The following is a 132,603-nucleotide window of genomic DNA, read 5'->3' as shown; positions in this document are numbered from 1 at the left end:
GTCAGCCCAGGGCCAGAGGACCCCTGTCTTATCCTGCAGAGCCATGTCCTTCCAGCTGCTTAGGAGAAACTCTGGGGAAATGCAGAGCCTCCTGCCTGCCGGCTGAGTGGGGACAGGGGGGAAGCAAGTCCAGAGCTTCCCCCACCAGCCCAGATGGCAGGCAGCCTTCCTTGTTGTGAGACTGGGACAACCTCCCAATCCCCACCAGCAGCTAGGAAATATATCCCATCTACTAGACCCCAAGACTAGAGGTCTCTTCCCCAGCCTAAGACAGGACTGTGCTTCCTTTCCTGGACCCTCAAGACCGGGCCTGCCTCTGCCCTCAGACCCTCAGGACAAGGCCTGTCACCACCCTCAGACAGACACCTCCATCTCTCCTCCTCAAACCCTCCAGGCCAGGGCAGGGCCCCTCCCCCAACCCTTGGCCCCTCTCTGCCTTGGCAGCCTGGGAGGTGTCAACAGCCTCCATAACCACAGACAGACTGCCCCTGGCTCTAGCCATCCCCTCCCCCAACTCCTCTGGACACCTGACACAGCCACAGCCAGCCTGGAGTCAGGGCCCAGTGCCCAGGTCCTGTGAGCCAGGCAGCTGTCGGGATTTCCGGCGGGGGGCCTCTGGGGCTGACGCCTCTCAGCCACTTTCTCATCTGGACTTTCCCGGCCAAGTCAGTACTCTGCTGGGGTCTGCGTCTGGAGCATCTGCCATGGGAAAAGGAGGGGGACACAGCAGGGAACAGGTGGCCTTTGGTGGCCTTGAGCCCAGAAAACCAGCACGGGACCCAGGATGTGCCCTTGAGCCCCAGGAATGAAGGAGCGGCTGTCAGTCCCTGGAAGGGGTTTCATCAGTGCAGGAGAAAGGCGCCCGTGCAGGTTCCTGTGCTTGGTTCCAGCCACGCCAGGGGGCCTGGAACTCTGTAGCAACTGGGGCATTTTTGAAGGAAACAACTGTTTCATGGATCCCCAGAACAAACCAGAAACTTCCTTTTATAATGATGTAATAGGAGGCAACACAGGGTAGGGTTTGGAGTCGGACAAACCAGGTCTCTCCAGCTCTGACTCCAGAGAAATGACTGAGTCTCAGTTTCCTCATCTATAAAATGGGGCTACCAGTGATTCCCTCCTCAGAGAATGCTGTGAAAAGCTGAGACTTCGCACACGAAGTTGAAACATGAATGGCTCTGCTTTAGGGGACCCGGCTCCCACCAGAGGCTCTAACCTTCTCCCCAGAGTTCCCTTTCCCCTCCAGGCCCCTCCTGGCAGGAGCAGATAGGTAGCTCTCGGCCCCACTGCAGCCTGGGGCAGACCAAGCTGAGGTCTGATGGGAAGGAGGAGATCTGGGTGGGGGTGAGGAGAGTTAGGTGGTGGTCCCCTCCCAGGTGAGACCCCTGGCAAGCCCCCACCCTATATGTCCAGGCAAGGTCTCCAGGGGCCTGGCCTGGCCAAGCACTTTCCTGCTCCCAGCTGGAATCCTCAGGCCAGCCCCAGGGCTCTGTCACCCTCAGCACCCCCCACCCTGTCTCCACCCCCCTTCCAGGCCAGCCTGGCCTTTGGCCCCATCTCCTCAGACAAGAAGAAAGGGAGAAGGCCTGGCTCACCCCCATCTCAGACCGTTTTTAGCCCCCGAGGAACTCGGCGTCCTCCCAACAAGGGTGCGTGGGTCGCAGTTGGGTATTAATAGCTCAGCTGGAGGAGGTGACCGGGACTTTCACAGCCAAACCCTAAAGGCCTCGCATCCTGGGTGGGCAGGGCAGCCCTTTAGCTGTCCGCATGGCCTTCATGGGCTCTCTGCTACTCCTGTCTCCCAGGGTTTCTCCCACCAACCTCCAGCTGCCGCCCCCTCCCATATGCTCATCCCTGCCCCACTTTGGTTGAATCTCCCTGTGGTGCCCTGGGGAGGGGGGACCTCCAGGGTCAGGGCCTCAGTGCCGGGTGAACGGCCTAAGACGGGTCTGTGCCCAGGCCCCGTGGGAGATGAGAACAGAGAGGCCTGTGATAAGGCTTCCTCCTTGGCACTCTTCTCTTCTGCCCGCTGGCCTCTCATTCCTGATTGCCCGCTCCACCCCCAGATTCCCCACTGGCTGCTGTGTGGGCTTGTCCCCAAATATCTGTCCGTGCTGGGCCCAGAACAGGAAGAGGCGGGAAAATCCAGCTGTCGGAATGGAGGCCTGGAAAACCTGCCTGGACGAGGCTAGGGTGGGTGGGGCAGGTGGGGAAGCCACAGGGCCCCTGGGCCATGAGCAGGGACCCAGAGCCTTGGCGCACTTCTGACGAGGGCTGCCCCCACAGAGACCGGGAAGGGACATACATCCACAGCAGGCATGTAACATACCTCGACGACACATCCTCGCCAGCAGCTCCCCTAGGCCCCACCCTGGCCATACATAGCCGTGAGGGTAGAAACGCAGCACTGAATGCCAACCACCAACCCCCCGGGGCGTGAGCACCAAGGAAGTGGCCAGATCACGTGAGTGTCAGAGACGTGCTGCTGAGATGCCCATCCCGGGAGCAGGGATGAATGGCCTTGTTCATAGTCTCGTTCAATCCCTGGGGGCACCCCCCCAATCCCAAGTCTTGATCGTCACAGGCATCCCTCTGTCACCGGTCCTGCCCCACTCACTTCCAGGAAATAGGAAGGCTTCTGGGTCTTCGGGAAACTTCTCCTTGGTCAGCTGCGGCCCTCAGCCCCAGGCTGATCCTGACCTCTGACCTCTGAACTTACATCAACCTGAGTCCTCACCCTGAGCTCAGACAGCGCTTGGCTCTCCAACCTCATCAACTTCTGAGCAATGGCTCCTGCCCTCTGACCCCTGGGCTCCAAACAAAGTCTGGATCTTGACTGCTGGACAAGATGGAGGCCTAACCCTCTGATCTCTGACCTGGGCTCCAGTCTGTCTGAACCCTGAGGCCCAGGTCGAATCTGGGCCGTCAGCCCTTGACTCCCACCCCAGGCTGAGACCCAGGCCAGCCCCAGACCTGGCAAGAACGGGCCCCCCACTTCCCTTCCTGAGCCTCCGTCCTGGGCTCACCCCGGCTTCCAGCTTTGTCTCTCCATGTGGAGGAGGCCCCGCATATGCCCCTTGTACTCGCTCAGCCTCCCCCACCCCGAGTGTTGAAGCAAGCTGACACAGGAGCACATCACACCAGGCGATTTATGACTTGGATGAGCAGAGGCTGGAAACATATGCTATTTCAGGGTTGGATCCTGTTGGTTCGGAGTGCGGGGAAAGCAGAGCCCATGGCAGAGGGAAGGGAAGCATCCAGGCAGATGGACCCTCATGCACACCGACACCATGTAGTGGGGTGCAGGGGCCCTGGAAAACCTGGGGCTGGGACCACATTGCCCCGGGGCAGAGAGGCAGGCATGCCTGCCCACCCTGATCTGGGGGGAAAAAATTATGGTAAATGTGACCCCCGCAACACTTATACCCTGTTTTCTTTCCAGCTGTGGAACCCACATCGCAGGGGGGCTCACACTAGAAAGTGGGTTCAAGTCCTGGCTGGTTCAAGTCCTTCCCACGCGCTGTGAGACCTAGGATATGCTGCTCAGCCTCCAGTGGTCTCAGCATCCTCTTCTGTAAAATGGGAATGTAATGCTACCTTCTTCACAGGCCTTTACGAAGACGAAATACCATCCTTGTGTATGCCCTGCACACGGCAGGAGCAGCTGCCAATATTCCATCAGAGATCAAAGCCCGGCTGCTTCCGCTGGAGGGTGGAAAGCATCTCCCTCCGCTCCTACCTAAGGGCCCCTGGGGGACACAGTTTGGAAACCCTTGACCTAGATTCTAGGCTGGCAGTAGGACCAAAAGTAGCATTAGTCGATGATTACAGGAGGCGGAACAGCATGGAATTTGTCAGCATGGAATTAGGTCACAGAATTCTTAAAAACAGAGGAGCCACAGAAGCCAAAAACTCCACATCTGAAGGCACTGTGCTCTCCTAGTTCAAGAATGGATGGCTCAACCAGGAAAGGATGGCTTCCCGCCTCGGTGGCAGGCTGGGGCACAGGCACGCACCCGTCTGCTTTTCCCTGGGCGTTCTGCAGCATCCAGGGACTCCCCCAGGATCTTCCAAGCCTCCCATTTGCTGCGGATTTGGGGGATTTCCTTCTTCTCCACCTCTACTGGGCTCAGGTGCCTGGGAAGGTCCAGCCCCTCCTAGGCCTCCCTCCTAGGCCTCCGACCTGCACTTGACTGCCTCTGTTGACCCGTTCCAGGACTGCCTGCCTAGATGCTGAGTACCTTGGGGTGAATCCCAGTGGGCCATCCCTGCTGTCTCTGGGAACCCTGCAGAGTGGGCTCTGGACATATCAGTGACCTCAGGTCCAACCCTCTCTGGGCTCCCTTTCCTCGAGAGTGAAGGAAGGCAGTTAGCACCTTCGGAAGAAGGTGGGCACCCGCACATGGGACATCTGCTGTGCGCTCATCGCTAATCTGGGAAACAGAGTCAGACAGGGGTGACACACCCACGGACACCTTGCTGGAAAGCAGTAGGGGATGATATGACCTAAAGTTGCTGTCCTGAGAGGAGGGGCACAAGTGAGGTCTCAGGTGTGGGACAGGCTAGGGCTACCCTGCCCCAGGGAACGGCAGAGAACTACAGCCAGTGCGTCCTCACCCCTATCTCCAGGGGTGGCCCGGCCTCCACCACGGCTGGCTGAGCCCTGCCCCCAGTGCCATTCCACATGACCTTTCCAGGTGGCTAATGAGGGCCCGGGCACCACTCCGTAATTGGCCTCATTAGGCGGCTGGGTCTGCCCAGGGGATGGGGTGGCGGATGCTGGGCCCTGTGGGGACAGGCCAGACAGCCTCCCGTTAATTACCTGAAAAATCAGACAATTAGGCCTCCTGCCACCCGCCTGCCCACGTCCTGCTGGCCCGTAATTACCGACGGCTGCTGAGCAGGCTGGGAGTGACCTGGATTTGTACCAAGGAGCAGCCATTGCCATGCCGCCCCTCCCCCACCAGGCATGCATCACAGGCCTCAGCGGGTGGGGGTGGGGAGTCAGGGGAGATGTCTGTCAGGGATCCTCTGTAGCCCCCCTTTCCAGCCCTGAGCCCTTCCCACCCACAATCTCTCCCAACAAGGGCAGTCCTGGAAGAAAAGGGACCAATGCCTCTGCAGCCCCGGGAGGCATCAGGGAAGACGGGTGGGCTGCTAGGGCAAGGCAAAGACTCTGAAAGTGGGGTCCAAGTGGTTGTTGGGGGGAATGACATGACTGACCCCCCCCCTTCTGCCTGGCTCCTCTGGGGAAAATATACTGGATGGGTTGCCTGGGTGGCTCAGTCGTTAAGCACCTGCCTTCGGCTCAGGTCATGATCTCAGGGTCCCAGGATCAAGTCCCAGTGTCGGACTCACTGCTCAGCAGGAAGCCTGCTTCTCCCTCTCCCACTCCTCCTGCTTGTGTTCCCTCTCTCCCTCTCTCTCTCTGTCAAATAAATAAATAAAATCTAAAAAAAAAAAAAAAAAAAAGTAAAAGAAAATATACCGGACGGCATTCGGGAATAGGAACGGCCCAGAAGACAAGGCTGAGAGCTCTCCTGGGAGCCAGGTCCGGGCATGCTGGGGGCCCAAAACTGCCCCTGGGGAAGCCCCCTCTTCAGAGCAGGAGAGGGACCTGGACAAAGCAGGAACAGAGTAAAGCCTGTGGTGTTGGGGGAGGTGTGGAGAAAGGGGCCTGGTAGTCCTAGAGAGCCTCCCAGAGGCCGTGACCTTTAGGCTGAGCCAGGTGAGGGCTGCGCTATTCTCAGCAGAGGAAGCAACGAGTGTGGGGTCCTGAGGTGGATTTTTCCCCACTGAAAGCTCTGGCATGCGCCTGGCAGCGACACCCGCCTGGCCCCGGGGGCCTGAGCAGGGGAGCCGGGTGGACACAGAGGGGTTGGCCGAGGCAAAGGCACTGTCCCTCCACCTGAGCATGCTGGGAGATGCCACCTTCACAGACAGGGCCTGGAAGAGGAAGCCTGGTCTGGAAGTGTGGGACCGCCTCTCTTAGTGCTCCACAGTAGCTCAGAGGCAGCTTTCAGAGAGGAACTGGCTTACCTCCCTGACATATTTCCTTTCCTGGTTTCTGTGGTAGGATTGAAAGTCCCTTGTTTCCCTGGGACCCTTGGAGGCCCGAAGGTGCCTGCTGCACAGAGAACCGGTTTCAGCCCAGAGAGGTCAAGACGCTAGGCCGAGATCTGGGCCCAGCCGGGGACGGAACCACTGCAGCAGGGTAAGAGAGACGCAGGAAGGAGGCAGGACCACATGGTGGGGCGGTGGGGGGAGGAGGCTGAACCCTGCATTTGGAAGCTCATCTCCCTGGCTGCCAAAAGTTATGCCAAACCCATCTCCCAGCCTAGCTCCACCTCCAGACTTTTCTTTCTCCAAACGAAATGGGGGGAGGGTAGTGAGACCAGAATCCTAAAGAGACCCTGACCTTGTGTGTTTCCAGGCAGTGGGACAGCCCAGGGACCTGCCTTCTGGGGCAGATATGAGATGGGAAGGGGTCCGTAGGGACGTGCTCGGAAAGGCCTGAAGGCAGACAGTTGGGAGAGGCTCAGAACATCCCAGCATTCTTCTGTAGGCAGAAATCATCCAGAAGCTCTTGTTGTTGCTACATTTGTGAAGTACAGACTCACTGAGTGAGTATTTTTAAGTGACTCCCTCACTTCGTAGCTATGTGAGCTTCTGAGACTGAGACCTCTGAGACCCCGAGTTTCCTCATCTATGAAAGGGTGATGTGGAGACAGCCTCCCTTGAAAGTTGCCGTGGGAATAAAATGAGACAAAACATGTCATTGGAGGTAAGCCGTGCATACCTGCTCTCGAATCTTTCTGTCTCCCCATCTGTGAAACGGGCCCCACAGCCCAGAAAGTCAGAGGCAATCCTGATTCCCCACATTCTGACTTTCTGTCCTTGGGTATCACTGAGATGTGCCAGAACTTCCAGATTCTGGGCTTGTGAATGGCACCTCGCAGGGGCACTGACATCCAGAATGAAGCGGGGAGGCTCCGGGAGACCAGGGGCCTCAAGGATCTGTGGTTCAGGCAGAGCCTGCTTGTGGTGGTAACGAGGGGATCAGAGTGGACTGGAGTAGGGAGGAATGTGGCATGGTCCTGTGTGTGTGTGTGTGTGTGAGAGAGAGAGAGACTGACTTAGAGTGGCGGGGAGGTCAGTGACAGCCGGGAAAGAAGGAGGCAGGGAGGGAGCCCTTGCAGAAAGCAAAAGGCAAAACAGACTTTGGATGAGCAGAGGGACAGAAGAAGGACATTCCTGGAAGGAAGCTTTGTGCGCTGAGTCATGAAGGCGGGAGCACAGGTGGTCGTGGTGGAAAAGGGGCTGGGAGAGTTGGGAAGAGGAGAGTGAACAGGTGTCAGAGTGGAGGAACAGAAGATTGCTTTTTCTTCTTCCTTTTTTTTTTTTTTTTAAAGATTGTTATTTTTAAAGTACTCTCTACACCCAACGTGGGGCTCCAACTCACAAAACCGAGATCAAGAGTCACATATTGCGCCAACCGAGCACACCCGGTGTCCCAGGAGCAGAACAGTTCATAGAATCACGACAGCAGCGCGGATGGTGTGGTAGGTCCTGGGGCCTTCCCATACATGCCAAGTCCTCCCGAGAGCTGCTGTGACCATCCCCCTTTACAGATGTGGCTCACCTTCCTGAGGCCCCTGGACATTCCAGGAACACAGTGTTCATCCAGCAGGCGCTGTGCTGAGTGCCAGGGCCCTGGGGGACAGAAAGCATCAGGATGATCCTCAGGGAGCCACCCAGGACCAGGTGAGAAGGTGAAGGTCATAGGTGAAGCCCTGGCCCAGGGACTCCAGGTGTGGGCTGAACCTGGACTTGCCACCCTCACCCCTAGCTTTGAAGCCCGGTCTCCTGACTCCCTGAGCCGTGCTCCTTCCCTGGTCCCATTCTTAGGCTTGTGGGAAACCATCTTTCTCAAGCCAGGAAAATAAGAATGCACTCACTCTGCAGAGGACACCCGGAGCCAAACGTTGGTGGGGGCCCAGCGGTGCCCCTTCTAGGCATGTGCCCTAGACTGCCCTGCCCCGAGCCTAAGTTTCCCCATCTGTCCCACAAGGCTGAGCTGGGAGCCCTGGTGAAGTGGCCTGGAAGGCCTTGTGGGCTTCCTCTATCGCAAGACTCAGCATGGCTGGAGGTCAGAAGCAGCAGCACAGTCTAGAAGCAAGGTGGCCGAAAGCCCCTTCCTCTCCACCCCTTTCCAAGGGCCTGGGCTTCCTGACAATCACCAGTGTGACTGCCCTATGCTCCACAACACTGATCGCCATGGCTACCCAGGCATTTCCTACTAACCACATTAATCTGCTGCGTGGCCACGGCTGTAGGGATGTGGGGTCTCCAGGCTCCTGCCAAGAGCCAGAGCGCCGTGACACCCACACTCACGTGCATGCCCACAGATATGCACCCACCCCTGTCGACTCACAGTGGTCTCGCTGTGCTTCCTGTCCTGTTCCTGCTACCATGAGTCCTCCCGTAATCCTTCCCAAGTGCCTCATGTGCCATCACGGTATGCTTAGGGCCCTGGATCGTCACCCTGTGCCTGTCTCCCTCGGTGGACAGGGAGCTCCCGGGAGGTGATCACTGTTCTCTTTCACGGTCTGGCAGCTGCCACAAAGGAGACACTCCTTTAATGTGAATATTTCTTAAAGGAGTGGATGGTTGGTTGGACGGATGGACAGATGGATAAATGGATGGACAGATGGTTGCCTGATGGATTGGATCACTGGATGATGTATCCATTTACTCTGGTGCCTTTAACAAATTACCACAAACTTAGCGGCAGAAATCAACAGTAATCTATTATCTTACAGTTCTGGAGGTTAGAAATCTGAAATGACTCTCACGAGGCTAAAATCAAGCCGCTGACAGGGCTGTGTTCCTTCTGAAGGTTCACTCCCCTCTTTTGCTTTTCCGGCTTTTAGAGGCTGTCCACGTTCCTTGTCTTATGATTTCACTCCTTATCTTTAGAGCCAGCGATGTTGGGATAAGTCTTTCTCCTGCTGCCATCATGTTCTCTCTTCTGATTCCCTTTCCACTCTTAAGGACCCTTGTAATTTCATTGGGTCCACCCAGATAATCTAGGATAATCTCCCTATTTTAAGGTCAGCTGATTAACCACCTTAATTCCACCCATACTCTTAATTCCCCTTTGCCATGTTAAGTAACATATTCACAGGGTCTGAAGATTAGAAGGTAGGCATCTTTTGAGGGCCACTGTTCTGTCATAGATAGATAGATAGTTGGTTTCATGGATTCACGAATTCATGGTTTCACATGTACGGGTGAATGGATGGATGGACGTATGGATGAACAGACAGCCGACTGAGCCCTCCAAGTGGAGATAAAGAGCTTGAGGCAGAGCAGACATGTTAACCTCCTATCTTCTGCATCCTCTGCTTCTATTAATGTAGCGCAAGAGCCTGGGCCAAGGGAGGGATCTTTCCCAGGCTCTGAACTCCTCTCTACCGAATTTTTTCTTCCCCACTGGCTCTGGCTCTCCCAGAGGTCAAGTATCCTGCCCCACCTACCAGTCTGTTACTCCAAGCCAATTTTGACCCTTGTCTGCCAAAGAGTCAGAGAATGACCTTGTGGGATGTTCTACTAGGACTGGAGGTTTGGAGGGGTGATAGGGGTGCAGGGGTTGGGACTCCTATTGGATGAATGTGATGAAGTATCAGTGAGAGAAGGCAGAGAGAGGAGGCCAGCCCCCCGAGCCCATCCACTTTGGGTTTTTTGGTTTTTTTTTTAAGGGAGAGAGCAATTAAATGTGTATTTATTCCTTACCTGTTTAAATATAATATTTAATATAAAAGAATATTTGGAAGACACAATGTATAATAATATAATGGCCACCTGCAATCTATCACACGACGCACGCCTGGAATGAGGGTTGCCTCGAGAGACCTAAACTCCCTGAGCCCCCGGATTCCCGTCTGTCTCGCTCCGGCCGCACCCCGTCCAGCATCAACAGTGCCCAGTACCCTGTGGGCTCTTGAGAGATGTTCATAGGTGGAATTTCCCCATTCTTGATACCTTACCCCAGGGTATCAAGAAACTTGCCTGCTGGACCCTGACGCAGCCCCCACCTCTCTGAGGACGGTCCCTCAAGGAGCCCAACGCTGCCTCTCGAGAATGATGGAGGAGATGGGACGGGGAGAGGCCTCAGCAGGCCCAGGAATCAAGGGCTTCATATTCGAACCCAGTCTTCAAGTGAGGCTCAGTGTCACATGGCAGGGAAGGGAGAAATAGGGGACAGGAGTCTAGATCCAAGCTCCGGTCTAGGCAGGAATGAGTGGAAGGGACCCCTGTCCTGAAAGTGTGTGTTGGTGGGGGGAATCCTCCAACACAGACTGTGTGCTGGAAGGAGCCCGCTGCCACCACCTCAGCCAGGCTGATCGCCTCCCTGATGCGAGTCCAGGGGTCAGGCCCGTCTCGGCCCCCAGCTCTGCTCCCCGAGCACAGTGCCCTGGGAGCAGGCCTCGGGGAAGGAGGTGAGAGAGGGCCACATCCCCTGCAGTATCCTGCAGCCCTGCCCACCTACCAGCAAGGCTTTTCTCCATCTCCTCTCAGGGAACCCCCTCTCTGGGCTGCTGCCACATTCCCACCCCCGCAGCCCCCAGGCCCCTCCCTCCCGCTAGGGTGGGAGCACAGCAATTCAAGTTATTTTTAGCCAAGCCTCTTCCTCCAGGAGAGGCAAATGGAGGGGAAGCCGCCCCCGCACCTCCAGGAGCTGCTGGTGGAAAACGATTAAAACCAGAGCTGCCAGGCCCGTGCCAGGCGGGCAGCCGCACAGAGACAGGCCCATTCAGGTCCACTGGGCTCTCACCCTCGGGCTCCTGGGGCTGTGGCCTGGTTGCTAAGAGTGGCAGGGGTCTCCATATGCCCCTCCCAGCCACCACGGCCACCACCTCTCAGCCTGCCGGCTCCTGGCCCTGCCATCCCTGCCTACAGTGAGGGGGGCAACCCAGGGCAGCCCTGCTCTCCTCTCTCTCTCCCTCTGAGCAGGGCCCCTGGAGGTGGGGAGCTGCTCTGTTTCCAGGGAGGATTTTGAGGGGGGCAGGGAAGGACCCCAGTGCTGCCTGCCTGGCCTCCTGGCTACTTCAGGTCTGGTCCCAGGAGGGCTACTGAGTCAGACAGAGACCACGGGCCAGGCCCTGGAAGGTGCTTGGCTGGAACGGGTCCCTGGGGCCTCACCACAATCCGGCAAGTAGGTAGTGTCCTCATTCCCGTCTTACAGGAGGGGACACTGAGCCACAGGGGTTCAGGATTTGCTCCAGCTCCCCCAGCTGCTAAGTGTCCCACGGGATCTGGGTCGTACTCTCCAACCTTCGCCAGTGGAAGGGCTGGGGCAGAATGTGACGATCAGCCAATGAACAAGCATGGGGCGGACACAGAAGCAGGACTCCCCCATGTTGCCCTGTGGGCATAAGGTAGGCGCCCCCCCCCCCCAACTCTCGGCCGCTTGCCACGGGTTCCAGAGCCCACTCCACCGCAGGGTCACTCCTCAGGTGAGGCGTCGCCCTCCTTTCCCCAAGCTGCCACCAGAGTCTCAGGCGGGGTCCAAGCCCAGAAGAGCTTCCAGAAGTGGCTTTGACTGAGGAGAAGAAGCTGGTGACCCTGAGCAAGTCACTTCACCTGTCTCAGCCTCGGTTTTCCCATCCACGGCATGGGAGAAGCTAGAGAAGCCGATCAGAGGACCAGTGGGGACTGAGGATGAACGAGGTGAAGATCCTGGCTCCGGGCCCTGGTGGGGGCCCCTTTCCCTGCTGGAGCCCTGGACTTAGGGCTGTGTGCCAGGAAAGTAGGGATACCCAGTGTGGGCCACGCCTTAGGGCTTTGGGGGTACAGCTCAGGGAGGCCCTGATCAGCTGGGATCTGGTGCCAGAGCAGATCCCTACCTCTGCCTGGTCTTCCTGCCTTTGAGCCCAACAGCGTGCCTCCTCTGCCAGGAAGACTTCCAGGTTCCTCCTCCAACCTCCAGAGGCTCCTGGCCTGGATGGACCCCTCTCTGTTCTGCATCTTTTTTTTTTTTTTTTTTTTTTTTAAGGTTTTATTTATTGGAGTGCCTGGGTGGCTCAGTGGATTAAGCCTCTGCCTTCCACTTAGGTCATGATCCCAGGTCCTGGGATTGAGCCCCACTTTGGGCTCTCTGTTCAGCGGGGAGCCTGCTTCCCTCTCTCTCTCTCTCTCTCTCTCTCTGCCTGCCTCTCTGCCTGCTTGTGATCTCTATCGACTAAATAAATAAAAATCTTTAAAAGAAAAAGATTTTAATTTATTTATTTGACACAGAGAGAGAGATCACAAGTAGATAGAGAGGCAGGCAGGGGAAGGGGTAAGCAGGCTCCCTGCTGAGCAGAGAGTCCGATGTGGGGCTCAATCCCAGGACCTGGGATCATGACCTGAGCGGAAGGCAGAGGCTTAACCCACTGAGCCACCCATACGCCCCTCTGTTCTGCATCTTGGTGTGCTGTGCCTACAGCTTCCTCTCCTCCCAACCCTCCAGGCTCTGTGCACAGTAGATGCTCATGGTGATCGTGGGCGCAGCCCTGGCCCAGCAGACATAAGGGGTTTCAAGCTTGGAGTCCATCCACAGATCTCCTGGGTAGAGCCCGAGGTCATCTTTTCTCTTTGCTGCACGGCAAGCATCCCCCCCCAGCCTGAGTGGCTGAACCTATTTTACATGGAGGAAGGGTAGAAGGAGAATGAGGGGCAGCCCCTGGGAAATTGAAGGGTTTACCCAGTGACACAGCTTGGAAAGGGCAGTGCTGAGACCAAAGCTCATTGCCTATGGCCACAAGTCCTTCTTGCCCTTTAGGGTCCCCAGGCTTCCTGAGTGTGCCCCTCCTCAGATCCCCAGCTCTGCTCTTTCTGGTGTCCCTTGTGCCTCCCTAAACAGGGCTGGGTTTCCTTCTCCCTTATTCCATCCATGATGTGCTGGGGCCTCGGAGGGGGTTTTCCTGAAGCCCTAAAGGGGGAGCAGACAAGGGTAAGCCCAGAGCCCTCCAGTGACCTCCCCCACCCCACCCCCATGGGGTACAACCCTCCTGAGACCCTCATGGCCTCTCTGTCCTTCAGCCTGACGGGAAGATGCTCCCCACCCCTGGCCTCTCTTGAGCCTGGGCCTGGACGGTGGGCATCTGGGCGGGACAGGGTAACGGGAGGTGGAGGGGCTGCGGTTGCCATGGCAACGATGCTTCTGGCTCCCTGGAGGCTGCTGGGGAGGGAAAGGAAAGGGTCCCTCCCAGCTCCCCAGCTTCATTCTTCCTTTTCAGACCCTCTTTGTTCAAAAGGAGTCCCCTTGGCTGTTTTGTGTTTTCCACCTCAGAGGCAGGAGCGGGGTGGGGTGGATGTGGGGTGGGGAGGCACTCGGGGGTGCAGTCCTGGCCTGTCCAGCCCCCTCACATGCACCTACTCCACTCCCCCACCCCCCACCCTGCCAGTCAGTTCTCTGAGCCACCAATCCTCCCCTCTGTTCACATCCTCCCAGTCCCCGCCTGCCTGTGGTCGACTGACCCCTGCCTCCTCCCGGGGTCACCGCCACATGCCCTGCTTTCTAGGCCTGTCCTGGGTGAGTGGGTCTGAGAGGAGGGGCTAGCCCAGAGGGTCCCCCGACTTGGGGCATCTGTTGACCATAGAGGCCATGGGCTTCTCCCAGGTCACCTGCGGGGTCAGTGTTATGGGGTTCCCTCTATGGCCCCACTGAGCACACACCATCCCATCCTCCTCTGGGTCCTGGTGGGCATCTGGACCACAGCAGCTCTCCATTGGGCTGTGGGACCTCTAGCAAGTCATGCCCAAGGACTCTTGTCTCTCCCATCTGTAAATTACCGTAATGAGAACCCCGTCTCCCCACAAGACTGCTGTGAGGGCTCATGAATGCACAGGCAGGCTCTGGGAGGCTTCCCGCCTGCTCAGCCCTGGCCGAGGCTCTCCCTCACTGTTACAGATGGGGAGACTGAGGCTCAGTGATGTGAAGGCATTCTGCTGGTGAGTGGCAGCAGATTTGAACCCAAGCCCACCTGATGCCCAAACCACGTCCTCCAGTCACTCTGAGGTGGACCGGCAGGGGCGGGACCCACAGGCTTCCCTTTCTCTGCCCTGAGCTCTCTTTGGGAAAGACACTCCACCCTCACCCCCATCACCGCCAGGCGCTTGGAGTCACGGGGACCCAACCCACCTTGAAGCACCTGCCAAGAATGGACAGACAGAGCCTTGATCCATAGGTTGGGGGGATGGGGTGGGGTGGAGAAGCAGGTGTATTTGAGAGAGAGAGAGATCGATTGGGGAGGCTCAGAGGAAGTTCCCAGGAGAGGGGAGCTCCAGCCTGTCAGCAGTTGCATATTCCATCCGCAGGGCCGTGCTGCCCCCGTGTGGACAACGGGCTCACATTCCCAACTGCAGATGCCAGAACACTCCTGGGCGGGGGGAGCGGGGCGGGGGGGGTTGCTGAAAATCAGTGGCCTGGGGCTGTTGAAGGCATACCCAGTGACCTGAGGGATGGGCTGCACCTCCAAGCCTCCATCTGAACTGTCCTCTCTTCCTGCCAGGTCCTGAGCTGCCGCCTGGAGTCAAACCCTGTCCATCGCCTTTCCTTCTCCAGGAGCTTTGAATCCCAGACTCCCAGAGGTAAGTGAACTTATAAGTTATATTCCCCATCCTTCTATCCCATACTTCCTCCTCCATCCCCAGTAAGTAAAGCACTGCTGGCACACCTCTTGTACCAGGGAACTCACTGCTCTGTGGTTTGGGGGAAATTCTGATTGCAGAATTGATCCTCTTCCGTGGATCTCGTATTTGCCTCCATCAGTCACATCTTGGCCTTCTGGGGCCACCCAGGGCCAGAGGGGCCTTGCACTTGGGCATTTCTAAGCAGATCCAAAGCCCAACCCAGTGGTTAGGGGGCTCCTCTTCTCTGTCCCCTAGTCTTCCACAGAGAAAATATCCTGATTCTGATAATCCACTCACAGTCCCTCTTATTGGGGGCATACTGGAGGTCCCTATCTCTCTGGAACTGCAGGACTGGGGGGGCCCAGGATGCCTGAGGACTGTCACTTCCTCCATCCTGTCCCTCCCTTGGAGCCTGTCCTCAATTTTAGCACTCAGTTGCCACTGACACTCTTTCCCTAAGCCTTGTCCCCTCTCCAGAGGCCTTGTGGAGAAAAAGCATGGGTGGGACGGACAACGATTAAGCACCTAATGAGTACTCAGCGCAGTGTCCAGTGCTTTGCTCAAAGTACCCAGTGTCACCCCGTGAGGCAATTATTGTTATAATTATACTCAGACTGAGGCTGAGAGAGCTGAGACCCAACCTGGTAGAAGAGTGGACTGTTATCCCTGTGAAATCCCTCCAGGCTGCCTGGCTTCCTGCCTCCTGATTCTGCCATCCGTGTGGATTTGTGAAATGTGTACATTTAATTCCTCAGATATTTACCAAGGCCCTCCATGTACCTGGGACCATGCTAGGCACAGCGAAAATAACCCCGGATGTCTCCAACCCTCTTACTTTGCTGAGTGGGCCCCACTGGATCCTCCTTACTGCAGTTGGGCTGTAGCTCTGGACAAGGCCTGGGCGAGACACTGCCACTGCCAGTCACACGGCACAGGTGGGTCACATCCTGCCCAGTGGAAGGCTTGTCTGGTCTCTGGGCCTCACCTCTCCATCTTGCGCCCAAGGCACTGGCAAGGGGCCTGGTGGACAGATAGTTGGCCACGTCCAGTGAGTGGCTCTGCCCAAGGCTACAGAGGATGGCAGGTGAACTCAGGCCTCCACGTGGATGAAGGCAAGAGCTGCTTGCTCGCAGAGGGTAGAAGTGTGTGGACCCTGGAGAAAGGTTAAGTTTTTCAGCTTTTTTGTGTCAGAAACTCCTTTGATATCTTTAGTGATGTTTACTGATCTCTTTCAGAAAATGTGTGTGGGGTGAGTTTGTTTGTTTGTTTGTTTAAAGTAATCTCTCCACCCAACATGGGGCTTGAACTCTCGGCCCCAAGATCAAGAGTCTCATGCTCTTCTGACTGAGCTAGCCAGATGCCCCCCAGAATAATGCTTTTATTTTCATTTTTTAAAAGATTTTATTTATTTATTTCACACACACACACACACACACACACACACACACACAGTGAGAGAGGGAACACAAGCAGGGGGAGTGGGAAAGGGAGAAGTAGGCTTCCCGCTGAGCAGAGAGCCTAATTCGGTGCTCGATCCCAGGACCCCGGGATCATGACCTGAGCCAAAGGCATACGCTTAATGACTGAGCCACCTAGGTGCTCCCAGAATAATGTGTTTAAATGTGTAAAATAAAACAGGATTACAAGGGATTTTCATGAACAGGGAAGGATGTCCATGAATTATGATTGAATGAATAAAATCAGGTTACAAAAGAGCTTTTTTTTTTTTTTTTTAAAGATTTTATTTATTTATTTGAGAAAGCTTGAGGGTGAAAGAGCATAAACGGTTTTGGGGGAGGCAGAAGGAGAAGCAGACTGCCCTGCTGAGCAGGGAGCCCAACGCTGGGCTTGATCCCAGGATTCCAACATCATGACCTGAGCTGAAGGCAGATGCTTAACCGACTGAGCTACCCAGGTGTCCCAAAAGAGCTTTTATGGAAGGAAGGAAGGAAGGAAGGAAGGGAAGAGAGAGAGAGGAAACTATCCTTATATATAGGGCAGGCCCAGCCGTCTTTCCTTACCTTGAAAAGCATAGCAGCCAATGGCTCCAAGGTCATGTTCCCCTTTGGCCCCTGAACGAGTCCACTCAGATCACTGTCAAAACTCCTGGCTCTCATCACTTCTCCCCCTTTGTCTAGCAGCTGGGATCCCACCCTGGGCCAATCCCTCTAGCAGCTCCAATGTTCATGTATGACCATCACCTGTCCCTGAATCTGCCTCCCCGTCAGACTATGGCTCTCTGCTCACTGCCTGCTCTGCCACCGTCATAACAGCCTGGCAAAACAGTTCCAAGCAGGTGTCACTGTTCACTTTTTAGGAGCTCACTGTGGGAGCTACGGCTCAGCCGGAAGGCCACACGATGGAGCAACCTAGTTCCTCTAAAGTCATTCCAGCGCCTTCTGCTGGCCCCTACCCTGCCCGGTCCTCTCTCTCAAGGGTGCAGCAGTCAAACCTTCTTCTCTCTGTCTCACCCTTTGCGTCTACCTCTCCCACTCCCTGGGCTGAGGTCCTGACTCGCCGGCATGGGGCCACCCCTACTTCCCACAGTCCCCACCTCTGCCCACTGGCTCTCCCACCCGTTCTCAGTAGCCCTTAGGACTGCTCCTCCAGACACCTTCCCTCTGGCCTCAACTGTTTCTTGGCACTAGGTCCCCTGCTAGCATCTGAGCCTGCTTTTCATTATCCTGACTCACACTTGCCAGATTTCTCTCCCCCTTCTCAGGAATGCTTTGTTAAGGAGTGACTGCCATGTCCTGCCTCCACATCCCCGGCTCTCTGCAGTATGTTCCTGTCACTCCACGAATCCACCTTGCTGAAGAATGTCCATCCAGCCGGTGGTTAATAAGTTCCTATTCTGCATCAATGCTGTGCCAAGCAGGGGGAAAGGAAAAGTGACCCAACCAGTCCTGAACTCATGGCACTTGTGCCAATGGACACATACACAAGTAAATAAAGAACAGGATTAGAGTCTGGAAAATTCTGTGAAGGAAGCAAAGAGACTGAGAGCACAAAGGAAAGCACTGGGGAGATGGAGTGGAGTGTATCTATTTTATTTTATCATTATTTATTATTTTTTTATAAGAGACTCTTTTTTTTAAGGTTTTATTTATTTATTTGATAGAGAGAGAGATCACAAGTAGGCAGAGAGGCAGGAGTGGGGGGGAAGCAGGCTCCCCGCTGAGCAGAGAGCCAGATGCGGGGCTCAATCCAGGACCCTGAGACCAGGACCTGAGCTAAAGGCAGAGGCTTAACCCTCTGAACCACCCAGGCGGCCCTGGGTGTATTTATTTTAGATACCTTATCTAAAGGCCTCTCCAAGAAAGCAGGCCATCCAAAGAGCAGTGAGAAGGTAGTCCAGGGGGAGGGAATAGCAAGTGTAAAGGCCCTGAAGTCAGAACAAGGATTCATGGGCGCCTGGGTGGCTCAGTCAGTTAAATGTCTGCCTCCGGCTCAGGTCATGATCTCAGGGTCGTGGGATGGAGCCCCAGCATCACTTTGCATTAGGCTCCCTGCACTACTCCTTCCCCGCTGCTCATGATCTCTCTCTCCCAAATAAATAAATAAAATCTTAAAAAGAAAAGAAAAGAAAAGAAAAAGAACAAGCATTCGTGTTTGGTAGGAAAGAAAAAAAGCCCATGGGTTTGGACGGAGAGAAGGGAATGATAAGGGGAGGGTTGCCAGGCTTTGGGGAGGTAAAGAGTTTATTTCCAAAGCAAGGAGAGGCCTTTGAAGACTTTCAATGACAAGCTCTGCTTTGTGTCTTTAACAACGCCCTCAGCCCCCACTGCTGTGTGGAGACTGAACTGTGGGGGGAAGAGAGAAGAGTTGTCAGGAGGCAAAGCCTAACTCATTTTCGATGTCCAATAGGCGTCTCAGATTTAATGCATCTAAACGGAAACATCTGGATCACTGGCCTCCTTGAAACAAAGCAACAAAAGCCCTGTCCCTCCCAACCTTTCCCATTTCTGTGAACAGCACCAGCATTCACCCAGATGTCCAAGCCCCAAAACTTAAGGGCCACTCTGGCCTCCATCCTCTCCCTGATCGTCTGCATCCCAAGTCCCATATACATATCCACTCTCCTCTACACCGGCTGCCCCGGCTGGGCTCCAGGTTCCCTCACTCTCTGTGGAGCCGGACACCAGCCTCTTCACAGCTCCCCCGCCTCACCTCTGCCCCCTACAGTCCATCCTCCGCTCAGTAGCTTGGGCGGAGAGAACACAAGTCTGTCACTCCTTGCCTAGCACGCATCCCTCAAGGACTCCCTTCGCCTCCGGGACCTTTCACGAGAACTGGGTCCCAGGAGCTTGGTCCAGGAGGAATGAATGTAAGTAAAACCTGAGGAGCGCACAGCCAGGCTCGTAGCACCGCCTTTGCGTCGGCTTGTGCCGTCCCGGGCTTCGGAACTTTTCTTCCAAGCGCCGGGGGAAGCTTTTCCAGAAGTACCTTCCGGCCTCGACGACCCTATTCCCCTGCTGCACCGCGGCCTTCCTCTCTCCCTTTCTCTTCCGGTCCGAGGCGCTTCGGCAGCCGCGGGCTTCGGTGAGTCTTGGCCGCGCGGTATCTGGAGCCATCCGCGGCTCCCAGCCGGCGTCCGGACGCAAAACCGGGAAGGACAGGGAGGCCGGCTGCATGACTGTGGGTAGCGGAGGGCGTGGGGCGCGGGTGGACCTTGTGGATTCTCGAGGAGTGGATGGGAGAGGGAGAACTCGGATTTGGGGTAGAACGCAGTGTAGTGAGGGAGGGTTGGTTTCAGGGCCGTCTTAGCCGAGCTCTGGAAGCCGGGACCGTGTCGGGTCGTGCTGAGTAAGTGGAGGCCGATGGGAAGTGGCAGATTCAAGGCCTCTGTGCTGCACCTGCGTTCTGGCTTCTGGCCTCACGTCCTTCCAGGTCAGCGCCCAGCCAGCCCTGCGAACCCCCCAGCCCTGATCTCCACTCTCCTCCCCCAGGTGCAGACATGGCCAAGTCCAAGAACCATACCACGCACAACCAGTGTAAGTTCCCCCGCCCCGCCTCGGTGTCCCTTCAGACCCTGGCAAGGATGAGTGGTGCTGGGGCAGGGCAAGGGGACGCTGTGGGCCTGGGGCTGGTTTTGTTTTCGCCAGGATGACGTTCGGGTTACAGTGGAAGAAGCCAGGGGTCCTCTTGAGAGGCCCCCAGGGCTTTGCAACGGGGATGAGAGCTGGTGCAGACCTCGAGGAGACCTGCTCTGGGAAGTGCTGGTTTTCCCAGGCCAGCCAGCTGTGAGGTCGTGTGGTCTCACTGGAGCAAATCTTGTTTGGTCTAATTCCTTTGCTTCCCCACAGCACGAAAATGGCACAGAAATGGCATCAAGAAACCCCGGTCCCAAAGATACGAATCTCTTAAGGGGGTGAGTGAGCAGGGGGGGTGTCCGCTTGGCCCCAGTTGCACAGCCACAGCCTCTCCTGTATCTGCTTCCAGCTCAGCGTCTGCCCGAGCAGCAACATTACAGCTGCCCCTCGTCTTCCCAGGACTACCAACGCCCACAGGTTCTCTCTCCAGCCAGCTTTTGCCTGCACTTCGTGTTCCGCCAAAACTGTAACAAACCTTTACTTGACTTTTCCCAGCCCAGGTTGTAACTGCCCAGTCGGGTGTAACCTGCCCCCCTGAGGGTAGTTGGACTGTCCTCCTTGCTTATCCAGAGCACTTCAAGGGAAGACGTGACCTTTTCTCTGTGTAACTCTGAGAGCCTTGCATTCTACCAGCCTGCGGCCTTGATCGGACCCAGTGCTGGGCTTGGGGGCTGTGCCGAGGAGTTCTAAGGATTGGCTGGGAAGGCTGAGGCTGGAGGGTCTAAACAGAACCGGGTCCTATCTCTCCCCTGTGCCCCTTGGTCTCTGGTCTGTGGAATGAGCCATTAAATCTCTGGACCTCGGTTTCCCCGTCTTGGTCTCTTTTTCAGTCTCATTTGCTGTGTATCTGTTAGACGAGGCTTGGTGCTTAACTGACTCCTTCCTTTTAAAGAGGTGGGGGTGACCCTGAGGGTGTCAGGAAAACCTCAGCCCTGCAGGCCTGGCAGAGGGAGCAGCCTTCGTGTGTTTGTTCTTTCCCTCTGCGCTTGCATTTGAGCTTCATTTCTGGGCTTGTAGCCCTGAAAATACGGTCTGTGTGTGGCATTAGCAGAGTGGAGTGTTGGCCTTGGGTGTTTAGTGCATGTTTCTCTAAAGGACATACATCTCAGCATTTAAGTTTGACTTAATGCTGTCTATGCCCCCAGTAGGCCTTGGCTGGAGCCCGGTAGTCTCCTGGGTACAGGTGTGGAGAGGGCCACCAGCAGTGGCTTGGGGCCCCACATGCACTTAGAGCCTTTACCTTGCCTTGCCTTCCAGGTAGACCCCAAGTTCCTGAGGAACATGCGCTTTGCCAAGAAGCACAACAAGAAGGGCCTGAAGAAGATGCAGGCCAACAACGCCAAGGCCATGAGTGCACGTGCCGAGGCTATTAAGGCCCTCGTCAAGCCCAAGGAGGTCAAGCCCAAGATCCCAAAGGGCGGCAGCCGCAAGCTCAATCGACTTGCCTACATTGCTCACCCCAAGCTCGGGAAACGTGCTCGTGCCCGCATTGCCAAGGGTCTCAGGCTCTGCCGGCCAAAGTCCAAGGCCAAGGCTCAAACCAAGGCCCAGGCTTCGGCTGCGACTCCGGCTCCAGCTCCAGCTCCTGCTCCTGCTGCAGCTCAGACTCCCAAAGGTGCCCAGGCCCCCACAAAGGCTCCAGTGTAGAGACTTCTGTCTGCCAGTGTGAAGACAGAAGGACTGGTATGACCCCTGGGCTTCTATCCGAATGGGGCTGGTGTCCTCCTGTGCTATTTGTACAAATAAACCTGCGGCAGGATCTGTCATTTGGCCTGTGTCTGTGGTCCAGGGACTGGAGAATGGGTGAGAGTTGGGGGAAATGGGGCCCTGGAGTACAAGAAAAGGACCTAGTGAAAGACATGGTGGAGGGCTTTAAGGAGGCTGGGGCACATAGTCTGCTGGCTTGAGCAGTTTGGTGGAGAAAGAGAAATCCCAAATACCCTGGTAAGCCTTAAAGTTTACCCTGGGGATAAAGAGAAGGACCCTGCTGAGTTTTGGACTCTGGCCTGAGGCAGTCCAGACTTAGGCTGTTCTAGTGTACTGAGCCAGCATCCACCACTCTGGGTTATGCTGGGGGCTCTGGGACACAGGGCTGTGGGGGCACTGCCCTAACTAGCACAACTGGGCCAGACCCAACTGTACCCCTGGATCAGCTGCTTGATGTGCAGAGTAGAGCAGCTAGTGAAGCAAGTGGTATAGAGTTCCTAGGCATTCGTGGAGGCTTCCTTAGAAGGTGCCAAGCATATCACTTCCTGGTCATGCAGTCCTCAGAAGCAGTCTTTGAGTATGGTTGTCCTGTAATGTGTGGACTAGCCTTGGGCACATGGGGGGGTTCCGAAAGGGTTGCACTTCCTGGGGCACCTGGGTGGCTCAGGTGGTTAAGCATCCAGACTCTCGATTTCAGGCTCAGGTCATGATCTCAGGGTTCTGGGATCAAGCCCCAAGTTGGGTCTCCTGCTCAGGAAGGGGTCTGCTCTCTCCCTGTGCCCCTCCCCACCCGCTACACATGCACGCACTCCCAAATCTTAAAAATGGAGGCAACAGGTAACCTCCCATGATAAATGGTCCCTCTTGCTCTAAAGTAGGTATCCTCTTTGTTTCACATGGAAGGGAACACTCAAGATGGCGGAGCTCTGGGACGGAAGTAGTGTGCTGGGACCCAGGCAGCCCATGTAGGACCCCAGAAAGTTTGCTCAGTCATGGCTGGGCTGCTAGCTCATGGCTGTCATCCTGGCATGCTCTGGGTGGCCAGCTGCCCAACACCAAGGGGTGTCATTTAGGTGGGGTCCTGAACCAGGAGCAGGTTTTCTGTCCTGAAGGTAGTTTGGCCCAGCCTGAGGTCATCAGGTCAGGTGGCTTCCAGTGAGGACTGTGTTCTGGTCCCCATGATGGCATGAAGACTCCTTTCCCCTGTCATCCTGCTGCAGTCTGAAGAGGGAGGCCAGACCCCAGGTCAGGGGCTTCAACTAGGCTTAAGGTCACAATCAGCTTGCTATCAACCTCTAGCTCCCACATGGCACCTCCCTTGTATAGAAAGCACAAGTCCCTAGTTTTTGCGTCTCAAATCTTGATTCCCATTACCTACAAACTATGTGGCATTGGGCAAGCTATTCTAGCAGAGCTTCTACAGTGGCTCAGTGAAACCTGCCCCCAGGGGCTGCTGGGAGGTCTCAAAGCAGATGGAGCTGGCCAGAGTCCTGTCCTGGCACAAGCAGCGGCTGGAGGCCACAGAACCCGGCTGTGGACTTCCCTCTGGCCACAACTAGAACTTCAAACCCTTGCCCTCTGTCTCACCCCATGCCTGTGCAGATCCAAACAGGACTGGATCAGATCAGTTAGAGGAGCCATAGTGACTCTTGGTCCTGCCCGGAGCCCCACTGAGCAGGGCTGACATACCAAAGCCTCACTCGGCCACTCAGCACACACTGATCCCTGCCCGAGGTGTAGGGACCCTCAGATGAACTGACCTGGTCCACCAGAGCTCCTGCTCCTCTGTGACTCATGCTCCCAACACCAAAGCAGGGGCTACACCCCCCTGCTGTCATCCTGAGGGTCTGATGAATGTTAGCAGTTGTGGCATGCCAGCTCTCCCTCTACCCGCCCCACATCTGGCAGGGCTCAGCTGGCCTTCAGCTCTAGTCCTGTCTCAGAATCCTGAGTTGTTCCCAGAAAGCCAGAAGTGTTTCCCTGAGATCTATGCTTTGGTTTCCTCCTTGGAATGGTGTCCCCGACCTTGTAAGTCAGAAAAAGGTGTAGTGGCCACTGAGAACAGGAACTATGGTCCCTTGATGCTAGGCACAGACATGTCTGGGTGGTAGTGGATGAGTGTGCTGTAGGGCACAGAGCAGCATGGGGTCGTAGGGAAGTACCCAGAGCCAGGCTCAGTTTTACCATCTGTGAAATGAAGATGGGAATCGCATGGCCCCAGAGAAATAACAGAATCCCTGCTCCATGAATGTCCTTTTTCTCAGTACTGCAGAACTGGCCCTGTCCACACGCAGACTTTATTGTTGAGTGTGGGGCAGAGGGGTCCTTGGCACTGGTCTGGTGGACACTCCCGGGGTAGAGGTTGGGGAGCCTGGGACTCAGCCGTCACTGGGCAGGGCAGGCACACTAGCCAGAGCAGGCAGCAGCTGCGTGTATATGTCAACCCCACGGAGGAACACGGCCTCGTGCAACCGTTCATCGTGGTCATGCAGCAGCACAGGTGTGCGGTTCATGGGTGAGAAACCCAGCGCCGGGACCCCCACCTGCAGGGCGGCAAGGAGAAGCCATGAAGAGAAGGGCCGGCATCCAGGACCACCCCCTGCCTACCCACTGCAAACAGCTCACCGCACGGAGGTAGCGGCTATCGGTGGCAGCGGGGAAGATCTCTGGCTCCAGAGTGATCTTCCTGCGGAGAGAGGAGCCTGGTGAATGAGGAGGCAGAGAGGGGAGAGGGCAAGGAAGAGACTGAAGGGGCAAAGGAAGATGGAAGGGAGGTAGAAGAAGGAGAGAGGAAAGGGGTAGAGAAAGGCTGCCCATGTGCTCACATGTCCTTGCAGGCCCCGCTAAATGCTGCCCACCAGGGGTCTGAGTCATCAGTAGATGTCACTCGGGGTTCTGTCCACTTCTGGAAGGGGGGCAGGATAGCAGGATCAAGACAGGGCCCGGACATCTTCCCCTTTTCTTCACAGGCTACTCTGAGCCTGGCCTAGGCACACACCCACCCAGCCCCACCTCCCACCGTGGCTTCCACCCACCTACCCAGATAGCCAGCCGGTCAGTCCAGCCACAGGCCCTCTTTCAGTCCCTTAAAGGCCACAGGTCTGGGACCTGCTCTCCATCTACTGACTTCCTGTCCAGCTTTCCTATCCTAGGTCTCTTCCTCAAAATGGCTCTCCCAGACCTCTCAGACTGGCCAACTGTTTGTTACAGGTTCTGAGTGCGGGGTCCCACCCCTTCCTAAACCGAGTGTGTTCAGACTCATATAAAAGTAGTAGTATATAAATGTTTAATTGAGGTCTTTCTCGTCTCTTCATGCTGTAAGAACGATGAGGCCGTGAACTGTGTCTAATTTCACTTCTACGGTATCTCCAGCACTCAACGGTGACCTGCACCATGAATGCTTGTTGAATAAAATGTGTCCCTCACAGCTACAGACACCCAGATGTAGCCAAGCACCCACTGCCACCAGGACACACACCCAGCAAGCCCAGGCTCCCCAGCTCCCACAGCATCTGACCGTGGGTCCCAGCTGATACCTGAGCAAACTCGAAGGTGACCCCCTCACCAGCTGCCCGGCACCAGCCCTGCAGCTGCTCCTCGAAAGCCTGTGAGAAGGGAGATGAGCTGACCTCTCTGGCTTTCCCTGAGCCTCCAGCCCAGGACTGAGGACCTGGCTCCCCACTCCAAACCCAGGCGGAGGAGGCACCTTCAGGTCCACGTCTGGTGCCACACGGAAGTCAAAGCTGGCGCTCATAGTTGCAGGTACCACGTTATAGGCCACGCCGCCCTCTAGCTTGGTCAGGTTCACGGAGGTCACAGCCCCGGCCTTCAGGTGGGGGTCTGACTGCAGCCTGCGGTGGGAGGCGGGGAGGGGCGGCAGGGGGAACAGCAGATGAAGAGCCTCCCTTCTTTGGCAGGGCCACCGCCCAGACCCCCATCCTCTTTCCCAGCCTGCCTCACCTCTGCCTCTCCTTCTCCCGGAAAGCCAGGACTGAGCTCACCACCTTGTGCTAGGAGAGTGTGAGGTCAGATGTGAGTGTGGCCCCAGGAGAGAGCCTCAGGGATTCCCAAACTCCCTCCCTGTGTGCCACGCACCAGCTTCTCTGCTGCCGTGTCCTCGATGAAGCGTGAGCTGTGGCCTGGCTTCCCGATGCTTGAGATCCGCACCCCTGGGAGATGAGGGAGAAGGGGGTGTCTTCAGCATGGGAGGGGCTGGAAAAGTGACCAGCCTGGGGGTGGGCCCCAGCCTTCCCCTCATCCCCAGCTCATCTGGCAGGGTTGTTCTCCTTAGAACGCAAGGTGTAGAGCTGGTTTCTGTCCATGGGGGGCTTCCCTCAGAAGCTCAGGAAGAAGTCCAGGTAGAGAGGGGCTCTGGGTTCAAGGCCTACTCAGGCCCTGACATGCTGCATGACTCTTGGGAAGCCCCGGCCCTTGTGGCCTGGCATCCCAGTGCACAATGACACCCTCCCTCCAAGCCCATACTCACACCAGGGGCTCCGCTCACTGTAAAAGACAGTGAAGGCATCAGTGGGGTTGGCCAGGCCTGGGGAGGGAGAGGGGATTCAGAGTGTGGAGTGGCCCAGCCCCTAACAGCCTCTCTGTCCCCTGCCAGCCACTCAGGAGCCTGCCAGCCTGTTCACCTTCATCCAGGGCAAAGCCAGCCCTCAGGGCCTGGAACTCGGGCCGCCGCACAAACAGCTCCATGCCTTGGTGACCCCCAACTTCCTCATCTGTCAAAGCAGCAGGGACACGAGATGAAAGATCTGTCCCTATCACCAAAGCCTCCTGCTTCTGAAAAGTGGCTCTCCCCAAGCCACTCCTACCTGGCACAAAGGTCATGTGGATGGTCCTGGGGAAATGGTGGCCCTCAGCCTTCAGCCTCCTCACAGCCTCCAGGTACCTGAGGGGCAGTGACAGGGTAAGCCAGGTGCTAGGGGAGCCACCAGATATTTGGGCGGGCAGGCTGGAGCCCCGGGCCCCTGCAGCCTGCTCTGCCACAGCCTGGCAGGGGACTCTGTCCTTCAGTCTCCCCATCCATGTCAAGGTGATAATTCCTGTTCAAGATAAGGGGTTAAGGTGTTCCTTGGCCTTGAGGTTCTCCAATCACACCCACACCAGGCCCTGGGTCAATTCAGCAAGCCATAAGGGGCATTGTGGGGGACAGGAAATGGAGGACACTCACTGGATGCTGACACACTTCATGTCCTGGGCACCCCTGGCATAGATGTAGCCCTCAGCATCCTTGAAGGCCTCAAAGGGGTCATGACTCCAGTGTTCCTGGGGCAGAGATGAGAAGAGGCCCCAAATTTAGTCATTAATCTACTCTGCTCAACTGTGCCCCTGATCTAGAAGCCTACCCTAGGGTTGGGGTGACAAGTGGGGTGGTGAAGGGGACAGAAGCGGGCTGAAGAGTGCAGCAGACTGCAGTCCCTCATCTCTGCTCCCACTGCTACCCCAGGCACAGAACGGATCCCTGGGCAAAGGCTGCCTGAATATAGTCGTGTCCTATGAGATCGGGAGTCAGTTTCAAGACAAGCCCCTGAGGCTCTCTGGGGTCCAATGGGGGTTCTGAGTCATCTGTGAACCCCAAGGCCTGCACTGCTTCCCACGCCCCACACACCTTGAAAACAGGCACCACGTCCGTGTGAGAGTTGAGTAAGACAGAGGAGAGTCTGGGGTTGGTGCCCGGCCACGTCAGAATGGTCACCACACGGCCTGGTGCCACCTGGAGAGGACCAGGAGGTGAGCGGGTGCCCCGGGGCCACCTCCCCTCCCCATGACGGGCCCTAGGCTCACCTCCACTTTCTGACAGCCTAGGCCCAGCTGGCAGGCTCTCTCCTCAAGGAAGGCCACGGCAGCCCCTGGGGACACAGAGAGTCTTGGGGCTGCTTCTGCCTACCCACACCTCCCACCAGCCCAGGCAAAGCTGGGGGTACATCCAGAGAGGGGAGCCGATCCTGAAACAGGCTGCTGCCTCCGCACTGCAGTTCCACACCCCTCGGGGACACCTGCATTTCTGTCTCCAAGGGAGAAGATATCTTTGGCCAGTCAGTGACCCTTTGTGGAATGTCAGGTGGGAAGTCCATAGTTAGAAACAGGAGTGACTGCTCTCTTCCTTAGGGATGGGAAAACTGGTGCACAGGCATGAGATTAACCCCATGTGCCCCAGCTGGTAAATACGGGGCAGGGGTTTGGACCCATGTCCACAATTCCCAGCCACCAAGCTTGATTTCCTAAGGGCTGTGGTCTTTGTCCTGCCCCAGTAGGCTTCTGGAGCTTCTTCCCTTGGAGCTGTCTGGTCTCCCCTCCCCGTCCTCAAACCCGGAGCAGTGAGGCGAAGTTGTTCCCGAACCAGCCACCAGTCTGCTGACCTGGGGAACGGCGAGGGGCGTGGAGGTGTCAGTTGAGGCAACAGAGTGGGACTCAGCTAGGTGACAGTGTTTGGAGTCTGGTGTAAGGCAGTCCCCGCCCCGGAACCCCACCGCAGGCCCTGGAACCGCCGCGTTCTCACCGTAGTCCGGCTGGGGCTGGACCGTGCGGATGCGCAGGTACTGGCGGAAGAGCGTCACGGACGGGTGCTCGCCCTCGCGACCCTCGCTGGCCATGGCGCTGCGCGCGGTGAGCTAGGGGCAAAGCGAGTGGCTACCTACCCCTCCCAGCCAATGCGGCCCCGTGGACTCCACCTACTCACGTCCCTTCCCCAGGGCGTTTCCCCACACGTCCCACAGGGAGAAGACCCCCTGTTTTCGGAGCCCCCATTCTGTTCCAGGAGCTGTGCTGGTCGCTTTCAATACATTTCCGTATTGAATCCGCCAAAGAGCCCCGGGAAGTTCGTGCCTCTGTATGCCTACTTTACAGACAGAGGAGAAGGCTGAGGCTGAGAGGTTCAGAGACAGCTAGACAGTAGCTGAGCCCGGTCTGAACCCAGACATGGGCTCTCCCTACCCTCCTCAAAAAAATTCTCCCAACTGCCCGGATTTTATGCCACGTAACCCCAGACCCTTTATCCCTCTCCGGGGTCCCACCTCGCTCTCTGCTGGTCTTGGGCCGGCGCCTGCTTCTCAGCGCCAGCCCCGAACTGTGGCCCAGGGCTCAGGGTCCTGCGAGGTCTAGGGCTCAGAACCGCCCCCTCCGCCCACCACGTGGCCGGACCGGATCCCGGGGCGGGGCCGAAGACTGCGAGCAAGGGCCACCTACGTCCCCGCGGCCGCGAAGAAGAAGGCGTCTTCACCCGCCCCAGGTTCCAGCCTCCTCTCGGATTACGGGATCCTGCGATCCTCCCCGGGGTCAGCCACCGCCGCCGCCGCCAGCTCCGCCCCGGCGGCCGTCCGCCCGCAAGCCCGCCCCCAAGCCCCGCCCCGCAGGACTAGTCTGCCAGCCACGGGTAGTCCGGCCGGGAGAGGGCTCTACCATCCGCAGTCTCCAGATTGGGCGGGGTAGAGAGGAGAGCGGATACTGACAGGGAGGTTGCGTCTGCCCGCTCAGGCGCCCCTCTTGGGGTACAGCGCTACAAAGTCCTGCCAGAGCTGGCCCTGCCTACTCCCCCGTCCCCTCCCTCGAGTTTCTTGACTTCTCCCCTTTCCGTGTCTCAGCTCCTCAGGGAGGTCCCCGCTGATTGCCCCAGGCCCCGTGTGGACAGGTTTTTGGTTAATAACTGTCCCCTGTAAATTCCAGAAGGCTGGCTGCTCCATGTACCCAAAGGATTCTGTCGCCGGCGGGGGGGGGGGGGGGCACAGAGCGGTGTCAGAGCGGCTGCCAGACACGTGCCAGGAACGGAGGATAAAGGGGCAGAGGAAAGGCACATGTGTGACTTCGTGTGAGATCATGCGAGTGTGCCACTGTGGGAGGTAATCCAACAGTGTGTATCAGCGTGCGTGTGTGTGACAATGCGAGTGTGAGATGTGGCTGGTGTGGCAGCGTCTGTGTGACAGAGGATGTCATGGTGAGAAGATGTAACCAGACGGCTATATGATCATGTGAGAGGGGCTGAGCAGCACCAGAGCGTACATGTGGCATACTCTCGGCTGACCCTGTGCCAGGCTCCCTGGCTCTCCTGCAGCCACCAGAGAGGGAGGATAAAGAGGCACAGGTGTCCCACTGGCCACCCCCAGGCTGCACACAGTTGTAGCTGCCCACGTGGGTGTCTGGGTGTCCTTTGTACTCCGGCCAGTTCTGCCCCCAGCTATAGGGGCTGAGTCAGTGTGGGGAGAGGCAGGGCTGAAGACTTCAACCTTTGTGCCCCGAGGAGGCAGGCTGGGAGGGAAGGGAAGGGGAGGGGGTCCGTCCCAATCCTCCTGGGGTCTAAGTTTGATCTGCTTGCTGACCCATACATACCCAGGGGCAAGCAGGCTGGGCAGTTCACCACCAGTGCTGTGTTAATTGTTAAACCACATTCCCCACTTCTATCCCTACACATCCTGCTCCCTTTGGCCATAGGTACTGCATTCCTGACTCACTGGCACAACGGCCAGACCCTGGATTTCCTACCAACCCCAGTGGTCACACGACAGCAGTAACACCCGCTCGCCCAGACCCCCACAAGCTCCGTGAGACCAAGTGCTCCATATACCTAGACTGAGTCAATTTTAAAACCAAATTTTGAGCCAGGTATTACCATCATGCCCAGTTTACAGGTGAGGAAACTGAGTCACAGAGTAGTGAGGGCAGCTAGCTAAGAAGTAGACCATCTCGGACTGCTGAAGCCTCCCTCCAGCTCCCAGCCCCCAAGCAGTCCCGGACCTGCCTCTCACTCCCACCCCACCTGCTGCAACCCCAGGAAACAGGACCTGCCACTCCCTAGACATGACAAAAAAATGTGTTTTTTTTTTTTTTATTGTGCCTGTGAGATGAAATAAGAGGTCCCAACTGGGCCCGGCCCTCTGGCCTCCACCCTCCAATCCCAGGGGCTGCCTCCCTGGTGGGGCACTGGTCCGGACTCTCCCAGCTCAGGCCAGGCCTGGGGCCTGGTCAGTGGGTGAACTCAAGGCAGGCGGTCAAGGAAGGCCAGGAGGACAAGGTGGAAGTCTTGCGGCTTGTGGAGGTAGCAGGCGTGGCCTGCATCACGCAGCTTCACCACAGAGTGGTTGGGCAGATGGCGGAGCTGCCGCAGTGACTCTCGGGCCAGGATACGGTCCAGCTCCCCATACAGGATGAGAGTCGGGGTCTGCAGGGCAAGGCAAGGGGCTGTGATCCTGAGGCCTGACGGCGACTGACCCTCTTGCCACCTCCTTAGGAAATCTTTCCCAAACACCCCACCTCTTTCTATCCAGATGAGGCCATGTGTCCTCCAACTGAGACCTGAGTCCTCCCCCCTCCCATGTCTGGAGCCAGGGATAGGAAGCTGGACCTTTGGAAACCCTCCTTCCAGTACCTTCACGGCCCAGAATTGTTCCTGGGTGTAGTTCTGGGTGGAGGCAGGTGCAATGGGCACAAATCCACGCAGCTGGTGGTGCCCTCGGATCAGGAATGGCAGGGCATAGCGGCCACTCAAAGAGGGGCTCACCAAGACCGCATTGTGCACCTCCAGGTCTCGTAGCACTCGCTCCAGGAGCTCTGCCCGCCCTGCCTCTGTGCTTGCCTCCTTGGAAGGTGCCGAGTTCCCAAAACCTGGGAACAGCAGGAGGCACCAGCTGAGGGAGGCTGGAAAGGAACCCAGGACTTCCTGCCCCCCCACAGTGGGGGAAGGAGCAGAGGCACAGGGCAGCACTACTCCCAAACTTCCCGTAAGCTATTTTAGGTAATAGGATAGGTCCGCTAGAAAAGCATCTTTCACTCATTAGGGTGGCAAAACTAAAAAGACTGACAATATGCAGTGTTGGGGAAGATGTGGGGAAATGGGCACTTTCATCCATGACTGATGGGAGTATAAATCCATGTCGCATTTTTGGAGGGTAAGGTAATATCTGTCAACATTTTAACAAATGTGCATCCTCTGACCCATCAATGATTCTTGGTAGCTACCCTATAGAAATTATTGCCTCCACGCTCAAAGAAACATGTCCAAAGTTGCTTCAGCTTCATGCCTCAAGCATTTCCACTGACGCTGGAAACTCTTAATCAACTTATGTATCTACCAGTGGAGGAATGGGCAGATGTTCATAGTGACTGGCCCGCTCTAGTATTGGGGGAGAAAACCAAGCTGCAGAGAGATTTGCTAAGCCGACAGGACATGAGTCATGTTTCTACCCTCGCCACACAATCCTGAGTATTGTCTGTCTTTCTATATAGGGAAATGCTCAGGGGGGACCCCCTGGGCACCCCCAGACTGCTGGGAGAGAAGTGTTGGCATGGGTCGCTGAGGACGTCACTCTCTCTTGGTTTTTAAAGACAAGAATGATAGCATAAATCATGTGCACAGCTAAAAAACCGAAAAGCTACCTAGTTTATCATAAAAAGTCCAGTGAGATCTCTCCGTGCAAGCTCTTGGGAAGTGAGTCACATTTCTATTTCTATTTCCCATGTTTTGGGACATGCCACAGTCCACATTCTAGTTTTCAAGGTAGAAAATAAAGACACAGACCTTCTAGCATTGCCATCTTGTGTTGCGACCTGCCACTGCTTGTCCAGACGTTGGGGTCCAAATCCCCCGCAACCCAGCCATACCGTAAGGCTTTTCTACCCCTCCAAGTTCTCGCTTGGGAAGCTGCCCCCTTGTGCCTGCCGGATGTTGCTTCCCTAGACCCCAGAGCAGGGGCTCTCACCTGGGAGGTCAAGGGCCACAGCCCGGTAGCCCCTCTGCGCCAGCAACTGCAGCGTGCCCAGCTGCTCCCACGTGTGCGAGTTAAAGGCCTTTCCGTGGAGTAGCATCACCTCCACCCTGTGGGCACACAGGGGAGTGTGTGTCCTCGGGGTCTGGAAGTGGGCTGCCCTTCTTTCTTTCTAGGCTTCTCCCACTGCCCTCCCAGGCCCTGAGCACCCTGAGTTGAGCTGGGGTCCCACACAGGGACTCCCCTTGGACCTAGACCTTCCACTACACCCTGAGGTCAGCACCCACCTGCGTGCCCGGTGGAGCGGCAGCACCTCGCGGTAAAAGATGGGGGAGTTGCCAGGGGTGAGACCAGCCAGGATTGTGACATTGGGGCCTCCCCAGAGCCAGGAGGTCTGCTCAGGGGGGCCTGGCAGCCCCACGTACAGTAGCATCATGAGCAGCAGGCCCAGGCCCAGCAGGGCTACCTGGGACCGGCTCATGGAGGTCTGTACCACAGTCTGGAGGAGAGGAGAGGAAGAAGAGGCTGGGGCTGTGTCCCCACCAGGTCCCCTGAACCCCACCCCCAAGCCTCACCCAGAAGCCCTCAGTCAAAGGAAGAGCTCAGCCCTTGCCCTTTGTCCTGCTCCGAGCAAGGGTCTGAGGGTTCATATCCAACTACTCCATACATGCAGGGGCAAGGGCTCAGATACCCTGAAGCCTGAGAAGGAGCATCTGAGATCTTTCTGGAGACACACAGATGCTCAATAACCACCATCATCACTGTGCCAGCTAAAACCAGTGCTTATGACAGCCAGATCCTGTGCGTGGCCCTTCTCATACGAGGACTCACAAATCCACATAAGAACACTGGGAAGCAGATAGGATTATAGTTCTCTTGCAGATGAGGAAACAGGCTCAGAGAGGTAAATTCTTTTGCCCAAAATGCAGAGTAGCAGGTAGAGGAACTGGGACTTGAACCCAGAACTGGGCTGCTAACCACCAGGCTACACTCAGCTTGCCAAGGAAGAAACCATGGGGCTGGGAGGCGAGGGATGAACTGGAGCTTTGCTGGTGGACAGAGTAGTCAGACTCATCACAGAGTCATCACATCACAGAGTCATCACAGAGTGAAAGACTGGGGATGCCTGGGTGACTCAGTCGGTTAAGTGTCTGCCTTCAGCTCAGGTCATGATCCCAGGGTCCTAGAATGGAGCCCTGTGTTGGGCTCCTTGTTCAGCAGGAAGCCTGCTTCTCCCACTGCCTGCAGCTCTCCCTGCTTGTGTTCTCTCTATCACACAAATAAATAAATAAAATCTTTTAAAGAAAATAAAAGGGGAAAGACTGTGTGTAAAGTCCCATTTCACTGACAGCATGTTTGGAAATGGTTCTTTTTTTTTTTTTTTATCGCACTGCATATAATAGTGCTTAAATCAGAATGTGTCTTCCAATTGATGGAAATATTCAGTGCTTTATCTCAGCTGATATTAAGTGGGAGGAGGGCTCATGGAGAACATCTGGGATGGAGAAAGGCCAAGGCATGAACAGAATGAATGGGCCCAGGGAGGAACATGGTACACCTCGAAATGGAGGCTGGAGAGACGAAAGCTCCCCCACCCGACGGACTCTTGTAGTCTGGGTCCTTTGCCTGTCCAGAAGGGTTAGCCCTGCCTTTGAGACTCTGCCTTGCCACTTCCTGGCTATGCGTCTTCAGCTTCTCAGTAAAATGGGGAAAAGGATCACCTTGCATCAGCCCTCTCAAGTTTCCTGTGATATTTCAGGAATACAGTGGATCTGACCCAGGGCTGTCCTGTCATCATTTCTCGGGCCTAGGATGAGTACACCTGCCTTATTCACAGATTCCAGTGAACACATCTTTATTGGGTGCCAAGTGGGTGCTGGCCTAGCTAGAAACATATTGGGCACCACTCTCCTCTCCTGGGAGCTTTGACAGTGTTTCCCAAGCCCCCAGCCCCAGATTCCCAGTCCCGGGGTGGGTGGGCAGTGGCAGCCCTTCTGGTGCCAGCGAACAGCCAGGAGCTTAAGGAAGGAAGAGACTGCTCTTCTCTTCTGACCAGGAACAGCAACCTCCAGAGCAGCCTGAGCCTAGGCTCCCACCAGTGGGAGGATCCCCGCCGAGCTCTCCTTGTGGCAAGCCTGCTCCGAGGGAGAGGCGGGACTTTGGCTGTTGCCTTGGCAACCTAGGCAGCTGGTGCACTAGACCACGGTGGGGGGAAGCTAGCTGGCAACTCAGCATGCACCAGACAAGCGTGGGGTCGGTTGGCCGTACCCAACTAGGTCCTTGGCATACGTGTGGACAATGACACACAGGAGTACATGCGTGCACACAAACATCCAGTCTTGTTCCCACAGCTTTTCTTTTGCACAAGCTATTCCTGGCACGGCAGGTACAGGCAGACACACTTGGCCTGCGAGCAAGCGATCCCTTGAATTACGTACCCTCAAAACCAGCCACATAGCCAGCCATCAGGAAAGCAGACTGACACACACACACAGACACACCCGCTTTCAAAATCATGCAGACCCTCAAATTGCCAGCACAGTCATATACACAGCCCCCAAACTGCTCCTGCATACAAGAAACACACATGTACAGGCAAACAGACACACATAGCCTCAAAAATACACACGCACACGTAGCTACACACCCTCAAAATCACGTACACAGAAATGCGCACAGCAGACACAGACACAGGCGTATAGACAGACCGACATCCTCCTCAACGTAGGCACGTAGAAACAGACACACACCACATCGACACACGTGTATCCAGACCCCCGAGAACGCACGCAGACCAAAGCCTGGGCAACACACGCAACACACTAACACAGGGACACTCGCTGGACCCCGCAGCGGCCACTCCCGCAGGACTCTGCCCCAGGGCCCCGGGGGCAAGGGGCGGAGCCAGGACGGCCCGCCCCCGGGCACCCCGCAGCCTTCACTCCCCGGAGACACTCACCGGGCCTACCGGGATCACCGGGCCGGACACCCCAGCGCGGGCCCCGCCCACGCGGAACCAGCAGCCAAACAGCGCCGCCACCATGGCGCTGCCTCCGCCGCTCTGCGGGCGGCTGCGGGGACCAGGCGGCAGAGAGCGCGGCCGGGGAGGCGCGCTTGCGCAGTCGCGCCTCCTAAACCCACGGAGGGGGGGCACTCTAGGCGGTGCCCCAAAACACTTAGGACCGGCCCACTGTCCCGATTTTCCGGATTGTTCTCAGTCCGAAGGCCAGGGGAGAGCCACCGGCTTCTTCCCACCAGGCCGTCTCTATCGTGGGTCAGCCCGTCGTCTGTACAGAGGGGGTAAGGATAAGGACTGTCTTAAGGGCCGCAAAAGATGGGTCAAGCCGTAGCACAGTGGAGAGGAGGCCTCGCTGTTCAACGTCAGATGTTATAGCCACTTGGCGGCTCCTGGTCTCAGTCCAACCGCTTCCCGTACCCCTGCACTTACACAGGCACACGCACTTGATCATAACCCGGGGTGGCCTCTGGGCCTCTTTCACTGCTCTTTATGGCACCTAGCCTGCTGGCGGTATGTGGCCAAGCCAGGCGTGGCAGCCAGGCCGCCGTACAGGGAGGCAGCGCAGGGCCCATAGGACTCCCTCTGTTATAGACACCCTGACAAACAGGCAACATCACACCCATTCTACAAGCCCAGAAACAGATTCGGAGACGCTGTGAAAACGGCCAAGGTCACCTGGATGGACTTTGATAGAACCTCACACTCACGGAGGTCCGGCTTCACCGCCTGCCCGCGCACAACTCTGGGCCTGGGCAGGGTGGGGACGCACGAACCCTTCTCCGCAAGCCGTATCGTGTGCATCTGGAGCAGGCTGCTGGGGCCGCACCCAGCCAGGTGCTTGGAACTCCCGGGGCCGAGGGGTTTAGGGAAACCGAGGCTGCTGGGACAGTAAAGATCTAGCGGCAGCGACGGGCCCTGCGACGGCTTGTGGCCACAAGAGGGCGCCCCGTAGCACGGCCTGGTCTCCGCCCTCGGCCGAGCCACTTCCCCGCTTCCCAGGCCCGGGCCGCAGTCGCCTCCCGCACTCGCCTCTCTCTTAACTGCGCGAGCCTACGCAGCTCCCAAGGTACCGGCCCTGCGCCCCCCGACCCTCTCTTCTTCTCTCCAGTGAGATCCCACCCCCCACCCGGCCCAAGTTCCTCCCCTTCCCATCTCGGCTCCCCAGGTCCCCTCCTCGGGTCTGCCCCCAACCTTCCCACGTGCGCCTTACGGGGCCCAGCGAGCCAGAACCGAAGTCGGCCGAAGGGACCTAGCGAGCCGCCGCGGCGCGGATGACCCGTGCGTCAGCGCGTTGGGCCCCAGCGGGTGGCGCGCCGGGTACTCCGCATTCTTGGCTGGCCGGAACTCCAAAGCCTTTCCCAGCTCTGCGTTCCAGCTTCCGCCTCTGAAAAATGGGTTTTTAACTCCAACCCCGACCCCCTCCGGCCTGCGGTGCCAACCTACAAACTGTAACAGTGCCTTCAAGAGAAAGAGGACCATAAGCAAAATAGCTGCTTACTGTCGCTTGAGCACTTACTGAGCTCCCTCTGTGCTAGGAACCGTGTCCAGCGTTTCACATGCGGGAGCTCGTTTAAGGGAGCTGAGCACTATTGTATTAGCCCCATTCGTAGAAAGGGAGAATAACAATGAGGACAATAATCATAATGGGAGCTCCATGTATTGAGTTCAAGGGCAGGCACCCTCACTTGTCAATTCCTTTTTTTTTTTTTTTAACTCATTCATTCTTGAGGTAGGTTTTATTGCTACTTATTTCAGAAGAGGAAACTGAGGCCCAAGGCCACACAGTTGAGTGGCGGAGGCATAAATAACACCTCGGTCTTCCTCATCTGAAAGCATGTGGAGAGTTCTGGCAGCCTCCTGGAGGCCCCCTTGCTGCTCCCAGAGGGACCCCTGCCCTCTCTGTCCCATCGGGTCGGGGGTTCTGTGGCTCCTCATCAGTCTGGCCTTGGACCACAGGTGCGGCACCAGTACAGCGGCGGTGATGGCTGGAGTGGAGCTTCATGAGGGCACCACCCAGGTGCAGGGCCAGAGCCTCTTCTTCCGGGAGGCTCGGCCAGGCGGTGGGCAGGCTGCCCGCTTCTCAATTCTGCTATTGCACGGCATCCGCTTCTCCTCCGAGACCTGGCAGAACCTGGGCACGCTGCACAGGCTGGCTCAGGCTGGCTACCGGGCTGTGGCCATGGACCTGCCAGGTACCTCTGGGGCAAACTTCTGGACCGGGGTTGTGGGGGTCCTCACCGAGGCCTGGGCCCTGGGGCACTGGGAGGACCTTGACAGGGTGCAGTGCCCTCAGCAAGGCCCTTCCAGTTTCTCAGGTCTCGATCCGGGTGTGGTCTGGACACTGTCCAGCTGGTTCTAACCAGGTTGCCCGGGGCGGTGTCTCAGAGGCTCTGAGCCTGCTTCCTCCTCTGTAATGAGAGCTACAGATTTGGGGGGTTGGCTCTAGTGAGAAGGGACTGAGATACGTGCATATATCGTCGGTACCCAACACCTAAGAATCGGTACTCAGCCAAGTGGAATTAAAATCTTTTGACAGAGCCATAACCGTAGCCTCTGCTGGAAGCCCTAAGGAGTGAGACTGAGTCTCCTGACACATGTGGGGGCGGGGTGGGGCCTGGTGGGTGGCCAAGCCCCCAGTCACCATCCCAGGGACAAAGCCCAGAACTGAGTTCAGTGGTAGGGCAGGAGCAGCCCCAGAACGGCCGTCATAACCTGGACTGGTAGGCCCCAGCCTGTGGAGCCGAGTATGAAGGGGCAGCAGAGCTGACCTGCTCCCCTCACAGGCCATGGCTGGCAGGGTTTCAGGGCCCAAGCGTGGGCCTCCAGGCCCAGATGGGATTGGTTCGGACCATGGTTGGGCTGATGATCTTCCAGGTGAAGGTCTTGAGCTAATCTTTTGGGGGTAGGTGGGGCCTGACTCATTGGAGGGAAGGTACATGTGCAGAGCCAGCTCCTCGACCCCCGTCCACCCTGCCAGCCCTGAGACAGGTGCCTCTTAAGCAGTTAATTCACTTAATTTTCACTGCAACCTGAAATGGCAGATACTTTTTTGTCTCCTTTAACAGATGGGGAAACTGAGCAGCTGAGAGAGGGGTGAGGAGACTTTCCTAAGGTCGCCTAGATAGTTAAGTGAAAAATTGCGACTTGGCCCCAGCTGTGTTGGACTTAAGAGACCAATCCTTTCCAGGACACTCTATGGCTGGGAGAGGTGGGCACAGACATAGAGGAAAATGTCTCGTGCTTGCCACAGATAGGATAGATCTAGGTTGCTGTAGGAATAAACTTGGGCACACTGTGTGCTGCTGGAACCTGGCACAGAGAGATTGACCTAGGAGGGCTTCCTGGAGGAAGGGACTGTCTCTTCCATTTTCCCCATTCAATGCTCTTGTCTTTCCCACACCTGAATCCCTGCAGGCCTGGGGCGCTCCAAGGAAGCAGCAGCCCCTGCCCCTATCGGGGAGCTGGTCCCCAGCAGCTTCCTGGCAGCTGTGGTGGAAGCCCTGGACCTGGGCTCTCCAGTTGTGATCAGCCCATCGTTGAGCGGCATGTACTCCCTGCCCTTCCTCACGGCTCCTGGCTCCCAGCTCCGGGGCTATGTACCAGTGGCCCCCATCTGCACTGACAAAATCAATGCTGAGGACTATGCCAGTGTGAAGGTATCCCCATGTGGGGGGCTGAGATGCCCCTGCCATGAGCAAGAAAGGGTCCATCCTGGGGCCTTTCCTCCACTGGGGGCAGGTTAACGGAGGGGTGTCTTCTTGGGGGGGGCTAAACTACCAAACTCTGCCCTTTTGGTTTACTTAGCAGCAGATTCCTGTGCCTTGGCCTGTGCTAAACTGTGTGCCAGAGCAGACAAAAATCTATGCCTCTGTCCCCCAGGAGCTGGGGCCTCTCCTACCACCCACTGGGCCAGCTTGTCCCTCCCCTTCATTTGGGGTGGCCCCAGGGAGAGACTGGAGTGGTGGTGGGGCTAGAGCTGACCCCCTCTAGGATGTTGGGGCTGGTGTGGTAGATCCCTGTTTACTGTTTCCCTTTCATTTCTCTAGACCTCAACTCTTATAGTATATGGAGACCAGGACCCCATGGGCCTGACCAGCTTTGAGCACCTGAAGCAGCTGCCCAACCACCGGGTGTTGGTCATGGAGGGGGCAGGGCACCCCTGCTACCTTGACAAACCTGAGGAGTGGCACACGGGGCTGCTGGATTTCCTGCAGGGGCTAGCATGAGACCCAGCCCTGCCGATGGGGGTGGCTGCTGGCCTGCTTTGGGCTCTGTCTCTTTCCTCCCTCCATGGGTTCCTGCTCATCACATACATGCAACAGGTGTGTCTGTCTATCTGGGTTCTTGTCTCTAGGATCTGTCTTCTCCTCTTCCTCTTTCTCTTGCAGTGACAGACTAAGGAGGTGAAATCAAGAGGAAAAGCCTCAGGAATCAAGAGACGTAATCTGGTGGAGGGTAATCCATTAGATGGGTTTCTCCTATAGGTTTTCCTGTTCCCTCGCTCTCCTTCCTCTCCCCTGTGCAGCCTCCCCATCCTGTCTCCAGCCTCTTCCTTGGGCTGCCCTGCAGGGCACTCACACCTCCTACTCCTATCTCTTAGACCACAGATACATCCATGTGCACTTGCATGCTTACCCATGTAGAGCCATCCATGTTCCCAGATACGACCCTTCACTCGGGAGCAACCTCATAGGTACAGGCAACTCTGGACTGACATGCACACTGTCACCTACAGCTTTGCATTGCATGCATTGCATGCGTTCACACACATGCACTCTTGTGCTCTCACACAAGCATTCACATGGGCACACACATACCCTCTCAACCATGCAAGCCCCCCACTGTCCAGGAAGGTGGGGACCCTCCTTGCAGGAGACGCTCTGCCAGGCTTAGGAGTAGCCAGCCCCGAACTCCATTCACCCACAGGTTGCAGCTGGCCTCAGACCTTGGAACCTCCGATTTCCCTGCTTTCCCTCCTTTTTCTGGGTGCTCCACACCTCCCCAGGTTATTAGGCCTGGATCTGCTCAACCAAGCTTGTTTCCTGCTCTGAGGTTTGGGGGTTGGGGAGACGGAGAGCGGAGTGGAGGTCGGTGAAATAAAGTGATGCAATTAGACCCCGCAGGCTCTTGCTGTCTCCGGAGCGCCGCCCCTCCCCCACCCCTGGGGACCAACACGGTAGGCCCCTCCCCCACCCTGGCGGGACCAGATGGTCCCCCTGCCCTTTGTCCACCCGGCCAGATGGAGGGGAAGGGAGATTGGATTCCCCTCCCCACCCACCCATACACACATACACACACACACCCAGGTGCCAAGAGACTCAGCTGTGGGGGGAGGTGGAGGTCAGTGGGACCAGGCTAAGCCGATTACGGAGGAGAGGGGGAGGTAGATCTGTTCCCCAAAGGGTACGGTGGGGGAGGGAGAAGGCTTGGGGACCTTACAACTCCCCCCATTCTCTAGCCGAGTACACAACTGCGCCGCGGCCCTTGCGACCCTAGCCCCAAAAAGGCATTCTGGGGGTAGCTTTGGGAGAATGGCGGGGCGGGGTGCAAGAGATCACACCGCTCTCAGGCCCCTCCTCCAGCCGGTCCGGTAACCTGTCCCGGGCGGACAAGGGCCGGGCTTCGCGGAAGCCGTGGGTGGCTGAGGGGCGCGGGTCTTGTTGGGGGAGAGCCCCGCGCGGGGATGGATGGCGCAGAAGCGAGCAGAGCCGGGAACCCGGCCGGGCGGAGGGCCGAAGTCGGGGTTCCGAGGGATCCGAGCCGGAGCCGGGCAGCGCGGGGCCTGGCGGCGGGCCGGAGGCCGAGATGGGGGCGCGTGGGGTCGGCGGAGGCTCCGGGAGGGCGGCTCTGTCAGGCGGAGAGCGCAGGGGCTCGCGGCCGGGCGCGGCGCCGGAGGACCGCGGCTGGGCGGGCGCTGGCGGCGGGACCCCCCTCTCTCCCCCAGCTCCCGGCGCCGGGACGAGCTGCCGGGGGAGGGTCGCCTCATCCCTCCCGGAAGCGGCCGCCGCTCCGGGCGCACCGCGGCGCGCGGGGCGGGGCGGGCGGCTGCGGCACTGGGGTGGCTGGGGCGGGCCCGCCGCGCTGTAATCGGATCCGGGGAGGGGGCGGGGAGGGGCCGGGCCGGGCGGGCCAGGGGGGGGTGGGGGGGGGGGCGCGGAGCCGGGCTCCGGGCCGGCCGGGCTCCGCGCCTGTCAAACCCCTCATTGTTCGCAGCTGATGTCACTCGCAGTTGTGAGCGGCCGCCTCTCCCGGGGACAATGTGGGACTGAGCGGCCCAGCCGCCGCGCCGCCGCTGCCGCCGCCGCCGCCGCCGCCGCCGCCGCAGGACAGCCCCAGCGAGGTAGGGCGCGGGCCGGGCGGGGCACCGCGGGCCGCGAAGTTTGGGGGTTCGGCCGGGGGGGGCGGGGAGCCCGCGCCGGAGTCTACAGGCCGGGGTCCCGGTTTGGGATACTGGGAGACTGAGAGGAACGCTTCCCTGTCCCACACGGGCCCAGGCCTGCACAGGTGGGGGGCGCTGCTCTGCCCAAGGAGCCCCCAGCAGCAGGGAGGGCCTTCCTGGACCCGAGACCCCAGATTTGAGGCCCACATCCCACCTGCTCTTTCTGTTCTTTGGACCTGCTTTTCTCTCGACCTCCTGCCGTGGGTTCTGGTTCTGCTCCATCTCTATCCCCATCAGCCATTCCCCTGCAGTTCCTGGCTCAGCACACACCCCTTCCCATTCTCTGCAGTCCTTGGTTGGGGTGAGGGGGGGGGAGCAGGCAGACAAACCTCCAGACCAGGGGTGTGTGGAGATGACAGTTGGGGACTCAGAGTGGTCCCTTAGGCTCTGTGACTCTTCAGCCCCTCAGCTCTGACCTAGCTTCTAGCTGAAGTCCTGGGGGGCAGGGGGTGTCTCTGGATACTCACTTCAGCCTGGCCCTCATGCCTGCCTGGCCAGGAGAGGGAGATGCCCACCTCCTCACTTCCCTATCCCAGGCCCGCCATCTTGAGACCTGTGGCACCCAGTGCTCCGCCCGGCTCCAGCACCCTGGGGAGTGGTCTTCAAGGGGATGCACCCAGGGCCAGCTGCATTCCCTCCTCCCAGAATGTGGGCTCTTGGTCCCCTCCAAACCCACAATGTTTACCTTCATGCTGGACCAACAGGGCATGTGTCCCTAAGGGCCCTCCTTCTCCTACAAAGAGCCCTTAGACCCCAGGGACTCTCCAGGAGCTTAAATCTTAGCTCTAGCCTTCACTCTTTCCTGGGGTTACCCTCATTCCTTCAGGGCCAGCACCTGGGACCCTACTTTTCCCATCTGAAGGTCCCCTACTCCCTCAGGGCCCTGCAGTCCCGTCAACCTCCAAAGCACCCCCATCCCGGCCCCCACCCCCCAGCCTTCATCAGCATGCAGGCTCAGGCTGCCCAAACACAAGGGGATTGTTCTTCTTGCATGCTCAGGGTGGGGGGCTGGGAGCAGGCGGCCCACACACCCTGGCAGGCCCAGGCCACAGGGAGGCTGGCTTTGCCCCGCCCTGTGTCCCCAGACAGGCTCTGTCCACCCTCCCTGCTCCCATCCCTGCCCCCCTCCCCTCCAGCTTCCATCACCATTGCCCCATGGCATTGACCTCTTGAGAAAAGAGCTCTGAGCCACACAGGTGGACCCCTGTTCTCCCAGCTCCGCCAGTTGCCTTTCATGTAGCCTTATAAACAAGCACCTCCCTCTCTGGGCCTCCGGTTCTGACTTTGTGAAACCCGTGCCACTCCCCAGCTCTTCCTCCAGCCTCGCTTCCACATGGGGAAACCCATTCTGGGCCCCTAGGAGTCTCAAAGCACTGCACAAATCCCCTACCCCAGTGACATGACCGCAGAGCCCCTAGACCCAAAGAAACAGCAGGAGCAGGGGCTGGGGGTACTGAGGAATGGGAACTGGGAATTCTGTCCCAGCAGATCCTGGATCTCCCATGTGGCTGGTCCCCCATGCCCTGGATCTTCTCTCACCATCCTTTCTGCTTTCCTGGGACCCTCAGGCCCATTTCAGGTCCCTAACGCCTCCAGGCCCTTCTCTCTACACACAGAGCGTGGTTCTGGCTCCCGCCCTCCTAGAGGAACTCCTACCCTCCTGGATAATAGAAAGATAGGCTTGAAAAATGCCTGTTAGGGCTCCTTTGAGCTGAGCTGGGGCACAGAGGCCTGAGTGATTATATCTGACTTGGAAGGCTGGGAAGACTTCACAGAGGAGGTGGCATTTGAGAAGGATTTTGACAGAGGAGGATGGGCATTTCAAGCTGGGATGAGCCGGGGCAAAGGCCCAGAGGCCTGGAGGAACTAGACGTGTTTTGCAGCCTGGTGTGTAGGGGGGAAGGGGTAGAAATGAGACAAGAGAAACTGACAGGAGCCAGATCATGAGGGACCTTGAGTGCCTGTCTGTGGTGATCAAGCTTTATTCCTTGGGTACTGGGGAGCCAAAGATGGCTGTTAAGAGGCAGAATGATCTGTCTCCAGCATGGAAAATCGAAGCTAGAGACCTTTTTCAAGTTGGGTGAGGCAGTGAGGGGATGGGTACCAGTCAGTGGGTGGGGACACAACCAAGAAGTTGTGTCCTTTCTCTTGGAGTGCAGTCTGGCCTGGGCCTGCCTCAGTTTCCCTTGGCTGTAAGGACTCTTGAGGGGTTGCTGAATGATGCTCTAAGGAGACTGTGGCATTTCTGGCACCAGCCAACTTGTCAGCGCTTCCCTTTACTGCTTCGCACTGAGTCTGTAGGACAGCCTTGGGCCGGGAAACCAGAGGGTGGAACTCATGGACCCCACGCTGCTCCCCGAAGGCCTCTCCTCCCCGCCGACTCTCCCAAGAGGTGGCATGAATCCTGGGAGGCTATAAGGCTGAGAGGCTGGGTGCATGGGTCGGAGGATACTAGGGCACTTCTTGTGGAGGCCTGGGTAATCAGGAAGGGGGCGTACACCCAGAGAAGGGAGCAGGCAGCGGAGTTCAGGATCCTTCAGTGCTGATCTCCCCATGCCCAGTGTCCACCTCCTGCCACACCCTGCTTCGTCTGATGTCCTGAGCCATTCCCCAGCATCACTGGGTGTGGCCTGCATGGCTGCTTTTGGATTAGGAGTAGGAGGCTGCTAGGTTGGAGCCTGATGGTGCTAAGGGGGATGTCGGGGGATATGAGGTGGGGGATGAACTTGGAGACCATCCCCCGCCACCTTCTCCCTACCCCAGGTGGGTCTATAAGGCCTGGTTGGTCCAGAAGCTGGCTAGCAGAGCCAAGGGAATCCCCCAAGAGGCGGGCCAGTCCACTTGAGTTGCCTAGCCCCAGGAGCCCTCTCCTCCCCCGGATTGTTCTTGCTCCAGAACAAAGCCAGGGTGGACACTTGATCCCTGCATGTGGGGGGGAGCTGGCTAAGCCCCCGGCCCTTTGATTGGGCAGCTGTCATGAGAGAGAGAGACAGCTGGGGGGGAGGGGCAGGAAGGGGCAGCCGCCATCGCTTACACAGCTGTCACCCCCCCTCCCCACCCCCTCCAGCCTAAGTGGCAGGAAGCCAGGGACAGAAGGAGTGGGCACTGGGTCTGGGGAGGGGGCCTAGGGAGCAGGAGGGAACACCAGAGGTCAGAGGCGGAGGCCTGGTCTGAGCTTGGTGTGTTCTGCCAGGGAGCCCTGCTGACCAGAGGGGGCTGGGCACCCCCAGAGGTGAGCTGGAGGTCAGTGTGGCATGACGTGTGGCTGCCGTGTGGGTGGCCCAGCGGGGACCCAGCGCCCACCAGCAGATGATTCCCTGAGAACTCTGGTGAGGGGAGGAGGGGAGCCAGCATGCCGAATAGGGCTACTTGTTCTTAGGGTCCCTAGGAGAATAATTTGGGAGACCTGTGTCAGGAACTCCTGTTCTCTCCTAAAAACAGGGGAGATCTTGAGGGTCCTTCAGAGCAGGAAGGACACAGAGGGACCAGCACCAGCACACACACCCTCTCCCCTCCAGTCCCACACATACACATAAATAGCACAGGCGGGTAAACTGAGGTCCAGGTCAGAGGAAGGCCTGGCCAAGGTCACCATGAAATTCGGGGCATTGGGCTCTGCTGCAGACCCAGGTATCTTATTCAGGGCAGGAACTCTAGTTCTGGCCACATTCTAGCCCCTTTGCCCTTTTCTCCTTGAGGCTTACGACCCCAAAGGCGATGGGGAAATGGTATGGGGACAGTGTCAGATCTCCCACTGGTTACTACTCCAGAGGAGCTCGTGAGCCTCAGAATATTCTGGAGATTAAGACCATGGCTTTGGGCAAGTTGTCAGTCCTTTCCAAACATGACCCCCACGTACTAGCCAGGCAGGGGTCTTAGGAACTACTAAAGCCTGTTCCCCACCTTTGAAGAACCTCCCTCCAGGAAGAGGATTGACAGACCCAGATGGAACAGCCAGAAAGGGGAGATAGATGAGGCCTGTGGTAGAGAGCCCCATGCTAGCAGGTAGGACCATGCTGGTCCCACCATTGCCCACCTCTCTGTGACCTTGGGCAGGTTAGAGACCCTCTGTTGGCATCAGGTTCCCTTCTGTTTGGTGAATTCATCTGTTCAGCTAACCATTATGTTCGGAACACCTTCTCCCGTCTGGCTCTTAGCCTGAGCTCTGGGGACACAAGGAGAAGGTGGCGGCCTTGGCTGCTGCTCTAAGGGGCTCCCGGGCTTGGCTGTCCAGGGGGACAGAAACTAAGCACGTCATCACAAGTGCTTTGCTGGAAGAAGTGCGTGCAGCTGGGGGAATGTTTGCAAGGGCAGCCAGCATGAGGTTGGCCAGGATGCTCACAGAGCCCAGTCCCTGTATCCACTGTTGACCTCTGACCTCTGGAGAGCCTCTGGACAGTACTCAAGCAGAGGGAGGAGCAGGTGCTGGGGATACAAGTTACCTAGGGCTTGAGGGAACAGCGTTGTCACCCAATGGTACAGATGAAGGAACAGGCTTCATGTCATACAGTGGCTTCCTTGGACTTCCTGAGAAAGCCAGGCTGGGAACACCCCCTTCCTACTTCATGCCCAAGCTCTGGCTAGCAAGGGGGTCCCAAAGAGGGGACTGGACAGTGCTCCACACCCTTGACCTTCATTTCAGGAGAGGGCAGGGGGCTGAAGAAGAAGGTGCCCAGAGGTCTCCAGAGTGCTCTAGGCAGGCACACGCATCCTTGGCTCCCACGCCCTCCTGGGCAGAAGGAATTTGCAGGATTAGGGCTTGGCCTTGGCTTAGTTTTGGCACCAGTTGGTCCCACTCCGTTTTCTTCCTTGGGTTCTGGTCCCCTCATTAGCTCCCATCAAAGCTGAGCCTTGGTGGGAGACAGCCACTGGAGGAGAGGGATTTCCAAGCAGGATTAAGGTTCAGGATTAAGTTGGGGCATGAAAAGGGGTCGGGTAGGGAGGGCTGGCGGCTGGGTTAATCCCAGAAGCTAATCTCTGTCTCCTCCTTCCTCTGTCAGTTAACGGCCTTGACATTTCCCAGCCCCCAAATCCCTTTCTTACCCATCACCCAGTCCCTAGGGGAAGCATTCTCTCCATTTCATAGGTGAGGAAATTGAGACCAGGAGCCAGTGGCCTTGTTTCTGGTACAGTGGAAAGTGTTCCAGGCTGGGAATGTGGCCACTTCTTACCTCTGCAGCCAGCGGGAGAGCAGCCCTGTGCAGACTGCTGGTCTCCTGACACCACGCCCCCTCGCCCCTATGTGCTGAATGAACCCTGCTCACAGCTGTCTGCAGGGATCTTCTGCTTTAGTGACCAGCCCCACAGACCTGGGGCTCCCCGCCCTTGTGCCCCCCTCCCCACAAGCCTTTGCCAGGCAAGGGGAAGGCTGGGGCAAGAGGACACTTCTAGAACCTTGTTCTTTTCACTTCTACCCTCCTTTCAAGGCCTCCCCATGGCTCCCCATGGCTGCTCCAGCCTCCTGGCTAGCTGCAACCCCGTGTTCTTGTGGGGAGGGGTGCTGTGGGGGGAAGGCTGTGGTCCCTGGATGCAAGTGCTTCTTATTTGAATTAACTTTTCAAACTTAATCATGCTTTCAAGGCCCAGTTCCAGGGGCCTCCTCTTCTAAGAGGTCAGAGAGGAGTCCCCACCCCAGACTCCCATAGGTCTCCAGGTTAATTCTTTCTTCCAATGTACATGGGGAAAGGGAAGGAGGGAAGGAGACCCATGGTGACTGGCTGCCTCCCACATATGTGTTCAGCTTGTTCTAATTCTCATGACTCTCTTGGGGTAGGACCTGGTAGTCTCTTCTTGTGGACGGGGCGGGGTGGGGGGGGGGGAAGCGGAGCCTCGGGAGGGTAAAATGAGTTGTCCAGGGTCACACAGCAAGTGAGTGGCACACAAGGGTATCAATCAGGGTGACACTTGAAACTGGGGGTCTGCGCTGTCTCCCTTCTGTGGGAATTTGGTCAGTCTGACACTGAGGTCCCCATGTAAAGGCAGGGGACCCAAAAGAGATGGGAGCTCCCCTCTAATCCCTCTTCCACTGCCCCCCCCCCCGCCAGAGCAGAGCCGCCAGGCACCGTGGACGCACTCCTAGGCCGCTGTGGCCCCAGCCCCGCTTGACAGGATGAGCAGCTCAGATGCGGGGCTGGAGGAGGAGCCAGAGCTCAGCATCACCCTCACCCTGCGGATGCTGATGCACGGGAAGGTGAGTGGGGGCGGGGCCCGACAAGGCAGGGCAGGCCAGGAATGTGAGCTCCTGTGTCCTGTCTCGGCTAGATTCCCCATCCTGGTGGCCCGGGCTGGGCCTGGGGCACCACTCCCCCCTGACTATGCTCTTGTCTTGTTTGCAGGAGGTTGGCAGCATAATCGGGAAGGTAGGTGCTCAGTTCTATTCTGTGCGGACCTCCACCTGAGGCCCCAGTGACCGCTGGGGCTAAGAGTCATTCTGTATTTTTTCTCCCACAGAAAGGAGAGACTGTAAAGCGAATTCGGGAGCAGGTGAGGCTGGAGTTTGGGAGAGCTGCCCAGGGCATCTGGTTTGGAGGGGAGGGGAGATACCTGCCCCACCTTTTTCCCTGCCCTCCACCATTTGGGATGACCAATGAGTGCCCTTGGAAGGTAGCTGTTTCCAGTGGTGGGCTGGGGCCTGGTGGGGTGGCAGGCAGACAGGTTCCCCGCAAGGAAGTGGAGAAGGAGCCCCACCGCCTGGCGTTGTGTGTCCCCGCAGAGCAGCGCCCGGATCACCATCTCTGAGGGCTCCTGCCCCGAGCGCATCACCACCATCACAGGGTCTACAGCAGCTGTCTTCCATGCAGTCTCCATGATCGCCTTCAAGCTGGATGAGGTCTGTGGCTGGCTGGGCTGGGAGGCTGGGAGTGATTCCCTGGACCGGGGCGCCACACAGGGGCTGCAGGTGGCAGGGAAGGCCAAACCCAGGGTGGGCTAGGTTCCTTCATTAGGGTAGGACCTAGGGATGGCTTCTCCCCTTCACACCACAGCAGGCAGGTTCTCCATGGGAGGGGGAGCAGCAGGGGCATGGAGAGCCAAACCACGGTCTTCCTGCCCAGGACCTTTGTGCCGCTCCCGCAAATGGTGGGAATGTCTCCAGGCCTCCGGTGACCCTGCGCCTCGTCATTCCTGCAAGCCAGTGTGGCTCACTGATTGGCAAGGCTGGCACCAAGATCAAGGAGATCCGAGAAGTGAGGAGAAGGGGGATACCACCCTCAGGGAGTCCTACCCTTCCCCGGACTTACGGCTTCCTGTCCCCTGGGGAGCTCAAAGCCTGGGCAGCCCTGGCCTGGATTATGAGGGTAGCCAGAAGTGGTCCCTGTTCTCTGCTTGTAGACCACGGGGGCCCAGGTACAGGTGGCAGGAGACCTGCTCCCCAACTCTACAGAGCGTGCTGTCACCGTGTCCGGGGTGCCTGATGCCATCATCCTGTGTGTGCGCCAGATCTGCGCTGTTATCCTGGAGGTGCTTCCTTGGTGCAGGGAGAGGGGACGGGGATGGGCCTGCCATCCTGCCTTGTCAGGCTCCCTAACCTTATACCTGTGGCACCAGCTGGAGGCCAGGCTGGGCTTCAGGGATGGACTAGGAGCTCCAGAATGTTGGGATGCATTTACCTGGGGGTCATAGTGAAGGCCTTGGGAACATAGGGCCCTTGGGGAGGTCAGAGGGGCCAGGGAAGGGCCTGATAGGGCCTCCCCCTTTTGTGCCTTCCAGTCCCCACCCAAAGGAGCTACTATCCCATATCATCCGAGCCTGTCCTTAGGTACCGTCCTTCTCTCTGCCAACCAGGTGAGGTGGGACAGTAGGATGGGAAGGAAGCATTCCTGGAGAAGGGGGTTGAAGTGGGGGAGGGATGGAAGAAGGACTTGGGGGCTGGCAGGGGGGGAGGAGTGATTGGCCAAATTGCTCTGACTTGTCACAGTCACCCTCTTTCCCCCACTTTGTCCTCACAGGGCTTTTCCGTCCAGGGTCAGTATGGGGCTGTGACCCCCGCTGAGGTGAGTAACCATAGCCCCAGGGACCCCTTCCGAAACCAGGCTTCCTCTGACTCCTGACCCTCTTCTTTGGCACAGGTCACCAAGCTCCAGCAGCTTTCAGGCCATGCAGTCCCCTTTGCCTCCCCCAGCATGGTGCCAGGTGAGTGGCCCTGCAGAAGGAGGCAGGGGCAACCCCACTGGGAGTGTACGTGGGGAGGCAGGAAAGGCCCAGCGCCATGTCCAATCCCTCTTCTCCTCCCTCCTAGGACTGGATCCCAGCACACAGACCAGTTCACAGGAGTTCTTGGTTCCCAATGACGTGAGCAGAGGATGGGGTGGTTTGTGGGGGTGGTTCCTGGGGTCTAGGCCTGGCCCAGGGTTGAATTCCACTCTCCCCGCAGCTGATTGGCTGCGTGATCGGGCGCCAGGGCAGCAAGATCAGTGAGATCCGACAGATGTCAGGGGCACATATCAAGATCGGGAACCAAGCGGAAGGTGCTGGCGAGAGGCACGTGACCATCACTGGTTCCCCTGTCTCCATCGCCCTGGCCCAGTACCTCATCACTGCCTGGTGAGTGTGGGGTGGGAGTGGTCCAGGTCACAGGGCTCAAGTGCCTGTAAAAGGCACGATGGGGGTGGGGAGAGCTGATCTCCCTTCTCTGTCTCTGTCTGGGTACATCCTCTGTCTCCCCGAACCCTCGCCTTACCCACTCCATGTGGCCCCAACTTCTCCTCCACATCTGTCCCTTGTGTCCTCTTTTCCCTTGTCCCTGTCTCTTTCCCCCGGGTTTCAACCTCCCCCATCTCCCCTCACTGAGTACCATACCTGCTTATCACTACTCTTCTGCCATTCCCATCCTCCCCTCAATATCCCCTCACCATGTCATTATTCTTGATTCCTCTTTGCCTCTCATCTAATCTGCCCCATATTTACCCTTACTGCCCCTCTCTTACCTCCACTGTTCCCTTCATCTCCCCCCATATCCCTCTTTCCAGTCTAGAAACGGCCAAGTCTACCTCTGGGGGGACGCCCGGCTCAGCCCCCACAGACCTGCCTGCCCCCTTCTCGCCGCCCCTGACGGCCCTGCCCACAGCTCCCCCAGGCCTGCTGGGCACACCCTATGCCATCTCCCTCTCCAACTTCATCGGCCTCAAGCCTGTGCCCTTCTTGGCTCTGCCACCTGCCTCCCCAGGGCCGCCGCCGGGCTTGGCGGCCTACACTGCCAAGATGGCAGCAGCCAATGGGAGCAAGAAAGCTGAGCGGCAGAAATTCTCCCCCTACTGAGGCCGACTGAGGCACAGGCGCAGGGGCAGGCAGGACCACCGGTAGGGGGCTGCCTCTGCACCCTCCCTGCCCAAGGAGACTCCACCCTGGGGTCCCAAATGCCACTAATGCCCAGACGCATGGATGCACCCCTCCACCCAGCCTGGGTCTGTGGGAGTTCCTCCTCTTGGAGTGAGAGCAGTTTCTGGCCCAGGGTCCGGGAGCCGCAGCCGCCCCAGGGTATGGGGCTCCACCCCCTGTAGCTCTATGCTTGGATGCAGGGAGCATCCTTAGTGCCCCCACTTCAGAGGGTCACTCATGCACTCCCCATCCCTTAGGGCTTCCCAGCCTACTGGCCCCCCTGTGGGGATCAGGGAGGAGGGCCGGGGGTGGGGGTGGCTGGGGGCCATGCTTCTCTCCCCACCTCCCTGTAGATTCCTGCTGCTTCCACTGATACCCTTTTGACTGGAATGGACTGGCTGGGCTTGGCAGAGGGCAACCCAAAGAGGGGACCCTGCCAGGCAGCTGGGGGAGTGGCATGGAGGCAGGGGCCGAATTCTCAGCAGCAGACACTCTGTACAGTTTTTTCAATCCCTGTTTTTGAATAAATATTCTCAGAGACCAGGAAGCTGTGAAACATTGTGGGTGTTGGCAAAACTCCAGAGAATGGGTGTAGCCGAGTCCCTGGAGGACCCCATCTGTGAATTCACCATTGGGTCTTGGCCCCTTCCACATGCCAGTTCTGGGGCTTCCCTGTCCTGTTGTCCAGCCTCCTGCCTCTGGCACCGCACTGATCCAGTTGCCTTCTGGGCATTTCAGAGGCTGACAGAGGTGTTCCAGTATCTTTGTCCCACCTCTTCCTGGTGCAGATGTTGGGGAAGTCCTTCTGAGTGTCTCTCCACTGGTTCCTCCTGCTGTGGCTGTTACCTAGATCTTGCCCTGCTTGGTCCATACCTTTGGCTGTAAGCCCTTAGGGTCCTCTTCTCGGTTCAGCCCACCTCCTCTCCTTCCTTGGGCTGGGGACTATCCATGAGTGTCCAAACCACCTAAGCTGAAGGAGCCCTTAGAGACAGTCCAGGATACAGATGGGAACACGCGTCTGGCTAAGGGAGGTCTGTATACAAGACTCTGCAGAGTAGGGATCCAGAACCCAGGATTCCTATCTCCCAGAAGCCTCTTGGTAGGCTGCAGGCCCCCTTTCCCGGGTTCCAGAGCCAGGAATCCAGGCAGGACACCTGCCCGGAACTGTGTAGGAGGTTGGATGGGCTCCTGATACCACCATCCTTTCTCCAGTCTCAGCTCAGCATGGGAGACCGATCTCCTCTCAGGTGGCCCCTGGCATGCTCAGGCTCTCCCCTCTTGGCAAATCTGGGGCTTGTTCTGGTGCTTCGGAAGGGCCCAGGGCAGGGCTCTGTGACCTGCCCGGGAGGTGCTGCAGAAGCGCCCGCAGGTGCCAGGTCCGCGGAGCGCAGGCCCTCGGGGGCCCAGGCAGTGCCTGACGGGCGAGGCGACCTAGTGCCCTGCGCACGGGGCGCTGCAGCAGGCCATACAGAAAGGGGTGAGCCGCGAAGGCCGAGTAGGCCACCCAGGTGACGGGCGCCTCGGCCACTGCAGCCTGCGCGGCGGGCGCCAGGCACGCACAGCCGTAAGGCAGCCAGCAGGCTGCAAACTGGCCCACGGCCAGCGCCGGGGCCAGGGCGGCTTTGCCCCCAGGCAGGCGAGGCCGGAGCGGCGGCAGGATGGAGAGGCGACTATCCAGAGAGTCGGAGCGCGGCCGGGAGAAGCGCGCGGGCCGCGGGGGCCGCAGGGCCGCGCGGCGCGCCACGAGAAAGATGCCACTGTAGGCGCCGAGCAGCAGGAGGGCGGGCAGCGCGAAGGCCAGCAGCGCCCAGAGCGGCCGGAAGGGCGCGAGGCCGCCCGCTAGGACCGAGCAGCGCGCGGGGGCCGGGGGCGGCGCGGGCGGCGGCCCGAGCAGGGAGAGCGCGCCCAGCAGCCCCGCGGCGGCCCACACAGCGGTGAGCACCAGGCCGGGCGGAGGCCGCGCGCCGGGCCGCAGCGGGTGCACTATGAGGCGGTAGCGCGCCAGGCCGAGCGCCGCCACCCCGAGCGTGCAGGCGGGCAATAGCGCCGCGGAGAGGAAGCGCGCCGCGCGGCACGGTGCGGGGCCCAGGCGCACGCGGCCCAGCCCGGGCGGCGGCGCGGCCAGCAGGCCCAGCGGCATGATGGAGGCGGCCGCCAGCAGGTCCACGACGCACAGGTGCACCAGGTAGAGCGCGTCGCGCAGTCCCGGCGTGCGCAGCACCACGACCAGCAGCGCGCCGTTGCCCAGCAGGGCTGCTGCCTCCACGACGGCCGCCAGGATCAACCCCACTGAGCCTGCGATTTCTGAGGTGTTCAGCCCTGTGGTGTTGGCCATTCGAGCGCTCAGGCTTCACCCCGTGCTGGGTTGCAGAGAGGGAAACGGAGCATCTGCCCTCCCCCCTTCCCATCACCTGTCCCTTGCTCCTCTGGCCCTTCGCCTCGGAGGCAGCCGCCGCGCTGGCTCCGTTGCCCAGGCTGCCATCCTCTCACAGGGGCTTGGCTGGCCCCATGGAGAGGTGCAAGGCTGGGACTTCAGCTCTCTCCTCTGTCCCGGCAACTCAGTCTCTGCTGGAGATGGTACTGGCTGACACTCTGCTGTTGCCCTTTAGAGACACACAGAGCTGGCAAGGGAGGGGCAGGGCCTGGCACCAGCCCCCTGGGTCCTAGCAGCTGCCAGCTGCTGGTGGGAGGCTGTGCTGTGGAAGTGCTTCGGGTGCCTCTGGAGGGGGGCCCAGAGCAGGCACAGGCTGGAGTCTAGTCTGAGGACATCAGAATGTGGGCTTTGGAGTCTGCCCCACCCTGCTCTGTCTTTCCCTGGGGTGGGAAGTAGCCCCCCACATGCTCTCCCCTCTCATCTCCATCAGTGGGAGTAATCAGATCATTCAGCCTTTGTCCTGAGGGGAAACTGAGGTACCAGCGAGACAAGTGCTGAAGCAGGGAGGGCTCCAGGAGGGCTAGTTGTCTCAGAGAGGAAATTAGGTAAGGTGAGGGGAAAAAAAAAATCATAGGCCTTGACGCATAGTAGGCTCTCAACCCGGATTAGCTTGGCACAGAATAGGTGCTTCAAGATACCGTGTAGAGTTAATGAAAGTAGGCTTTGGGGAAACAGCTGTTTTCTATTTTGTTAAAGATTTTATTGATTTATTTGCTAGAGAGCTGGAACACAAGCGGGGGGCGGGGGGCAGTGAGGGTCAGAGGCAGAGGGAGAAGCAGATTCCCCGCTGAGCAGGGAGCCTGTCATGGGGTTCCATCCCAGGACCCCGGGATCATGGCCAGGGTCCTGGGATAGACAGACGTTTAACTGACTGAACCACCCAGGCAGCCCACAGTTTTTGTTTTAATTGATGTATGGTTGACATACAATATTACAGATAACTTTGGGTGTACAACATAGTGATTCGACAATTCTATACATTACAAAATGCCCACCATGCTACGTGTAGTTAACCATCTCAAACTGCTGTTTTTTTAATGTCTTGCTGAGTACTTTTTATCTATCTACCTACCTATCTATCTATCTAAAGTGGGCTCTATAACCAACATGGGGCTTGAACCCATAATCCTGAGGACAAGAATCACATGCTCTACCTACTGAACCAGTCAGGTGCCCCTTGACTGCTGTGTTTTGTTTGGTATTCTTTTTGCTGTTAGCAAACCAGTCCCCTTCTGCTAGGAGCACCCTGAGTTTTCTTTAGGAAACCACCCACCCCAACGCTCAGAGCTTATGATTTGGGTGGGCAAGATCCCTACCCTCCGTTCTCCTGATAAGGCACAGAACCCAGTCCTGGGCAGTCCGTGTACGACATCCTCCACAGCCAATGTGGTTGGCTCAGGGAAAGCCATGTGACTCCAATGGGGCATATGCTCGGTGAAGTCACCCAGTCTCTTGTCAACACCCCACCTATACCCTGATGGCTTGGCTTGTATCTGAAGCTCCTTTCTCTCCCCAGGCTCTCCATCGTCTCCCTTAGTACTTTGACTATCGGGCCCCGTAAATGTCCCATGTCCAAAACAGAACCATGACTCTTGAGCCCTCCCCAACGTGCTCCTGGCGGTCTCCCCCAGCTCAGCAAACTCCATCTCAGAAGTTTTTACGGATGCCTCCCTTCCCCCAGGCCCCACACCCAATCCATCAGTATCTGTGAATCCGGTCACGTCGCTCTACCACAACTCCCATGGTCCCAGCCACCAGCACCTCACACTGACCCACTTCAGCATCCTCCCAACTGGTCTCCTGGCCTCTGCTTCTGCACCTTGTTCTGATCATTTGCCTGTTTGTCCCCAGACCCTTCCCCAGTCTTCCCCAGTGCTCCGCCTTCCAGGGAACTGTACTTCCCAGGTTCCTTTGCCATTGGTTTTTGGGCATATTCAGCCAATAGAAGTTACCAGCGGAAGACTGGAAGGTGGAAGGAGGGAGGAAGCCAAGGTATTCTCCCTCTCATGCTCAGCCTGGGGCTCTGGGTCTACCTCTGCGGAGGACAGCCTCTCTTTCCTTCGGGCAGCCCCCTCTGTGGCTAGGGGTCTGCAGGGAGACCCAGGCCTCTGCACAGTGGAATACCATTGCCTTCCGTTATCCTTCTAGCCCAAGGGTGGTAGCAGCTAATCTTTGCTAATCTTTGGCTCATCCCATCATCCCCTTTGATAGCTCAGTTTCTCTCCTCTATCAGATTCCCCTTGTCTGGAATCCCGAGGGTGATTTCAGCTTTGCTCACCAGATTTTTAAAAAATATGTATTTTATTTAAATTCAGTTAATTAACATATGGTGTGTTATTAACTTCAGAGGTAGAGTTCAATGATTCATCATTTGCATGTAACACTCAGTGCTCATTACATCACGTGCCCTCCTCCATGCCCATCAACCAGCTACCCCATCCCCCACCCACCTCCCCACTGACTGGATCTTGACTGACACACCCTCCAGTCCACTCTCCACAGAGTAGCTAAAGTGGTTCCCTCTAAAAACAAATCCTTTCGTGTCATGACCCTGCTGTCATCCCTCTAAGAACTTCCCATCATCAGATTAGACTCTCAGCTCCTCGGTGCTCAGGTGGCCTTCTCTCCACCCCTCTGACCTCATAGTCCTTGCTGACCGTACTTCCAAGCCATAGCAGTCATCTTGCTGGTCCTCCAGTAGATCAAACTGGTCTCCCCTTCAGGATCTTCCCATGTGTGCTGTTTCCTCTGTCAGAACACGCTTCCCTCAGATCTGTCCGGGACTTGTTGGTCCCTCACCTAATTCAGGGTGCTGCTTGAGAGAGGAGGCCATTGGGGACCATCTTTCCTAAAATGCCCCCACCTTCCCATCACTAATTCCTTACCTTGCTTTCTTTTTCTTCGGGGCACTTTCCCCACTCAGTGAATTTCTGCTCTCTGCACATGCTTGTTTAGAGCCTGCTGTCCCTGCCTGTAGGTGCCCGAGAGCCGGGATTTTGTCTTTGGGCCCCTAGAACCCACCCCGGGCACACGATCAGCATTGTACAGAGCTAGGTGGTAGCCACCAGGGCATGGGCCTCCAGATTTGACTCATTTCCTGCCGGAATTTGAAGGGCCTGGTCCAATTCTCCATTATTCAGATGAGAAAGCTGGTGCCCAGAGAGGTAAGGAATGTGTCCCAGATCACACAGCTGAGTTGTACCTGGAACCCAGGTCACTTGCTTCCTGGGCTATGTCTACACAGGCACCATTTCTGTGCTTGGCCACAACTTAAATGTGGGCTTTCGTCTCTAGGAGGTGAAGCTGGATTTCTGAGGTCTTAGTTCAGAATAAGGGGAAATCCAATGCCTTCCCATTTTCCTCTTCTCTCTGCCCAGCTGGGCTTGCAGACCTGGGACAGTGCCTGAGCCCCCGGGGCCTGGGGAGGGCTCAGCAGGACCAAGTGGGAATAGCAAATGAGAAGAATTGACTGGGGGAAGGCGATAGGGAGGGATGGAGACTATGGTAGGGTGGAGAGTTCACACTCCCTCTGAAGTATTCCAACTAAGTTAAAAACGGGGGCGATAATAGGACATTTTGTAGCTTTTGTTTTTTGGCTTTTTGCTTTTGTTTTGTTTTGGTGTTTTGTTGTTGTCATCATTGTTGTTGTTTTGTTCTAATTTGCACAAAGAAATGCGGGAAGGATTAAAAAAAAAAAAAAGAAATGTGGGAAGGATAAACCGGAAACTACAGCAGGTGGGTGGGAATGGAGTGAAAGGCTAGAGAAGGACACTCTTGTGAGCACACGTTTCTGTCCGAAAGATTAGACTTTCTGGAACTATGTCAATGTTCTATGTATTGAAAAAAACCCATCAAAGAAGACGAGGAAAACCCCCTAAGAGTTAATTATAAACAGAAACAAATGAACCTCCCTATATTTCAAGTGTAGAGCAACCATACTGAAGAGAAATAAATGGCCCATCCAAGTAACATTTGAACTTGTGCCCAAACTGCGCCGTTGACCATTGACCTTCAGCTTAAAAGATAAGTCTTAAGAAAGATTCAGTACATCATGAGCTCAGCTTATAAACTTCGGTTTTCACAATGGTATGGATGTAGCAATTCCGAAACTCCTTTGTGTGTGGGATTAAGCAGTAAGTAAATATAATTAAGGTTGATGGAAACCAAGGTTGTTCCTGTGACAGAAAGGAGGCATTTTAAGTATACATTTGGGGGAGAATGGAAGAACTCTGTGTTGGACTGGAATTGGAGAAATAGACATGGATAGATGTGTTCCTTTATTTACATATACGTATTTCCTAGCTCTCTTTGCTATAAGGCCTTGAAAGCAATGACACCGCAGTACCAAGGAACGTACCTACTGTCCAAATCTTGGATGTTAAATACCATTTCCTGCTCTAGGGAACCAGGGCTCCTTGGAGAAATGGCTGATTTCAGGTTTGCATGAGATGAGCCTGGAACATTTTGTGATGCCAGAAAGGAAGGAAGTGCTCAAAAAATGATGTAGATATGAGAGTCAGCGCAAAAAACCTTCTGCTGGCAAAATCTGGGAGATTTTGAAGATCAGAATAATTACAGTAATGGATTATAACCCATTGCATAAGAATCCACAAGTCCATATGGGTAATGAAGAAAGGGGATAGTGATTAATGAATATAAAAGAGATGAGGGAGTTAGGTAACTACCGTTTGCAACCATCTTAGCAAAAATTGATTTAAGTCGTCTATTTCAGTTAAAAATCATCGATGGATATTAAAGCCAATGGGTGAAAATCCAGGAAGGACGGGGCACTTACATCTCAAAATATTTTCCCACGGTTTACGGATTCATTACAAACAGGAAAAACGGTTGACTTTCAGGTGGAGACAGCTGGTGGATGCCACGAGAGATCGAAATTAACACCACCGGGGCACCTGGGTGGCTCAGTGGGTTAAGCCACTGCCTTCGGCTCAGGTCATGATCTCAGAGTCCTGGGATCGAGCCCCATATCGGGCTTTCTGCTCAGCAGGGAGCCTGCTTCCTCCTCTCTCTCTGCCTGCCTCTCTGCCTGCTTGTGATCTCTCTCTGTAAAAAAAAAAAAAAAAACCTTAAAAAAAAAAAAAAAAGAAAGAAATTAACACCACCGAGAATGGGACTTGTCCCCGTGGGTATAATGCCCCAAAGACACATCACGTAGGTCACATTCCTGCCCAAAATGCAATGCGCGAAACTGACCATGACCAAACACCAGACAAACCCAAATCTCGAGATATTCTCTACAACTAGTCTGTCCCCTCTCGTATCAAGAATGTCAAAGTTATGAAGGGAAAAGAAGGGCCAAGAATGGTTTTAGACTGAAGGAGACACAAGAGGCATGACAACTAAGTGCAGTGTGTGATCCCAGATGGGACCTGGATCTGCTCTCTAGCACCCGTACCCCCATTTGGGGATAGGGTTACCTGGGAGAGGGTGGCTGGCGTGCCTGTCATGATTGTAGAGTGGTACCACTTGGCTATATGCCAAACTTGTTAATAACAGTTGCATATAAGATACATGTGGGTGTTCGGTGCCAAGACCTGAAGAATGTTTGATTTGCCAGGCTGTGTCTGGGCTAAAAGGCGGAATCACCAGGTGGGTCCCCAAATATCCAATAGTTCTGAACTGGTCAGCGTCCCCTTTGAAGGTTCAATGATCAGGAGGCCAGGTGTTGCAGACATGGACGTAGATGGACGTGTGTGTGTGTGTGTGTGTGTGTGTGTGTGTTTTGTCCATGTCCCACATCACCCTTGTGATTGCTCGCTCCCTAGAGTGGGGCTGGGGCTGCTGTGTGTTGTGGTGGGTCCCCAGTGAGAGAAGGAAGCCCATGTCTACTGCAGCTGTGGCACAGACAAGCGGAGGTCAGGGAGTGAGTGGATATAATATTTAATAAACTTGCTATATATGCTTGAAGTTCAGCCTCCTCTGGTGCTCGCACCTCTCAGACAGATGATCTGGGTCAAGGTGGACAGCCCAGGTGATGTGGGATTCCATCCACTCTCAGCCTGTGCTCCTCTACCTTGAACGGGTGGCTATATCTGTGCCCCAGTAATAACGGCAGTCCATCACGCCCATGACCTTAGGAGGCGAGAATCTGGGGCCATGGCAATGCCAGGGCTAGCAAGGACTGGGGAAGGGATCATTGTCTGGGACACAAAAGGGAGACCTGGAGGCACCAAGGATGGGCAGGAAGGTTAAGGCTGATAGTTTAGCTGCCAGCAGACCCCAGGGACAGGACTAGGCAGAGAGCTCAGAGGCGAACCTCCAGCAGGTAGCGTAGGTGACACTGGCTGTCCTGGTAGATGAGATACTCGCTCTGGGAGAATTGGGAGCTGCTGAACTCTGCACAGAGCGCAGGCCGGCCCTGGGGCACCACTACTCGCTGACCATCCAGCTCCAGCTCGGTGTCCTGGGTTGGATCTGCAAGGCACAGCAAGGGCCATGGGTGACTCAAGGGTCCCTAATCCTTGGCTTTACCAGTAAGTTGTGCCCCTTATGCTATCCATTTCTGCCACGGGGAATACCTGCTCATTCCCACCTTGCAACCTCCAGACCACCACATAGGCTGGGCCTTCTGCCAGGAATATCTGCCCCATTTCTCTGCCAGGGAAATGTCTACTTACCTTTTAATGCTCAGTGATTGACACCTTTTCTTTGAAGCCCTCCTGGATGCCCAGGAGTGATATGTTGAAGCATCAAATGTTTGTCCAGCCATAAAGTAAATGGCTAGTAAGGAAGTCTGCTTCTTTCTCCCCTCTCCACAGTCCCCTCCCTGCCCACCTCCTTCCTGAAGGCGTCCCAGTCCCCTAGCTCAGCCCCAGGCCTTTATCCTCAGGCCCGTCCAGGTTTTCGGGACTCACCAGGCTCTGTGTGGCCTCGGGCAATGACACTGTCGAAGCCAGGGGGTGGCTGTTTCAAGCTGGGGTCATCGACGGTGATGTGGTGCTCTCTGCCCAGTGCCACCTCCCCCAGGAACATGTAGCCAAGTTGGTGGGCTCCACAGGACATGCCAGTAACTGGGGGACCCAGGGAAGCTCAGCATGGGGAGCTTGGCCCTCCTACCTGCCTCCCTGGCCCCCGCTTTGCTGAGTTATTATTTCCTCTGGCTTTGTTGACCCAGTCCAGAAAGCGTCCACTCTTCCTGCAGCCTTAAAAACACCCCCTTGCTCTGGCTGCAGCCCCTGCCCCCCACTCCAAAGTCAGCAGTGGCTCCCAGTGACCAAATCCAAGGTCTTTTCTCTCTGCCATGTTCTGCTGAGTTTTCCAGTGGCATCTTCCACCCCCTACCCTGGGACCCCTCTTGCACTGGCTCTCCCAAGACCACCCTCTACTCCTTCTTAGGCTCCTCTTCCCTCCTGGTGGACCCTTTGGTCTTAGGCAACCTTGGATACCCTAGAACATCAGTCCTGCACCCTTGCTCCCGCACACCCCAGGCAATATCTCAGATCTTTATCATCAGGCTGTGCGCAGAGGTCCTGACCTGCTGTAGCACCCCCAGGCTTTGTGTCACCTCCTAGCTCCTTGACCTCCAAGCCTCCTCTTTCACCACCCCTTCTCACCCCCACCTGTGGCTGGCATGCTCATCCTGGCATCTCACCTGTCTCTGTGCAGCTGCACTTCCTCTGAGTCCCCCGCCCCGCCCCGCCCCGCCCCCAGTCCCCAGGATGCCCCGCTGAGCACTCTGGTCAAGCCACTCAAAGATTCCTCTCCTGGATCCACTGTGAGTTGCATAAGTGCTAGTCCTCCCTTGTGTTCCATGCTGGCTGGGGTTTTGGCCCTGTGGGATAACCTCACCGTAGCCGGCAGACTTGCTGTTCTCTGAGGCGAAATAGATGCCCTTGCCAACACGGCCGCCGGAATGAGGCATGATACGGAGCCCACTGGTGAGGATGGCGGCCACCATGGCCACGTTGGTGCCATGCCATAGTAGCTTCCGGTTGCCCAGCTTGGAGTGGGCCTGGAACCTGTCTCCCTTGGGAGGGGGGAACAGGGAGGGTCACGCTATCTAAGCTCAGGTGCTTCTCCCTGAACTGCTGTGTGTGTGACTGAGGCCCAGGGCCCCTCCTGCCAATCACACACACTCACACACGCGTGCACAAGAAGACCTGGGCCTGGAGGAAGCTGATGAGTTGCCAGCCCGACATGCTGATGGGCATATAAGCCAAGGTCATCTCCGTAAGGGGCAGGTAGTGAGGAAAATGTGTTGGCGGGGACTCTCCCTCACCTCCCCTTCTCGGTTCACTCTCCAAACGTGTTGAAGAGCCGGGCACCTGTAGCTGTTGCCAGTCTGCTCTAGGTAGGTACGGATCACCTGCAGGAAAAGCAGAAGCTGGCTGCCAAGGGAGGGAGATGTGTGGACAGACCCCACTGTCACCTCTGGTCCCAGAGCTCTCCTCAGGCCCTGCGGGCATAGGGAGAGAAGGCCAAGGGCAGGCAGTTCCCCTGCATACCGGGAGGGCGGATGGGTAGAGGGACAGTGACTCTGGGGGAAGGGCCCACCTTGTACTCGGGTGCCTCTGGGTCCAGCAGCTCGAGCTGGCACTTTAGGAGGTGATAGTCTCTGTCCAGTGGGTGTGGGACCTCCTCCACCTTCTCCTCCTCGGGGGTTGCCTGCAGGGTCTGGGCCAGCTCGATGTCCGCCAGCACCTAGAGTGATGGGCCCAGGAAGCTTGTGGGTCCATGTGACTGCCAGCATCCTCCCTCCCACACGACTGGGATGGTGGCCACCCCACCTGTCTGTCCGCCTGTGCACCCCACCCCATCCATCAGTCTGGCCTTCCCCTCCCTTGTCCTTCCGGCTACCCATTCCATCCACCTCCCTGGGCCTTCTTGACCATCTGTCCATCTGCCCCACTGCCTGCCCCACCCCCCAAGCCTCACCAGCAGCATGTCCTTCTTGGCCTGCAGGAGCTCAGGGGAGTTGATGGGTGGGGGCCGGTTGCGGCCGAAGTTGTGGGGGATGACGGTGTAGAAGTGGGAGGACAGCTCCTCCAGGCTGAGGCCACCATCCGCCGGGGCTTGCAGTGCAGCCTCCAGGGCCTCCAAAGCCTTGAAGCCCCGTGCGATCTGCTGCTTGCTCAGCTTCCCTAGGGGCATCTTCTTCACATCTGGGGGTGGGGTGGGCAGATAGCGGGGGGACACTCAGCCCTGCAGCCCTGCTCCCCCACCGCCGCCCTGCCTGGCCCCAACTGCCTGAGTTTAATCATGTCCCCTCAGATCGGGTCCCCCAGGACCCCCCCCGCCACCCTGCCTGGCCCCTCTTCCCTCACCCAGGTTCATGAGGGTCATGGCATTCTTGAACATGTCCTTGCTGAAGATGTTGGTGATGAGCTTCTGTGTGGCTGCATCCAGGGAGCAGGGCTGCACACGTTGCACCACGCTCCTCACTGGGCCTCCGTCCACCTAGGGGGAGAGGTCACGGATGGTGGGAGCTGCTGGGCATAGCCAGAGCAGAGCCTGGCATGAGAGAAAGATCGGTCAGATTGAGGCCAGAGAGGGGAGGTCTGTGCCTAAGGTCACACAACTGGATAGTGGTAGAAGCTAACTGGCTGGGTCTCTCCTTCCAGTCCCCTCCTTTGTCCCAGGCCCTGCCACCCTCCTGGCCATGTCACCTTCACCACGGCTTCCTGGGCCTCATCGTCTCCCTGCACTTCGATGAGCGTGTACTTGCCCGGGTGGGCCACAAAGTGGTCCCGCTCCGCCCAGCTGTTCTTGGTCTTGTTGCGAAATTTCTTCTCAAAGTCCTTCTTTGCATCCTCCAGTAACGTGAAGTAGCTGAGCTTTGACTGGCCCACCTCTCCCTGCAACCAACAGCCTTCAGGGGTGTGCCTGCCACCGGCTGGCTATGAGCACTGGCGGGCCTCTGCTCGGCGGGGCCCCGTGCCAAGAGCCTCTGGGGCAGTCATAGGTGGAAAGGGTGTACAGTCAGCAGCCAAATAAGCTGTGGAGACACTGGGGAGCAGGGCGCATGTGTCGAGCAGGGAGAGGTGGGGAGAAGGAGAGTACAGGGGAGGAAGGTGGCGGCACTTACCACACGGCCCCAGCGGTTCCAGCAGGCGAAGCGGTCACCCTCTTCCAGCAGCTGGATGATGTAGAACTTGTTGTTGTTGCTTCCAATGTTGGTCTGGTTGAGGGTGCAGGCATAGTCTTCATGCACCTAGGGCCAGAGGGGCGTGGGGAGGGCAGGCCCGCTTGGGCTGCCCTTGGGTGGGACAGGGTACCTGCCTGCACACAGACAGGGGTCTGATGCTTACAGGAGTCAGGTGGCACTGAGGGCATCAGAGAAGTCTCTGTCAGGGAAGGCTTGAGGGTGTCATGGTTCTGCCCTGGGGGACCTGATCTGAGGGGACATGATTAAATTCAGGCAGTTGGGGGGAGTTCTAGAAGGACGTGGGTGTGCCCTATATTAGGGAGTCAGAAGGAGACATTGGTTCTGCCCTGGGCGTCTCACAGGAATACAACCCTGCCATGCAAGGGATCTTAGGGGGACATGGCCCTGTGGGGCTGCTTTAGGGGATATAGGTGAGTCCTGGGAAGACTGAGGGGGTCAAAGTCCTGCCTTAAGTGTGGCAGGGGAGGCCAGAGAAGCTCAGGGGCTTGCCCTGGAGTCTGAAGAGCAGAAATGACCTGCCTAGATATGATAGGACATAGCTCTACTTGACCTTTGGGGTCTTGGGGGGACATAGCTTACTTGGGACCCTGAGCTACCTGGCCAGATCCAAGCCCCAGTGAGGAGGGGAGCAGGTCTGAGTGTATTTGAACCTAGGAAGGAGTAGGTGCCAACTCTGGATGGAGACTACAGCTTACCTGGGTTCCAGGGCTGTGGCTGAGTGGGCATGCTGGGTCCACTCGAACTGTGTGCTTCTCTGTGGGTGCAGCTCTGAGAGCCTCCGCAGTGGAGCGGAAGTTGTCCTTCTCCTCTGCCCCCTGCCGCCCCTGCTTTTTGTCAGGGCCCTCATGTGGCACCTGGGACTTGCGCTTTGGAGCCATGGCTCTTCTGGGGCACAGAGGGGACGCTCAGGCTTCATGGCCTCTGCATCCCACCTGACTGGCATAACACCAACTTGCCCCTGTCTGGGTTTGCCCTTTGGTGACAGCCCCCTCCCACTGCCTCCCATTTCCCCATTCCCTGACCCAGACCAAAACCAAAACCAGCTCTCTGCATCAGTTCCCTTTCCCTTTCCCCATTCACATGACCCAGGCCAGGACCCCCGTCCAGTCTGCCCTCGGGGCAAGGAAGAATGGTTCCCTACCCTCTCTAGCAATCCAGTGTTCTGAAGAGGGAGGGAAAGTGAAAAGAGAACCTCTTCCTGCTTCTGGGCTCCTCCTCCCTCTGGTTACTGCCTGCTCCTCCCTGTCTCAGCTGACTCAGATGGACCTGGCATGGTTACTGGGCTGAGTCATCCCAACTATGGAGGAGAGTGGACAGCCACTCCCAAGAGCCACACTCCTGGGCAGATCTGTCCCTCTAGAACTTGGTACCCAGTGGCCCAGAAACCCTTCCCAAGGGGTCCAAAAGTTCTGGGGTGCCAGTTAGGGTCTGAGACCAGTGGCCTTGAACTGCCCTAGGGCAAGTACCAGTCACACCTGGTCCTGCCCTGCCCTGCCCTGCCCTGCCCTGCCCTGCAGAGGGCTGTAGGTAGGATCACAGAGCACTCACCTAAGAGAAGCAGGGACCTGGGAGAGATGGCAGCCACAGGTGTAGTATCAGGACCCCCACAGCAGTTGCAGTTCTAGGGCCTTCTCTAGCAACCCTCTGTAAACTTAGGCAGGACTTGGAGAGTGATTTCCCTACAAATGCCAGAGATAGAAGCAGGGGCAGGGCGGGGTGGGGGTGTGGTTTTCCAGTAATCTGGCCACCAGTCAAGTGAGTCAGAGGCTTGGCAGGCGGAGGCCAACAGCCTGTCCCATGGACCGGTGGACACTTGATCAGAATACAGCCAGAGCAGCCCAGGGGACTGACGCGTCCTTAGCGCCGCTTGTCTGGCCTGAGGTACGCAATACATGTCCGCCCGTTGCCCGGTGACCTTGAGCCCAGCTGCAGACACTGCCTGCCCTTCTCGGGGCAGTCTAGATTCCTCCCGGCTATCTCGTGCCAGAATGGTTCATCCTGGCTCCAGCCCCCGATGGGGAGGAGTCACCCTCCGAGACAAGGAACCCTGCATCTCTGACGCCTCCCAGCGTCCAAACACCGCAAACACAGAGAAGGACCTTCTGGTCCCACCGGCCCTTGGACGTCAGCCCGCAGCAAGGCGCATGCGCTATAGCCCTGGGCCGGAAGCTCCTGGAGAGGCTTGCTTCCTACTGGAGCCTGGCGCGGGAGCCTGTAGGAACTCTTGGGGGCGTGGCCACGAGCATTTATCCTATGGGCGCTTGGGGGGCGTGACAGAGCTTACAGAAGGACCCAATGGGGCTATGGGAGGCGGGACCCGCGGGGCAGTGGGAACCTATCGGGGAGCGGAGTCTTGCCAGACCTCCGGGGTTTAGCAGCCACGTGAGTTCTCGGTGGTGGCCGCTACATTCAGATTCGGCAGCATGTCGGCAGCAGCCGCGGCTCGAAAGCGGGGAAGGTCGGCCCCGGGGGCGGGTGCAGGGACCGGCAAACGGCGGCGAAAGGTGAGCCTGGAGCTTCTGCGGGCTATAGTCGGTCCCGCTTACGGGGGCTGACCACCGTCACTCCTTACTGGACACTCGGGCCCCGGGCTCCTCCGCGGCCCTCTTTTCGGCCTCCCAGCTGGAGTCAGCTTCGTCTCTCTCTCCGTGGGCTAAATCCTGAAAGAACTTGCACTTGAGCCGGGGTACCACCGCCTTTCCTAGGCCCACGGCCCTCGAGAGATCGGAAGGGGCGCTTGCTCCGTGCCGGGATGGTTGGGACCCCTGACCAATGAAAGGATTATTTAATTTTCAGACCGACTCTGCCGGGGACCGGGGCAAGTCCAAGGGAGGTGGCAAGATGAATGAGGAGATCTCCAGTGACTCTGAGAGTGAGAGGTGAGCTCCCTTCCACCCAGGCGAAGTGAACAGTGAGGCCCAGGGAGTCGGGGCAGAGCTGGGCGGAGAACCCATGTCTCCTGCCTTTTTGGCTCTTAGAGCTTGGCTCTTTCTTCCACCTCTGACCCTGATGAGTAGGACTCGTTTTGAGGAGATGGCGAAGTCTCATCGACTTCCCTGCAGGGTCTCTGTGTGGGGAGAATCCCCAGTCCCAAGGGGAGACCAGTGAGACCTCCGTGGTTCATGGCAGGGACCTGAGCACAGACTGGGCCAGCTGGTAAGGGGAGAGGGATGCAAGAAATGCTTGCTAGTTCTTCATCTGTTTTCCCACAGTTTTACAGTTGCTTTCAACATATGCCAGGCACTGGCTTTACTCTTGAGAATACAGAGATGAGCAGGCAGTTGAAGACAAAATGTGTTGTGATGGGATGTGTATTCTACAGCTCTGTATTCTGGAGACTGGGGAGGGAACATTTAAATAGGGCTTGGAGAGATGAGGAGGAATCCCTCAGGTAGAGGCAGGGAGGACATTCAGGGAATGGAGAAAAGTCTAGGACTTTACGTGTGTGGGAGTGGGAGATGAAGAGGATGGAAAGGCAGGTGTTGGCCCTGTCCAGGTTGGGGAGGGCTTTGAATATCTTCCTCATTCTGCAGGTGCTAGGGGTGGGGCATGTTTCAGGGTTCAAAGGAGGCTAACAAGGTGTCAGGCCTGAGCTTGTGGAACAGAGGCTGTCATACCAAGGAATCCTGGGGCCTTCCCTAAGAGTTGGCTTTGGAAATTCAGTTTCTAACAGCACATGCTGGCCTTGACTTGCTCACAGAAAGACTTCATATACTTACTTTTAAGGTCACTGTGGGTGGGTGTGCCTGGCCCTGTGCAGAATGTGCAGAATACTTTTTTTTTTTTATTTGTCAGAGAGAGAGAGAGGGAGAGAGAGCAAGCACAGGCAGACAGAATGGCAGGCAGAGGCAGAGGGAGAAGCAGGCTCCCTGATGAGCAAGGAGCCCGATGTGGGACTCGATCCCAGGACGCTGGGATCATGACCCGAGCCGAAGGCAGCTGCTTAACCAACTGAGCCACCCAGGCGTCCCGCAGAATACTTTTTTTAAAAAAAGATTTTAGTTATTTATTTGACAGAGAGAGGGGTCACAAGTAGGCAGAGAGGCAGGCAGAGGGAGAGGGGGAAGCAGGCTCCCCACTGAGCAGAGAGCCTGATACGGGCCTCAATCCCAGGACTCTGAGATCATGACCTGAGCCGAAGGCAGAGGCTTAACCCACTGAACGCCCAGGCGCCCACAGAATACTTTTAAATGTTTAAAAAATGTGTTGTGAACTGTGAGATACAGAAGGACTCAATGAAATGTGTTTGGACAAAGGGAGCAAGGGTGAAGTGATGAAGCTTTGTGTGCCCACCACCTGGGTTAGGAGCTTGGTAGACCATTTGCAGAAACTTAGAAGCCCCATCTCTGCATTCTGACTTGAGTTAATAATTTCTGTGCTTTCCTTCCTTCCTTCCCTTCTCCACCTCTTCTTCCTCCTTTTCGTTTTTTCATTCAGGCATAACTTACATACAGTAATGCTCGCTTTTTTTAGTGTACAGTTTGTGAGTTTTGACAAACACAGTTGTGTAACTGCCGTCGCTATAAAGGTGTAGAAGCATTTCATCACACTCCAGAAATCCCCCCTGCTCCTTTGTGGTCAGTTTCTCCCCACCTCCAGCCCCTGCTAACTACTGACCCTAGAGTTTTGCTTTTTCCAGAACATCATATGAGTGGACTCATACAATGTTTGCTTCCTTTGCTTTTCTTTAAAGTTCTGTCTCCTATGTGTGAACCTCTCAATAATGGATTGATTAGGTAAACTGAGGAGAAGTTCTTGCCTTAGCTGGATAAAGGAAAGATAGCACCAACCCTGTTGGCTGAAGGCTTTCTGGGCACCAGGTACTAAGGGGTCTCTGGGGCCTGGTTTAGCCTTGGCTTCCAAGGTCCCTTCTGGGAACATTGTGGGCAAAGTCATAAATGAGTCCTGGGAAACGGTTGGGGCATTTGACAGGGAATAGGTATCTTCAGGCACATGATCAGGGGACGGTTCCTGTGACCCACCTCTAGCTCCCAAGAGCAAGTCCTGGTAGGCTGTGTCTTGAGTGAAGTGAATGCTCCCAGCTGGTTCAGGGATGGGGCATGGAAGGGAAAGCAGCACCTTCACCAGCACAAGGTCAAGCCAAGACCAGTTAAGTTGCACCTGGAATCCCATCCTCAAGGTAGAGGCTGGTACCGTAGCATTGGGGGTGACACTGTGATGTCCCAGAGTGTCTGCCTCTTGGGTCCTTTTATTGGATCTGGACTGGTTGTTGCTCTGCGGTCTAGGGGGGGTGGTGATTCTGGAATCTGCCTTTTCAGCTTCCCATGTTGGCTCTCCTATTCCCTGTCTCCCATGCCTTTCTCATTCTTAGCTTACTCTCTTGTGTAGTGAGCATAGCCTCCATCCTTTAGTGAGGTTTAAAAGAGACAAGTCCTGTGGCACCTTGTGCATCTGACAGTATCTTCTCTGGTCATCGGTGGTTTAACTGGCATGAGCTTCCAGGGGTTCACAGTGCCCTTGAGGATTTTGTGTGTGTGGTTCCGCTGTCGGCCGGCTTTCAGTGTTGCTGTTGATTCCAGCAACACTGTGTATGAGACCTTTTGTCAGCAGCCCGTGGGACCTGCTTTCTCCCTCTAGAGTTGAGAGATTTCGCAGTGATCCTTTTGGGTTTTGTGTCTCTTTTCACCCTCTTATCGGGCACTGGGTGGGTCTTTTCAGTTTGGTAAGTCACGGCTTTCAGTTTTCTGCACGGGTAATCATTGGCCCTGAGGGTTAGCAGGGTTGGGGGCAGTGAATGGCAGGGGAAGCAGCGAGGAGGCACGGTCTCAGTGGCAGGCTTGGCCCTCACAGAGGCAGCCCCTTCCCGCCCACAGCCTGCCTCCCAGGAGGACTGAGGAGGAGGACGACGAGGAGCTGGAGGAGACAGCCCAGGAGAAGAAGCTGCGCTTGGCCAAGCTCTACCTGGAGCAGCTCAGGCAGCAAGGTGAGTGCATGCGCTGGGCAGGTGAGGGGCAGGGCCTGTGCCCACAACTGCCTGCTGCGGCCCCCGCCACCTGATGGGTGACTGACGCAGGTACCTGGTGGGCTGCCTGAGCTGCGCGTGCTGGCTGCCCTGGGGGAGGGTGGCCAGGAGACTAACGGGCCTCCTGGGGTGGGGGAGTGGGGCAGACCTTCAGGGGACTTTAGCCTGATCTCTCAGTAAAGACAGGTTAGGCGGGAGGGGACGTCTCCTTTGCCCAAGGCAGCCCGAACTTCCTGTGGGGTGCAGCCCGAGTGGGGCCCAGGACTGAGGTGGTGGTAGGGTGGGACTGGGAAGGAGGAGGTGGAGGCTTGGCCCGGGGTGACCTGACAGACTTGGTCTGTCCTTGCACAGAGGAGGAGAAGGCTGAGGCCCGGGAGTTTGAGGAGGACCAGGTGGCTGGGCGATTGAAGGAGGACGTGGTAAGTTGTGGAGGGAAGGTGGTGGGAGAGAAGGGGGGGCGCGGTCCTGCTCCTGGGAGCTCACCCCTCTCTCTCTGTGCAGCTGGAGCAGCGGGGCAGGCTGCAGAAGTCGGTGGCAAAGGAGGTACGCGGGCAGGGCGCTTTGGTGTAAGATTGGAGTGAATCATAGGGCACCCGTGGGTTGGTGAGCAGATGGCCTAATTGGGGACTCAGGCGGTGGGGTTTTTGTTCTGGAACATGGTGGGCATTTGGGCAGACGGGATCAGGTAAGGGTCTGATCCTTGCCAGGGTGGTGGGAAAGGATGGTGTGTGCATGCGTGTGTGCGTGTGTATGTCTAGGGGCCTTCTTGCCCCCTGTGGCAATGACCCAGCCCTTCCTGCCCAGATTCAGGCCCCAGCCCCAGCCGACATCCGAGTCTTACGGGGGCACCAGCTCTCCATCACATGCATGGTCATCACCCCTGATGACGCGGCCATCTTCTCTGCTGCCAAAGACTGCACCATTATCAAGTGTGAGTGAGCACCTGGGTGGGGGTGCAGCCCCAGTGGTCTTTCGGGAGGGCTGGTCTGCGAGGAGGGAGTCATCAGGGCAGACTGAGGCCCGATGGGGGAGGCTTCTGGTGGTAAGTTGGCTCCTAAGGAGGTGTTTTCTGGGTGCCAGTGGAAGCTGCTGGCTAGGAGTGGGGCTGTGAGCTCCCTGAGGCTCCGTGCAGCCCCGGGATTGCATTCTGCTCTTCCTGGGTCCTCCCTTCGACAGCTGAGCGCTGTCTTCATCCACTCTTAGGAGAAACTGGAAGAACTTGTAGCCTTGGTCCTAAAGCACCTGTTTTCCTTCTCCCTGGGGCTTCGCGGCTGCCCTTTGGGGTTATTGTCACCATGTAACAGACAAGGAGCCTGAGGGGGCTGTGCAGGGGCTCCCAGTGGCTCAGCCCAATCTTTGGCCTGCGCTGCCCTTGGAAGGGGTTGCCAGCCAGTCCCAGACTCCATCCCAGTAGCCTCTCTCTCTCCTGGTGTCAGGGAGTGTGGAGAGTGGACGGAAGCTCCATGTGATCCCACGAGCCAAGAAGGGTGCTGAGGGGCAGCCCCCCGGCCATGACAGCCACATCCTCTGCATGGCCATCTCCTCTGACGGCAAGTACCTTGTAAGGCAGGGTTGGCCGCGGGGGCGGGTAAGAGGCCGGGGCACGCGCTGGGTGCCTGTGGCCATTGCCCTTCTCCCCACAGGCCTCGGGTGACCGCAGCAAGCTCATTCTTATCTGGGAGGCCCAGAGCTGCCGGCACCTGTACACATTCACGGGACACCGGGACGCCGTGTCGGTAGGAGCTGTGGACATTTGTCGAGCGACTAAGTGGGCCGGGCTAGGGCGATGGGGTGAATGAGGCAGAGGGTCGCCATCCCTGGCAACCTGCACTTCGGTGCAGTGCATAAAGGACATAAAGGGGGAGAGCTGGGAGAGACCGACCTTGCCCTGGGTGGGAGGTGGGGGTGGTGCTCAGCAATTTATGGCTCCTTGACAGCAGCTGAGTGCTGGGACCTGATTTCAGGAAGTCCTCCCTGGGCCTGACTTCTGTGTTGCCTGCTGTAGTCCAGGTCCCCTTTTGCCCCCTCTCCGTGTATTAGGGTCTGGCATTCCGCAGAGGCACCCACCAGCTGTACAGCACGTCCCACGACCGCTCCGTGAAGGTGTGGAACGTGGCGGAGAACTCCTATGTGGAGACGCTGTGAGTGTGCATGGAGAGAGGGTGTGTGGATGTGCACGCCAGTGCACGTGTGACCCCCATCTTACCCCCCCGCCCCCTTCATCCCCCACAGCTTCGGGCACCAGGATGCCGTGGCTGCGCTGGACGCCCTGAGCCGGGAGTGCTGTGTGACGGCTGGGGGCCGGGATGGGACGGTGCGTGTGTGGAAGATCCCCGAGGAGTCCCAGCTTGTCTTCTATGGCCACCAGTAAGGCTGTCCACTGGGCCCAGTGAGGGGAGCGGGGCTGGGGGAGGGGCCGTGCCCCTCACTGCTTCTCCTCGCCAGGGGCTCCATCGACAGCATCCAGCTTATCAACGAGGAGCACATGGTGTCGGGCGCAGACGATGGGTAAGAGCTGCCTTTCTGATGCCTCACTCTGCTGTCACTGCTCCCGGCCTCACCTCCTGGAACCTCTCCGAGTGGTGGTGTGATTTCTTTCTTTCCGCCCAGTGGCCTGTCTGCCCTACCCCAGCCCCTCACCCATGATCTTCTCTGTCCACAGCTCCGTGGCCTTGTGGGGCCTCTCCAAAAAGCGGCCACTCGCCCTGCAGCGTGAGGCCCATGGGCTGCGGGGGGAGCAGGGCCTGGAGCAGCCCTTCTGGGTGTCGTCGGTGGCGGCCCTGCTCAACACGGACCTGGTGGCCACAGGTAGGTACCCTTTGAGGCCAGGAGGACGGGGTGACGGTGGGCGGGGGGTAGTGGGGCACTGGGGCGGGGGTGCTCACTGTCTGTCTGTCCCCCCAGGCTCCCACAGCTCCTGCGTGAAGCTCTGGCAGTGCGGGGAGGGCTTCCGGCGGCTTGACCCGCTCTGCGACATTCCCCTGGTAAGTGGGACTTGAATGCCCAGCTTGTCTTTGCCTCACTGCCGAGGCCCTGGAGCTCGTGGCCCCTGGACTTAGGCCCTTACTGTTTTTTCCTGACAGAAGGGAGGCTTCTCAGGGCAGGGCCAGCTAGGACTTCTCTGTTTTATAGTCCCAGCCCTTAGCGCAGGGCCTGACGGGAACTCTTCCTCCTTCTTCCTCTCCTCCACTCCCCACCCTTTCCGGGTGCAGGGGAACAAGGCTGGGACAAGGCAGGGACAGCGTGTGCAGAGGCATGGAGGTGACGGGCAGCCTGGTGCTATCTCACAGCCAGAGCCTGTGGGCATGGGACACCCTAAGGGAGAGTGGCAGGACGGTCCATGACACCTGGTGACTGTGCAGGGCTCGGTGATAGTCATGGGGTAGTCATGGATAGCCAGGACCGCACAGCCAGGAGCTAGGCCCTGGGCCACCCTGATAGGTGATGTACTTGGCGTCCACTGTCTCCTTAAATCCTCACAAGTTCACTGTGAGGCCAAGACTCTTTTTCCATCCATCTCATAGGTGTGGAGGCCGAAGCCCTGAGGGGTCAGGGGCTGACCCAGGTAGCAGGAAGCAGAGCAGGGATTTAAGCTGGGCCTGCCGAGGCCAGGCCCTTGGCTGTGAGGCTGGGGCTATGGTGTGGGTCCGCGGCGGAGGGGGGTGGAGGATGGATCTGTTCTCATATCTTCTCATGTCTTCCCTCTTCTCAGGTGGGCTTTATCAATAGCCTAAAGTTCTCCAGCTCGGGGGATTTCCTGGTGGCTGGGGTGGGGCAGGAGCACAGGTATGAGGCACCCTTGGGGAGCGGGGTGGAAGGTGGTGCTGGCCAGGCCACCAGGTGGGGTGGTGGGGGCTGGGCCTGGGCTCAGCCCCTCCTTTGGTTCTGTTCCCTGCAGGCTTGGCCGCTGGTGGCGCATCAAAGAGGCCCGGAACTCCGTCTGCATCATCCCGCTCCACAGGGCCCCCAGGCCCCCCGCTGCTGGCTCCTGACTCTTCCCCCCTTTATTTAAGTCTTTCCCAGACCAGGCCTTGCTCTCTTTGTATTAAAAGCCTTCTCCTTTGGGCCTTGTCTCTTGCAGCTTCTTGGGTGGGGAAGGAGGGTGCTGGCGGGACTATGGGCTGGAAGAGGCCAGGGAGGGACAGGGCTCCCAGAGTCTCGATTGCTGAGGGCTTTTTTTTTTTTTTAAAGATTGTATGTATTTATTTGTCAGAGAGAGAGAGAGACTGCGTGAGAGAGAGGGTACAAGCAGGGGAAGCGGCAGTCAGAGAGAAGCAGGCTACCTGCTGAGCAAGGACCCAGATGCGGGACTCTATCTCAGGACCCTGGGATCATGACCTGAGCTGAAGGCAGACCCTTAACCATCTGAGCCACCCAGGTGTCCTGGCTGAGGGCTTTTTATCCTTTTCCATGGAACTTGGGGATGGAAACCTCAGCCAGCTCCCGGGCCTTGAGTATCCTCTGTGACCTCATTAGTCCGGCTCCCCGCCCCCGGCTCCGGGCTGCTAGGTGTCAGAAACTGCTGGCCCTCAGCTAGGAAGCCGTGGCTGTCCAGTTGTGTCAGGGCCGGCTGTGGAATCTGAGAACTGAAATGACAGCTAGGCCTGCAAGTCAGGCAGACCCCAGCCAGGTCAGGAAGCTGGGGTGGGTGGGGTGGTACACTGCACTGCCTACTGCCTGGGGATAGGTGTCGGAGTTGGCAATAGCTCTGCCCTTGGTCTGAATGACAGCCAGACTGTCAGAAGAATGTCCTTCCTGCTGATTTTACCCGCCGGATGATTCATCCCTGCCACTGGCGAAGCCAGAGGAGGCTGACTGGTAGTATCCAAGTGCAGTAAAGTCTCCTTTTAATGGGAGATGAGACTGTTAAGGATTCTGCTTTAACCTTTTCTTAACCCATTGGGCTCAACCACTGAGTCTGTGGTTCCCAAGGCGGAAGCATGGTCCCCTCAGGGGAGGAAGCCACAGTACTTCTCTCCTGCTCCCCTGCTCAGGAGGCCCACCATCAGAGAGACCTGCTCCTGCCTGGCTGCATCCCTCTGGGGCCAGATGCGGTCAGGTTCAGATTGAACCCCCAAATCCTGTTCCGGATCAGAAGATGGTAATGGAATTCACTTCCTGTGTTCTGCTTCAAATTGAGCTCAATGATAGCATAAGCACACTTCCTGAGAGACATGGCAAAGGAACGCGGAAATGCACCCTCACACACGAACCCCTTTGCTATGGACACGTTCCTACTGGGAGAAATCCACAGTCTTGAATCATTGCTCCTCTGTAAGTAACGCATCATTTTTCTTCTGGCTGCTTTTATGATGTTTTTATCCTTGATTTTCAGCAGTTTGATTGTGATCTGTCTGGGCAGGATTTTCTTGAATACATCTTTTTCTTATTTTTTTTTTTTTTTCTGATTAAAAGACATAACATAATTTACCATTGTCACCATTTTTTAATGCTGATGTCATAATTTTCTTATCAATTAGCAGAGACTTTTTTTTTTTTTCCCCCAAGAGAGCTTGCTTGGGAGCCAGGAGGAGGGGTGTGTTTAAAGTGGTTAAAGAGGGGCGCCTGGGTGGCTCAATGGGTTAAGCCGCTGCCTTCGGCTCAGGTCATGATCTCAGGGTCCTGGGATCGAGTCCCGCATCGGGCTCTCTGCTCAGCCGGGATCCTGCTTCCCTCTCTCTCTCCCTCTGCCTGCCTCTCTGTCTACTTGTGATCTCTCTCTGTCAAATAAATAAATAAAATCTTTAAAAAAAAAAAAGTGGTTAAAGAAGGAGAGAATCTTAAGCAGGCTCCATGCTGGGCATGGACACAGGACTTGATCCCATGACCCTGAGATCATGACCCGAGCCACCCAGGCGCCCCACTGATGTCACCGTCTTGAAGCGTACGATTCAGGCATTGGGTACATTCATGTTGTGGTGCATCAGTCACCACCATCCGTTCCCCTAATGCTTGCAAATCTGGAACTCTATACTTGTGAAACTGTAGCTCCCCTGGCCCCCTCCCCCCAACCCCTGGCAAACACCATTTTACTTTCCTTGACTTTGACTACTCCGAGTATCTCATAGAAGTGGAATCATGCAATATTGCCTTTCGGTGACTGATTTATCTCACTTAGCGTAATGTTAGGGTGCGTTCATGTTCTAGCAGGTGTCAGGATCTCCTTTCTCTTTTTTAAGGCTGAATAATATTCCATGGTGTGCATATACCAATTTTGTTACCCCTCCCTCCACTTGGACACTTGGGTTGCTTCTGTGTTTAGCTACCATGAATAATGCTGCTAGGAATGTGGCCATATGAATATCTCTTCGAGACTCTGCTTTCGTTTCTTTGGGGCGTATGCCTAGAAGTGGAATTGCTGGGACATACAGTAATCCCATTGCTAATTTTTTGAGGAAACTTCATACGGTTTTCCACAATGGCTGCACCATTTTACGTTCCGACCCGCATTGCACAAGGGTTCCAATCTCTCCACGCGCTCACCAGCACTTGTTTCCAGTTTTGTTTTTGATACGACCATTCTACTGAGTTTGAGATGGTATCACATTGTAGTTTTGATTTGCATTTTCCTAACTGTGATGTAGAGTATCTTCATGCACTTATTAGCCATTCAGATATCTTCTTTGGATAAATGTCTATTCAAGTCCTTTGCTCATTTTTGAATCAGGTCGTTTGCTTTTATTTTTATTTTTTTTTCTTTTTGTCATTGATTGAGTATATCCTTTTTGGTGTTTGCTGAGATTCTTGAATTTGTAAATGTATGCCTTTCACAAATTGGGAAAGTTCTTAGCCTTTCTTCAAGTTCTTTCTACATCAATTTCTTCCTTCTGGGACTCAATAACATAAGTGTTAGACCTTCTACTATTGTCCCACAGGTTTCTGAGGCTCTTTTAATTTTTTTTCTCAATATTTTTTTTCTCTCTGGTTGTATTCTCTCATTTTTATTACTTTGTATTCAAGCTTACTGACTGATTTCTCTGTCATCTGCTTTCTGCCGATGAGGCTATCAATGAGTTCTTTATTTCAGATATTGTGTTTTACAGTTACGTTTCCACGTGATTCCTCTTTCTTAAGTTTATTTTTAAGTAATCTCTATACCCAACATGGGGCTTGAATTCACAACCCCAAGATCAAGAGTCGTACAGTCTACCAACTGAGCCAGCCAGGTAGCCCACTTTTGGTTAGCTTTTTATTTATTTATTTATTTATTTTTAAGATTTTTATTTATTTATTTATTTATTTGTCAGAGAGAGAACACAACCAAGGAGATTTATTTATTTGTCAGAGAGAGAGCACAACCAAGGAGACTGGCAGGCGGAGGGAGAGGCAGTCTCCCTGCTGAGCAAGGAGCCTGATGCGGGATTCAATCCCAGGACCCTGGGATCAAGACCTGAGCTGGAGGCAGACAATTAACTGAGCCCGCAGTTTTGCTTTAGTTTTGATGTCTCTTCTGAGAACTATGTTTCCATTCATTTAGAAAGGATTCACCTTTACCATCATGGAAGATGGTTAAAATAACTATTTCAACATTGTTGTCTGACACTTCTAACATTAAATGATGGTTTTCCTTAAGAAATAGTCAGAGGGGCCTCTCTCTCAGGTTATTTGCCAACCACACTAATGCAGTTCTGCATGTTGGGCTGCCTTCAGTTATGACATGGAAACTAGAACTGATCATTCTTCAAGACTTTCTTCCCCAATCCATCCACTACTCTCCACTTTCCAGAGTCCAGTTGCTTTCTGTATTCCATCCAGAATTTTTAGTTGTCATCATTGGGAAAGATTAGCTGTAGTACCCTTGTTCCATCTTGCTGGCACTGGACTTGATGGCATTTTATTTTATTTTTTTATTTTTTTAAAAGATTTTATTTATTTATTTGACACACAGAGAGAGATCACAAGTAGGCAGAGAGGCAGGCAGAGAGAGAGAGGGAAGCAGGCTCCATGCTGAGCAGAGAGCCCGATGCGGGCTCGATCCCAGGACCCTGAGACCACGACCTGAGCTGAAGGCAGAGGCTTTAACCCACTGAGCCACCCAGGTGCCCCTGGACTCAATGGTATTTTAAAGAAATTTCAAAAGATGGTCTTTTCTAGACATTCAGATGGCCAACAGACACATGAAAAGATGTTCACCGGGCACCTGGCTGGCTCAGTGGGTTAAAGCCTCTGCCTTCGGCTCAGGTTGTGATCTCAGCATCCTGGGATCGAGCCCCCATGAGGCTCTCTGCTCAGCGGGGAGACTGCTTCCCTTCCTCTCTCTCTGCCTGCCTCTCTGCCTACTTGTGATCTCTGTCTGTCAAATAAATAAATAAACTCTTTAAAAAAAAAATGTTCAACATCACTCATCATCAGGGAAACACAAATCAAAACCACAATGAGATTATCACCTCACACCTGTCAGAATGGCTAAAATAAAAAATGCAAGAAACAACAAGTGTCAGGAAGGATGTGGAGAAAAAGGAACCCTTGTGCACTGTTGGTGGGAATGCAGACTGGTGCAGCCATTTTGGAAAACAGTATGGAGTTTCTCAAAAATTTAGAAAGAGAACTATTTTATGATCCTGTAATTGCACTACTGGGTATGTACCCAAAGAGTGCAAAAATACTAAAAGTGAAGGATCTGTACTCTCAAAACTATAGAACACTTATGAAAGAAATTGAGGAAGACACAAAGAAATGGAAAAACATTCCATGCTCATAGACTGAAAGAAAACATACTGTTAAAAATGTCGATACTACCCAAAGCAATCTACATATTCAAAGCAATCCCTATCAAAATATCATCAACATTTTTCACAGAGCTGGAACAAACAATCCTAAATTTTGTATGGAACCAGAAAAGACTCCAATTAGCCAAAGTAATGCTGAAGAAGAAAACCAAAGCTGGAGGCATCACAATTTTGGATTTCAAGCTGTATTACAAAGCTGTAATCATTAAGACAGTATGGCCCTGGCACAAAAACAGACACATAGATCAAAGAAACAAAACAGAGAACCCAGAAATGGATCCTCAACAAAGCAGGAAAGAATATCTGATGGAAAAAAGACAGTCTTTTCAACAAATGGTGTTGGGAAAATTGGACAGCTCCATGCAGGAGAATGAAACTGGACCATTTCCTTACACCACACACAAAAATAAACTCAAAATGGATGGAAGACCTCAATGTAAGACAGGAATCCATCAAAATCCTAGAGGAGAACACAGGCAGCAACCTCTTCGACCTTGGCTGCAGCAACTTCTTGCTAGATGTGTTCCAGAGGCAAGGGAAACAAAAGCAAAAATGAACTATTGGGACTTCATCAGGCTTAAAAGCTATTGCACAGCAAAGGAAACAATCAACAAAACTAAAAGGCAGGGGCACCTGGGTGGCTCAGTCAGTTAAGTGTCTGCCTTCAGCTCAGGGGGTGATCTTGGTGTCCTGGGATCGAGCCCATATTGGACTCCCTACTCAGTGAGGAATCTGCTTCTCCCTCTCCCTCTGCCCTTCTGCCCTGATGCTTGTGCTCTCTCTCCCTCAAATAAATAAATAAAATCTTTTAAAAAAAAACCCTAAAAGGCAACCTATGGAATGGGAGAAGATATTTGCAAATGACATATCAGATAAAGGGCTCATATCCAAAATCTATAAAGAACTTAACAGACTCAACACTCAAAAGCAAAAAATCCAGTCAAGAAATGGGCAGAAGACATGAACAGACATTGCTCCAATGAAGACATACAAATGGCTACCAGACACATGAAAAAAATGCTCAACATCCCTCAGCATCAGGAAAATACAAATCAAAAGCACAATGAGATATCACCTCACACCAGTCAGAATGGCTAAAATTAACAAGTCAGGAGCAACAGATGTTGGTTGAGGATGCAGAGAGGGGAACCCTCTTACACTGTTGGTAGGAATGCAAACTGGTACAGACACTCTGGAAAACAGTATGGAGTTTCTTCAGAAAGTTGAAAATAGAAGTACCCTAGCAAATGCACTAGTAAGTATTTACCTGAAGGATACAAACCTAGTGATTTGAAGAGACCCATGGACCCCAATGTTTACAGCAACATTGTCCACAATAGCCAAAGTATAGAAAGATCCCAGATGTCCTTTGACAGATGAATGGATAAAGAAGATGTGGTATAGGGGCACCTGGGTGGCTCAGTTGGTTAAGCATCTGCCTTTGACTTGGTCATGATCCCGGGATCCTGGGATTGAACCCAGCATTGAGCTCCCTGCTCAGCAGGGAGTCTGCTTTTCCCTCTGTGCATCCCCACATAGTGCTCTTGCTTTGTCTCTCTCAAATAAATAAATAAAATCTTAAAAAAAGAGAGAGATGTGAGGTGTGCCTGGGCGATTCAGTTGGTTAGGTGGTTGTCTTCAGTTCAGGTCATGGTCACAGGGTCCTGGGATGAAGTCCCACATCAGGCTCCCTGTTCAGTGGGGAAGCTGCTTCTCCCTCTCCCTCTGCCCCTCCCCCTGCTTGTGTTTTCTGTCAAGTAAATGGGTGAAATCCTTAAAAAATTTAAATTTAAAAAGATGTCTCACACGCACACACACACAATATTACTTAGCCATCAAAAAGAACTAAATCTTGCATTTGCAACAACATGGATGAAACTAGAAGGTATTATGTTAAGCTAAATAAGTCAGTCAGAGAAAAACAAATCCCACTGATTTCACTCATATGTGGGATTTAAGAAACAAAAGGGTTGAACATAGGGGAAGGGAAAGAAAAATAAAATAAGATGAAGACAGAGAAGGAGACAAACCATAAGAGGTGCTGAACTCTAGGAAACAAACTGAAGGTGTTGGAGGGGCGGTGGGTGGGGAGATAAGGTAATTGGGTGGTGGGCAATAAGGAGGGTGTTTGATATAATGAGCACTGGGTGTTAACATGCAACTAACGAATCACTAAATTCAACCCCTAAAACTGATAATATAGTATATGTTAACTAAATTGAATTTAAGTAAATAATTTTTAAATACAAAATAAATTTAAAAATTTTTAAATACAAAAACACTTATTTTGAAGAATATATGTACCCCTATGTTTATTGCAGCATTATTTGCAATAGCCAAATTATGGAAGCAGCCTAAGTGTCCACCAATAGAGGAATAAATAAGGAAGATGTGGGGTGCTGGGTGGCACAGTTGGTTAAGCATATGACTCTTGGTTTCAGCATAAGTTGTGATTTCAGTGTCCTGAGATCAAGCCCTGCATTGGGCTCCATGCTCAGCATGCAGTCTGCTTGAGATTTTCTCTCCCTCTGACCCTTCCACTCATGCTCTTTCTCATATAAATAAATAAATCTTAAAAAAAAGATGTCACACACACACACACACACGAATATTATTCAGCCTTAAAAGCATGAAATCTTGCCATTTACAACAACATGGATGGATCTAGAGAGTATAATGCTAAGTGAAATGTCAGAGAAAGACAAATACCACATGATTTCACTCACATGTGGAATATAAGAAACAAAACGAACAAAGGGCGAAAAAAGAGAGAGGAGACAAACCAAGAAATAAACTCTTAACTATGGAGAACAAACTGGTGGTTACTAGAGGGGAGGTGGGTGGAGAACAAACTGGTGGTTACTAGAGGGGAGGTGGGTGGGATGATGGGAACATGAAGGGGATTAAGGAATGTACTTCTTGTGATGAGCGCTGACCAATTTATAAAATTGTTGAATGACTATATTGTATACCTGAAACTAATATAACACTGTATGTTAACTATACTGGAATTAAAATAAAAAGTGCTTTTTAAAAAAGATGGTCTTTTCTGTTCATCCAACATTACTACTTCTTTTCTTTTTTTTTTTTTTTAAGATTTTATTTATTTATTTGACAGAGAGATCACAAGTAGGCAGAGAGGCAGGCAGAGGGGGCAGGAAGCAGACTCCCTGCTGAGCAAGAGCCCGATGCAGGGCTCGATCCCAGGACCCTGAGATCACGACCTGAGCTGAAGGCAGAGTCTCCAACCCACTGAGCCACCCAGGCACCCCAACATTACTACTTCTGGACTGTTGTTTCTACCTGCTGATGCAGGCTTCCATTTGGGATCTTCCTTTAGCATTTCTTATAGTGTGAATCTGCTAGCAATTTTGTTTTCTGAACTCTTGTTTTTCTGAAAATGGTTTTATTTTAACTTCATCTAAAAAAAAATCAAAGTTTAATTTATGTATAATGAAGAAATTTTATGAGACTGACTCGCTGCCTACTGCGCTAAGAAGGCACTTGAAATGAATAAATTTTAAATGTTCAGTTAAATGAGTCTTGAGGGGCACCTGGGTGGCTCAGTGGGTTAAGCCTTTGCCTTCGGCTCAGGTCGTGATCTCAGGGTCCTGGGATTGAGCTCGGCATTGGGCTCTCTGCTCAGCAGGGAGCCTGATTCCCCCTCTCTCTGTCTGCCTCTCTGCCTGCTTGTGATCTCTGTCTGTCAAATAAATAAATAAAATCTTTAAAAAAAATTAAAAAATAAATGAGCCCTGACAAATCCATATATCCCATAAATCCATACCTCAACAAGAAAGAAGACATTTCTATCACCCCAGAAAATTCCTTTGTGCTTCTTTCTAATCCAACCCAGTTCCCAGGGGCAACCACAGTTCTAATTTCTATCACTATGTATTATTAATTTTGCATGTTAAAAAACTTCATATATGGAATTATACAATGTATTCTGTTTTGTGTTTGGCCTCCCCCCCCGCCCCCGCAACATGATGTCTGTAAGATTTGTCAGTGTCATTGTTTGTATCTATCATTAGTCCTTTGCTTTTTATGGCTTAATAGTATTTTATGAGTAAACTCATAATATTTATTTATCCATGCTCCTGTGTATAGACATTTGACTTGTCTCCAGTATTTAATTATTATGAATTTAATGCTATGAGCATTCCTGTACAAGTCTTTTTGTGGACATACATCTTCATTTCTCTTAAGTAAATATCTAGGAATGGAATTGCTGAGTCACAGAGTAGGTGTAGGTGTATGCTTAATTTTATCAGGAGCAGCCAAACTAATTTCCAAATTGGTTGTTCCACTTTACCAATGTTTGGTTCTCAGTTTCTAAAAAAAATTTTTTTATTAACATATAATGTATTATTTGCCCCAGGGTACAGGTCTGTGAATCATCAGGCTTACACACTTCACAGCACTCACCATAGCACATACCCTCCCCAATGTCCATAACCCAACCACCCTCTCCCTACTCCCCACCCACCAGCAACCCTCAGTTTGTTTCATGAGATTAAGGGTCTTTTATGGTCTGTCTCCCCCTGATCCCATCTTGTTTCATTTTGCCCTCTCTACCTCCATGACCACCCCCCCCACCGCCTTGTCTCTCAAATTCCTCATATCAGGGAGATTGTATGATAATTGTCTTTCTCTAATTGACTTATTTCGCCCAGCATAATACCCTCTAGTTCCTTCCACGTTGTTGCAAATGGCATGATTTCATTCTTTTGATGGCTGCATAGTATTCCATTGTATATATATACCACCTCTTCTTTATCCATTCATCGGTTGATGGACATCTAGGCTCTTTCCATAGTTTGGCTATTGTGGACATTGCTGCTATAAACATTCAGGTGCGCGTGCCCCTTTGGATCACCACATTTGTATGTTTAAGGTGAATACCCAGTAGTGTGATTGCTGGGTAGTGTAGCTCTATTTTTTTTTTAAAGATTTTATTTATTTATTTGACAGACAGAGATCACAAGTAGGCAGAGACACAGGCAGAGAGAGAGAGAGAGGGAGAAGCAGGAGCCTGATTCGGGGCTCGATCCCAGGACCCTGAGATCATGACCAGAGCCGAAGGCAGAGGCTTTAACCCACTGAGCCACCTAGGCGCCTTGTGTAGCTCTATTTTAAAGTCTTTGAGGAACCTCCATATTGTTTTCCAAAGTGGCTGCGCCAGCTTACGTTTCCACCAACAGTCTAAAATTTTTTTTTAATTTAACCATTTTAATAGATAAGTAGTGGTATCCCATTGTGATTTAAGTTTTGCTTTTCCTTAATCAATAATGATGTTGAGAAACTGTTCATGTGTGTGTGGGTGGGTGGGGGTGGGGCAGAGAGAGAGGAGAGAGAATCTTAAGTAGGCTCCATGCCCAGTATGGAGCCTGATGTGGGGGTTGATCTCACAACCTTGAGATCATAACCTGTGCTGAAATCAAGAGTCAGATGTTTAATTGACTGAGCCACCCAGGTGCCCTGAAAGATTTTTATTTTTAAGTCATCTCTACACCCAATGTGAAGATCAAACTCACAACCCCAAGATCAAGAGTTACATGCTCCGGGCACCTGAGTGGCTCAGTGGGTTGGGCCTCTGCCTCTGGCTCCAGTCATGATCCCAGCATCCTGGGATCAAGCACAGCATCAGTCTCTCTGCTCAGCGGGTAGCCTGCTTCCTCCTCTCTCTCTGCCTGCCTCTCTGCCTACTTGTGATCTATCTGTCAAATAAATAAATAAAATGTTTAAAAAAAAAGTCACATGCTTTACTGACTGAGTCAGCCAGAAGTATATCTTCTTCTATGAAGTATTGATTTAAGTCTTTTGCCAATTGGGTTGCTTATCTCTATTCTCAAGTTGCAGAAGATCTTCTATCCTGGGTATGAGATCTTTGACAAATATATATATACACATGTTGTATATACACATTTGTTTATATATATATGCACATGTAATTTATATATGCACACAATATATACATTCTCTCTCTCTCCGTGTGTGTGTGTGTGTGTGTGTGTGTGTGTGTGTGTATGTTCTTTTCCTCAGTTTGTGACTTCTTTTTTTAGTCTGTGACTTTTTAAAAAATTGAGGTATAGGGGCGCCTGGGTGGCTCAGTGGGTTGAGCCGCTGCCTTCGGCTCAGGTCATGGTCTCAGGGTCCTGGGATCGAGTCCCGCATCGGGCTCTCTGCTCAGCAGGGAGCCTGCTTCCCTCTCTCTCTCTGCCTGCCTCTCTGTCTACTTGTGATCTCTGTCTGTCAAATAAATAAATAAAATCTTTAAAAAAAAAATTGAGGTATAATTGACATACAAGATTATATTAGTTTCAGGTGTACAACATAATGATTCGATATTTGTATATATTCCAAAATGTTTACCACAATATCTATCATTGCATAGTTATAGCTTTTTTTCTTATTAACATAATTTTTTTCCAAGATTTTATTTATTCTTTTGAGGGAGAACAAATGGGGGAGGGCAGAGGGAGAGGGACAAGCAGACTCCCCACTGAGTATGGAGCCTGACCTGAGCCAGTCAGATGCTTAACCGACTGGGCCACCCAGGGGCCTCTTGTTAAGAGAACTTTTAAGATTTACTCTCTTAGCAGCTTTCAAACACGCTGTACAGTATTGTTGACTATGATCACCATGCTGGAAAAATATGGAACATTTCACATATTTGTGTGTCATGCTTGTAAAGGGGCCATGCTAATTTTTTCTGTAACATTCCAATTTTAGTGTATGTGCTGCTAAAGTGAGCACCCCAGATGACTTTCAAAAATGTTGTCTTTTCATGAACAGACAGTTTTAATTTGGATGAAGTCCATCCTATCAAACTTTTATACTTAGTGTTTTTCTCTGTCCTAAGAAATCTTTGTCAACTTCAAGGTCACAAAATAATTCCCATGGGTTTTCTTCTATGAGCTTTACCATTTTAGCTTTAGTTTTTGTTTAGGTCTGTGATCCATCCCGTTTGGGTGTGTGTTGTCTATAATTTTAGATAAGTATCAAGATTCCTAGCCCCCAAACTGAAGATCATTTCCTTTCTGCACTGAATTATCTTGACATTAAAAAAATCAATACCTGTGTAAATGTTTATCTATTTCTGGCTTCTTTATTCTGTTTCATTGATCTATTTGTCTCGTACACTAAAACCATTGTCTTGATTACTGTAACTTTATAGTCTTTCAAGAGAGAAAGTCTTTTTTTCCTTCTTTTTAAAGATTTTACCTATTTGACAGAAAGAGAGATCACAAGTAGGCAGAGAGGCAGTCAGAGAGAGAGAGGGGGAAGCAGAAAGCCCAATGTGGGGCTCGATCCCAGGACCCGAGATCATGACCTGAGTCAAAGACAGAGGCTTAAACCCACTGAGCTACCCAGGTGCCCCAAGACAGTAAGTCTTGAAATCAGATAATGTAAGTCTATTTTGTCTAAGTGTGTACCCCTGCTGTCTTTTTGTTCCATTTGCATGGAATATCTTTTTCCACTCCTTCACTTTTAGCTTATGTGTATCCTTAAAGTTGAAGTGAGTCTCTATTAAAGCATATACTTGGGTCATTCTTTTTGTTCATTTAGTCACTCTGTGTATTTTGATTGGAGAATTTAATCCATTTACATTTAAAGTACTTACTGATAGGTAAGAATTTACTAATGCTATCTTATTAATTGTGTTCTGGCTCTTTTGTAGTTCTTTTATTCCTTTCTTCTCTTGCTGTCTTTCTTTGATATTTTGGATGTTTTTCCATAGTGGTATGCTTTTTTTTTTTTTTTTAAGATTTTTTTTAAGGGATGCCTGTGTGGCTCAGTCAGTTAAGCATCTGCCTTTGGCTTGGGTCATGATCCCAGGGATAAAGTCCTGTGTTGGGCTCCTTGCTCAGTGGGAACCTGCTTCTCTCTCTGCCTGCTCTGCCTGCTACTCTCCCGGCTTGTACTCTCTTTCTCTGATGAATAAATAAATAAAATATTTTAAAAATAAATATTTTTTAAAGTAATCTCTATACTCGATGTGGGACTCAAACTTACAATCCCAAGAGTCCCACATTCTCCTGACTGAGCCAGACAAGCGCCCCTACAGTTGTATGCTTTGATTTCTTTTTTTTTTAAGATTTTTATTTATTTTTAATTTATTTGACAGACAGAGATCACAAATAGGCGGAGAGGCAGGCAGAGAGAGAGGAGGAAGCAGGCTCCCTGCCGAGCAGACAGCCTGATGAGGGCTCGATCCCAGGACCCTGAGATCATGACTTGAGCTGAAGGCAGAGGCTTTAACTCACTGAGCCACCCAGGCGCCCCTGATTTCTTTTTTTATCCCTTTGTGTATTTACTATAGGTTTCTGCCTTGTGGCTACCATGAGGCTTACATAAAACATCTTATAGTCTATTTTAAGTTGATAACTTCAATTGCATACACAAACTACCCTTTTACTCTTCCTCCCCAATTTTTTGATGTCATAATTTACATCTCTTTATATTGTGTATCCACTGACAAGTTATTGTAGCTATAGTAATTTAAAAAAATTATCTACTACTTTAGAAAGAGAGAAAGGATGTGCACAAGTTGGGAGAGGGGCAGAGAGAATCTCCAAGCATACTCCCTGCTGAGCACAGAGCCCAGTGTGGGGCTCTACCTCACCACACACGAGATCATGACCTAAGCTGAAACCAAGAGTTTGACGCTCAACAGACTGAGCCACCCAGGTGCCCCACTATAGTGATTTTTAATACTTTTGTCCTTTAATCTTTGTACTAGAGTTAAGTGATTAACACACCACCAGATTACAATATTAGAGTATTCTGAATTTGATTATATACTTACCTTTACCAGTATGCTTTATATTCTCATATATTTCCATTATTAATTAGCCTCCTTTAACTTCAGCTTGAAGAACTTCTTTTGGAATTTCTTGTAAGGCATTTCTAGTGGTGAGAGAGATGAACTTTCAGCTTTTTATCTGGGAAAGTCTTTTTCTCATTTTCATTTCTAAAGGACTTCTTTAATCTTGGTTGGCTGTTTTTTCTTTCAGCACTCTGAATATATCATCCCTTTGAATATATCATTTTCTCACAGCCTGTTCTGCTGAGAAATCCACTGATAACCTTATGGGGATTCCCTTGTTTGTAACAAAATTTTGCTCTTGTTTCTTCCAAAAGTTTTTTTTTTTAAAAAAGATTTTATTGATTTATTTGAGAGACAGACAGAAATAGTGACAGAGAGCATGAGTGGGGAGAAGGAGAAACAAGCTCCCCGAGGAGCAGGGAACCGGTGTGGGGCTTGATCCCAGGGATCATGACCCGAGCCAAAGGCAGACGCCAACTGACTGAGCCACCCAGGCGCCCCTGAAAGTCTTTATCTTTGATTTTAGACAGTTTTACTACAATATGTCTTTGACAAAATTTCTTTGGATTGAATTTGGATTGAATGAGTGTCACGAACTGGATGGCCAAATGTCTTCCCATGTTTTATATTCTCAGCTATTCTTTCTTCCTTTTTTTAATGATTGAAGTATAGTTGGCATACAATTTACATTCGTTTCAGGTGTTCAGCTACTATTTCTTTAAATAAGCTTTCTGCCATTTTCTCTGTCAGCCCTGCTAGGATTTTGAAGCTTTCTTGGAGCTTTTCTATATACACACCTGCTCCACACTTCTTGTTCCTTCTTGAGGGGATCCTTAAGATCGTATGTCTTCTCTCAATCTTGCAAAACCAGGCTGGATTCTGATAGCCTCCTGTTTGCTTCCCCCGGGGCAATGCTGAACGCTCAATTTGTGTTCTTTCTCAATTCCACAGAGTCATCTGGCTTTCTATGCATACTCACTAGCCCTCTGCAAAGGTTCCTACTTGCTACCCTCAGGGGCCTACACAGGGAGCCAGCCATAGATTAAAGGAGTATATGGGTGATTGACATGGAGTACTAGGGATGTCCATATGCCAGTTGGGGAATCTGCCCGTGAGATATCCTCAGGGGCTTGTGGGCTGGCTTCCTGATGGAGTCTGGTTAGATGACCCATGTTCCTTTGATACATTTTGAACCCTACCTGCTATTCTCTTAGCCCCTCCCCACTCCTCAGTCATAAGACTTATCTCAGTGTTCTGGAAGGTGTGGCAAATGCACTCTCAGTGACACCTGGGGCTGTGACTCTAAGTCACTACTCACATTACCCAGGTGGGTTTTCAGAAAACAGGAGCATCCTGGGGTAGGGAGGGTCCCACCTAGTGTCTAGGGTCGTGTCAAGTGTCTTTTCCATTCAGAAATAAGAACAAAGCTAAGAACTTCTGTAGTGGCTATTCCTCACCCATAAGATGTGGCCTTCAGTCCCTCAGGGGCAGAAGATAGGAGAACACTTGAGCCCATTGTAGTCTGAAATGGGGGCCCCAGCTGGTCCTGGGAGCCTCATAGAGTTCCCTGGGCATTGTATGGATGGATCAGCACTTCAACTCTTCCAAGATAATCATTGGTAGCAATTTGGTGTATATACCCTTCTTCCCCTTTATATGCATTTACAATATAGATGTATAATTATGTATCTTGATGGTTTTATTTACATAAATGGGATCATAATGATCTTCAACTTTTTCACTTATAAATATATCTTAGATACACTTTATCATCAGTACCTATAGATCAAATTCATTATTCTTTTTTAAATTTTGATTTTTTAATTTACTCGTAAGTAAGTTCTGTGCCCAAAATGGGGCTTAAACTCATGACCCTGAGATCAAGAGTTACATGCTCTACTGACAGAGCCAGCCAGGTGCCCCTAAATTATTTTTTTTTACAGTTATAATTTGTTAGTATTCTCTGCATATTATTAACCATTAAAATCAATCCTCAATTTTAACAATCGGGGATATTATTATTATTATTTTTAAAGATTTTTTATTTTATTTATTTGACAGACAGAGATCACAAGTAGGCAGAGAGGCAGGCAGAGAGAGAGAGAGGAGGAAGCAGGCTCCCTGCTGAGCAGAGAGCCTGACGCGGGGCTCCATCCCAGGACCCCGGAATCATGACCTGAGCCGAAGGCAGAGGCTTTAACCCACTGAGCCACACAGGTGCCCCAACAATCAGAGATATTATATAAATCGATCCTCAATTTTAACAGTCAGGGATATTACCGATGACTGGTTATGTTTATACACCTTTACATCGATGGGCCTGTATTTCTGGTGTCTTGCTTTCGTATTAGGGGCTTTGGCCATTTCCAGCAGAAAAGAATGGATAGCACTTTTGTCTTTTCCTTGGAGGGAGCTCAACTATTGGGAACCATTCTTGTGCCTGAGTCATAACTGCCCTTATGACATCATAGGTCTCTCTCTCCACTATATCTACCCATCCATGGCTAGAGAAACACAGACCTGAGGGGATTTGAACCATCTAAACCCAATCCAAGTGAACCAATGGTGAGTAAGTGAGAGACACAGGAACCAGTCTTTTTAGAGATGTTCCCATAGATCTTTTAATTAAGATGAGGGGATCCCCTGGCATATGAATACTCCAGAAAGCCCCAGAAGCTGGAAATGTGTGGGATACTAAACAGACAGGGAGGGAAGGCAACTTCACTCTTGCCTTTTCCCTAACTGCTGATTTCAGGAGGAGGAGAAGCCTGAACAAATTAATGAACAAACTCAAGATGAGCCTCAGAAGAAAGAGGAACCGACCGGTTTATCCCCAGAAGCACTGACCTCAGAGAAGAAGGTGGAGGTAGGAGGAACCCTGACTTGGATGCCTCTGGTCCTTGTGTCCTAGTGCTTGAGGCTAGTGTTTTTTGCATGATCCAGAGCTAAGAACAGGAATAAACTCATCTTGTTTGTTCTCTTTCCTCATTTTTTTGTTCAGGCTGAAGATATAGATACAAATAAAGACACAGAGACAGAGGAAGAGGATGGTGCTAATAATGGAGATAAACAAGTAAGAGCCTCTCCCCCAAGGCCACACAGGGCTGGGGCTGGGAATATAAGGGCTGTGTTTGTGGAACAGAATGGTCAACATATGGGAAGCTGGGCTTAATCAACAGTGCATGGGTGTGTGTGTGTGTGTTTATTTGAGCTTGTGCACATATGTTTGCTTGTTAATGAAGACTTAAAATGTGAAAGTCAAGAGAAATAAGGATGGGAAAGAGATAAGAGGTAGAAATTTATGGGGGTGGACTTAATACTGTAACATGATAGAAGAAGAGAGCAGGATGGAGCTGGAGTCAAGGACGAAAGGATAGGATTAGGAAAGGATACTACTTCTCTAGCAGGTGGGTGGGGTCTGAAGGGAAAGATCATGGGTCCTGATTAGTTGGTCACATTCAAGTGGAATATGTAACTCTTTGACCCATAGATCTTGTCCTAGTCTGGCCTTAGGCTGGCCAACTTGATCCATATAAAACCAGGTAGACAGGGCAGACATACCCCCATTTAATAGAGCGGGACTTTGAGATTCAGAGATCAACATGTGTCCATGTCCATTAACCAGAGAGTGGTAGAGATAGGACACCTACCTGGTCTTCTGGTTCCAGCCAGTGCCTGTCCAGTGCTCCTGAGCTCCAGAAGAAGGACTTATTGTTGATAGGGAATCAGGGTCCCCTTCTGACATGCCCAAGACTCAAGTAGGTGGGGGACATTCTGTCCCTTCTTTTTTCTTGCAAGATCCCAGAAGAACAAGATAAGCCCTCTACCAGTAATCTAGAAGTCATAAAGATCCAGGCCTGGTGGCGGGGCACCCTGGTACGCCGGACACTGCTGCACGCAGTACTGAGAGCATTGATCATTCAGCGCTGGTGGAAGCAAATCCTGACAAATATGATGGAGAAGAGGCGGCGAGCAGCGCTAGAGAACTTTACACGGAAGGAGTGGGCAGCAGTCAAGCTGCAGTCCTGGGTTCGCATGTGGCGTATCCGTAGGCGCTATTGCCGGTTGCTCAATGCTGCCCGCATCATCCAGGCCTACTGGAGGTGCCACTCCTGTGCTTCCCGGGGTTTCATCAAGGGCCATTACAGAGTCACGGCCAACCATCTGCATCTCGAGCTAGAGATATTGCTGGGCTCAGGGCCTTGCATTGTGTCAGAGTGTATTCCCCTCCCAATAAAACAGTGAAGTGGTCTTCCCCCAGCCTTTCTCTTTGACAAGTTCCAGGAGGTCAGAGCAAATGATAGCAGATACTTAACATCTCATATGCTAGCGTGGAGGAATGGGCAGGGGTTGTCCGAGGATTCCAGGGAAGGATTCTGAGGCTCTCTCCAGACTGAGTAGAGACTGTGATTAATTTGCAAGGTCTGCCATAAGTAGAAGAGTTGGTGGAACAGATCTGCCATGTTGGCCAACTCAGAGAACATCCTTCATGTAAATGGTGCTCCTCCCCAAGGTTGCATATAAGGGAGGTCTGGGGGGTGGTGGTTAGTGATGGCAATGGCAGCACATTTGTCAACAATCCACCCACCTAGGTCTAGTTGTTCGGGGGCTTGCTCTCTTACCCCCATGACTGAAAGGAGCCCACCCATCCCAGGCTTTGTGATCTTGGCTCCCATCGGTTCATAAACTGGCCCCCATACACAGAGGGCAAGAAGAGACAGACGGAGGAAGCAGGCCATTCTAGATCGGCAGGTAACAGGTTTAATAAGCAAGTGAACTTGCATATGAAGCTTGTCTTGGGTGGCTGCAAGGTGAGTAGGTCTCACTTGCTAAAATCTTTTTTTTTTAAAGATGTATTTATTTATTTTAGAGAGAGGGTGTGGGGGAGGGGCAGAGGGAGAAACTCTTTAAGCAGACTCCCTGCTGAGCACGGAGCCTAACTTGGGTCTCGATCCCACAACCCACGAAATCATGATCTGAGCTGAAACCAAGAGTCAGATTCTCAACCGATGGAGTCACCCAGGAGCCCATGCCCTGTCAGGATCTTTAAAATTTATATAGAGGCCTTAACAGGTTTCAGTCACATATACCGTCCAGATGTTCTCAAAACCACATGGTTCTCTCAAGATTGTGTCCTTGAAAATGGCTCTCACTGTGGGATGGTGGGTGGCATGCACATTCCAAGGACAAGGAAGGAAGCCGGAACCATCAGTTGCCTGGGTCCAACTTGCAAGTCAATGGGCAGCCATGTCCTCTCAATGGCCTCCTTCAACAGCTCCCTGGCCACCTTCAACAGCTCCCTACCCAACTGGTGACTGTATCCTCATACATAGCCTCCAAGTCAGAATCTGAGACCCAAACTGGACTGTGCATAGCCCCAGTCCTTGTTCCCACTTTAACCTCTGTCCTTTACCCTGAATGGAGGCTAGGATGCATTCCCCTTCAGATTTGGTGAGTGTGGGAGGTTCCATAGGGGTGGAGATGGGAAAGAAGGCACTCCACTGCTAGCCCAACCCTCTAGTGAGTGTCAGGTCACAGATCCAGAGTTGAGAAGGATTGGCCATGTCGCCCTCACCCTGTCTCCAGGTCAGTCTAAGCAGAGGCTGCTGGAGCTAGGGCCTCTGACAGTCACTTCCTACAAAAAGTTGCCACCTGGGGTGGAATTGGGGCCTAGGTGATGATAAAGGGCCCATTAAGAGAACAAGGTTAGGCTGTCACTCTGCCCATCTGGGCACTGCTATCCTGTGGTTTCCTATAGACAGAGTGAGTCCTGGACTCTCAGGTTATTCTCCAACAAGACTACAAGCTCAGAAACCCTATGTTTGGTTCTACTCCATCTACTCTGCCCTGACTAGTCCTTCAGCTCACAGAGGTTCTGAGACACTGCCTGGAGGTCTCAGGTTCCAGCACTCTCTGTCTTTCACTGGAGCATGAGTTCTGATTTCCTGCTCTGTCCCTCCATGTCCTACTCCTGTGTTTCACACAGGTCCTGGTCCTTCCCTCTTTGAAGGATTTCTGTGTTCAGTATCTCAGAATAAAGAGCAAGGACTTGGGAGTCAAACTGGCATAGGTCCGATCCCTTGCTCCATCACTCATTGTTGTGGGGCTGTGGACATGTCATTTTACCTCTCTGTGCCCCACTGTAAAGTGGGGTTGATTCTCATCTTTCAGTTCAAATGTCAAGGGCTGTAAAAATTCAGCACCAGCAACAAAAGAAGGAAAGGGGTCACACTCACCTTAAAAACTGGCAGCCAGGGAAAAACACCAAATTTGGAGATGCAGTGGAGTGGCCCAGGAGAGCACAGCAAAGTATGCTCATCATTATTGGGGTGCTGCCAGTCCCAGGCCTCTCAGTGAACAGAGATAGGGAATATATGTTTGTGCACACACACAACATGCATTGCCATCATCTGTACCATTTATTTATCTATATTGAAACGTATGAGTTCACACTGACATCTCTAATCCCAGTCTAAAATCAAAGAGTTTGGGGTGCCTGGGTGGCTCAGTGGGTTAAGCCTCTGCCTTCAGCTCAGGTCATGATCTCAGGTCCTAGGATCGAGCCCTGCATCAGGCTCTCTGCTCAGCAGGGGGCCTGCTTCCCCCTCTCTCTTTGCATGCTGCTCTGCCTACTTGTGATCTCTCTCTCCCTGTCAAATAAATAAAATCTTTAAAAACAAATCAAATCAAATCAAATCAAAGAGTTCATTCTAGTTTTCTCCTTTCTATATTTCTACCTCCTGTTTCCAAGATTAATATACCTGGTTCCCATTTTACTTAATACATTTTCTTTTATTTTTACTTTATTTTAAATTTTTTATTTTAATTCAATTTAGTTGACATATAGTACATTATTAGTTTTAGGGGTGGAATTTAGTGATTCATCAGTTGCATAAAACATGCTCATTACATCAAGTGTCCTCCTTAATGCCCAACATCCAGTTACCCCATCCCCCACCCATCTCCCCTCCAACAACCTTCAGTTTGTTTCTTAGAGTTCAATATCTCTCATGGTTTGTCTCCTCTGTCTTCACCTCATTTTATTTTTCCTTGCTCTTCCCCTATGTTCATCTGTTTTGTTTCTTAAATTCCACATATGAATGAAATCATATGGTATTTGTCTTTCTCTGACTTATTTCACTTAGCATAGTATCCTTTAGTTTCATTCACATCATTGCAAATGGCAAGATTTCATTCTTTTTGATGGCTGAGTATTATTCCATTGTATGTATGTATGTGTGTGTGTGTGTGTGTGTGTGTGTATGCCATATCTTCTTTATCCATTCATCTGTCAATGGGCATCTGGGCTCTTTCCAGATCTTTGGTTATTGTGGACATTGCTGCTGTAAACATTGGGGTCCATGGGTCTCTTCAAATCACTAGGTTTGTATCCTTTGGGTAAATACCTACTAGTGCAATTCCTGGGTTATAGAATAGCTCTATTTTCAACTTTTTGAAGAAACTCCATACTGTTTTCCAGAGTGGCTGTACCAGTTTGCATTCCCACCAACAGCGTAAGAGGGTTCCCTTCTCTCCATATCCTCACCAACATCTGTTGTTTCTTGACTTGTTAATTATAGCCATTCTGACTGGTGTTAGGTGGTATCTCATTGTGGCATTGATTTGTATTTCTCTGATGCCGAGGGATGTTGAGCACTTTTTCATGCATCTGGTAACCATTTGTATGTCTTCCTTGGAGAAATGTCTATTTATGTCTTCTGCCCACTTCTTGACTGGATTTTTTGCTTTTGAGTGTTGAGTTTGATAAGTTCTTTATAGATTTTTGGATACTAGTCCTTTATCTGATATGTCATTTGCAAATATCTTCTCCCATTCCATAGGTTGCCTTTTAGGGTTTTTTTTTTTTTAAGATTTTATTTATTTATTTGAGGGAGAGAGAGCACAAGCATCAGGGCAGAAGGGCAGAGGGAGAGGGAGAAGCAGACTCCCCACTGAGTAGGGAGTTCAACATGGGCTCGATCCCAGGACCCCAAGATCACCCCCTGAGCTGAAGGCAGACACTTAACTGACTGAGCCACCCAGGTGCCCCTGCCTTTTAGATTTGTTGATTGTTTCCTTTGCTGTGCAATAGCTTTTAAGCCTGATGAAGTCCCAAAAGTTCATTTTTGCTTTTGTTTCCCTTGCCTCTGGAACACATCTAGCAATAAGTTGCTGCAGCCAAGGTCGAAGAGGTTGCTGCCTGTGTTCTCCTCTAGGATTTTGATGGATTCCTGTCTTACATTGAGGTCTTCCATCCATTTTGAGTTTATTTTTGTGCGTGGCGTAAGGAAATGGTCCAGTTTCATTCTTCTGCATGGAGCTGTCCAATTTTCCCAACACCATTTGTTGAAAAGACTGTCTTTTTTCCATCAGATATTCTTTCCTGCTTTGTTGAGGATCCATTTCTGGGTTCTCTATTCCGTTTCTTTGATCTATGTGTCTGGTTTTTTTTTTTAAGATTTTATTTATTTATTTGACAGACAGAGATCACAAGTAGGTAGAGAGGCAGGCAGAGAGAGAGGAGGAAGCCGGCTCCCCGCCAAGCAGAGAGCCTGATGTGGGGCTCGATCCCAGGACCCCGGGACCATGACCTGAGCCAAAGGTAGAGGCTTTAACCCACTGAGCCACCCAGGCTCCCCTATGTGTCTGTTTTTATACCAGCACCATACTTAAGAAATTTTTTTCAAAGATTCCATCTATTTATTTGACAGAGGGAGAGCACAAGCAGGGGAAGTGGCAGGCAGAGGGAGGGGGAGAAGCAGGCTTCCCACTGAGCAAGGAGCCTGATGCAGGCTTGAGCCCAGAACCCTGGGATCATGAACTGTGTCAAAGGCAGACACTCAACTGACTGAGCCACCCAGTTGCTCCCTTAATACATTTCCTTATCTGATCTCCCCTGTATGTAACCAATCTTCTATGACTGCTGCTGGCTCTGCAGACATTGTCCTCACCCTACTTGAGCTCTGACACCCTGAGAGGCCATTACCCTCTTCATGTATCCCACATTAGTGGCTGTCCTGTATGAATGTCCTTCTCACACAACATGGGCTGACATAAAATGTCAGCACACCCTCTGCACAGATATCCTCATTGTTGTGCTCAAGTTTTGTCCTCCTACACCACTAAGGATGCCTCATCCTGCCCATGGTATAATACTCACTACTGCCATGACCTTGAACCCGCGTGTTCAGAATCTTCTCCACCTTGCCTGAGTTCCAAACTGGGAAGCCCTCTGATTCCAACATCTTCTTCTCCTTCTTGGGATCCATGCCCTGTCCTTTGTCACAGTATCTCTTGCCCTGTTATACCTATGTTGCACTGACCAGTCTAATAACTTTCAGACTAAATTGTTCAGGAAGGGATGAGAAGAAAATGAGGGAAAGGCTGAGAGGAAACTAAAATTTCCATTTAAAAATAGAGATAAACTGTCTGTAGAAGAAAACTGTCAGTCAATAACTAAAATCTGCTTGAACATTTTTACCTCAAACCTTAAGGAAACATGACCATAAAGAAAACTGAAAGGTCCATGAGAAAATGGATCAAAATGTTTGAACATAGGCTCAGATCTTCTTCTCTTGGTATAAATTCAAAGGAATAATACAAAATATATTTATTTTAAATATGTCTTTTTAAAAAAAGATTTTATTTATTTTTTGACAGAGGGAGACACAGTGAGAGAAGGAACATAGGCAGGGAGAGCAGCAGAGGGAGAAGCAGGCTTCCCGCTGAGCAAGGAGCCCAATGCAAGGCTCAATTCCAGGACCCTGGGATCATGACCTGAGCTGAAGGCAGATGCTTAATGATTGAGCCACCCAGGTGCCCCAAAAATATTTCTAATAGTACCTAAGAATTTAGGAAGGGAACTTCAATGGATAGAAACTATGTGGACTACTTAAAGGACACAAGGTAGATGTGAAAACACTGAAAGAAAATATATCAAAGCTCTAAAAAGGGATGTTCTACAAAAGAAGAGAGTGGCCATGCAGTCCCTCCAAGCTTGGAAGCAGCTGGTTCAGGAGGCAGCAGGGGCTGTTGGCTACCATGGGGGCTAGTAGGGATGTAACCATAGGAGGAATAGCCAACTCTAGCTGAGCCTGTTTGGCAAGAGAGGGCTTATCTCCACGGAGGAGCTGTGTTGGTCTGAGGAGGTGTGGCAGGGCCTGATGCCACGTGACACCCTTGCATAGCAATACTCCTGCCCAGGAGATCATTCATTATGAGATCCTACCCCATATCTCCCTGTAATCCATGGACATGTCAATCATCAACAGGCAAAGAGGAAATTGCAAAACAAAGATGAATGTCTGACCAAGAATCACCAAACTTTGGAGTAAACCAACTGCACAAAAAAGCATCCGTACATTCAACAATGAGAAACATAATGGTCAAGGGAAAAGACTAAGAAGGCAACTTAAATAAGTGAAATTAATATACTCAGTGGATGGAAGGAGACATCTCAGCCATAAAAGAACAAACCATTATTAAAAGGAGCTATTTATGGATCTTAGAAAGGAACAGTGTTAAAATTCTAACTTGATAGATGGGATGAATAGCAGAATGGACAAAGCCAAAGTTAATGAGTGGAAACTTTGACAAAAGAGCTCCTCTTGAAGAGTAGCAGAAAAGGGAAAGATGCAGAGAAATGAAAAGGTTAAAAAGGTAAATTTAAAAATGGACCACCCATCCAGAAGTTCTAGTCATGGTTGAGTTAATGTTTCTTAAAAAAGGAAGCACAGGGATGAAGAGTAGAAATCTTTGGAGCTCCTGGGTGGCTCAGTTGGTTAAGCGTCTGCCTTTGGCTCAGGTCATGATCCCAGGGTCCTGGGCTCAAGTCCTGCATTGGGTTCCCTGCTCGACAGGGAGCCTGCTTCTCCCTCTGCCTATGACTTCCTCTGCTTGTGCTTGCTCTCTTTCTCACATTCACCGTTTCTCTCTCTCTCTGATAAATAAATAAATAAATAAATAAAATCTTAAAAAAAAAAAAAGAGTAGGAACCTTCAAGGTATTTGTCAGTTTCCCAGAACTCATTCAAGAGATTCAATTGCCCTAAAAAATGTGAAGGAAAAGAGATGGAGCTCAAAACAGGCCACAGCACAATCTCATAACTGATGAAGATAATATATGTAAACACTTGAAGAGGAAAACAAAATCCACAAACTACCCACTAAGGAATAAACTTCAGAATGACATCAGCCCAGGGGCTCCTGGGTGGCTCAGTGGGTTAAAGCCTCTGCCTTCAGCTCAGGTCATGATCCCAGGGTCATGGGATCGAGCCCCACATCAGGCTCTCTGTTCAGTGGGGAGCCTGCTTCCCTCTCTCTCTCTTGCCTGCCTCTCTGCCTACTTGTGATCTCTGTCAAATAAGTAAATACAATCTTTAAAAAAAAAAAAAAAGAATGACATCAGCCTTCTCAGCAGCAAGCCTGGGTATGAAAAGAAAGTGGAGTGACATCCTCAAAGCTCTGAAAGAAAAGAAATGTAATAAGCATTGAATGATATACCACCTATAACAGCATTCAAATGTAAGGGCAAAATGGAAGACATTTTTATTAATTCAAAGTTTATATCGGGGGCTCCTGGGTGGCTAAGTTGGTTAAGCGTCTGACTCTTGATCTCAGGGTCATGAGTTCAAGCCCTGTTTTGGGATCCATGCTGGACATGGAACCTACTTAAAAAAAAAAAAAAAAAGTCTACATTGAAAGTCTCTGAAAGTACTTCTGGGAAATGAGCTCCATGATAAAGAAAAACGAATCTACGAGAATGACGTAAGAGGTAGTGATGAGCACAGATATCAGTAAAATTTATTGTTTTTTTTTCTTTTTTAACATTTTTTTTATTTTAAAGATTTTATTTATTATTTTATTATTTACTTGACAGAGAGAGATCACGGGCAGGCAGAGAGAGAGGAAGGGAAGCAGGCTACCCAACGAGCAAAAAGCCCGATGCGGGGCTCGATCCCAGGACCCTGGGATCATGACCTGAGCCGAAGGCAGAGGCTTTAACCCACTGAGCCACCCAGGCGCCCCTATTGCTTTTTTTTCTAAGATTTTATTTAGTTATTTGTCAGAGAGAGCACAAGTAGGGGGAGTGGCAGAGAGAGGGAGAAGAAGCAGGCTCCCCGCTGAGTAGGGAGCCCGATGCTGGGCTCAATCCAAGGACCCTGGTATCATGACCTGAGCTGAAGGCAGATGCTTAACTGACTGAGCCACCCAGGCAACTTCGTTATTTTGTTTTTGTTTTTTTCCTTAAGGATTTTATTTATTTATTTGAGAAAGACAAAGCACAAGAGCTGGCAGAGGGGAGCAGAGGAAGAGGGAGAAACAGACCCCCACAGAGTACGATGTGGGGCTCAATTCCAGGACCCTGAGATCATGACCTGAGCTGAAGGCAACCACTTAACTGACTGAGCCACCCAGGTGTCTCAGTAAAATTTATTGTTACAAACAAGATTTTTCTGTGAGAAATACCCAGATATCAGTGGGAACTGCAGCACAGATTGCCCCGGACACAGTGTGTTAGTTTAAATGGTAACCCTTTCAAACATGAATGGGATCATATATAGGAGGCAGGATATGCACTAGCTCGTGTGACACAGCAGGCATTTGGAAAGTACGGAGGAACTGGGGCTGCTGGCTGACTCAGGTGATGGAGGGTGTGACTTTTGATCTTGTTGTTGTGAGTCTGAGCTCCACAATGAGTGTACAGATTACTTAAAAAAATAAAATCTTCTAAAATGCATTAAAAAAGAAAAAAAAGTATGGAGGAATTAACTATACAGGATTGGTTGGCTATTTCTAGGCTCTATGAAGCTCTAGAAAAAGATAAAAGGCTGAAAACAAGTAACAGGCAATTAAAAGGTAAGTGTACAAACCACTTGATGGCATATAAAGAACCTCTCATCTGTAATGGAAGGACTAAAAAAGCTGAGGGCCAGGCCCAGGACTTAAATATTAGAGTGGTCAACCTTTTAGGAAGATTAAATTCTCCGTCAAGGTAGGGTGCTCTGCCAAGATCAGGGCAGGAGAAAGAATAGAACCCCGACACAAGGGATGAGATCATTTGGGTTGACGGTCCCCCAAATCTTGAATTCTCAAATTCCCCTGAACCCTGGAGTCTGAAGACATGGGACAATTCTCCCTAACCTCACAGATAGCAATGATGACAGAAAATGGGAAACTGAAGGAGCAAACTACATGGGCAGCTAGCCCAACCAACCCCTCTCAGCTCATACTCATGTGGGGTTATAAGGAACCTCTTGGGACCAGCTGAAATAAGGAAAACACCTGAGCCTGATTTATAGCTTGTTAAGCTTAGTATGTATATGTCATCCCAAAATAACAGTTGAGCTACAACTTTATTCAAGGGCAGCCTTGAAAGACAGTAGGTGGTGAGGGAAAGTCCTCTCAGTGGGCAGAGTTTCAGGTTGTACATCCACTTTGTGTGGCAAGAGAAGTGGCCTGAGATAGAATATATATGGACTTTTCAGCAGTGGTCAATTTCCTGACAATACAAAGACAGGAACATTGGAGACAAGGAAGTCTGGGCAGGAAGCAGATAGTTGGACATATGGGAATGTGCACATAGTGAAAATTTTTGTATGGCTACCAGGGAACATCTGTCATAGAAAAGGCACTAAACAGTGAAGGAGACAAAATGACTGGGCTGGTTGATGTCAGCCAGCTCCTGTCACTCTTTCTAGTACTGGAACAATGGGTTCTGGTCATGGAGGCAGAGATGTGGCAATATATGGACCCAACAGACCAGGCTCCAAGTTAGCAAGTGTTATTTAGCTGCTGCTACTGCTGTGTTCAGTCCATGGGTCTGTTGTGTGCTTGGTAAGTCAGATTACTCCACTCCCGTTTCTGAAGAAAATTTACACAACTGATGATCGTTAAGGGCAAGTGAAGCTTAACCATTGACATTATTGCTTCAGCAACACAATAGACTAAAATATTTTCCATAAAGTGCCTATTGGTGAATAAAATAATGAGTAACGAAATGCTGTTAAGCCCTTTATATTTTCATAAACTTTGTAAATTTGTCCAACTAACCTTTTTTTGGCTTTCTTCACTCATATTTTCACCACGTTAGTTTTATCACATCCTAGCGGATTCCACTTCACATGGTATTGAATTAGTGTTTTTTTCAACTTCTTCAACAAATATTCTCAACTGTATTTGTTTCATGCAAATACATCATTCATAAAGATGAATTCTTCAGGCCCTTTCCAACCTGGCAGTCACCCCTTCAATGAAAACAGCTGAGCTGTATTGGTACCATCTGCTCACTCATTAAGGAGCCATGAGCCACTTGATATCATTTGCCTTGTCTTAAATTGACTATTGGTTTCGTTCTTAGTGTCTTCAACTCTAGGAGCAGGTAGTCCCATCAAAAGGTTAATAGTGTTAAGTTTATTTTTTCACTTTTTTTCCAGCTACTGCAATTAAGTATGATCTAATTAGCTCACCACTAATAAACACCTTTTCTTGTTTGGCTAACAAGCAAGCAATCTGCAAACTAATGTTGTTTGCAGCCTCGTTTTCATTTTTTATTTTTGTAAAGAAATTCTGCTGTGATTAGATACTCCATTTAAAATTTCTAAATTTTGGGACGCCTGGATGGCTCAGTTGGTTAAGCAGCTGCCTTCGGCTCAGGTCATGATCCTAGCGTCCTGGGATCGAGTCCCACATCGGGCTCCTTGCTCGTCAGGGAGCCTGCTTCTCCCTCTGCCTCTGCCTGCCATTCTGTCTGCCTGTGCTCGCTCTCTCTCCCTCTCCCTCTCTGACAAATAAATAAATAAAATCTTTAAAAAAAAAAATTTCTAAATTTTATGATCATTGTTTTCTTGTGAGTTAGGAGTGTTGTGGATTGCTCAGTCTTCCTTTAGCACGGCTGTAATGGTTTGCTATTGTCTTAAAGATGTGACATTTACAGTCTACTTTCCCTCTCCTTTCTTGTTTGACATGATGGCTATGTATGTATGGTGATTAAAAAAAAAGTAAATCAAAGCACAGTGATACGGGTGGCACTAAACTCTGGTTATAACAGCACTACTGCAATTTGTTGTGTGTTGAAGTGCAGTGGGAAGTGATGGGAAGGCCACATACTGTCCCTGTCAAAACTACTCAAATCTGTCATTGCAGTGTAAATGTGGGTGTAGACAACATTTATACAAATAAGCGTGGCTGTGTTCCAATATAATTTTATTTATGGACACTGAAATTTGAATTCACGTAATTTCCATGTGTCATGAGCTTTTTTATTCCTTAATTTTTTAACCACTGAAAAATGTAAAAACCATTCTTTGCAGGATGTATAAAAACAGGCAGTGGGAGTGGGGCACCTGGGTGGCTCAGTCGGTTAAGCATCTGCCTTTGGCTCAGGTCACAATCCTGGAATCTCGGGATCGAGTCCCACACTGGGCTCCCTGGTCAGTGGAGTCTGCTTCTGCCTCTGCTGCTCAGGCCACTCATGCTCTCTCTCTCTCTCTCTCTCTCTCTCTCTCTCTCTCAAATACATAAACAAACAAAAACAGGCAGTGGGCTGGATTTAACCTACCGCATGGTTTGCTAACCGAAGCCCTTGATCAATGCACATTACATAGTGCTGGGTCCCTAATAGGTAGAATGTATATATCTCAGAATCATTGTCTCAGAATCAATGTGGCAGTGGTAATACATCTGTGAGCACCCCTTCCAGTTATACTTGTGGGAATCTGGGCTTTGTGTCTTTACAGGCTCCATTCAATTGGAGGTTCTAGTTTCTAGGGAGGAAAGCAGTCATCAAGGGTCATAGTAAGAGTCCCATTAAACTTAAAGCTATGGCTGAGACTCAGTCACTTCAGAATCCTTTGCCAAGAGACAATCAGGTAATGAAAGGAGTCACCATACTGGCAGGGATAATTAACGCTACTCATCAGGAGAAGGCGAGGGTCTGCTGCCACACTGTGTAGGTAGGGAAGACTATGGATACTGCTTGGGTGGTTCACTGGAAGATCTGTTGATGCTTTGCTGCCCAGGTGTGATGGTAGATGAACACAGTCATGGCCTGAGAAGTATCGCAAATAGAGAATCAGACACCTCAGGGATGAGGGGCTGGATAATTTCTCCCTCTAGTCAAATTGCCTAGACCAGGAGAGATGCTAGTCAAAGGTGAGGGGAATCTAGAAAGGGTGGTAGAGGATGGGGGAAAGGAGTGTGTGTCTTCTCTACATCCTTCTAGATCCCCACAGTGTCTCCCCATATGTACTCTACACATTGCAAGTGTACTTTTCAGTGATCTCTGGGGCTATGACCCTGAGAAGGAACCAGGTCCTCACAATGACTACATGGGTCTCCAGAGTCCAGAAGCAGGCAGAAGTGGGGCACTTCTTGTATAGTGGTTGTCCTTCATGCATCTCCTGGCTGTGACCTTGGGGCTCTCGGGGAAGAGGAAGACAGAAGAGTACTTGATGCTACTTGACACTGAGATGAAGACGCTGGCTGGTCCTGGGGACTTCATGAATTTTCTGGTCTGTATGGGTCCTGCTCTCCCAGGGGCCTGATAACTAGATGACCGAGATTTAGGCCAGACATAAGAGGTTTAGCCACAATGAGGGAGTTTACTCTGTTCCCCCAATTCTGGGTTCTCCATCAGAGAAGATTATTGCTAATTTTTATCTATATCTTCCTATCTTCACCCCCTTTAAAAAATAATGCTTTTATGACACATGTGTATAAATATGTATTTATATTGAATTCATCTTGATTTGATGATTGCTAATATTATACACCTTTCTATAAGATTGCTAATCTTATACACCTTTCTATATCAGTAGCACACTCATTCTGTTATTTGGAATATCATTGTTTAAATGATCTGAAATCCATGTAATAAATGCCAGCCAGGCTTTAATGAGTATCACTATACACTTTTGTGTCAATGAGTTAATATTTGGGGTGTTCTTCTTTGTATCCAGAACTCTGACCATTCTGGTAAGAAAGAAAGGGCAGGTCTTCAGGTTATTCTTAGACAGGGGTTCAACTGCTGGAAACCATCCTGGTGCCTGAGTCATAGTGGCCCTTATGACATCATATCTCTCACTCTTCCTCCACTTCTGCTGCCAGTGTGTGGCTGGAGGAGTCCAGACCTGAGAGTGATGGGACCATCTTGCCCCTAACCATGGGTAAATTAGTAAAGTGAAGACCTGAGTGGGATTTGACCATCCAGCACAAGTCATAGGGATTTAATGTTTTATAAGAGATAGTCAGATCCATCTAAGCTCTCTGGGAGGGCAGTAAATCTCCCATAGATACGTCTGGATGGGACTCCCCCACCTCCTTTTCATGCTTTTTTAGGTCCTCGGAAAGGCCAGGAAGCTGTGTGGTTGACTTGGCACCTAGTGATGGGGAGAGCACCCTTACTTTCTCCAATGTTTTTCTCTCTAAACTCTGACTACAGGACAGCAAATTTTCCAAGTTATTGTCAAAGATGATGAAGTCACATTGGTAGAACAGAGCTTGAAGGAGCAAAAGGAAGATGGGGGAAGTAACTCTGCCCCTGACAATCCTGCCCACACCACTGCTACTACCCTCCCCACTCCTTCATGGGTAGATGGTTCCAGGCTCTACTATGTTGGGAAGAGCCTTGACTTGTGACATCTCTGACCCTTGGGGTCTGGTGGAATAACCCAAAACTCTGTGACCATGTAAATTATCTAAAGAGAGATGCTTCCGTGAGTGAGAGGGGCACTTATCAACATTACTCCAGGACAAGCAGACATAAACCCAGTTTGCCAGGCAAACTGAGATGAATAGTCACCATACACAGAGTTAGAATGAATGTGGATTGACTCCTCCTTGGCTATCCTTTTACCCCATTACCTCCTTAGGTTGAGATGTGGGTCTGGCCAAGATGTATGGATTGTGCCAAGGAGGTGGACAAAGAGTATGAACTCAGATTACATAAGGTTGGGAGCTACAAGGTGGGGACTTGTTTTGGTGTTTGGGGAATGCAAAGGTAGAGCTACAGGAAGATTGGGTCTACAAGTGTGTGTGTGCATGTGTATCTTTGTACTGATGAATGTGTTAACTGGTGTTTAAGCTCTTAACAAACTGTATAAGGCAGAAGACCCTTTCAACACTTTGGTGAGGCATATGGGAGACAGTAGGTTGTGGGTGTAACCTGAAGTCAGAAGTGAGAGGGCAGGGGGAGAAAAGATGCCGCTTCTCCAGCAGATAGGAGGAGTCTGAGGCAAGAGACATGGATCTTTGGTAAATGGTCAGGTCCAGGTAAAACTTGAGTCTCTTTCACCTCCAGATCATGGTGTTCTTGCTCTAGACTGGCCAACCAGGTCCATGCAAAACTGGGTGACATTGCAAGTGCAGATGGAGACCCTTAGATTCAGATGGCGAAGATGGTGTGTCCATGTCCATCAAGACAGTGGCAGATGCAGGACACCTACTTGGTCTAGGTCCAGCTGTTTCCCAAATTGGCTCTGCTGGATGTCAGAGAAAGGGATGGCTGTTGATAGAGACCAGGGATTCTTCCTGGCACACCTTAGGGCTCAAATGCATGAGTTTCTTAAGTGTCCCATTTTCTCTTGCAAGGCCCCCAAAAAAAGATCACCAGGGAAGAGGAAGCAGCCATGTTCATCCAGGCGTGGTGGCGGGGCACCCTGGTACGCCGTACGCTGCTGCACGCGGCACTCAGAGCATGTATCATTCAGCGCTGGTGGAAGCAGATGCTGGTGAAGCTGCTGGAGAGGAAGAGGAAACTGGCCCTAGATTTCTATGTACGCCAAGAATGGGCAGTGGTCAAGCTGCAATCCTGGGTCCGCATGTGGCGCGTACGCCTTCGTTACTGCCGTTTGCTCCACGCTGCCCGCATCATCCAACTCTACTGGCGCTGGCATAACTGCCGTTCCCGTGGCTTTATTCAGGGCCATTACATCTTCAAAGAAAGCCAACTGAATCTTCAACTTGAGATCTCTTTAGGCGCACAGGCTTGTAGAGTGCAACAGTGCATACCCCTTCCAATAAAGGAATGATCAGGTCTGCTATACCTGTGTCCCCAGCTTTCTTTGTCAGATTTCAGAGAGGTCATTGATCTCATGATGGCATCTCATAAATCAGTTCTCAGGAAGTGGCAAGGTTTGTCTGGTGCCTAGTGTGTAGAAAGATTCTGAGAGCCTAGTGCTGGATGAATAGGACCTTTGAATAGATTGATTAGCAATGTCTGCCATGGGTAAGAGAGTTAGGGCTTCGGGTCCGCCAGGTTGACCAACTCCAGGGAGACTCTTTTATGGTGTGGTCCATATAAATGGCGCCCTCTGTAGTTGTGCAACATGGAGGACTGTGTCGTCTTTTAAAAATTGTGGTTAAATATACATAGCATAAAGTTATTCATTTTAACAATGTTTAAGTAAAGAGCTCAGTGGCATTAAGTATATTCATGTTGCTGTGCAACTATCACCACCATCCATCTCCAGAACTTTCTTCCAAAATTAAAACTCTGTACCCATTAAACAATTATTCTCCATTCCCCCCCTTCCCCCAGTCCCAGGCAACCACCATTCTACTTTCTGTCTCCATGAACTTGATCATTGTAAAAACCTAATTTGAGTGGAACAATGCAGTATTATGATTATGACTATTATTATTATTAGTGATGGGCTTTTTTCATTTAGCATGTCTACAAGGTTCACCCATGTTATAGCATGTGTTAGAATTTTCTTCTTTTCTAAGGCTGAATAACATTCCACTGTATGTATAGACCATATTTTATTTATCCATTCATCCATGGATGGATACTTTTGTTGCTTCTGCCTTTTGGCTATGGTGAATGATACTGCTGTGAAAAAATGGGTGTACAAAGATCTCTTTGAGGTTCTGTTTTTGATTCTTTTGGATATATACTCAAAAGTGGAATGGCTGGATCATGCAGTAATTTGATTTTAAATTTTTGAGTAATTGCTATGCTATTTTCCTTAGCATCTGTACCATTTTACATTCCCATCAGCAGTGCACAAGGGTTCTAATTTCCCCACATCCTTGCCAACACTTGTAAATCTCTCTCTTTCCTCCCCACAACATTTTTTTGTTTGTTTGTTTGTTTGTTTTATAGTAGCCATCCTATGGATGTGGGGTGGTAGCTCATTATAGTTTTAATTTGCATTTCCTTAATTAGTAATGTTGAATATCTTTTCATATGCTTATTGGTCATTTGTAGATCTTTTTTGAAGAAATATTTATTAAATCCTTTGTCCATTTTTGAATCAGTTTTTTTGCTTGTGGTTGTTGTTTATAGGTGTTCTTTATATTTTCTGGATTTTAATATCTGATCAGGTATATGATTTACAAAGATTTGATCCTATTTTTAAAAAATATTTTATTTATTTGAGAGAGAGCACAAGTGGGAGGAGGGGCAGGGGGAGAAGCACACTCCCCACTGAGTAGGGAAGCCTGATGTGGGGCTCCATTCCAGGACCCTGGAATCATGACCTGAGTCAAAGGCAGCCATTTAATGGACTGAGCCACTGAGACACCCCAGACTAATAATTTTTTTTAATGCATTAATCTCTTAAATTGTGTAGAAAGCAAAAAACTAGAGTTACAAACCAAAGTTACAGTAAGTTTTAAAAATTAAAATATTATTTATTTATTTTTAAAATTCCAGTAGAGTTAACATACAGTGTTATACTAGTGTCAAGCATACAATATAGTGATTCAACAAATCTATACATTACTCAACGCTTATCATGGTAAATATACTCTTAGTCCTCTTCATCTATTTCACCTATCCCTCTTCCCCTTGACTCCCTCTCTGGTAACTGTCAGTTTATTCTCTATATTTATAGTCTATTTATTAAAAAGATTTTATTTATTTATTTGACAGACAGAGATCACAAGTAGGCAGAGAGGCAGGCAGAGATAGAGGAGGAAGCAGGCTCCTTGCTGAGCAGAGAGCCCGATGCAGGGCTCGATCCCAGGACCCTGAGATCATGACCTGAGCCAAAGGCAGAGGCTTAACCCACTGAGCCACCCAGGCACCCTATTTTTTTTTTTTTTCTCTGTTCATTTGTTTTGTTCCTTAAATTCCACCTGAGTGAAATCTTACGGTATTTGATTTGTCGTTTTCTGACTCATTTCACTTTGCATTACATTCTCTAGACCCATCTATGTTGTTGCAAATGCTTACTTGCCATCTATATACAGGGAAATATCTGTCAATGTTTTTTGCTCATTTTCTAGCTGGGTTGTTTCTTTTTTTACTGTTTTGTTTTGGGAGTTAAAAAAAATATGTATTCTAGCACAGTGACATCAGCAAGATGTGGAAAAGGAGTTTCCCTGTTCGTCTTGTCCTTCAGCAGCAATAACTTGGCAGCCACTCATGGATAAAAATACTCTGTGGGAGCTCTGGAATCCAGTTAAGAGACTGTGAAACCTCAGTGGAGTCAAGACCAAGGAGGTCAATTTTGAGAATGTTGGCCCATGCCCAGTGGCTGACTCACCAAACATGGTCCCGTCTACACACCGGGAAACAGCTCTGTGCCCCCTGTTTGGCCTTGATTTTACAATCACATCATACATCAAGGAACCTGGGAGGAGTCATTCGTGCTTATGTCTCAGGCAACAGGCCCACAGACCTTGGCCCTAGTTGTGACCCTGAAGTAGCCTGTGACCCAGCTCTGGCCCCTCTCAGCCCCAGCCTGGGAGCCCCTGGAGCAAAGCCTGTTTAACTTGGTCTGACACAGATCCTGAAATGGCTCTTAGCTCAAGCTCCTCCCCACAGCAGTCTGTAAGCAATCCTCACAGCCCAGGAGTCCAGTGGGAAACAAGCCCCTCTGAATCCCAGAACATCCTGAAATGGCCCTGTAGTTTGGTTCTAGTTCCTCCCAGCTTCAGTCCCTAGGATATCTTGCCAGCCTGGGGGCCCACTGGGAGAAATGTCTGTAAGTGCCCCTGAAAACAGGGTAGTCAACTTTGGTATGACAGCAGATCCATGAAATGGCTCTGTAACTTGGTTACATCCCGTCCCAGTCACAATTCATGAGCAGTCCTGCCCACCCAGAGACCAACTAGAAGACACACCCATCGGCTCCAGAGCTAGGCTTGCAGACCTCAATTTTGGCTATGAACAACTGAAGCAGCCTTGGGAATCAGTTCCAGACCCTCTCAGCCATGGTCTGGGCCTAGTTCTGCCTGTCCAGGGCATACCCAGTATTCTGGCACAAGCCTTCTTAGAGGGACCTGGAGGGAGCCACACTCATCCATATAGCTGGTTAACAGGCCTGTGGTCTGCAGACCCAGCTGTGGACCTGAAGTGGACACTTGTCTCAGCAGCATCCCTACTGAACTAGGTCCCAATGGCAGGCATGTCCATGCAGGGATCAGATAGGATCTATGCCTGTCCAGGTCTCTGACAATAGACCCAACAGTGAACCCTGCTGTGGACCTGGCAAAGGCCACATGACTCAGCTCCAACTCAGCTTGACTGTGATTCTGAAGGTAATGCCAGCCTGAGGAACCAACGGTCAAAGTCTTTACCTGCCAAAAACAGTCTGTAAAGAGTAGAACACCTCGTTTGGTCCTTTAAATGCACAGACACCAATACAAGGCTATACACATCATGAAGAATCAGGCAAACATGACACCAACAAAGGAAACTAATAATGTTCCAGTAAGTGAGCCCAAAGAAATGGAGATCTGCAAATTGCCTGACAAAGAATTCAAAGTAATTACCTTAAAGACACTGAATGAGAGGCGCCTGGGTGACTCAGTCATTAAGCATCTGCCTTCCCCTCAGGTCATGATCCCGGGGTCCTGGGATCTAGCCCTGTATCTCGGGCTCCCTGCTGGGTGGGAAGCCTGCTTCTCCTCCCACTCCCCGGCTTGTGTTCCTTCTCTCGCTGTCTCTCTCTCTGTCAAATAAATAAATAAAATCTTAAAAAAAAAAAGGAAATTGAATGAAATGCAAGAGAACACAAACAACTAATCAAAATCAGGAAAACAATGAACAAAATCAGAAGTTTAGGAAATAGAAACCATAAAAAAGAAACAAACAGAAATCCTAGAGCTACGGAATACAATGGAAGACTGAAAATTTATAGAAAGCTTCAATGGTAGACTTGATCACATGAAGAAAGAATGGGGAGCTCAAAGAGAGGTTATTTGGAGTTAGCCATTTAGAGAAACAAAGAGAAAAAAGGAATGAAAAAGACTGAAGAACGCCTACATGAAAAATGGAATTCCATTAACTAAACAAATATACACATCATTAAATTCCCAGAAGAGAAGGGGAAGGGGCAGGAAGCTTCTTTAAAGAAATAATAGCTGAAAACTCCCTTTATTTTGGGAGAGATATGGACATCAAGGTACCTGAAGCTCAAAAGACCCCAAGCAAGATCAATGCAAAAAATACTACTCTGAGATACATTATAATCAAATTGTTAAAAGTCAAAGACAGTGGCATCTGGGTGGCTCAGTTGGTTAAGTATCTGCCTTTGGCTCAGGTCGTGATCTTAGGGTCCTGGGATTGAGCCCCGCATCAGGCTCCCTGCTCAGCAGGGAATCTGCTTCTCCCTTTCCCTCTCTACTCTGCTTGTGCTCTCTCACATGTTCTCTCTCAAATAAATAAGTAAAATCTTAAAAAAAAAATCAGGTGGCTCCTGGATGGCTCAACCAGTTAAGCATCTTCCTTTGGCTCAGGTTGTGATCCCAGGGTTCTGGGATTGAGCCCCACGTCAGGCTTCTGGCTCAGCAGGAAACCTGCTCCTCCCTCTCCTTCTTCTTCTTCTTCTTTTTTTTTAAGATTTTATTTATTTATTTATTTGACAGAGAGAGAGAGAGAGAGAGAGATCACAAGTAGGCAGAGAGGCAGGCAGGGGGTGGGTGGAAGCAGGCTTCCTGCTGAGCAGAGAGCCCGATGCGGGGCTCGATCCCAGGACCCCGGGATCATGACCTTCACAGGACCTCGGGATCATGACCTGAGCCGAAGGCAGAGGCTTTAACCCACTGAGCCACCCAGGCGCCCCCCTCCCTTCCTTCTGCTTGCCTTCTTGTACTCTCTCTCTCTCTCTGTGTCAAAAAAATAATAAAAATCTTTTTTTTTTTTAAGTCAAAGAGAAAAATTTGAAAGCAACAGAATAAAAGCAACTTGTTACATAGAAGGGGACATTCCGCCCCCCACCCCCGGCCAAAAAAAACAAAGACAAAGGTTATCAGTGGTATCTCAGCAAAAATCTTGCAGGTCAGGAAGGAATGGGATGATATAGTCAAAATGCTGAAAGAAAAAACTGCCAATCAAGAATACTACAACAATGATGTTGATTAAAGGAGATTAAATGATTAAAGGAGAGATCAAGGTGAGGCAAAGAAAAGCTGAAGGACTTCATCACCACTAGATCAGCCTTACAAGAAATGCTAAAGGGAGTCTTCAGGTTGAAATGAAAGAATGCTAAGAAACAACGTGAAAATGTGGGGTGGGAAAACACTGAGACTGGGTGGCTCAACTGTTTGAGCATCTGACTCTTGATTTCAGCTCAGGTCATGATCTCAGGGTTGTGAGATCTAACCCTGTGTCAGTCTCCATCATGCTTAAGATTCTCTCTCTTCCTCTCCCCCTGCCCACCGCAAACCACGCCCCTCCACCTCCAAAACAACATGAGAACATATAAAAGTACAGAACTCACTGGTAAAGTTAAATATACAGTCAAAGTCAGAATATCCTAATATTGTAATAGTGGTGCATAAATCAGTTTTAACTCTAGTATAGAAGTTAAAAGATGGTTGCCAGAGGGGAGGGTGTGGGGGTTAGAGGGATGGGCAAAATGGATGGAGGGGAATGGGAGATACAGGCTTTCATTTATGGAATGATGAAGTCATGGGAATAACAGGTACAAAATAGGGAATATAGTCAGGTCGTATTGTAATAGTGTTATATGGTGACAGATGGTAACTACACTTGTGGTGAACATAGCACAATGTAACTGTTGTTGAATAACTGTTGTGTACCTGAAACTAATGTAACTTCATGTTTTAAGTATATTCAACCTTAAAAACAACAACAACAACAACAACAACAAGGGACTGTGGAAAAAACACAATATTGATAAAATATAGCTATAATAATTTGTTAATGGATGCACAATATAAAAAATGTAAAATGTAAAATAAAATGCGGGGGAAAGAAAAGTAGAAGTGTAGAGGTTTTGTATGCAATTGAAGGTAAGTTGTCAATATGCTAAAATAGATTGCTGTAAGTATAAGATGTTTTATGTAAGCCTCATGGTAACCACACAGACACACAAAAACCCTCTAATGGATACACAAAAAAATAGAGAAATGAATTAAAATATGCCATTACAGGGGTGCCTCGGTGGCTCAATGGGTTAAAGCCTCTGCCTTCAGCTCAGGTCATGATCCCAGGGTCCTGGGATCTAGCCCCGCATAGGGCTCTCTTCTCGGCAGGGAGCCTGCTTCCCTTCCTCTCTCTCTGCCTGCCTCTCTGCCTACTTGTGACCTCTGTCTGTCAAACAAATAAATAAAATCTTTAAAAAAAATTTAAAATATGCCATTACAAAAAATAAATCATAAAGACAGCAATAAAGAATTAAAGGAACCAGGGACTATAATGAAACAGTCAGAAAACAATTAACATAATGGCAATAGTAAGTCCTTCTCTATGGACAATTATTTTAAATGTAAATGGACTCAATTCTCACTCAGAAAGGATTTTTAAAAAGCAAGATCAACAATAAGCTGCCTACAAGAGACTCACTTAAGCTTTAAGAACACATATAGGCTGAAAGTGAAGAGATGTAAAAAGATAGTCCATGCAAACGATAACCCCCAAAAATCTAATGGGGCTATTTTTTTTTATTAGAGAAAATAGACTTTTATTCAAAATCAATCACAAGTGAGATGCCTAGGTGGCTCAGTCAGTTAGGTGTCTGACTCTTGATCTCAGCTCAGGTCTTGATCTCAGGGTCATGAGTTCAAACCCTACATTGAGGCTCCATGTCTCATGTTGGGCTCCATGTCTAGTTGTGGAGACTACTTAAAAAAATCAGTAACATTTTAAAGGTCACTATATAGAAGTAAAGGAGTCAATTCATCAAGAGGTTATAACATTTGTACATAGATATGTGCCAGAGCACCTAAATATTCAGAGCAAAATTGTTTTTTTTAAGATTTTATTTATTTGAGAGAGTCAGATAGTGACAGAGATAGTGAGAGAGAGCACAAGTGGAGAGGAGAAAGAGAAGCAGGCTCTAACTGAGCAGGGAGCCCAATATGGGGCTTGACCCCAGGACCACAGGATCATGACCTGAGCTAAAGGTAGACACCCAACCAACTGAGCCATCCAGGTGCCTCTAGAGCAAATCTTAACAGAAGTGAAGGGAGAATCAGATAGCAATACAATAAAAGTAGAGGACTTCAAACCCCATTTTGAACAGCATATAGATCATCTAGACAGAAAACCAATAAGGAAATAATGGACTTGAATGATACTATAGACTAAATGGACTTAATAGATATATCCACAACATTCCATCCAATGACACCAGAATAACATTCTTCTCAAGCACACAGGGGACATTTTCCAGGATAGATCACATGTTAGGTCTCAAAAAAATCTTGGAAATTTTAAGAAGATTGAAGCCATACAAAGTATCTTTTCTGACCACAATGGCATGATGCTAGAAATCAATAAAAAGAAGAAATTGAAAATTTCACAAGTATTGGAAATTAAACAACATGCTACTGAACAATCAATGGGCCAAAGAAATAAAAATGGAAATCAAAGTATCTTGAGACAAGTAAAAATGAAAATACAACATACCAAAATTTATGGGAAGCCGCAAAACCTGTTCTAAGAGGGAAGTTTATAGTGGAATGTCTACATTAAGAAAAAAAGCTCTTAAATAAACAACCTAACTTTATACCTTAAAGAACTAGAAAAAGAAGAACAAAGGCCAAAGAGAGAAAAAAATATTAGAGCAGAAACAAATGAAATAGAGAACAGTATGATAATAGAAAACAAATCAATTAACCCAGAGTTATTTTTTTAAAGATAAACAATTTTGACACACCTTTAGCTAGACTAACCAAGAAAAAGAGAGGCTTCAAATAAATAAAATTATAAAAGAGTGTATATTACAACTGATACTACAGAAAACCAGAGGATTGTAAGAGATTACTATAAACAGCTATACACAAACTGATTGGATAGCCTTGCAGAAATGGGTAAGTTCCTAGAAACATACAACCTACTATGACTGAATTATGATGAAATAGAAAATCTCAACAGATCAATAATGAGTGAGATTGAAGAAGTAATTTAAAAAAATCTCCCAAAATATGGGCGCCTGGGTGGCTCAGTGGGTTAAGCCGCTGCCTTCGGCTCAGGTCATGATCTCAGGGTCCTGGGATCGAGTCCCGCATCGGGCTCTCTGCTCAGCAGGGAGTCTGCTTCCCTTCCTCTCTCTCTGCCTGCCTCTCTGCTTATTTGTGATCTCTGTCTGTCAAATAAATAAATAAAATCTTTAAAAAAAAAATCTCCCAAAATAGAAAAGCCAAAGCCATATACTTGATGAAACCATATACTTGATGGGTGAATTCTTTTTTCTTTTTTTTTTTATTAAGATTTTTTATTAATTTTTTGACAGACAGAGACCACAAGTAGGCAGAGAGGCAGGCAGAGAGAGGAAGGGAAGCAGGTTCTCTGCCGAGCAGAGAGCCTGGATTCGGGGCTCGATCCCAGGACCCTGGGATCATGACCCAAGCTGAAGGCAGAGGCTTTAACCCACTGAGCTACCCAGGCACCCCTTGATGGGTGAATTCTACCAACCATTTAAAGCCAATTCTTCTCAATTGTTTCCAATCATTGACAATACCAATGTCAAGCAGTTTTTACTCCTATGCTTCCTTCTTGAAGTTTATAGTTTCAGGTCTTATGTTTAGGTCTTTAATCCATTTTGAGTTTATTTTTGTATATGGTATAAAATGAAAAGTCCAATTTCATTCTTTTGTGTGTGGATATCCAGTTTTCCCATCATTTACTGAAGACACTATTCTTTACCTATTGTGTATTCCTGGCTCCCTTGTCAAACATTGACCATACATGTGTGGGTTTATTACTGGGCTCTTTATTCTGTCCCATCAGTCTATGTGTCTGTTTTTATCTCAGTATCATATTTTTCTGAGAACTACTATTTTGTAATATGAGTTGAAATCAGGAAATATGATGCCTCCAGTTTTGTTTTGTTTTTTCTCAAGATTACATCGGCTATTCAGAATTGTTCATGGCTAGATACAAATTTTATTTTATTTTTTTTAAAGATTTTATTTATTTATTTGACAGACAGAGATTACAGGTAGGCAGAGAGGCAGTCAGAGAGAGGAGGAAGCAGGCTCCCTGCTGAGCAGAGAGCCTGATGTGGGGCTCGATCCCAGGACCCTGGGATCAGGACCTGAGCCGAAGGCAGAGGCTTTAACCCACTGAGCCACCCAGGCGCCCCTAGATACAAATTTTAGATTGTATTTTCTATTTCTGTAAAAAATCCCATTGGAATTATGATAGGGATTGCATTCAATCTATAGATCACTTTGTGTAGTGTGGACATTTTAACAATATTAACTCTTCTTTACCATGAACAGGACATAGGTTTCCATTTATTTGTCTCTTGCTCTGTTTCTTTCATCAGGAAGGTAAATAAGGCCTGCTTCCACCAGCAGATGATAAATTGGTGGGTTCTGCTGCTACTGCTTCTGAGGACAACTTGGGCACTGTTGCTGGCTAATGTGGGTTGTGGAGAGGGTAGATAAGCCTGGGTTCCACTGCTATGGACAGATCATGCCTGCTGCTACCAGTAGGTATAGAGCATGGGATAGATTGACCCATCTGGGTACTAGTGTCATTACTGCAGTCAGTTTAGCCTGTCATTGTCATGACGTAGGGGTCTCCCTGCATAGTTTCTTCTGGGCTACCCTTCCTTTGGCCATAGCAGGATTTTCTTGTTCTTGTTTTGTTTTCCCTATACCTGTTAGTGGTTCCGGATTGCAGATATTTCTGGTGTCCAGTCTGAGATATATGGTAGACAAAAAGATAACTGAGGGAATTCATCATGGTGTATATTTTAAAATCTTGAGGTTTCTAGCTTATCCCCACTTTCTTCTTTCCATATTTAGAGTCCTTTTATGATTGTCTATTGAATTATTTTCAGACTATTTAGTTTGTATTTATTGGGGAGGAGAAGAGAAAAGGGAGTTGACACCATCTTGTACCAGAATGAGAAGCTCTTATATCTAGGTTTTTAACCAAAGACAGTGCAAAACTTCGATTCACACAACAAGTATACATAGCAGATTCATTTGTAATCACCAAAAACTGCAAATAACTCCAAGATCCTTCAACTGTCAACCAAGAATACTATACCTAGGCAATGATGTCCTTTTAACATCCATACAGTGGATTGTTACCCAGCAATAAAAAAAATGAGTACTTACCACACCATATAGAATTCTCAAATGCATTATGCTAAATAAAAGAAACCAGTTTCAAAAGGCAACAAACTATTATTCATTCTATATGAAATTCTGGAAAAGGTAAAATAATAGAGACAGAGTAGAGATCTGTGGTTGCTAGGGTCTGGTGGTGGAGTAGTGGTTGATTACAATGGGGCACAGGGGAATTATGCTTTATGTATTTTGAAGCTCAGTTATTGGGTGCATATACATAGTCTACAGTATTAAGTTATTAGTGTGAATGTTGAAAGAAGTAATAGTGAGGTTATTTTTTTTACAAAGTTCTCATTTATTAAATATATATTAAAGTATTTATGGATTAAATGGTAAGATTTTTGTTGTTTGCCTTTTTCCAAAAGTATGTATTCTAATAAGGAAGAAGTAGTTAACTTTGTAGCCTGATGTAGAGAGGATGCATAAGGTATAAACAGAGAAAAAATCATTGGATTTGGCCAGCTGGAATATTGATAATGTTGATCAGTGCAGTCCCTGTGGAGTGAGAGTGATAGAGACTGGCTGGAAATGGTTGAAGAGAAAGTGGTAGGAAGAGAAGTGGAAATAGCAACATGTTTTGCTATGAAGAGAAGCAAAAATCTGAACAGAAATTGACCAAGAGCATATTTGTTAAGGATGGAAGAGGTAGACACTGATAATTTAGATATTAGGGTTTGGATGCAGGGTAAAATACCTTGAGATGGTAACAGGGTATTGGAGGGGTTGAGCTTTGATGGGATCAAAGACCATTTATTTCAGCTGAAGGGAAGGCAACAATTATGGTCCAGATGGCGCTGGGATGGATAATGTGGTGGTGTGAAGATGGAGGTCCAGTTTGTTCCCATTTCTTCAGTTAAGTGTGTGGTGACATAATCAAGTTTAAGGGTAGAAAAAGTAGAATTGGACATTTGGAAAGGAGGTGATATGGATATTCAACTCAGAAAATGGAGATGCAAGCATATCAGAGAAATGTATCGATAAATTTGTCCAGTAGATATCTGCAGTCATGAATATAAAATGATACCATGCCTCAGGGTTGTTTGTTTTGCTCCAGTCATGCTCACTTTTCTGTAGGCACAGAGCAAGGAGATGGTTGAGTTCACCCCACACACTGTTTGCACAGAGAGTACTAAGAGGACTCAAGTTGTGCAGGGCAGAGATTACAATGATTACCCACAGAGTCTGAACTGGGTAAAGAAAGATGCAAGGACATGATGGGGATGACGGCTGTAAAAACTAAAAAGGTAGGGTCAATAGATTAGAAGACCTTCTCACCTGAAGAAACATTCTATTGGGTGTATTTAAAAGGTTAACTGGAAGGATAGAATAAAGTAATCAGAAAATGGGACACTAGAAAAAGCAATTTGGGCCAGAGAAGAATTACTCGTACTGGTGAGGTCTACAGACACACTGTCCGATGGAATAGCCATTACCCACATGTGCCCATTTAAACTTAGATTAAATTAAAGATTGAATTCTTTAAAGTTGCACCAGGCACATTTCAAGGGCTTCACAACCATATGTGGCTAGTGACTATCACATTGGCTGCACAGATACAGCACTTCTATCATCACAGAAAGTTCTATTGAATCGTGTTGCTTTATATGACTATGGGAGTGAGTGGTTGAGGATGGGAGCAAAAATAATTAGAGGCAAGGAGATTGATAGGACCATCTGGCCAATGGTAAAATCACCAAAAATGGAGATCAGAGTAGGGATGGGATAATATCAGAGGGAGCTCTGTTTGTATCTCAGCCCTTAGGGAAAAGGATTTGAGTAAGGATATTGTGGAGATAGAGTTGGAGTACCATGAACTCCTGTTTTCCATTAACCCCCAGGGTCACACCAGCTCATCAGCCTGCCCAGCTATACCTATCACTAAGACCAGCCTCTTGTCCTTCACCTGGAGCTGCACTGCAGTGTTCCAAAAGAGTCAGGCAAATGTTGGCATTTCCTCTAGGGGCTTGTTGAAAATACCTTGTCTGAGGTATCCCCACCAACCTCAACCCCAGGCAGACAGAGAATACTCTCAGGTCTCTTCCACATGCAGAGGTACTCAGAATCTTCAGGAAGAAGCAGCCTAGCTATTTTCAGATTCCCAGGTGAGAAGAAAGGAATGGGGCTGGGAGTGGGAACTGAGACTCCTGGCTCTGTCATATATCAGGATAGTCTAGGACCCAGTTTCTGTTTTGACAATTGAGTAAATAGCATCTGGTCATCGTGAGTCCAGAATGGGGTCCATGGGCACACGGGGAAAACCTCACTGAAGTTCTTTCCCAGGAAGAAGAGGAGGTAGCATGGCCCAAGACCCAACATTTCCATTAGCTGGGGGAGAACATGAGACATACCAGACCCGATTAGATCTTTACTGGGGACAGGAGACCCAGTGCCCCTTCTTGCCAGCCCTTAGGGGTTGATGATCTCAATGTGGAACTGTAGGTGAGTGGCTGTGACTACACAGTGGCCCCGGAGGAGAGCACAGGTATAACAGTTTTGGCATTCCCAGTGGCATTGGATGATACGGATGGCATTGAGCACCTGACAGTATCGCCAGTGGATACGCCACATACGGACCAAAGACTGGATCTTGACCACCGCCCTCACTGTATTTGCGTAGGTAACCAGGGCATCCCTTCGCTTCTTCTGCAGTAGGTTCACCAAGGTCTGCCTCCACCAGCGCTGAATGATCCAGGCCCTGAGGGCTGCATGCAGCAATGTCCGGCGTACCAGGGTGCCACGCCACCAGGCCTGAATCTCTGTGGCTGCTTTTGTTTTTTTTTTTAAACTTTTCTAGGTGGAGATAAGAGAGACCACTCAGGGAACTTCCTGCCATCAACTTCCAAGATCTTCCTGGAAGGGGCCCAGATTCTCTTAACCATTGTCATTTCTTTGAAGTGTTTAGGGGAGTTAGGACACTGCCTAGGAGCCAGAAGACCTGGGTGGTGAGCCCTCCTCTGTCACTATGGGCAGATCACCCTGCTCTCAGGGTCACACCATCCTCCTGACGGTCTCACAGGTGTATGGATAAAGGGAAAATTATTAGTAGCTAGAAGGGTGCATTATGGATATGAGGGACCTTGTTAGTCATGCTCTACCTCTTCAGTGCTTATTGGGTTTGGGAGGTTTGGCCTCATAATGCCTTTGCCTGGTATTCTTTGCTAATTCTAGTCCCAACCATCATTGATTGATTTCTCACTGCCACAACAATGTACTTCAATACGGTGGTGGGTTTTCAGCACCCTCATCCCATTTTCTACTCCAGCCCATATTTTGAACATTATACTCTCTAATTCAGAGTCCTCACATTCTCACTTCCCAGATCCACTTGTTCCCTTGATGGCTTTCATTCTCTCCATTCACTTTTCATGCTATAGGCTAACCGAGACCCAGAGAGTCCATGCAGAGAAGGGAGTGGAGGGAAAAATGAGCCAATATTGAGTTGACACCTGATTGTTTTAGACTCTGGATCCATAAAAAGCACATTTCCACACCCTCATGACACAGACATAAATGTTCTGGATATCTCCTAACTACATGGAGATTTTACCCACCTCGAGGTTCTGCTTCTTCTTCCTCTTCAATTCAATTACTTCATCAGCATCTTCAATTACAATTAGAACTATATTGCCGTGAGTCTGTCATCAGAATTAAATGGGAAATGAATGGATGAGTTAAGACTGTTGTTTACTCTTTATGGCTCTGTATTCAGATACCCTGTGCTTCAGCATCCCTTCTTTTCCCAAGACCTGTGAAGTCCCAGGTGATTTCCACCCCCTCCTAGCTTGCCTAGTAAATCTGGCCACGTCTCTTACACAAAATCGGATCCCCATGGCTTGTCTTTAGATGGTTCATTAGCCTTGATTTCTCTACTTCCCAAAGTCTGGCATGAGTAAAATGAGAGGGACAGCTGAGTTCACAACTGCATTATGACATAAGGATTAGGATATCTACCACAGAGTTGAGTCTTCTTCAGAACAAGCTCCATGGGAATTTTTACTCCCTGTCTACTTTCCTCTTGTCAGAGATGTACCAGAGCTCAGAGTGGAAAGATAGGGCACTTGAGAAACCAGGGCTCTTCTCCAGTGAGGCCCATCCACATCCCTCCTCATTATCAGCCACAGAGGAGAATAGGAGGGACCACAGCATTGAATCTCCAAATAGCTCTCTAGTGTCTTCTCAGACTTAGCATTTCCTGTCTTCCCCTAAGGTTTCAGTGCCTCAATACACCATAGGAAACTAGAAAGAAAGAGAACAGATGAATCAAGAAAGTGGTAAAGTAAAGACAAAAATGTAAATTAAATAGAAAACAAAAATGGGTGGTGGAAAGTAAATTTAAAAGGTGGTATTTTTGAAAAGACCAGTATTAAAGATAAATGCTCCATGAACTTAGGTGATGGAGAAAGAGAACAAAAATGAAACAAGAAAGGCAAGACAATCACAAGGAGATTTAAATAAATATAAGAATATCATGGTAACAACGGGGTGCCTGAGTGGCTCAGTGGGTTAAAGCCTCTGCCTTCAGCTCAGGTCATGATCTCATGATCTCAGGGTCCTGGGATTGAGACTCACATCAGGCTCTCTGCTCAGCAGAGAGTCTGCTTCCCAATCCCCCTCTCCGCCTGCCTCTCTGCCTACTTGTGATCTCTCTCTGTCAAATAAATAAATAAAATATTTAAAATAAATAAATAAATAAATAAAAGAATATCATAATAACAAATTTGACATTTGTTTGACATTCCTAAGAGGAAATGTTTTCCTAACAAAATGTAAATTAAATTAATCGAAGAAATATGTAAAACTTGATAAATTGAGAAGGATATTAAAGATCCACCATAAACAAGTCCCCAAGACCAGGTAGATTCATATCCAAACTCTAAAAAAAAACTTTACATATTCAGGTATTTCCAATGTGACAAATATTCAAGCCTATTGGACTGAGATTTCCAACAAGCATTTGTTAGTTCCCGGTGTTAGTTCCCAGTGTTAGTTCCCAGAAAAGTCCCGCTAGGATTTTTGATTTGGGGGAGAAAGGCTACCTTCTGATACTGAGTTCCTTCTAAGACCATGGATTATTCCTCTCTTTGCTTAAGAATTCTTTTATGTCTTTTAAAAAAAGAATTATTTTATGTCTTTCTAGAAGGTTTCACAATTTTTCTCTATAAAAGTCTTTTTTTAGAAGATTTTATTTTTGAGTAATCTCTACAACCAACGTGGGGCTCGAACTCACAACCTTGAGATTGAGAGTCACATGCTCCACTGACTGAGCCAGCCAAGCACCCCTGTAAAAGTCTTTTTTTTAGATATAATTTATATTCTATAAAGCTCACTATTTAAAACTATACAATCCAGTAGTTTTTAATATATTCACAGAGTTGTGCAACTATCACTACTATCTGATTTGAGAACACTTTTGTAAGCCCCCAAATAAGCCTCATACCCATTAGCAGTCAATCTCCATTCTTCCCTAACCCAATCTCTGAATACCACTGTTCCAATTTATGTCCTTATAAATTTGCCTATTTTGTTATGTTTCATATGATTTGAATCACACAATAAGTGGCTTTCTGTGTCTGGTTTCTTTTGCTTAGTATAGTGTTTTCAAGGTCCACTCACGTTGTAGCATGTCAGTGTTTCGTTCCTTTCTATGGTCATATAATATTCCATTGCATGCATATTCTACATTTTTTAATCCATTCATCAGTTAAGGGACATTTGAGTCATTTCTACTTTTTGACTATTTTGAAAAATATAGTTATAAATATTGATATATAAGTTTTTGTATGGGCATATGTTTTCAGTTCTCTTGGGTATATACTTAGGAGTGGAATTGTTAGGTCATATGATAAGTTATTTTTTCCTTAAAAACAAAACAAAACACATGCATTTCTCCACCTCCCCCACTGCCTCTTGCAACCATCAATCTGTTCTATCTATGAGCTTCTGTTTTGTTTTGGTTTTGGTTTTAGATTCCATATAAGAGAAAGTATGTGGCATTTTTCTTTCTTTATCTGACTTATTTCACTTAGTATAATGCCCTTGAGGTTCATCCATGGTGTTGCAAATAGCAAGATTTCATTATTTTTTATAGTTGAGTAACATTCCATTGAATGTTACTCAATTTCTTTATCCATTCATCCATCGATGGACATTTAGGTTGTTTTCATATCTTGGCTATTGCTGCAATGAATATGGGGATGCATGTATCTTTTCAAATTAGTGTGTTTCCTTCAGATAAATACCCAGCAGTGGAATTGCTAAATAGTATGATAGTTCTATTTTTAATTTTTTTAGGAAACTCCATTCTGTTTTCCACAGTGATGGCACCAATTTACATGCCACCAACAGTATACAAGTGTTCCCTTTTCTCTGCATCCTCATCAACTTATTTCTTGTCTTTTTTTTTTTTAAATCATAGCCATTCTAACAGGTGTGAAGTTATATCTCACTGTGGGTGTGTGTTTTTAAAAGATTTTATTTATTTATTTGAGAGAGGGACAGTGAGAGAGAGCCTGAGAAGGGAGAAGGTCAGAGGGAGAGGCAGACACCCCGCTGAGCAGGGAGCCTGATGCAGGGCTTGGTCCCAGGACTCTAGGATCATGACCTGAGCCGAAGGCAGTTGCTTAACCAACTGAGTCACCCAGGCACCCTCATTGTGTATTTTTAAAGTGATTTTATTTATTTATTCCAGAAAGAGAGTGAGCAAGCAAGCTGGGAGAGGAGCAGAGGGAGAGGGACAAGCAGAATGCATTGTGGAGGACCCTGAGATCAGGACTTGAGCCAAAACCAGAGTCTAACGTTTAACCAACTGAGCCACCTCGGCCCCACTCTTCTTGTGGTTTTGACTTACATTTCCCTGATGACTAATAATATTGAACATCTTTTCACGTACCTGTTGGCCATCTATATGTGTTCTTTGGAAAAATGTCTGTTAGGTCTTCCACCCATTTTTAAGGATTGTTATTTTTGTTTTGTTTTGCTATTGAGCTGTATGTGTTCTTTATATATTTTGGATATTAACCCCTTATCAGATATATGATTTGCAATTATTTTTTCCCATTCGGTAGGTTGTCTTTTCATTTTATTGATGGTTTCCTTTGCTGTGCAGGCTTTAATTTTTAAGTAATCTCACTTATATATTTTTACTTTTGTTGTTTTTACTTTTGGTGTCATATTTAAAAAATCATCACTAAGACCTATGTCAAGGAGATTACCACCTATGTTTTCTTCTAGGAGCTTTATGATTTCTGGTTTTACATTCAAGTCTTTACATTTAACTCTTTGAGTTAATTTTTGTGCATGATATATAGATGGTGGGCCAGTATCATTCTTTTGCATGTGGCTATCTAATTTTCCCAACATCATTTATTGAAGAGATTGTCCTTTCCACATTGTATAAACTTGACTCCTTTGTTGTAAATTGATTGACCATATGTATATAAGTTTATTTCTGAGATTTTTATTCTGGTACTTTGACCTTTGTGTCTCTTTATATGACAACACTGTACTATTTTAATTACTATAGATTTGTAATATCATTTGAAATCAGCGAGTGTGATGCCTCTAGTTTTGTTCTTCTTTCTCATGACTACTTTGGCTTTTCAGAGTCTTTTGTGAGTCTACACAAATTTTATGATGATTATTTTCTACTTCTGTGAAAAATACCATTGGAGTTTTGATAAGGATTGTATTGAAATCTTATATTGTTTTGGGTAGTATGGATGTTTTAACAATATTAATTCTTCTAATCCATGGACATGAAATATATTTCCATTTATTTGTCTTCTTAAATTTCTTTCATTAATGTTGTGTAGTTTTCAATTTATAGGTCTTTCTCCTCCTTGGTTAAATTTATTCCTAGGTATTTTATTTTTTTTGATTCAATTGTAAATGGGATTATTTTCTTAATTTCCCTGATAGTTCATTATAAGTGTAAAGAAATACAACAGAGTTTTGTATATTTATTTTGTATTCTGTAACTTTATTGAATTTGTTTATTCTAACAGTTTTTGATGGAATCCTTAGGGTTTCCTAATATAATATCATGCTATCTGTAAATAGTGATAGTTTTATTTCTTCCTTTCCAATTTTTGACCTTTTTTTCTTTTTCTTACCTAATTTTTCTGGCTAGGACTTCAGTATTCACTTTTATGGTGAATAAAAGTGGCAAGATTGGACATCCTTCTCTTGTTCCTGACTTAGGTCTTTTAGGTTTTCCTGACTTAGGTCTTTTAGATTTTCATCTTTCTCTTGTTCCTGACTCAGGTCTTTTAGGTTTTCACTATTAAGTATGATGCTACCTGTATGCTTGGCATATATGGTGTTTATTATGGTTGAGGTACATTCCCTCTATAACCCATTTGTTGAGAGTTTTTATAATAAATGAACATTTAATTTTGTCAATTTTTTTTCTGCATCTGTTGAAATGATGGATTTTTATCCTTCATTTTGTTAATGTGGTGTATCACATTGGCTGAATTTTGGATATTCAATCATCCTTGTATCCCTGGAATAAATCCCACTTGATCATGGTATATGATCCTTTTAATGTATTGTTGAATTCAGTTTGCTAATATTTTGTTGATGACTTCTGCACTTACGTTAATCAGGAATACTGACTTATAATTTTCTTTTCTTATGGCATCCTTGTCTAGCTTTGGCATCAAGGTAATGTTGGTTTTATAAAATGAGTTTGAAAGAGTTCCTTCCTCTTCTATTTTTTGAAGAGTTTGAGAGGGATTGGTATTAATCCTTCTTTGAATGTTTGGTAGAATTCACCAGTGAAGATGTCTGGTCCTAAACTTTTGTTTGTTGAGAGGCGTTTGTTTGGTTTTTTTTTTTTAAGATTTATTTATTTATTTGAGAGATAAAGAGTGGGAAAGCAGAGAGAGAGGCAGAGGGAGAGTGAGAGGGGAAGCAGACTCCCTGCTGAGCATGGAGCTGGACACAGAACTTGATCTCCTGACCAGGAGATCATGACCTGAGCCAAAACCAAGAGTCAGTTGTTCAACTGATAGAGCCACCCAGACACCCAAATAGGTTTTTGACTACTAATTCAATCTCTGCTAACAATCAGTCTGTTCAGATTTTCTATTTCATCATGATCAGTCTCAGTAGGTTATATGTTTCCAGGAATTTATCAATTTCTTTTATTTTTGAGATTTATTTATTTATTTATTTATTTGACACAGAGAGAGAGAGATACAGCGAGAGAGGGAACACAAACAGGGGGAGTGGGAGAGGGAGAAGAAGGCTTCCCACAGAGCAGGGAGCCTGATGTGGCACTCGATCCCAGGACCCTGGGATCATGACCTGAGCCAAAGGCAGACGCTTAACTACTGAGTCACCCAGCACCCTGAATTTATCAATTTCTTCAAGGTTGTATAACTGTTCAAAGTAGTTTCTTATAATCCTTTTTATTTCTGTGGTATCAGTTGTAACATCCCTTTTATTTCTGATTTTGAGTCCTTCTCACTTTTTTCTTCAGTGAATCTGGTAATGCTTATGAATTCTGTTTATTTTTTTTCAAAGAACCATCTCTCATTGATATTTTTATTGTCTTTTTAGTCTCTGTTTCATTATTTCTGCTCTGGTCTTTGTTATTTTTTTTCTTCTACTAACTTTGGCCTCCTTTGTCCTTCTTTTTCTAGTTCACTGAGGTGCAAAGTTAAGTTCTTTATTTCAAACTTATCTTGTTTCCTGAAGTAGGCATTTATCACTATGAACTTTTTTCTTAGACCTACTGATACTGCATCTCATAAATTTCAGTATGTTATATTGTATTTTTGTTTCAAGTCATTTTTAAACTTCTCTTTTGATTTCTGGGACACCTGGGTGGCTCAGTTGGTTGGGCAGCTGCCTTCGGCTCGGGTCGTGATCCCGGCGTCCTGGGATCGAGTCCCACATCGGGCTCCCTGCTCGGCGGGGAACCTGCTTCTCCCTCTGCCTCTGCCTGCCACTCTGTCTGCCTGTGCTCACTCTCTCTGACAAATAAATAAATAAAATCTTTAAAAAAAAATACTAAAGTGATTATTCAAAGTTACGTGCTTATTGCTATTCTGTTTATTGTTTTCTGGTTATTTTTGTAGCTCCTCTCTGTTTTTCTTTTCTTGCTCTCTTCCTTTGTGGTTTGAGGACTTTCTTTAGTGGTATGCTTATATTACTTTTTATCTTTTGGGTATTTACTGTAGGTTTTTGCTTTGTGGTTACCATGAAGCATACATGTCACAACTTATATCCGTAAGTCTACTTTAAGTTGATTTAAAAAAAACTCCTTAAGTTTGATCCCATTCTAAAGCTTAGATGCCTAGTACTTGGCTTGGGATGATTAAGACAGAGGAATATGGCCTCCTGTGGGTGTACTGGACAAAGAAAGAGGAGGTATGGCCCTGAATTCGTTCCTTTGCAGATGAAAATCTATCTCTAAGGACTGGCTGGCCCTGGGAGGGCCAGTCTCTCCCAACCCCAAAAGGGATTTTTTTTAAGGATGACAAAAATGGCTTAATATGTAGAATATGTAGAATAGCTAATATATATATATATATATATATGTATGTATATATATGTGTGTGTGTGTGTGTGTGTGTGTGTGTACCCACACACATATATATATCTGGGAGATATATATGGGAGAGAGAGGGATAAGAAGAGAAAACTACTGACCTAGGTTCTGGGAGTAGCTCTGAACCCAGAGTCTTGCTCTCCTGGAGCTCACCCTAACTGGGGGCAATAGAAAACAAAAAATGATGTAAGATAAGCTTGGGTAGCAATGGGGACTTTGAAAACAGGAAAGCAGGGTCAGGTACTAGAACATACAATACAGGGTGGGGAAGTCATTTCAATAAGATGGTTGAAGAAGGTCTCCCTGAGGAGGGAGCATGGGGCAGAGACACACATGAGTGGAGGGGATGCTCCACCTGGAAAGCCTACCAAAGGAGAGGAGGCAGCAAATGCAAAGTGCTGAGATGGGAATGTGGAGGTGCGGGGGGTGATCTGAAGAGCAGGTGGCCAGGAGGAGGACATAGAGAGGGTAACATGGCCAGGCTGGGACCATGTAGGCTTATGGAAACCCCAGGAGGGCTTTTGGACTTGTTCTAAATGTGATGGGAAGACAGTGAAGAATGAAGAACCCTCCGTGGGGCACAGCCACAGGGGGCACCATGTGCATGGACCACACTGTGAAGGAGTCTCCCTGGAGTTGGCTGAGTGGGTGGCCCTGTGACCCCAACTCTCCTCCCTGTGGCAGATGGGGAGGCTCATGGGTTCCAGGCCCCACCCTCTAGCACCAGAGGCTCAGAATCCTTTTCCACCAGGGACCCCAGAGGAACACAGCCACATCCTTGGAGCAGACTGTGCCAGGCCTAGTCTCTGCAGCCATTTTCCCTGACCCTCTGCTGACACATGGACCTCCTGGGGCTGGCCTGAAAGAGACCCGTTGACGCAGAGTTGGAGCAGACCTGATCAGTTCTTTATGGGAAAAGGATGCAGTCAGTAATCCGACACATCTGTGACCCCAGAGAGATCTCGAGTTCAAGACCCAGATGGGATGCCGTGAGGTTGTAGGTGTCCTGGAAAAAGCCACAGGAATGGCAGTTATGCCAGCGTGAGTAGATCTGGATGATGCAGACAGTGTGGAGAAAATTGCAGTAACGAAGGTATATGCACCACATGTGGACCAAGGACAGCAGCTGGACCACTGCCCTTTCTTGCTGTGTATAAGACTCTAGGGCCATTCGTCATTTGTCCTCCAGCAGCTTTGCCAGCATCAGCTTCCACCAGTGCTGAATGACACATGCTCTGAGGGCCGCGTGCAGCAAGGTCCTGCGCACCAGGGTGCCCCGCCACCACGCCTGGATCTTTATGGCTTTCTGCTCTCGGTCAGGGTGCTTCCTTTTCTTTGGGGAGAGAGGTGGCAAAGATAAACAAGGGATCCTCAGGGAACATTCCCCACCTACCTTAGCTCCAGGGCATGCCAAGCAGGGCTCGCTCAGAAGTTCAGGAGCACTGGGCAGAGAGCCAGTAGACCAGATAGGTGTCTGGTCTCTGCGCCTCTCTCTTAATGGACCTCAGATTGCACCCCGAGGCTCAGGCTCCTGAACTGTAGAATGGAGCATTCTGGCACTAGCTATCCTGGTTGGTCTGTCTGGAAGAAGCACGCCATGCACCACGTTCCACCTGGGCCTGGGCCTGGCCACCTACCTGGGCTGCATATTCCTTCCCCTCCACCCCACCGAGGTGGCTGGAGAAGTGGCAGCCTTTGTTTGCATTCATGCCTGACTCCATCCAGCTCAACCCACAACCTGCTGTGTCTCTCCATCAAGTCACAGAATTACAAGTTTCCCTGCTCCATGCAGTGTGGAGTCCTTCTCATTTATCTCTCACTTTCACTTTGTGGGGTTCTCACATCTTAAACGTCAGTTAGCACGCATACGTGCACACGTGTACACGCACACTCCCACACAGTTCTATACTCGGCTTCCCCTGCATGTGGCAATGCCTTCTCCAAACACAGCCTCACTGCCCCACTCCCCAGCTTGGCAGGGTCTGAGTCCCACTTGTCAGGGGTTCCCCTCCTTTCTACCAAGTCTCTGTGCCTCAGTCACCCACCTTTCTCCGACCAAGAAGGAACTCGGAGGAGAGGATAACCAAGGATAAAGCAGAATGTCCCAAGCCAATCAGGATGAATGTTTGCCCTATCCATTCCGGCTCTGGGTAGGGCAACCATTCATCCCGATTGGCCTGGGACATTCTGGCTTATGCTTATTGTTCTTGAGGAATCACTCAAAGCCCAACCTTGTACTCACAAATGGAACCTGGTCTAGGTGACAGATTCCAGGATCATGCCATGCTATGGGGCACAGAGAAGATAACCCAACACTCCTTGAAAATAAGAGTGACCCTTAACTTTGAGGGCCTCCATTGACCTGCCTTTGGTGGGGGGGTGGAGTTGGAAGTAGAGACTCTTCTTTCTCTCTTTCTCTTTCTTTTTCTCTTTCCCTTTCCCTTTCCCTTTTTCTTTTTCTTTCTCTTTCCCTTTCTCTTTTTCTTTTTCTTTCATCACTGTGGTTTCATCTGGGTCCTTCTTAATGATTTCATTCTTCTGTAATTAGAGTTTACAAGGGAAAAATATCAGTAAGTCTTCTCCATAGAATTGTGTGGCAAGTCCACCACACACTACTGACTTGCCCAGAGATCCTAGATATAGGACTTGCATCCTCAGTTAACTGTGGAAATCCACCTTCCCCTGCCTGCAACTTTGGGTGGCTCTCTCTTATACGACATCCAATTCCCATGCCTTGGATATAGATGGTTCAAATACCCTCAGGTCAGCAATCCCCTAAATTCCCCATAGTTAGGAGCTCAATTGTCCCATCACTTTCAGGTCTGCACTCTACTTTGAGACCCATACAATTTGTTGCATGTATCAGTAGTCGGTTCCTTTTTACTGCTGAATAGTAGATGTACCACGGTTTGATTAACAATTCACCCATTTGGGTTAGTTCCACTTTTTTTGGCTATTACTCTACAATGAAATTTTTGTAGTTGTTTTTATTTATGTTTTCAGTTTTCTTGGATATATACTTAAGAGTGGATTTGCTGGGTCTTATGGTAACTCTATATTTAGCTCTTGAGAAACCAACAAACTCTTTCCACATCAGCCATTCCATTTTACATTCCCAAGAGCAATGTGTGTAAGGTCCAGTTTCTCCTATCCTACTATCTGCTATATTTCAGATATTACCATATTGCTGAGACACAGCCAACTGCATTTGCTGATGTGAATGGGAATGGATAGAGATAAGTAAAACGGAGGGTTCAGAAAGGAATTTAAATCAAATAGATTTGATGGATGGTCAAGACACAAGGAGAACCAATTTTTGTATAGAATCATGAAGGTGGGGAATGAGAATCCTGTTTCTGCCACATTATCTTTGAAAGCACTGAATGTTATTTCTACACAACTAATGAATCATGAACACAACATCAAAAACTAATGATGTGTTATATATTGGCTAAATGAATTTAAATGAAAAAAAAACAAAGAGAAAGAAAGAACCCATTAGACATCAAAACAATATGTCAAGTAGGAAGCCATACCTTTGGTATGGAATTCAAAGGCAGTATCAGGGATAGTGATATAGATTTGAGTGTCATCAGGATATAACAGATACTTAGGATCATGTGACTGGATGATATTATCCAGGAGTACACATTAAGAGGAACTAAAAGAAGTTTTAAGACTGAACCTCTCATAGTTTAGAGGTTCATCAGCAAAGAAGCCATTATGAAATTAAGAAAAAGCAGCCAGTGAAGAGCACCAGGAGAGTAAAGTGGAGGGGTGACTTGAGATGGGGCAAGGACAACTCATTTCTTTCTTTCTTTTTTTATTTATTTAAGATTTTATTTATTTATTTTATTTTAGAGAGTGAGCCTAAGTGAGCAGGGGGAGGGGCAAAGAGGGAAGGAGAGAATCTCAAACGGAGTCCATGCTGAGTGTGGGGCCTGACACAGGGCTCGATCTCAAGACCCTGAGGTCATGACCTGAGCTGAAACTAAGAGCCAGACACTTAACCAACTAACCTAGTTGATTAACTAGGTAGGTTAACCAACCAACCTAGGAGCCCCTATTATTCGGCTTTTAAAAGGAGGAAAATTCTGACACACACTACAACGTGGATGAACCTTGGCAATATTACGCTCTGTGAAAGAAGCCAGTTACAAAATACTGTATTATGGTTCTACTTTTATGAGAAACCTAGAGTATTTACTTTCAGAGAGACAGAAAGGAGAAATGTGATTGCCGAGGGTGGTGCAGGGAGGTTTGGGAAGGTATGGAGAGACTGTTTAATGGGTGCAGTGTGTCAGTTTGGGGAGACAAGAAAGTGCTTGAGACAGATAGTGATGATGGTCACACAACAATTTGAATAGACTTAGTTACGCCACAGAACCATACACTTAAACTTTAAAACTTAAATTAAAAACAAATCATTACAATGTAAGTTTCATGTTATGTGTATCTTACTGCAGTTTTTCTTGTCCTTTACGTATTTGTTTGTGTGTTTGTTTGTTTGTTTGTTTTTTAAAGATTTTATTTATTTGTCAGAGAGAGAGTAAGCACAAGCAGGGGGAGAGGCAGGCTCCCCGCTGAGCAAGGGGCCCCATGCAGGACTTGATCCCAGGACCCTGGGATCATGACCTGAGCTGAAGGCAGTGGCTTAACCGACTGAGCCACCCAGGTGTCCCATCCTTTTTTTTATTATTAACATATAATGTATTATTTGTTTGAGGGATACAGGTCTGTGATTCATTAGTCTTACACAATTCACAGCACTCACCACAACACATACACTCCCCAGGGTCCATCACACAGCCACCACATCCCTCCCATGCCCTCAGTTTGTTTCCTGAGATTAAGAGACTCTTATGGTTTATCTCCCTCTCCGGTTTCTTCTTGTTTCATTTTTTTCTCTTTTCCCCTATGATCCTCTGTCTTGTTTCTCAAATTCCACATATCAGTGAGATCATATGATAATTGTCCTTCTCTGATTGACTTACTTTTACTTAGCATAATACCCTCCAGTTCCATCTACATTATTGCAAATGGCAAGATTTTGTTTTTTGATGGCTGCATAATATTCCATTGTGTATATACATCACATCTTTTTTTTTTTAAAGATTTTATTTATTTATTTGAGAGAGAGAGAGAACATGAGAGGGGAGAAGGTCAGAGGTAGAAGCAGACTCCCCACGGAGCTGGGAATCCGATGCAGGACTCGATCCTGAGACTCTGGGATCATGACCTGAGCTGAAAGCAGTGGCTTAACCAACTGAGACACCCAGGTGCCCCACACATCACATATTTTTATCCATTCATCAAAGACAACTCATTTTAACTCAAGGAGAGTGCGATGTTCTGAAGCCAAAGAGAGAGTGTTTCAAGTAAGATAGAGTGGTCAACCTGTAGTCTGATGCAGAGAGAGGGAAGAGGACAGAAAACTCACCATTGTCATGCAAGCAAGTTAGCTGGTGATTTTAGATGTTT

At 50.5% G+C, this 132,603-nt stretch overlaps 11 protein-coding genes and 1 pseudogene across 18 annotated transcripts; 6 read left to right on the top strand and 6 right to left on the bottom strand.

Moving 5' to 3' along the window:
* The first annotated feature begins 14,273 nt into the window (after positions 1–14,273).
* On the top strand, positions 14,274–21,538 carry LOC111144316 (ribosomal protein L29). 3 transcript variants are annotated; one of them, XM_022498555.1, is made up of 4 exons: positions 14,274–14,637; positions 19,629–19,673; positions 19,986–20,050; positions 21,030–21,538. In XM_022498555.1, exons 2-4 carry the CDS (start codon positions 19,637–19,639, stop codon positions 21,417–21,419), a joined length of 492 nt encoding a protein of 163 aa, XP_022354263.1. In that variant the 5' UTR covers positions 14,274–14,637; positions 19,629–19,636; the 3' UTR covers positions 21,420–21,538. The 3 variants fall into 3 exon arrangements, with proteins under 3 accessions (XP_022354263.1, XP_022354265.1, XP_022354264.1); XM_022498557.1 differs by lacking the exon at positions 14,274–14,637 and adding an exon at positions 19,156–19,221; XM_022498556.1 differs by lacking the exons at positions 14,274–14,637; positions 19,986–20,050 and adding an exon at positions 19,181–19,221 and having other exon boundaries at positions 21,034–21,538.
* Positions 21,539–23,754: 2,216 nt separating this feature from the next.
* On the bottom strand, positions 23,755–32,236 carry LOC111143997 (aminoacylase-1). Of its 2 annotated transcripts, none has more exons than XM_022498050.1 (15): positions 32,180–32,236; positions 27,991–28,102; positions 27,276–27,340; positions 27,100–27,204; positions 26,662–26,756; positions 26,303–26,379; positions 26,120–26,209; positions 25,966–26,022; positions 25,575–25,648; positions 25,440–25,489; positions 25,186–25,330; positions 25,016–25,084; positions 24,305–24,384; positions 24,105–24,165; positions 23,755–24,022 (listed from the first exon to the last, which is right to left on the bottom strand). In XM_022498050.1, exons 2-15 carry the CDS (start codon positions 28,082–28,084, stop codon positions 23,858–23,860), a joined length of 1,227 nt encoding a protein of 408 aa, XP_022353758.1. In that variant the 5' UTR covers positions 28,085–28,102; positions 32,180–32,236; the 3' UTR covers positions 23,755–23,857. The 2 variants fall into 2 exon arrangements, with proteins under 2 accessions (XP_022353758.1, XP_022353757.1); XM_022498049.1 differs by lacking the exon at positions 32,180–32,236 and adding an exon at positions 28,505–28,779.
* LOC111143999 (abhydrolase domain containing 14A) lies at positions 30,300–35,302 on the bottom strand. Its single transcript, XM_022498054.1, has 5 exons — positions 35,145–35,302; positions 32,473–32,684; positions 32,180–32,295; positions 30,850–31,085; positions 30,300–30,642 (listed from the first exon to the last, which is right to left on the bottom strand). The coding sequence occupies exons 1-5, from the start codon at positions 35,226–35,228 to the stop codon at positions 30,460–30,462; spliced, it is 831 nt and encodes a 276-aa protein (XP_022353762.1). The 5' UTR covers positions 35,229–35,302; the 3' UTR covers positions 30,300–30,459.
* A 907-nt stretch (positions 35,303–36,209) lies between these two features.
* Positions 36,210–40,312, top strand: LOC111143998 (abhydrolase domain containing 14B). Of its 2 annotated transcripts, XM_022498053.1 has the most exons (5): positions 36,210–36,270; positions 37,161–37,396; positions 38,619–38,860; positions 39,251–39,477; positions 39,750–40,312. In XM_022498053.1, the coding sequence occupies exons 2-4, from the start codon at positions 37,186–37,188 to the stop codon at positions 39,428–39,430; spliced, it is 633 nt and encodes a 210-aa protein (XP_022353761.1). In that variant the 5' UTR covers positions 36,210–36,270; positions 37,161–37,185; the 3' UTR covers positions 39,431–39,477; positions 39,750–40,312. The 2 variants fall into 2 exon arrangements, with proteins under 2 accessions (XP_022353761.1, XP_022353760.1); XM_022498052.1 differs by having other exon boundaries at positions 39,251–40,312.
* A 1,068-nt stretch (positions 40,313–41,380) lies between these two features.
* LOC111143879 (poly(rC) binding protein 4) lies at positions 41,381–58,297 on the top strand. 2 transcript variants are annotated; one of them, XM_022497894.1, is made up of 13 exons: positions 41,381–41,544; positions 47,688–47,833; positions 47,979–48,002; positions 48,094–48,126; positions 48,356–48,472; positions 48,696–48,827; positions 48,973–49,101; positions 49,351–49,425; positions 49,590–49,634; positions 49,710–49,773; positions 49,880–49,932; positions 50,015–50,184; positions 58,252–58,297. In XM_022497894.1, the coding sequence occupies exons 2-13, from the start codon at positions 47,753–47,755 to the stop codon at positions 58,289–58,291; spliced, it is 963 nt and encodes a 320-aa protein (XP_022353602.1). In that variant the 5' UTR covers positions 41,381–41,544; positions 47,688–47,752; the 3' UTR covers positions 58,292–58,297. The 2 variants fall into 2 exon arrangements, with proteins under 2 accessions (XP_022353602.1, XP_022353600.1); XM_022497892.1 differs by lacking the exon at positions 58,252–58,297 and adding an exon at positions 50,610–51,505.
* LOC111143880 (G protein-coupled receptor 62) lies at positions 52,202–53,293 on the bottom strand. Its single transcript, XM_022497895.1, has one exon. The coding sequence runs from the start codon at positions 53,291–53,293 to the stop codon at positions 52,202–52,204; it is 1,092 nt and encodes a 363-aa protein (XP_022353603.1).
* Positions 58,298–59,277: 980 nt separating the features above from the next.
* LOC111144328 (poly(ADP-ribose) polymerase family member 3) lies at positions 59,278–65,199 on the bottom strand. Of its 2 annotated transcripts, none has more exons than XM_022498576.1 (11): positions 65,067–65,199; positions 64,214–64,403; positions 63,438–63,563; positions 63,019–63,207; positions 62,677–62,809; positions 62,288–62,514; positions 61,907–62,053; positions 61,632–61,718; positions 61,202–61,379; positions 60,268–60,423; positions 59,278–59,827 (listed from the first exon to the last, which is right to left on the bottom strand). In XM_022498576.1, the coding sequence occupies exons 2-11, from the start codon at positions 64,394–64,396 to the stop codon at positions 59,658–59,660; spliced, it is 1,596 nt and encodes a 531-aa protein (XP_022354284.1). In that variant the 5' UTR covers positions 64,397–64,403; positions 65,067–65,199; the 3' UTR covers positions 59,278–59,657. The 2 variants fall into 2 exon arrangements, with proteins under 2 accessions (XP_022354284.1, XP_022354285.1); XM_022498577.1 differs by having other exon boundaries at positions 64,214–64,400.
* A 685-nt stretch (positions 65,200–65,884) lies between these two features.
* On the top strand, positions 65,885–73,565 carry LOC111144034 (ribosomal RNA processing 9, U3 small nucleolar RNA binding protein). The gene is made up of 15 exons (XM_022498105.1): positions 65,885–66,022; positions 66,315–66,397; positions 69,353–69,462; positions 69,853–69,920; positions 70,003–70,044; positions 70,306–70,432; positions 70,938–71,062; positions 71,145–71,237; positions 71,542–71,642; positions 71,734–71,868; positions 71,947–72,009; positions 72,164–72,309; positions 72,406–72,485; positions 73,214–73,287; positions 73,400–73,565. The coding sequence occupies exons 1-15, from the start codon at positions 65,942–65,944 to the stop codon at positions 73,491–73,493; spliced, it is 1,422 nt and encodes a 473-aa protein (XP_022353813.1). The 5' UTR covers positions 65,885–65,941; the 3' UTR covers positions 73,494–73,565.
* Positions 73,566–88,144: 14,579 nt separating this feature from the next.
* Positions 88,145–91,312, top strand: LOC111143958 (IQ domain-containing protein F1-like). The gene is made up of 4 exons (XM_022497994.1): positions 88,145–88,174; positions 89,819–89,929; positions 90,065–90,136; positions 90,862–91,312. The coding sequence occupies exons 1-4, from the start codon at positions 88,145–88,147 to the stop codon at positions 91,306–91,308; spliced, it is 660 nt and encodes a 219-aa protein (XP_022353702.1). The 3' UTR covers positions 91,309–91,312.
* A 12,866-nt stretch (positions 91,313–104,178) lies between these two features.
* Positions 104,179–106,102, top strand: LOC111144330 (IQ motif containing F5). 2 transcript variants are annotated; one of them, XM_022498579.1, is made up of 2 exons: positions 104,179–104,227; positions 105,651–106,101. In XM_022498579.1, exons 1-2 carry the CDS (start codon positions 104,224–104,226, stop codon positions 106,088–106,090), a joined length of 444 nt encoding a protein of 147 aa, XP_022354287.1. In that variant the 5' UTR covers positions 104,179–104,223; the 3' UTR covers positions 106,091–106,101. The 2 variants fall into 2 exon arrangements, with proteins under 2 accessions (XP_022354287.1, XP_022354286.1); XM_022498578.1 differs by lacking the exon at positions 104,179–104,227 and adding an exon at positions 104,945–104,977 and having other exon boundaries at positions 105,651–106,102.
* A 12,868-nt stretch (positions 106,103–118,970) lies between these two features.
* LOC111144257 (IQ domain-containing protein F2-like) lies at positions 118,971–120,394 on the bottom strand. The gene is made up of 3 exons (XM_022498482.1): positions 120,377–120,394; positions 120,116–120,199; positions 118,971–119,354 (listed from the first exon to the last, which is right to left on the bottom strand). The coding sequence occupies exons 1-3, from the start codon at positions 120,392–120,394 to the stop codon at positions 118,971–118,973; spliced, it is 486 nt and encodes a 161-aa protein (XP_022354190.1).
* A 7,635-nt stretch (positions 120,395–128,029) lies between these two features.
* Positions 128,030–132,571, bottom strand: LOC111143957 (annotated as a pseudogene).
* Positions 132,572–132,603: the final 32 nt, after the last annotated feature.

This window comes from Enhydra lutris, unplaced genomic scaffold, assembly GCF_002288905.1.
Source record: "Enhydra lutris kenyoni isolate GAN:26980312 unplaced genomic scaffold, ASM228890v2 scaffoldscaffold10, whole genome shotgun sequence".
Lineage (NCBI taxonomy): Eukaryota > Metazoa > Chordata > Mammalia > Carnivora > Mustelidae > Enhydra > Enhydra lutris.
This window is presented reverse-complemented; position numbering and strand designations above follow the sequence as displayed.

What these genes read in the sequence shown, in the direction of transcription:
- LOC111144330 (XM_022498578.1), top strand. Translation starts at nt 104,956, where the DNA reads ATGTATGGATTGTGCCAAGGAG. An exon ending in GTATGGATTGTGCCAAGGAG is followed by an intron (nt 104,978 to 105,650) that starts GTGGACAAAGAG and finishes TTCTCTTGCAAG; the next exon opens with GCCCCCAAAAAAAGATCACC.
- LOC111143999 (XM_022498054.1), bottom strand. Translation starts at nt 35,228, where the DNA reads ATGGTGGCGGCGCTGTTTGGCTGCTGGTTCCGCGTGGGCGGGGCCCGC. An exon ending in CGGTGATCCCGGTAGGCCCG is followed by an intron (nt 32,685 to 35,144) that starts GTGAGTGTCTCC and finishes CCTCTCCTCCAG; the next exon opens with ACTGTGGTACAGACCTCCAT. An exon ending in TGTGGCCCTTGACCTCCCAG is followed by an intron (nt 31,086 to 32,179) that starts GTGAGAGCCCCT and finishes TGCTGTTCCCAG; the next exon opens with GTTTTGGGAACTCGGCACCT.
- LOC111144328 (XM_022498576.1), bottom strand. Translation starts at nt 64,396, where the DNA reads ATGGCTCCAAAGCGCAAGTCCCAGGTGCCACATGAGGGCCCTGACAAA. An exon ending in CCCAGGAAGCCGTGGTGAAG is followed by an intron (nt 62,810 to 63,018) that starts GTGACATGGCCA and finishes CTCTCCCCCTAG; the next exon opens with GTGGACGGAGGCCCAGTGAG. An exon ending in CCGAGGCCACACAGAGCCTG is followed by an intron (nt 59,828 to 60,267) that starts GTGAGTCCCGAA and finishes TGTGCCTTGCAG; the next exon opens with ATCCAACCCAGGACACCGAG.
- LOC111144257 (XM_022498482.1), bottom strand. An exon ending in AGAAGAAGCAGAACCTCGAG is followed by an intron (nt 119,355 to 120,115) that starts GTGGGTAAAATC and finishes ATCTCCACCTAG; the next exon opens with AAAAGTTTAAAAAAAAAAAC.
- LOC111144316 (XM_022498555.1), top strand. Translation starts at nt 19,637, where the DNA reads ATGGCCAAGTCCAAGAACCATACCACGCACAACCAGT. An exon ending in CCATACCACGCACAACCAGT is followed by an intron (nt 19,674 to 19,985) that starts GTAAGTTCCCCC and finishes GCTTCCCCACAG; the next exon opens with CACGAAAATGGCACAGAAAT. An exon ending in GATACGAATCTCTTAAGGGG is followed by an intron (nt 20,051 to 21,029) that starts GTGAGTGAGCAG and finishes CTTGCCTTCCAG; the next exon opens with GTAGACCCCAAGTTCCTGAG.
- LOC111143879 (XM_022497892.1), top strand. Translation starts at nt 47,753, where the DNA reads ATGAGCAGCTCAGATGCGGGGCTGGAGGAGGAGCCAGAGCTCAGCATC. An exon ending in TCGCCTTCAAGCTGGATGAG is followed by an intron (nt 48,473 to 48,695) that starts GTCTGTGGCTGG and finishes CTTCCTGCCCAG; the next exon opens with GACCTTTGTGCCGCTCCCGC. An exon ending in TCTGCGCTGTTATCCTGGAG is followed by an intron (nt 49,102 to 49,350) that starts GTGCTTCCTTGG and finishes TGTGCCTTCCAG; the next exon opens with TCCCCACCCAAAGGAGCTAC.
- LOC111143998 (XM_022498053.1), top strand. Translation starts at nt 37,186, where the DNA reads ATGGCTGGAGTGGAGCTTCATGAGGGCACCACCCAGGTGCAGGGCCAG. An exon ending in TGTGGCCATGGACCTGCCAG is followed by an intron (nt 37,397 to 38,618) that starts GTACCTCTGGGG and finishes GAATCCCTGCAG; the next exon opens with GCCTGGGGCGCTCCAAGGAA. An exon ending in AGGACTATGCCAGTGTGAAG is followed by an intron (nt 38,861 to 39,250) that starts GTATCCCCATGT and finishes TCATTTCTCTAG; the next exon opens with ACCTCAACTCTTATAGTATA.
- LOC111143880 (XM_022497895.1), bottom strand. Translation starts at nt 53,293, where the DNA reads ATGGCCAACACCACAGGGCTGAACACCTCAGAAATCGCAGGCTCAGTG.
- LOC111143997 (XM_022498050.1), bottom strand. Translation starts at nt 28,084, where the DNA reads ATGGCCAGCGAGGGTCGCGAGGGCGAGCACCCGTCCGTGACGCTCTTC. An exon ending in CCACATGACCTTTGTGCCAG is followed by an intron (nt 26,210 to 26,302) that starts GTAGGAGTGGCT and finishes CTGCTTTGACAG; the next exon opens with ATGAGGAAGTTGGGGGTCAC. An exon ending in ATAGCCGCTACCTCCGTGCG is followed by an intron (nt 24,023 to 24,104) that starts GTGAGCTGTTTG and finishes GCCGCCCTGCAG; the next exon opens with GTGGGGGTCCCGGCGCTGGG.
- LOC111143958 (XM_022497994.1), top strand. Translation starts at nt 88,145, where the DNA reads ATGTCCATATGCCAGTTGGGGAATCTGCCC. An exon ending in GCCAGTTGGGGAATCTGCCC is followed by an intron (nt 88,175 to 89,818) that starts GTGAGATATCCT and finishes TGCTGATTTCAG; the next exon opens with GAGGAGGAGAAGCCTGAACA. An exon ending in CTAATAATGGAGATAAACAA is followed by an intron (nt 90,137 to 90,861) that starts GTAAGAGCCTCT and finishes TTTTCTTGCAAG; the next exon opens with ATCCCAGAAGAACAAGATAA.
- LOC111144034 (XM_022498105.1), top strand. Translation starts at nt 65,942, where the DNA reads ATGTCGGCAGCAGCCGCGGCTCGAAAGCGGGGAAGGTCGGCCCCGGGG. An exon ending in CCGGCAAACGGCGGCGAAAG is followed by an intron (nt 66,023 to 66,314) that starts GTGAGCCTGGAG and finishes TTTAATTTTCAG; the next exon opens with ACCGACTCTGCCGGGGACCG. An exon ending in AACTCCTATGTGGAGACGCT is followed by an intron (nt 71,643 to 71,733) that starts GTGAGTGTGCAT and finishes CATCCCCCACAG; the next exon opens with CTTCGGGCACCAGGATGCCG.